Here is a 144,179-nt window from a genome sequence, read left to right as displayed (position 1 = left end):
TTCCGCTAAGGCCCCACCTCCCCCTCGTACCCCATCTGTTACTTTTTTTTTATGCACACATTCTTTCTCTCACTCTCCTTTTTCTCCCTCTGTCCCTCTGAATATACCTCTTGCCCATCCTCTGGGTCCCACCCCCCCCGCCTTGTCTTTCTTCCCAGACCTCCTGTCCCATGATCCTCTCGTATCCCTTTTGCCTATCACCTGTCCAGCTCTTGGCTCTATCCCTCCCCCTCCTGTCTTCTCCTATCACTTTGGATCTCCCCCTCCCCCTCCAACTTTCAAATCCCTTACTCACTCTTCCTTCAGTTAGTCCTGACGAAGGGTCTTGGCCTGAAACGTCGATTGTACCTCTTCCTAGAGATGCTGCCTGGCCTGCTGCGTTCACCAGCAACTTTGATGTGTGTTGCTTGGAATATTGTATTCAGTTCTGGTCACCTCATTATAGGAAGAACGAGGAAGCTTTAGAAAGGGTGAAGAGGGGATTTACCAGGATGCTGTCTGGATTAGAGAGTATATCTTATGAGGACAGGTTGAGCAAGCTAGGGTTTTTTTGTTAGAGCGAAGGAGGGTGAGAGGTGTCTTGATAGAGGTATACAAGACGATAAGAGGCATAGATCTAGTGAAAAGTCAAAGACTTTTTCCCAGAGCAGAAATAGCTAACATAAGGTGGCATAATTTTAAGATGATTGGAGGTTAGTGTAGGGGGGATGTCAAAGGCAAGGTTCCTTCTACACAGGGAGTGGTGGATGTGTGGAAGTTGCTGCCAGGTTTGGGAGTTGATGTGGATACATCAAGGACATTTGAGCGACTCTTAGATAGGCACGTGGATAACAGAAAACTGGCTGTCTCTGTGGAAAGGAAGGGTCAGATTGACCTCAGAGTGAGTTAAATTGTTGGCACAGCATCATGGGCCAAAGGGCATGTACTGAATTTGACTGTTCTATGTTCCAGATTACCAGATAAACTGGTTGTATTTAGTTGCCTCCATTTAAAATGCTGTTCCCATGTTCATCCTAACCAGAATAGTAACACAGCAAGGCAAACACCTGTGCAATGTACAACCACAATGCATTCCATGGAATTCAAAGGGACTTTTATGACAGAGTGTGGGATTGTGGTTAGCTTCCTGGTCATGTATCCCAAAATTTGAACTATCGATCTGTAGAAAGGAATTTGCTGTAGCATTGAGCAACTTTAAAATATATCTGAAATAAAAATCTCTTACCAGTGCTGGTGACTACAAGCTAATGGACTACTGTAAAATCTCATTTGGTTACTTGTGTCCTTAAGTATAACCATAGAGAGATACAACAAATCAACAAGCCCTTCAGCCCACTGAGTCCAGACTAACCATGAACCACCCATAAATTACCCTGTTTTACTTTCTCACAATCTCATAAACTCCCCCAAATTCCCACAATTATCTATTCACCAGGGGCAATTTTCAGTGGCCATTAAGCTACCAAATTGCAGATCTTTGGAATGTGTGAAGAAGTCCATGCAGTCACATTGAGATTGTGCAAACTCCTCGGTAACCTAAGAGTCAGAATTGAACCTGGGCCCCTGGCACCGCGAGGCAGCGACTCCACGAGATGCACGATTACATCATTACCAGACGCACCCTATTGTAACACCAGACACACAGCAAAATGTTTCACTCCTATCAGCAAGCAATTTAGGGACAATTAGAATGGCTGATAAATGCTGACCTGTACAACAAAGCCAGCATGCTATCTACACATCAGAAAACAAAATACTCTCCCTCTGTATATTACACAGATAATGAACATATAAACCTGTGCCTATTGCCTGTTCTATTTCAATTGTCCACCTGTTGATACATAGTTGTTATAAAAATATTTTTGATAACAAAAACAGTGCAATCCTTTCAACCTTTTCACATTTTTTTGCAAAGTTTGAGATATAAATAGAATATATCACATAAATATATCATATCTTTGATCTCCTTGTTTAAACACATTGACAGTTTTATAGAAGTGATCATGGTAATTCACAGTCCATCAATATGTCGGGATTCTGCGGTTGCCATGGGTTACAGCTTAACCTATTTGACTGCAAGCTCCTCTGTATATAAATTCTCAAAACATGAAAGTGATTAAAGACAGTGTTATGTCGTCTCGAGCCAGTTTTGGTCATATTCTGGATTGGTTAATTAGCATTTTTTTCCAGGAATGTATTGTAATCAACCTTTGAAGTTTAATTGGGATATCTTGTACTGAAATATGTTTAATAATTAATTTACAGACTCAGAGCATGCTTACTTATAAAATACAAAGCCAAAATCTGAGTATTCTGTGGCTAGAGAAGAGTTATTCATTTTGGGTTCCTTTGTTCCGAACAATTTAATTGATTTACATCAGGCAATTATATTCCAAACTTGAGAGTCGGTCATAGCCATCTCCATTTGATCTCCTTTGAACAGCTGGGTGTCATAAACAAGGAATTACTGGGAAGCTAGTTAATTCAGCAGATAATTTTAATGAAACTATTTGCCTAATGCAGGATTTATTTTTTAAAACTGAAAAACAGGTCCTTGGCTCTTTAAAAGTACATACTGTATACTTAATTATTGGCTCTGAAGTAAGCCATTTGGCCTATTAACACCATTCTTGTTCCTAGCCCAAAGGAAACCCATCAGTTCCATTCTCCCTTTATTTGTCTGCAGACTTGCATACGATTATCTCTCCTATGCCAATATACACCCCTTTTATTCCTTTGCCATCTAATACAACAAAGGGTACCAGCTGCAACCAATTAACCTACCAGCTTATGGGAGGAAACTGGCTGAAACTTGTGCAGTCAGAGAGAGAAGGGGCAAACTCCAGTATTGGACTATGAGACACGATTGAACCCCAGGTCATTGGACCTCTGTGGCAAAATCACCAACTGCCATGGATATCAAAAAAATTAGACCTTCTCCATATAAATTGGTTTATTATTGTCACACATTCTGAGAAACAGTGAAAAACTTTGTTTTGTATGCTATCCCTACAGATCATTTAAGCACAACACTGCATTGAAGCAGCACCCAGGGAAAAGTGTAGAATAAAGTGTTACCCTTACAGAAAAAGTGCAATGCAGGCAGAGAGTAAGCTACAAGGCCATTCAAAATAGAATGTGAGGTCAAAACTCCATCTTATCATATAACCATATAACCATATAACAATTACAGCACAGAAACAGGCCATCTCGGCCCTTCTAGTCCATGCCGAACTCTTACTCTCACCTAGTCCCACCGACCTGCATTCAGCCCATAACCCTCCATTCCTTTCCTGTCCATATATCTATCCAATTTAACTTTAAACGACAACATCGAACCTGCCTCAACCACTTCTGCTGGAAGCTCATTCCACACAGCTACCACCCTCTGAGTAAAGAAGTTCCCCCTCATGTTACCCCTAAACTCTCAAGTCATGTCCGCTTGTTTGAATCTCCCCCACTCTCAATGGAAAAATCAATCCCCCTCATAATTTTAAACACCCCTATCAAGTCCCCCCTCAACCTTCTGTGCTCCAAAGAATAAAGACCTAACTTGTTCAACCTTTCCCTGTAACTTAGGAGATGAAACCCAGGCAACATTTTAGTAAATCTCTTCTGTACTCTCTCAATTTTATTGACATCTTTCCTATAATTCGGTGACCAGAACTGTACACAATACTCCAAATTTGGCCTTACCAATGCCTTATACAATTTCAACATTACATTCCAACTCCTATACTCAATGCTCTGATTTACAAAGGCCAGCATACCAAAAGCTTTCTTCACCACCCTATCCACATGAGATTCCACCTTCAGGGAACTATGCACCATTATTCCTAGATCCCTCTGTTCTACAGCATTCTTCAATGCCCTACCATTTACCATGTATGCCATCATACCAGGCAGATGTTCAATCACCTTAGAACAGCAAGATAAAAGTGGTACCTGATGGTACAAGCTTTCAGGCTTTTGTATCTTCGGTCAAAAGGGAGGGGAGAGAAGAAGAATATCTGGGGTGGCTGAGATCTTTATGTTGGCGGCCTTACCAAGGCAGTGAGAAGTGTAGACAGAATCTATGGGGGAGAAGCTGATTTCTATGATGTGCTGAGCAGTCTCCTCAATTCTCTATAGTCTCTTGTAATCTTGGACAGAGCAGTTGCCATACCAAGCCATGATGTATATAGATAGGATACTTTATATAGTGTATCTATTTATTTGAGAATAAACACAAGAGCTCTGAAAATTCACAGATCTGTGAACTATAATCTGTCACCAGGAACTGTGGGAATTTACGCTGTTGCTATAATCAGGATCAAGGATGATTCTCCCCTACTTCAGTCATTCTGAGGTGTCTTTAACACAATTAGCAGCCATCTTGTCCCTAACTCCGAAGGAGCTAAAGTGATCCACAACTCTATTAATGCAAGACCTTCTCAAGATATCCAACCAGACTGGATAATGGATTAAGCTTTGAAATGCTTTGTTGCAAGGAGTGGGAGATTTACAGAGCAGAGCCTGTCTGAGCTTTCGGTTGAGTTTCAAAGTCATTGGGAAATTGGGCAATTGGCAAGGGCCGATAAGAAGAAGTTAGGTTTAAGCCAGAGTGTGAGTGGATGGAGTAAGAGTGGGGTCTGAGGCTGTGACTACGCTGAGGTCTCTATCAAGATTCTCTTTCTTTCTTTATCACTGCACGAGGTAGAGCAGTGAGGGTGGATCCCAGAGCAGTGATGTACTCCCCTTGCATGATGCAGAAAGACTGTGAAACCTCCAATGTTCCTGATGGCAACATCTGCAAGAAGTGAATTTGAGTAGAGTTCCTTAGAGACCATGTTAGAGAACTGGAGCTGCAGCTGGGATGATCCACGACTTTTCAGGAGGATAAGTTGATGGCCAGGAGCTACAGAGAGGTAGCCTTACCTAAGCTGCAGGAGGCAGATAGCTGCATGATTGCCAGGTGAGGGAAAGGGAAAAAGCAGACAGTACGGAGTACTCTAGTTCGCATTTCCTCTCAATAACAGACATACCGATTTGGATATCAGTGGGGGTGATGGCCCACCAGGGGAAAGCTGGTAATAAATCTGGTTCTGATGGAAAATGGAGAGAAGAGGAGAGCAGTGGTAATAGGGCATTTAGTAGTTAAGGGAACAAACAGAAAATCGTGTAGACATGAAAGAGACTTCTGGGCGATATGTTGCCTCCCAGATGCCAGAGTAGAGATGTCTCAGACCAGGTCTGCAGTATCCTTACAGGGGTGAGAGGTGCTTTGGTAACAGCATACAGGATGATAAGAGTGGACAGCCAGCACATTTTTCCCAGACAGCAATGGTTAATACGAGAGGACATAATTTTAATGTGATTGGAGGAAAGACCAGGGGGTATGTAAGAAGTAGGATTTTTACACAGAGTGGTTAATGCATGGATAGGCAGATATATTAGTGGCTTTTAATTGATTCTTGGAGAAGCACTTGAATGACAGGAAAATAGAGGACTATGTGGGAGCGAAAAGTTAGATTGATCTTAGAGTAGGTTAAAAGGTCAGCACAACATCATGGCCCAAAGGGCCTGTACTACGCTGTACCGTTCTATAAGAATCCTAAGCTAAGATCCATGCTTAGATCCTGAGCAATGAGAGGGAGAATTTCGGAGTTCAGGTCAAGAATATAGTTTCTGTATTCACGCAGAAACATGAAGCATGGTCCTCTGAAAAGGACTGGAGCCTAAGAGATCACGGCATTGTTTTTCCATTCCTGAGCGGAAAGTGATTCCGGGAAAATTAGATCCTGCAAAATCTAATAGCTTTCACAGTGGCAGCACATTCAGCTCCTATAATTCCCGGATGTCTGTGGCATATTCTGACTCATGTTAATCAAAGTGATGTAGGACCATCTGTGGATAACCAGTACTGTTACGATCGGAGAGGACTCCACAAAACAAGACTGAGATTAATTGACAACAATTAATCAATAAAAATTATTTGCTTGTCTCTTAAATTTCTGCCAAGGAGTATCTGATAGTGTCTCAGTTCATTGCGGCATAAGCATCACTGGCAAATGAGCTACTGATACTGATTGCAATACAATGATCACTAAAGTTATGTGACTGAAAACATTCTAAGAGATTCAACTACATAAGTAGTCTTGAAATAATAATTTACTATCCTAAGCAATTTTAATACAGTACAGTTCCCTAAATGCCAACACTTTTTCAAGCTAATGATTCTTTTTCTCAAAAATTTGTCCGTGTTTGTAAACTGCACTGGAACTGAATTTTAGGTGCAGCGTAGAGCAAGCAGCTATGAAAGGATAGTGTGATTAGTGCTACTCACTGGGGGTGAATTTCTAGGTAATCGAGGATGAATTTTGCCCATCCACGGTGACTTTAACAGATCAGCTGTAGTAACCTTAGACAAATGTGTTGGGCTCATTTACAAGGTTTAGAGAAGAAACAAGCTTGGACTGAAACAAAATTCCCTGACTGAAAACGATTAGCGCTCTCAGGAGTTTTTGTGTCAAGACCTTTTCAAAGATGGTTCTCAAATGCCTCTCGCATTCCCAACAATAGATACAATGCACTTTCACAATAAGCAATTGTAAATTAATTATTCCTGATTTTACAAAATGTGTTTTTCCTCAGCTGATTACATACCTTGTTTATATAACACTATAGTTGCAAAAAGAACACTATTTCTTTTGGTATTTTGACAGTGATATTCAAATTACAACATATATTATTCATTAGATTTTATTTCAGAGAATATCCTGCTATGAAACAGACCATTAGACACAAGCTAGTCAGGCTGGCATTTATGCTCCAGATGTGGATCCTCTCTTTCCATATTTCACTCCTTCAACATCCCTTTTCCTTCATAGCTTCCTTTAAATGCATTCCTACTGCTTCCTCTTCGGTATTCCATTTTCATCATTAAAATTCCCGCCTCAGATAGTACAGGACTGCACAGAGGATGGAAAGAGGTATTTCTCATTGAAGTACTGCAACAAGCAGTGCAAGTTTATTTTATTTTAATTAAAGTAACTTTAACGAAACTGAAGGTCGAAGCCCAAAGGTCAAAGGCCAAAGGCCAAAGTTGGCGATGCCAGAAGTTGAGGCCTGATGGTCGAAGCCCCTGGGTCAGCAGGCCTAGAAGTTGAAAGGTCAGTGTGTGTGAATCTGAGCCAAGGACTTGAGGTGTGAATGGATGTGTTGGAAGGAGGAAGGATAGGAGCTTGTTTTGCTGTTGTTGATTTGCTTTGCTGCTGCCGTTCTGTTGTTATTGTCACTTGTGTTGTTCTGCTGAATATTGTGGGCCTGCTCTGTTGGTACTGGAATATGTGGTGTTTTAATTTAGTCCCTTGGGGTGTATGGGGTGTCCAAGGAGGGGTAGCACCTCTGGTGAAGGGGTTTGTCATGTCCAGTCTGGGGCAGCTTTCTCACCTTGGGTCCACAGCAGACCCTCAGCTCTCACCTGCGGCTCCAAGTAGCTGTTAGCATTACAGGTCAGGTCACTGGTCTGAGTGCTACTGGTACCATGTAACCCAGTACTACCTGTCGCATGCCCAGGTGGTCGGCGACTAAACCGGCTCCCCCCACCAGGCTTGCCTGGCGAGGAGGGTGGCTAGACACCCTGCAGGACGAAAAACAAGACCTGTCAAAGGGTGGATGAACCCTCTCATAGGGTCAACGGCCATCTAGCAAACACGTGCCGTGAAGCGTAAAAAGGGCATCCCTTGTCTCGAAGCTTGATCTGGCCATTCACTGCAACAGAACTTCCCCAGCTGTCTTGGACATCACCATGCCGCTGGATCCGGGAGGGGATGTCGAGAGGGTGGGTCTGGACCTGTGCAACCTCCTACTCACCTAAAACCCACTCACGCACATGCTGTTCATTTCTGAGGAGTAGGGTAAACCCCACTAACTCACTGAAAGGAATCATTATCATCCTATGGGATGGATAGCCAGAGAGAGCATGCAACAGCTTGGTACACCGCTTTGAAGGGAAGCCAAACCAGGTGAGGATAGCTGGCAGCCTCATACCCTGGTGAGACAGGGACGTACTTGTCCTATAGAACTACAGTGGCATCCAACAGCTAGGAAGGTGGTACTGTAACATTCAATAGGTTCAATAGGAACATTTAATGTCAGAGAAATGTATACAATATACATCCTGAAATTCTTTTTTTTCACAAACATCCATGAAAACAGAGGAGTGCCCCAAAGAATGAATGACAGTTAAACGTTAGAACCCCAAAGCGCCCCCCAGCTCCCCCCCCCACACACAAGCAGCAGCAAGGCAACAACCACCCTCCACCAGCAAGAAAGCATCAGCACCCCCCACCAAACACTCAAACGTCCAGCAAAGCATTGATAAAGACACAGACTTGCAGTACCCCAAAGACTACTCGTTCACCCAGTAATTTGACATACCACAGGCTCTCTCTCTCCCAAAAAAGGGAAAAAGATGTGTCCCCACTTCACAGCGAGAGGGGAGACATAACAAACAACTCACTGATTTATGATGTTAAAAGTCTGTTGCGTCGCTTTTTCCAAGCTCTGCGTCCAGAGAGTCGACACCAGGGCTCAGGACTCTGGATACACAACCCCCAGCAGCTAACCCGCTGCTCCCAACGTTCCGCGTTCTCGCGCAATGCCTCAGGCAGGGGCACCGGCCTTGAACCAGCCCGTCTCCAGAGCCACGAAAATCTGGCACCCTGAAGGCGCGCTAGTCTTCCAGCCTGTGTCCTTGGGATATTCAAAAGTGGCCGGTCATGAGGCCCTGAGAGCAGGTCCCATTCCCACAAAGAGCCAAAGTCAGAGTGTAACTCCAGGTCAGGGTCTTCTAAAGAACCCTGAAAAGGAAAAAATGGGATATCAAAGACAGAAACAGAGTTGTTTCTAAAGATGGAAACAAAGGAGTTGCTGTTTAGGCAACATACATCAAAGTTGCTGGTGAACGCAGCAGGCCAGGCAGCATCTATAGGAAGAGGCGCAGTCGACGTTTCAGGCCGAGACCCTTCGTCAGGACTAACTGAAGGAAGAGTGAGTAAGGGATTTGAAAGCTGGAGGGGGAGGGGGAGATGCAAAATTTTTTTGCATCTCCCCCTCCCCCTCCAGCTTTCAAATCCCTTACTCACTCTTCCTTCAGTTAGTCCTGACGAAGGGTCTCGGCCTGAAACGTCGACTGCGCCTCTTCCTATAGATGCTGCCTGGCCTGCTGCGTTCACCAGCAACTTTGATGTATGTTGCTTGAATTTCCAGCATCTGCAGAATTCCTGTTGTTAGTTGCTGTTTAGCGCCATCTTGACTTTGCTCCGCCCCACGATTCCATGGAGAGTGAAGGGCATGACAAGACACAGATAACATCATGGTCGTCCACTGCAACCAAGGAAGACCCCAGTTTGTGATGCTTGTTTGGTCTTCCGAGGTCAAGAGAGTGGCACTGCCCCAATGCAATAGTTTTTCCACTTTTAAAACTCTCCTGTACAAATTTCCTGTCATCGTTGGACACAATGGACAACTCCATTACCTTTACCAATTTAGTCCCTAGCCACTCAAATTTCCTCAGCAGAACCTCGTTATTTTTTCTTCCTGTGTCTTTGATACCCATGTAGATCATGGCAATTAAAACCTATCAAATGTTGAAAGGCCTCGATAGAGTAGATTTGGAAAAGGTGTTTCCTATGGTGGGGGAGTTTAAGACCAGAGGACACAGCCTCAGAATATAGGGGCATCCTTTTAGAATGAAGAGAAATTTCTTTAGCCAGAGAGTGGTGAATCTGTGGATTTCATTACCACAGGTGGCTGTGGAGGCCAAGTCATTGGGTATATTTAAGGCAAAGGTTGATAGATTCTTGATAGACAGGGGATGAAGGAATACGGGGAGAAGGTAGGAGATTGTGGCTGAGAGGGAAAATAGATCAGCCATGATGAAATGGTGGAGCAGACTTGGTGGTCTGAATGGACTAATTCTGCTTCTATATCTTATGTTCTTATGAGATTTGCAAATGGCACTTGGAGTATTGAGAGCAGTTTTGGGCCACTTATTTAAGAAAGGATGTGCTGGCATTGCAGAGGGCCCAGAGGAGATTCACAAGAATGCTCCTGAGATCTGTTCCAATTGTTTGGCTTACAGTCTTCAAGTCAATGTTCCCAATCTGACTCAGACTCAGTTTTCAAGTTCCCACTGCTGCCCGTCCTATTTGCCTGTATTTACATGAATGTCTGTGTCGGCCAAAACTTGTTTTCATTTCTCAAAAATATTTCCATGTAAGTAAACATTTGCACATCTGCTCTTGAATATTGAGATGTTTAGTAAGATCTTGAATATTTAATAGTTTGGATTGGACGTACTCATCAGTTAGACTGTACACCATAATTTACCTTGCAATATGCAATGAAGTTACTGAACCCTGACAGATTCCTGAACATGACTGTGTAATTGATGAGCTCCAAAACTTTAATCTTATCATACTCTCAGCTTAGTTAAAATGACATTGTAATTTTGTCATTACTTCATCAAATGAAACACCAGAACGGTGCAGCTAATTTGACAAAGTTGGATATGCATCTGGCCCTTGTCCCACCAAAGAGAATTTTCTTGCACTGAATTTTTTGCGTTCTGAATATTTTCACTCTCATATTCTATTGTAACTAGAACATCTGCATTCATTCTATGTATGCAGTAAAGTCATATCAACCGAAGTTCTCAATATTAACAGCCTGTATCTGAGCTGCAAGTTTATACCATCTCTCACTTTGACCTTTACTAGGTTTATTTTCTTAGCTTAGTGTTTACATCCACACCTCAGACCTTCCATAATTGAGCCTGAGCTTCTCAAACCTGCCCTACCAACACAGGCAGGTGACCACTTGACACCCTCAACAACTTTGATAGTTTAATGACTGTGTTTATTTCCCATTCCATCTTTATCTCATGTTGTCATTATTTATTGCAATTTGCATTTAATCAGTTTATTGTCTTCTGCACTCTAGTTGATCCTGTTATTGTCACTATTCTATAGATTTATTGAGTACGCCCACAGGAAAATGAATCACAGGATTGTATACGGTGACATATGTCCTTTGATAATAAAATTTACTTTGATTTTATCAATAGTGCTTGATATGTATCCCAGCAGGTTTACAATCTCCAAACAAGTACATTGCAGTGAGTATGGACTTAGACACAGAGAGCTCCATGTATATTTTGTTTACAGGAAAGATCCTTCCCAGACATGATAACACATGAATAGAAGTACTGCGACATATACTACAAGACCTAGAAAGCTAAGACTTTATGAATGTTGCCCAGCTGGCTAAGTTGAGTAGAGCTGCACAGAAGGTAACCTTGGGCCCATGCTTTCTTTCAGATTCTCCTGACCAGAATCACCCCTGGAAGTCCCCTCTGACATATTCACTCCTGCTTTGACCTCTATCACTTATAGCTCTTCATCAACGTTCTATGAAGAGGCAACTACGATTTATGATAACAATAGAGCAGATGATATAATTTACTTAGACTTTCAGAAGGCTTTTGACAAGGTACCCCACGAGAGGTTAATGATCAAGTTACAGGAGGCAGGGATTCAGGGTAAGGTGTGCAAATGGCTGCAGAATTGGCTCAAAAACAAAAAACAATGAGTTATGGTGAGAGGATTATTTTCACACCTAGAAGATGTTAAAAGTAGGGTTCTGCGGCGATCGGTTTTGGGGCCTCTGTTGTATATAATTTAAATTAATGATTTGGTTAGCACATAACAAATAAACTAGTAAAGTTTGGCAATGGCACAGAATTAGGGTGATGGGCTGATAACATTCAGGCAGTAGAATCAAATCAGTTCAATCTAAACAAAATCCGGATATGGGCAGGTTAGTGGCAGATGAAATTTAATGTAAGTAAATGTAAATTATTACATATAGGAAGTAGAAATATTGGATATAAGTACACAGTGGTGGGGGAGGGGAGTTCTTGAGTTAGAAGGTGCACTGTATGAGAAGGATTTGGGCATCCAGGTAGACAGAACTACCAACATCTAAAGAATGCACAGCAGTGATTAGAAAGGCTAGTAGAATGTTGGGCTATATAATGTTCTCAGTGGAATTCAAATCAAGAGATGATCTCCTTAAGCTGTATAATGTGCTTGTGAGGCCACACCTGGAATACCCTGTACAATTTTGGTCTCTATATTGCATGAGAAATGTGAAGGCATTGAAGAGAATCCAGAGAAGGGCGGCTGGACTCACTCCAGGCCTGCAGGATATGAGCTATGAAGAAAGATTGAAAGAATTAAACCTTTTTAGCCTAAGTAGGCATGTGAGCCAGTAGAGTTGGTCGCTACCATCTGAGGGAAATAAATCTCATAGTGATTTTTGGCAAGGTATACATCTCTAGAATTAGAAAATAAGTGTTAGCATTGCACCAGTGGTAGCTTTATTACTTCAAATAAGTAATCACTTTTTGTATATATTCCTTATTAACATCAGTACAGCAGAAAATGTTACCCCCCCCAAAAGGTAAAAAACCTCATTTGGAGAGATTTCTGGAGTTTTATCAATGTCATGATATTGTCCATATTGTTGTATCAAATCAAAACAATCTTAATCTTTTGTCATAGCTTATAGAATTACAGTACAATAATTCAAATGTGAGGTTCCACACTGCCATAACCTAGGCCCCATTTGGTTGTAAAATGAATATATTTAATCAAAAACTGCTTTCCATACTTTGTTTTCCATACTGTCATAACCTATCAATAATCATAATAATTTTCCAAGTCTTCCACGTCTTCCACATCTTCCACATCTTCATCTGAACTTTCCACACTCTCTGAGGTGGATGCCTGGTTCTCACAGTCTGCCAGTCTACACATGTCAGTACACCTGAGGTCATTTGCAACACACATACATCTTGGGAGTGAACATTGTTTTGGACAGTTACAGGCCAGTAGATCCAGGACGGCATCGGGTGCTGGCTGGCCTTCCATCCAGTGCACCACCAACTGTTCAGCTACCTCTTCTCTCCCCATCTTCCATCCTCTGCCAACAGGGCTTGGCACTTGTGGGTCCTTCTCCAAACATCTTCTCCATATACCAGCCTGGTAGTTGGCTTGCTGTGCATGTTTTGTTAAACAGCATGGTGAGAGTTGATGACTTTCGATTTCACCTTTTTTGGCACAGAAAAGGTGATACCTGAGCTCATTGACCTTGGTGGTCGATGCTTTGGGGGCATACAGAAGATATGTAAATGTCTCCAGTCTGTCCATCAGTTCTGGGGAGAGGTCCCATTCCTGACCCAACTCTAAGAATGTGTCCTGAGTTTCCCTGTTGCTGGTCAGAAGTTTTAGGGCACTTGTCTTCCCTTTGCCTGCAAAAGCGCTTATAGTGTCACATCCTGTATATGGGTGCAACCCGATGACAGCCCTATAATCCTCTATGCCAACAGTGGCAGCAACCTTCCTGATGTCTACAAGCCTTGTACGGGTTCTAGTGCCACACTTCTGGAAGACTGGGGCCTCAATCTTGTCACAAAATGCTAAAGACATGATAAAGACATCTGTGTCTTCTGAGCAGATCACTACAGATTGTTATCCCTCTCTTGTAGCATGGGCAGCATGGAGAAGTAGGTGGCCATCTGCTTCTTCTTGTTCACACTGAAGAGCTGACACCTTCTCTCTGTCTTGAGATGTGACTTTGTAACATTTGGCATTCACAGTTGCATACAGAATCTTCTCCTTTAGCTTTGCTCTGTACTCCACCTTCCTCCATTCATGCACTATGAAGCTAATGAGACTATTTTTGTTACTGGCTTTGGTCAGGAAGCTCCTCCACTAACTCACCATCTGTGTGCCTGTGATACCTTGCAACTCATGACCAGTCTCTTCACCCTGTACAGATCTTTCACTATTCTTGATGGAGTTCTCCTTGTACGTGTCGAACACAACATCTATTCTGCTACTCTGACTGCCTTCCCTCAGAGCCATACACAGAATTGTTGTGGCAACATCTCTGAAAGTAACTTGATCACCTTTCACTCTTTGGACCAAGTTCATTTGTTGCCTTGCACCATCTCCCTTAACTGTCCCAGGAATGCACTGTGGTGTTCAGCTGTTGTGTAGTAACACTTGATAGCTCCAGCATTCAGCCTGAACCGTGATGTGTCTCCAGGAGTCCGTGTGTCTTTGTTCACTGTGGCTTCAATAGCCTAGGCCACAGGGATCTGCCCAAAGGGGTTGTTGCTTGACAGCTGTACTGAGAACTGGCCTGTGTTGAAGGCCTCATACACAGAAGAATTCTTCTCTGGGAGGTTCATCATCTGAGCAAAGTAAGGGGATAGGTACCTGGCATAATTCATCTTATCATCGGCAAAGCACCATGGGATCATGGTTCTTACAGCATGGAGGTTACCATGCAAGCTTACCACCGCTGCAATGCTAGCACATATTTTTTAGCACTAGGGGTGCATACTTTGCCAAAAATCACTATAAGAATTATTCCCCCCAGATGGTACCGGTGGCCCAAATTTGGGGTCCTGGCTCACGGACTAACAGAATAAGAAGAGACATGATAAAAGTTTTTAGAATCATTAAGGTTATAAATAATGCGAATGCCAGCTACTACTTCAAAATTACTCCATCATCAAGGACATGGGGCCATAAGTGGAGGCGAGTTGAAGGGAGATTTCAGAGTATAATCAGGAAGCATTTCTTTACACAGCGAGTTGTGGACACATGGAACAAACTACCTAGTTGTGTAGTTGAGTGTAGTACCTCAGAGACTTCCAAATCTAAACTCAAAAGCTGTTTCAACATGCTATGTGAATAGGAAGTTGACAAACTTTGTTAGGCCAAATGGCCTGTTCTTGTCAAAAACTTTCTAACGTTCTAATATTCTTTCACCTGACAACATGTTGGCAGCCTAAAATTTGTGGGAGTCTCTCTTACCACTGGGGGTTAGAGTGGACTTAATCTCACATTGGTGGAGAAACATAGATCCACCCTCAAGTGCACCCAATCCCACTCCCCTCATGGTATTTACAACCCAGGGCAAGGGATTTCACTGGAGTGAATCTCACTTACCACTGGGGGTTTGAGTGGACTTACATAGAAACATAGAAACATAGAAAATAGGTGCAGGAGTAGGCCATTCGGCCCTTCAAGCCTGCACCGCCATTCAGTATGATCATGGCTGATCATCCAACTCAGAACCCTGCACCAGCCTTCCCTCCATACCCCCTGATCCCTTTAGCCACAAGGGCCATATCTAACTCCCTCTTAAATATAGCTAATGAACTGACCTCAACTGTTTCCTGTGGCAGAGAATTCCACAGATTCAGCACTCTCTGTGTGAAGAAGTTTTTCCTAATCTCGGTCCTAAAAGGCTTCCCCTTTATCCTCAAACTGTGACCCCTCATTCTGGACTTCCCCAACATCGGGAACAATCTTCCTGCATCTAGCCTGTCCAATCCCTTTAGAATTTTATACGTTTCAATCAGATCCCCCCTCAATCGGTGGAGTAACATAGATCCACCCTCAATTGTACTCTTCCCACTCTCCTCATGGTACGTACAACTCAGGGCTAGAGATTTCACTAGATATTGAGCTGTTTAATCAAAAAGAATTGGCAAGTCCTGAGCAACCTCCAGGGAGAAGGCATTTAAGGCCAGAATCAATCCGATTCTCAAGGAGGGCTCTCAGTCTCTTGGCAATATAAAGAGAGAACAGAAGCAATATACATTCCACATGATCATTTCTGCCGGTCAACATTTTCAGCAAAACTGTGATCTCATTCAAAAGAAAATCTGTCTGGGTGCACTCACAATATGACCACTAATATTTTTCAGATGGAAGGTCATAAGTTTTAAAATTTGAGTTATCCAACTATTTTCAGAAATACACATCACGATAACCAGCATGAGAACATTCAATTGTGTAATGAAAGACAATTTTGTTTCAAAACAATTTGCCTTCAGCTATAAAATATTCGAATGGACTTTAACAAGTTTTGTAGGTAACTGAATATTTGGACAGACAAAGGCAAAGGAATATAGAGCGAGCAAACAAACACGTATAACAAGGTCACTACTGGCCGGAGCAAATAGTTGAAGTGACATGAGCTGTCAGCATTGGTCTATGAAACTGACAGCAATTTCTAGATGTTAAGAAGTAGTTTATTGTGAAAATCCATACCTTGCTCTCAATTACTCAGACCCCTTCCCTGGCTGTCTTTTTCTGCAACACTCTCCTGTACAATCAACAGATAGAAATGGACTTCAAGAAGTACTCCTGCATCAATTTGCCTTAAAAATGGGGTGCCATGGTAACATGACACTATTACTGTATCGGAGGTCAGAGTTCAGAGTTCAATTCCAGCATCCTCTGAAAGAAAGTTTGTACATTCTTCCCTTGTACGTGTGAGTTTCCTCTGGATGGTCTGGTCTCCTTCCATAGTCCAAAGATGTACCTGTAAGTAGTCTAATCAGTCATTGTAAATTGTCATGTGATTAAGCTGGTGTATAATTGGTTGGTTCTCGGGCTGTGCAGCTTGGTGGCTAGAAGGGCCTATTCTACGCTGGATTTCTAAATAAAAAAAGGTAGCAATAGCAAAATGAATGATTTTATTGTTGTAGATTTCAACGGTCTCAGATAAATATTTCAAAATACACTGTTGAAATTTTAACACAAAGAACAGAAAATCCTGTAAACACTCAGCAAGCCGAGCCACATCTGTGGAAAGGGGAAAAAAGAACTATCAGGGAGGATTAAGGGTTTATCTCTAATAGGGTGGGGCAATCATTGACATGGTAATGAGCAGTAGTATATCCTCCCCTCCCTGACACTCTCTGTGACTCAAACCGAACTTGCTTTCTCTTTCCCAGTTTTGACAAGGGGTCTTCAACCTGAAATGTAACTGTTTCTCTTTCCACAGATGCTGCCCGACCAACCAATTGCTTCCAGGATTTTCTGATCCCAACTCAGCTGCAGCACTAGTTTTTATTTTGATAGCAAGACATTTATTATACGTTTGCTTCTATGCTAGTTTTGAATGGCTGTTCAAAGCTCCATTTACCATTTTGTAAAATGTTTAGATAGTGAACTAAAAATGTACTTCTTCCTTCCTTGCTAGATATTTGAAAATCTAAGGACACACATCAAAGTTGCTGGTAGCAGCAACTTTGATGTGTGTTGCTTGAATTTCCAGCATCTGCAGAATTCCTGTTATCTGAAATGCTGTTTATTTACCCTATGGTGTCATAGCTGATGAATCTCTTGAACTGATCTTTTGGTAGCAGCTGCCTTTGGAGAAGGAGAAGTCCACATGCAAAAGCTACAAAGATTAATGGGAAGTTATCACTGAGGGTGACAGTTTATCTGTAGTTTCATCACTGATAGCAAAATCTAGGATTTATTCAGTATTATTCTATTATATGCAAATGCATATGTGTATATTTAAAGTAATGCATGAGTTTGTCAGATTTATCTGTTAAACCTCTATATACACTGTATTAGAAACTACAGTTAACATTTAGGGTGAATTAAATGGTAATGGAAAATAAAGTTATATTTGATCCTAGGTAGTAAAGGCCACATCTAATATACCTACACTCAGTAGTCACTTTATTAATCATAGGTGGGACCTAATAAAGTGGCCACTGAGTGTATGTTTGTGGTCTTCTGCTGTTGTTTAACATCATCATTCCTACAATTCTGATCAAAAAGCTCCAGAACCTGGGCCTCTGAACCTCCCTCTGCAACTGAATATTTGCCTTCCTAACCAGAAGACCACAATTGGTGCGGATTGGAAATAATATCTCCACCTCGTTGACAATCAACATTGACACACCTCAGGGATATGTACTTACCCACTGCTCTGCTCTATCTACGCCCATAACTGTGTGGCTAGGCACAGCTCAAACGCCATCTATAAGTTTGCTGACGATACAACCGTTGTTGGCAGAATCTCAGATGGTGACGAGAGGGCATACAGGAGTGAGATATACCGGTTAGCTGAGTGGTGCTGCAGCAACAACCTGGCACTCAATGTCAGTAGGACCAAAGAGCTGATCGTGGACTTCAGAAAGGGTAAGATGAAGGTGCACACACCAGTCCTCATAGAGGGATCAGAGGTGGAGAGAGAGAGTGAGTAATTTCAACTTCCTGGATGTCAATAGCACCTGAAGACCTAACCTAGATCTAACATAAAGCTTATAAAGAAAGCAAGACAGCAGCTATAGTTAAGACACTCGGTATGTCACCAAAAACAGTTGCAAATTTCTACAGATGTACCATGGAGAGCGTGCTGACTGGCTGCATAACTGTCTGGTACAGTGGGGTGGGGGGGCAAGGCTACTACACAGGATCAAAGTAAGCTATAAAGAGTTGTAAAATTAGTCAGCTCCATCATGGACACTAGCCTCTATAGTATCCAGGTCCTCTTCAAGGAGCGGTGCCTCAGAAAGGTGGCGTCCATTATTAAAGACCTCCACCACCCAGGGCATGCCCTCTTCTCATCGTTACAGTCAGGAAGGAGGTACAGAAGCCTGAAGACACACACTCAGCAGTTTAAGAGCAGCTTCTTCTGCCATCCAATTCCTAAATGGACATTGAACCCATGAACACTATCTCAATTTTTTTTGAAATTTCCCTTACACACTGTAATTCACAGTTTTCTTTCTCCTCTCTGTTATCATGTATTACATTGTGCTGCTGCCGCAAAGTTAACAAATTTTACAACCTATGCCGATGATATTCCACCTGATTCTGATTCCGATTCTGTTCCTGAAGCACATCCACTTCCCGGGTCGACGTGTTGTTCATTCAGAGATACACTTCCGCACACCACTGTTGTAGCGCATGGTTATTTAAGTTACTGTCAGCTTGAACCAGTCCGGCCACTCTCCTCTGACCTCTCCCATTAAGAGGGCATTTGCACCCACAGAACTGAAGCTCACTGGATGTTTGTTTTTGTCTTTTGCACAATTCGCTCTAAACTCTAGAGACAGTTGTGCGTGAAAACCCCAGGAGATCAGCAGTTTCAAACCACCCCTTCTGGCACCAACACTAATTCCACCACCAAAGTCACTTCAATCATATAATATTCTTTCCCCATTCTAATATTCGGTCTGAGCAACAACTGAACCACTTAACCATATCTGCATGCTTTTTTAGGCATTGAGTTGCTACCATATGGTAGGCTGATTAGATACTTGCATCAATGAGCATGGATGTAGGTGTACAGGTATACAGGTGTACCGAATACAGTGGACACTAAGTGTAGGTTTGGTGAGCTGTAAGGACTACTCCTACACCATAAGATTTGCAAGTGTTGTGGATAGTGTGGAAGGCTGTTAAGGGTTACAGCGGGAAATTGATAGGATGGAAAACTGGGCTGAGAAGTGGCAGATGGAGTTCAACCCAGATCACAAAGCCGAGGAAAGAGGACCGGGTCGAGACAACAGAGACTTTTGGAGAAGAGGAGTTCGGTGGGTAATACCGTTCCGGCTGACCAGAAGTGCACCGAGAGCGGTAAGCGTAAAGGAGTTTCGTGCTTACTGTTCTGGCTAACAACGGATGGTGCAATCCGGGGTATATTATGATCGAGGAACATGTTTGCAGACTGGATATTGAACTTTTTACTGTTGGACTTCGGCCACATTCCACCATGATACAACACTTGGCGGCACGGGAGGTCGTTCCTGCCTGTGGCCATCGAACGTGCAGCTCCTACCGTGGAGGGTCAGACACCCTGAGCCAGTAGACTGGTCCTGGACTTATTTTCCATCTGGCATAGTTTGCATTTTGTTGTTTGATTGTTGAGGTTTTTTGCATTGCTATATTTACGCTCTATTCTTGGTTGGTGCGGCTGTAACAAAACCAAATTTCCCTCGGGATTAATAAAGTATACCTATCTATCTATCTATCTAAGAGTGGTGGTTCATTTTGGTAGGTCAGATATGATGGCAGAATATAGTATTAATGGTAAGACTCTTGGCAGTGCGGAGGATCAGAGGGATCTTGGGGTCTGAGTCTATAAGACACTCAAAGCTGCTGCGCAGGTTGACCCTGTGGTTAAGAAGGCATACGGTGTGTTGGCCTTCATTAATCGTGGGATTGAGTTTAGGAGCCGAGAGGTAATGTTGCAGCTATATAGTAACCTGGTCAGACCCCACTTGGAGTATTGTGCTCAGTTCTGGTCGCCTCACTACGGGAAGGATGTGGAAGCCATAGAAAGGGTGCAGAGGAGATTTACAAGGATGTTGCCTGGATTGGGAAGCGTGTCTTATGAAAACAGGTTGAGTGAACTCGGCCTTTTCTCCTTGGAGTGACGGAGGACGAGAGGTGACCTGATAGAGGTGTATAAGATGATGAGAGACATTGATCGTGTGGATAGTCAGAGGCGTTTTCCCAGGATTGAAATGGTTGCCACAAGAGGGCACAGGTTTAAGGTGCTGGGAGCAGGTACAGAGGAGATGTCAGGGGTAAGTGTTTTACTCAGAGTGGTGAGTGCGTGGAATGGGCTGCAGGCAACAGTGGTGGAGGCGGATACGATAGGGTCTTTTAAGAGACTTTTGGATAGGTACATGTAGGTTTTCTATGTTTCTATGTTTCTATTTCAAGATGAGTAGTTATTAATCTGGGATATTAACACCATTACTCTCTTCACAAATCCTGCCAGCCTTGCTCAGCATTTCGAGATTTTTCTTCTCCTCTATCAATGCACAGTTCTCTTACTGAGATGTGAATTGGCAGTTTGGAGAATTGTTTTCCTTTGTGCTTTTCCACAGCAATTTTGATTCAATCTCTATCTGCCAAGGTGAATTGTCTTGGTGCAAGGAGATCAAATCAAGTATTGCACAGAACTGTAGAATACCGTCAGGCTGAGAGCATACTGATGAAAAATGCACATTGAATCAGATAACTGGAAACTGCAGGGAGTGTAAAAATGATCTCTGATTTTGTTTTAATAGACGTTAAACAGGTATGTGACTCAATGTAAAAAGGTGAAATCTGAAGCTGTTTAAACAGCCTGGAAGATTACTGGAGTGTAAAATGAGACCTTTTGGGAAGGGTTCATCTGAAGTGCATAGTAAAAATATTGGAATAGTTCAAAATTAAATCGAGCTGCATCTTGTGACCAACTTAATCGGAACAATACGAACACAAAGATTCACTGGAATAGACTGTAGCTGCTATTGCAATAAATAAGGAGCTGCAACTTGAAACAAGGTATATGTTAAGCCTCAACCTATCAAAGACTGCTCATGTCTGCACTGTAGAGAAGAGCAGAGATGACAGAATAATGAGGACTATAATACTAGAGGTGGGATTTATGTATCTGGAAGGCATCATACTGAAAGAAAACGGGAAAATGTGAAGGGGCGTATTTAAAGTGACAGTGGTAAGTGTTTCCTCTGATACATCCTCCTTGATTCTTTGTCTTTATTGTGAATGCCCGCAAGAAAATGAATCTTTGGGTTGTATATGGTGACATATACAGACATACTTTAATAATAAATTTACTTTTGAACATTGAACTTCTGGGCTAATGAGGTAACTTAAAGCAGGATAACTGTGGCCAGAGTTGAGCTGGCTGCCTATGATGCACACTGCCTCTTTGAACCAGAGGGGACCAACTTAGTGGGGAAATTGACTTTTGCCACTGAGAGGAGTTAAAACAGATTGTCAGGTGTGGGACTCAAGGGAGAGAATTCTATGACATGTCAAGAGTACATGCAGCAACCAAAGGGTGTAAGCGTAGCAATCAGGATAGCCACGTTTGCTGTAAAAGGGCAGAGAGGACCACAGCTTTAAATTGCATCTATTTCAATGCGCACAGTTTAACAGGTAAATCAGATGAACTGCAGGGTGTGGAATGCTTCCAGGGACTGGGATATTGTGGTCATAACAGAAATGTGGCTGAGTAATAGGCTGCTGGTTGCTCCATGTTTCAGAATACCGATGCTTTAGGCTTGGCAGAGGATCAGGTAAGAAGCAAGACTAGACCTCCTCTCAGGGAACAAGTATCTGAAGTGGCTGTTCGGGAGCACCTTGGGTCCAGTGACCACATCTACATTAGTTTTAAAATAGTTATGGAAAAAGATAGAACAAGTCCACAGTTTAAAGTCCCAAACTGGAGCAGGGCCAACTTTGTGGGCAACTGAGCAACTCTATTTGAAGACAATGGAATAGTTGTTGAAAGGACTACATCAAGAATTAAAGGGCAGCATGTTCTAACTATACCGACTTCAGGGAGAGTTGGCTGATAAGACACTAGCCAGGTTTTTCTGAACTTGGTATGTCTTCCCTTCACCCTCACAGGAACATGTTGCCCTTCTCTGGTCAGGAAAAGGGAGGAAGTGGGAAGCTGGCTAAGAAGGAAACCCTCAATGAATATGAAGAGTTTAAGACCAAGCTTAAGAGGAAACCCAGGAGAACATATGCAGGGTATGAGAAGGATTTAGCAGACAGGGTTGAAGATAATCCCAAGAGGTTCTTCAGTTATATTAACAGTAAAAGAGTAAGTAGGGAGAGACTACAGTAGATCCTCTTAAAGACCACCAGGGCCACGTATGTGTGGAGCTGCAGGAGATGGCTGAGATTTTTAAGATTTATTTCTCCTCGGTGTTTACTAAGGAGCATATCATTGATGCCAAAGAAATGGGTATAATAAATAGTGAGGACTTGGATCTTATGCATGTTATGACAGAGGAGGTATTTGCAGCCTTGAAGTCATTAAGGTGGGTAAATCCTCAGAACCTAATGAAGTGCACCCCAGACCATATAGGAAGCCAAGAGAGAAATCTTGAAGGCAGATATTTGCCTTTGCTATTAGCTACTAGTGAAGTGCCAGAAGACTGGAGGGTGACTAATGTCATTTCATTGCTCGAGAAAGACAGGCCAGAGAACCTCAGTCCTATGACCCTGACTTCAGATATAGGGGAGTTAATAGAGGGAGTTCTGAGGGATGAGACCTACAACCACTTGGCTAATCAAGGCCTAGTCTGGAATGGTCAGCATAGCTTTGTGTGTGGGAGGTCATATCTGGGGAAGCTTTTGGTGTTTTTCAAAGACGGAGCTAAGGGCATAGATGAAGATAGAATTGTGGATGTTGTCTATGTGGACTTTGACTAGGTCCAACATGGCAGACTGATTTGGAAAGTTAGGTCACAATGGGATTCAGGGGGAGCTAGTGAGGTGGACTCACAGTTGGCTTGATGACAGTCGTTGTCGTCATCGTGGCTATCCCTCGAGGTTGAGGATGATGGTCTTCGTTCTGAAGAAATGGCCCACAGAGTGAAGCCGCCTGTGCGTGTATTTGTTTAACGTGTACTTTATGTTGCACTCCAAGAAGCACACGATGCGTCACAAATCAACCAACTGATTCCAATGGCATGACGACTGGAGCTGATGGATTTGTTGCAACCTTCATCCACCTTCACAGCCGTTGAGTTCGAAGTAACTACATCCACCTGTTCCACCATTGAGGTCTTGGTTGGACTGTTCTTTGTCAGGGACCTCATCCTCGACCTTACCGCCATGGGTGACCCTACCAGGAGCATAGCTCCAGATAGCATTGCTCTCGGGATCACAGGACCACACAAGCTTCTCCACCATGACGAGGTGAAAATCCAAGGAGAAGTTGATGACAGTAAGCAGGGGGTGACGGTTGAATGTCAATTCTCTGACTGGAGGCCTATGACTAGTGGGATTCACCAGGATTCAGTGTGGAGACCTCTGTTATTCAATATTTATGTAAATAATTTGATATGAATATACATGAAACAATTAGCAAGTTTGCTGATGATTTCACATTAGTGAAGCTGGTTACAATGAAATGCAAAAGAATTAAGAAGATCGGCCGAGAAATGTCAAATGGTTTTCAACTTAGATGACAGTGAGGAGGTATATTTGGACAGCCAAACCAGAGTAAGACTTATGTAGTAAATGGCAGGACACTGATGAGTGTTGTGGAATAGAGGGAGCTGGGAGTACAAGTACACAGTTCTTAGAAAATGGCCGCACAAATAGGACAAGTTTGAAAAAGGTGTTTAGCATGTTGGCCTTGATCAATCAGGGCTTTGAGGTTAAGTGTTTGGACATTATGTTGCAGTTATATAACTTATTGTAGTGGCTGCACATGGAGCTTTGCATAAAGTTTCGGTCACCCTGTTATAGGAAAAAAACACTGTCAAGGCTGGCGAGGATGCAGAAGAGACTTACAAGGATGTTGTTTGGACAAAGAGGACCTGAGTTATAGGGAGAGGTTGGCCAAGCTGGATCTTTAGCCCCTGGAGTGCAGATTAATGAAGGATAACCACATAAAAGTTCATAAAATCATAAAGGGTATAGATAAGACCTGAGAGTTAACTTCTTTACACAGAGAGTCGTGAGTACCTGAAATGATCTGCCAGAGGAGGTTGTCAAGGGGCATACAACTGCAACATTTAAGAGGCATTTGGATAGGTACATGGAAGGAATTGACTCTGAGGCTTATGGGTCAAATGCAGGCAACTGAGATAAAGAAGGGAGGATTCTCCAGTCGCTATGGACCAGTAGGGCCGAAGGTCTTGTTTCTGTGATCTATTCTTCTATGAGACTACTATCTTGTGTCTGGTGTAGAACGCCAAATGAAATGACTCTGTACACTGAGCATCTCAGCAATAACTCAGTTTCAGGTAGCCTGCTGAGACCTGGCAACCATTAATAGAAAGCAAAGCTGGCATAGTGATTCACCCCTGACAAAGCTGTGATTGACATTTAAAAACTATCAATATTGTTTTAATTTTTTAAAATTTGAAACACACTAAAACAGTTAAAACTTTAAAATAAGTTTAAAAAAATAATCTTCCTTTTCCTCCCGAGTTTCAGGCCACACTGTTCCTTTAAATAAAAGAGGACTTTGATTCTATACCTGAGTTGATTGTTTCAAGAGTCACCAGTGTAATCTTAACACAGTCCGGAGTTCACATAGAGTCCAGGGATGGGAAGAGTGACAGATATATCACTATTTGCTGTTCAGCACATCCCAGATGAAGCAGGTCTTAATACGTCCAGGACTTTATTAACTAGGGGCCTCACAGAAAACCTGGCCGCTACCCACACAGTTTGACCCAGCATGTGGACAATCCAATTTGATGAAAATGTATCAGTCTAACTTTGTGCAAAGCACAAACGAAAACTGGGGACTGGTTTAGAACCAACAGGAGATGGAAAAAAGAGATCTCCATAAACAAATACTGGCAACCCTTTCTTATACAGAGAGGAATAATACTTTGCGGAAATTCAAATGTACCATCAGTGAAAACACCACCAAGCTACAGATTGATGTCATGACCAATATAATTCAGGACAACAGGGCCTGTTCTGTTCAGGACAGTTAGGCTATGGTCCTTTCCATGGTGCAATCTCCGATAAGACAAACAAAATATGTTTACCCAACAATTTTTTATAAGAACTTTGCACTCACATTGACGAGATTTCTACTCCTCTTTATAATCCTACATAGGATGCATCTTCCTCACATGCTGAAAGTCTCCCTCAAATACATTCTCCTCATCTTGTAATGAGATTGAAATTTTACATAATTAGAAGAACTGAGGTTTAACTCTCAGTTGGAAGTATTTACTTGATTTCCCCATGTGAGAGCATTTCTATTCCTCTGGTGCCTAGACAAGACTGGGCTGAATGAATTGTTTCTGTTTTGTGATCTCCATGTAATTTATATATGTAGTTCAATGTAAATTTCTTTTTTATATGATTGACAATAGTCCCTATAGGTTTTAATGTTAAACTGACTGAGTATTCAATAATTATCACATTAAAAAGTAGTTTGATGACAGAGCAATTATCACAGAGGGCAACTTCAATCTTCAGTTTCATTATCACTTTTTCTGTGCCTCACATATTTTATGAAGTAATAATCATCTGTATGTTAAAATTAATGTCATCCCTACATGTTTTAAGGAACAATCAAAGCTCACATTAGTAACACCAATTACAAGCACAATAGTGAAAGTCTGAGTAGCAAATAATTGCATGAGAAATGAACCCACTCAATTTGCATTTTTTAACGATGCTTTTGAACATTATTCTTTATAGCCATCACAGTTTTTGAGGGAGTTGCCTATCAGTATGTTACTTCATTTACATGTTGTGACAGCAAAATATTGATATTTGAATCCAGGCATAAAGATCAGTAGGACTGAAAGAGTGCAGAGAAAATTCACAATAATATCACCAGGGCTTGAGGACCTGAGTTATAGGGCAAGGTTGAATAGGTTAGGAGTTTATTCCTGAGAGTAGAGGAGAGCGTAGGGGAGATTTGATAGAGGTATTCAAAACTATGAGGAATCTAGATATGGTAAACTATGAGGGTCTAGATCCCTGATTGTGTTTCCACTGAGGATAGGTGAGACTAGAACAGGCGGTTATGAGTTAAGGGTGAAAGGTGAAAGGTTTAAGGGGAATATGAGGGGGAACTTCACTCCGAGGGTGGTGAGAGTGTGGAATGAGCTGCCAGGAAAAGTGCTGGATGCAAGTTTGGTTTCAACATTTAAGAGCAATTTGGATAAGTGCTTGGATGGGAAGGGTGTGGAGGATTATGTATGCTCTGGGTGCAGGTTAATGGGACTAGGCAGATTAATAGTTCAGTGTGGATGAGATGGGCTAAAGGGCCAGTTTCTGTGTTGGAGTGTTCTATGATTATAACAGAATCCATAAATTTACTCAATAACAATCTTCTCAAAAGATGAAAATCTAGCAAAAAATAGCATGACAAATGACAAAGTTCATTAAAGGTAGCAGGAGAGGCAAAATAACAAAAAATGCATAAACAAGATAGCTGGTTTATTTTATTTTTACTGTTTGAATCTATGATTTAATTACTTTAAAAGTTGCAACTGAAGGCCCATGGCCAAGCTTGTTGGAATTTAGCAATCCATCTGATGAATTAATAGAATCGATATCTCCTGCCTAAGCAAATGGTGAAGAGTTGTCAATTGTGGGATGAACAAAGATTTAGGAATCAAGGTTCAAAGTATGTAATAAAAAAAACCCCTGAGATTTGTCTTCCCATAGACAGCCATGAAAGAAAGAAAAACATGAAACCCATTCAAAGAAAAACATCAAACTCTCAACAGGCCAAAAAAGAACAAATTGTGCAAACAGCAAAAAAATGAGCGAGATACACAGAGAATAAAACATCAACCATAAAGTCAACAAAACAGTCCAGGAATGGTCAGTTTCAGCTCAGATTACTTCAATCAAGTGCTGTGTTTCTGTGACTGTCAGTCCCAAGACTCCAGCACCATTTTCTGACAGCAGTGGGCGAGAGGGAGAGAGAGTGACCACTCGATCATTGGCACCTTCCTCTGGCTGCAATAGTGGATGAATCATTTTTGAAAGAAGCAGAAAAAGTATAGGAAGTAATTCCTTTACATCCCTGGTAATACTGATTGTATTTTGCCATACTTGAAGTGGGACAATTACTCTCAGGGGCCACTTTATTTGGTACAGCTGTACACCTACTTGTTAATGCAAATATCTAATCAGCCAATCACATAGCAGCAACTCAATGCATTAAATCATGCTGGCATAGTCAAGAGGTTCAGTTGTTGTTCAGACCAAACATCAGAATGGGGAAGAGATGCATTCTAAGTGACTTTGACCATGGAATGATTGTTGGTGCCTGACAAGGTGGTTTGAGGATTTCAGAATCTACTGATCTCCTGGCATTTTCACACACAACAGTCTCTAAATCAGGGGTTCCCAACCTGGAGTCCACACACCCACACTTAATGGTAGGAGGCCATGGCATAAAAAAGATTGGGAGACCCTACTCTAGAGTTTACAGAGAATGGTGTTAGAAACAAGAAACATCCAGTGATCAACAGTTCTATGGGTGAAAATGCCTTGTTAATGAGAGAGGTCAGAGGAGAATGGCCTGACTTTTTCAAACTGACAGGAAGGCAACAGTAACCCAAATAAACACTTGTTACAACAGTGGTGTGCAGAGGAGCATCTCTGAACACACAAGATGGTGAACCTCCAAGTGAATGGGCTACAGCACAGAAGCCCACACTGGGTTCCATTCCTGTACCTAATAAAATGGCCACTGAATGTTCTGTACATTTATGAATGAGAAAACTGGTTTTGCTGATGCTCTTTGGATGTGCTTAAGTGTATTCCACTGCCTGGTGCAGAAGATGAAGTTAGGCTATTCCGTAGGGGATCTTCGATTGGCATGTGGAAGCTTTAGAGAGGGTACAGAGGAGATTTAGCAATACAATACCTGGATTAGAAAGCATCTTTTATGATGATAGATTGAGCAAACCAAGGCTTTTCTCTTTAACGAGAAGGAGAATGAGAGATGATATGATAGAGGTATACAGGATGATAAAAACCGTAGATCAGGTGGACAGCCAGAGATCTTTCTCTCCAAGGCTAACATGGCAGATAAAAGGCTGCATAACTTTAAAGTGTTGGGAGGCAAATATAGGGGGAATGTCAGAGCTAGGTTTTTTTTAACACAAATGCACTTTTAGGAGTGGAGATAAATGCAGTTACATTTGGGACATTTAAAAAACTCTTAAGTAGGTAAGTATATGGATGAAAGAAAAATTAAGGGCTATGTGAAAGAGAAGGGTTTAGATTGATCTGGGAGTAGGTTAAAAGGGTCAGCATTTCACTGTGGACTGAAGAGTCTGTACTGTGTTGTAAGCTTCTATGTTTTGACACCAGGGGGTGCTTAGCTTTCACCCATTCGATTGCTTGCATCTTACAATAAAGATCATGTCAATTTTATTCCAGCAAGATCTAAGGATCAATACAGGATGATGCTTTAGTCTCTCTATTCTGGAGCAAAATTCCACCAGTGTCTTGCATCATTATGAATCACCATCAGGTTTGGATCTTTCAGGGCTGGAAGCTCAATTAAATTTAATTTCGGAAGCATCAGTTTTTCTTTCTTTATAGATGCTGCCTCACCTGCTGCATATTTCTAGCATTTTGTTTTTAACTTCAGATTTGCAGTATCTGCAGAAATTTGCTTCTGAACTCAATTAATTTAATTGATTCGGAGTACAATTACAAAATATAATGGATCTACATTGGAGCAGATTGCATTACATTTAAAATTAAAGATACTAAAAATAACTCAGCATTTTTTTGTGCTACAGTCAATTCAGTTTATGAAAGAGCTTCCTCTTCCAATTAGGGTGGCCTTATTAGAAAAGCATGATGTCGTTTTAATTAAATTGTTAATATGTTGTATTACTTTGTCACATGATAGACATGCATTGTGAATTTTTACTTTCTCAAACACACTGTACTGAGGTAATACTAAAAATAAACCTGCTACTTAAGTGAAAGTAATTATTGTGTCATATGAAACATTGAACAACTACAAGATGATACTTTAGAATAGGGTCTAATATGGCATTATTGTTCTCTGAATATCAACCGTTTCTCATAAATTTTATCCTTTGTTCACATTGATTAACTCTTTTGGCATAAAACTTAATGATAGCTTTTACAAAACTGGTACAGAACATATAACAGTATAGCTCATGGTGTTGTGTGCTGTCCTTTTAACATACATGACTTTGCATTTGTCTAACATCCTAAGAGTTACTTAAATCCCCCTAATGTACCTGTCCTTACCAGCACCCTGGCTGAAATGTGTACTCCTTTGACTGCATGCAATGTAACTGAATTATTGCTGAGAAGGCATATCTCCTTAACATCTGAACCAGATATATAGTCCCCTTTTTACACGTACAGGGCATGAATCGATCAACGGTATTGCTTCCCGGCACCTTTAGCAGACAGAATAATTAACACTGGAATCAATTAGCACTTATTGCCATTCATGCACACATAAAGATAATAAAAAGTAGAGAATGCACCATACTATTCCGCAAGAGAAGCGCAGTTAACTTCAGCAATATCAACGAACATCTCAATGGGAGGCCGAGTTCTCCAAAGCTGGATGCGTTCAGTTAGGTAGTTCAAAAGCTTGCCAGTTTAAGGCATGGATGCCAGTGATGCAGTTACATTCAGAGTTGCTAAATTGATCAGAATAAGTGAAGTGGAGATATCTTGAGGGGTTGGGAGTGTGAGGCAAAGATAGAGGCATGGAGGGGTTTAGATGCAAGGTCTATAACTTATTCCTCAAGTAGTACCAGGTGACCTCCCCATATTACTAACCTTATCGCAGCGATAACTCCCACGATCTGCAGCTAATCAGATCTCTTTAGCAACATTCCTCCAGATCGTAAAAAAAATCTTGCAGGCAAGGAAAAGTGAATTTTTTAGGAAAGTGTGTGAACTTTTTTCCCATTACATGAGCAAGCCATCTGTTCTGTTTCTCCGCGTGGAAACAAATTCCATTTCAAATGAGAATCAGTATTTCCTAGGTACCGCTGAAAAAAAAAGTTGCCAGAATAGGCTTTACTTAAGAAAAATCTCAAAGTTGGCCGACATTTTCAAATGCTTTCTGTGAAGTAGTGAGCAAAAATTTCTCGATGGATTAATGACTTTCAAGCACCGAATCGGTGACCTGCTGCAAGCACTTCATGCAAAACACAATCTCTCAGCTTTGTGAGCTGGAAGCCCAGCCACCCAGAGGCATCTGGCAAAATAGTGCAACAACAATCTACTATTTATTGACACAGAGCATTTTATATATACTGTCTATTAAGGACAAAGTCAAAAAAACAGGTCCATTGAGGATTAAAATAATAATCTGTACATGGTGTTGTAGAACGAAGATAAGAACTGTAATAATTACTTCATGAGCATCAATTTCTCAAACTTCCAGTAATCCCCCCCTGCCCTCTCCTTCACTATTCCCCATCCCCTTTTCCTTCTCTCACCTTATCTCCGTGCCCTCCCATCGCCTCCCTCTGGTGCTCCTCCCACCCCCCCCCCCATTTTCTTTCTTCTGTGGCCCTCTGTCTCTTTTACCAGTTTACTTACCAGCTCTTCACTTCATCCCCTCCCCCTCCAGGTTTCACCTATCACCTTGTGATTCTCTCTCCCCTCCCCCCAGCTTTTGAATGGACTCCTCAGCCTTTTTTCTCCAGTCCCGCTGAAGGGTTTTGACCCGAAACGTCGACTGTACTTTTTTCCATAGATGCTAGCTGGCCTGCTGAGTTCCTCCGGCATGTAGTGTGTGTTACTCAGATTTCCAGCATCTACAGATTTTATATTCTTTATAATTACTTCAAATCTGTATTCACTGAGAAGCACATCGTAGTTGGCGAATTCAAGGCAGAAGACAGTGACATGTTATCATTAAAAAGGAGGAGGTTTTGGACATCTTAGGAGGCGCACAGCTGGATAAATTGCCAGGGTATCCTAGACTGCAATTTGAGACAAAGAAAGAGATTGCTGGAGTCTGACAGAGATGTTTATTATTTGCTGTCCATGGGTGAATTGCAAACTGACCAGAGAATAATGTCATCGTGGTGCATCTATTCAAGAAGAGCAGCAGGAATTAATCAATTAATTACAGGCTAGTGATCTTACCTTTGGTAGCAGGGATGTCATTGTTAAAACAATCTTACATTTAGAAAGATAAGGATTAAACAAAGATTGTAAGCATGACTTTGTTCAGAGATCTTGTATGACCAATTTGACTGAATTTTCGAAGGGTTCTCTGGCACTGAGTCTGGCTTGGAAGGGAAGGGTGGAGAAGAGGTGAGCTGGTAGTCAGAATCAGAATCAGGTTTAATATCACCAGCAAATGCCATGAAGTTTGTTGTACATTGCAATACATAATAATAAAAACAGTGAGTTACTGTAAATATATATAATATTTAAATTAAATAAATTGTGCAAAAATATAGTGAAGTAGTGTTCGTGGTTTCAATGTCCATTCAGAAATCTGATGGCAGAGGGGAAGAACGCGTTCTTGAATCTCTGTTAAGTGTGTACCTTCAGGCTCCTGTACCTCCTTCCTGATGGTAGCAATGAGAAGTATGCATGTCCTGGGAGATGGGGTCCTCAGTAATAGATGCAACCTTTTTGAGGCATCACTCCTTGGAGATGTCCTAGATGCTATGAAGGCCAGTGCCCATGATGGAGCTGACTGAGTTCACAGCTTTCTGCGGCTTCTTTCAATCCTGTGCAGTAGCCCCTCCACCACCACCATACTAGATGGTGATACAGTCAGTTAGAATGCTCTCCACGGTACAGGATTAGGGGATTCATTGGTTAGGGGAAAGACAGAGGTTCTGTAGTTGAGAATGAGATTCCTAGATGGTATGTTGCCTCACAGGTTCCAGGATCAGGGACATCTTGGACTGTGTCTACAGCATTCTTATGTGGGAGGGTGAGCATCTAGGTGTCATCATCTATGTTGGTACCAATGACATAGGTCGGAAGGGTGACAAGGTCCTGCAAAGTGAGTTCAGGGAGTTAGGTGCTAAGTTAAAGGGCAGGACGTCCAGGGTAATGATCTCACAATTGCTACTCATGCTATGTGCTGGTGAGGTCAGAAATAGGAAGATCCTACAGTTTAACATGTGGCTAAGGAGATGGTGCAGGAGTGAGGATTTCAAATTTTTTGGATCATTGGGCTCTCTTCCAGGGAAGGTGAGACTTGTACAGAGGGGATGGTTTGCACCTGAACTAGAGGGGGATTGACATTATGTTTTGCTGATGCTCCACAGGGAGGTTTAAACTACGGTTGCAAGAGCATGGGAACCAGAACACCAGAGCAGATAGTGGAGTGGTCGTGGTTAAGCCGACATACAGAGTCAGGAATTGAAAGATTGTGCATGGTAGGACTAATGCTCTGTGTTGTCTATATTTCAATGCAAGGAGTATTGTAGAATAGGCGGACGAGCTTAGGGCATGGTCCAGCACTTGGAATTGTATTGCAGCCACTAGTGAGACTTGGTTGCAGGAGGGTCAGGAATGGTAGCTCTGTGTTCCAGGATTCTGTTGTTTTCAATGTGACAGAATGGGAGGGATTATATGAGGAAGAGTGATATTACTGATCAGGGGGAATATCATGCCATTGCTCAGACCCAACAGGCTGGGGAGATCATCTACTGAGGGTATATGAGTGGAAATGAGGGATAAAAAAGGGATGACCACTGTTATGTATTTAATATATCAGTAATATTTGAGTAATATTGTAAATATATTGTTTGATTAAGCATTCTTTGATAGTTAAATAATTCATAATGGTTATATGTACAAAGTCAGTGAATGATATCCGCTATCACACCACCACCGCATCATATACGTGTGTGCCTTGCTTAAGCTAAAAACTAATCTAAGATACGTTATTTCTAGCTCTGTGTTTTTGCTTTCAATTAGTTTAATGTTTTTGAGTTACAAAACATAACAGTGGTGATGAGGTAGTTTTAAACAAACCCGAGCGCAATGAAAAATATTTTGAGTATAAAAACTGTGCAGGTAGACAGGGGCTGATGAGAGAAAGTTAACATAGCTTGTGTCTAAACAATCTCACAGAGTTCTTTGAGGAAGCTACTAGGAAAGTGGATGAAGGTAAGGCAGTGGATGTTGTCTACATATGTTTTAGCAAGACCTTTAACGAGGTACCACAAGGGAGCTTGGTCAAGAATGTTCAGTTGCTTGGCATTCAAGGTGAGGCAGGAAATTGTATTCGAAATTGTATTCAACATTGTTCTCATGGGAGAAGCCAGACTGTGGTCTAAGATGGTTGCCTCTGATTGGAGACCTGTAGCTTATGATGTGCCGCTGGGATCCATGTTGGGTTTGTTGTTCTTCATCATCTATATTAACGATCTGGATGATAATGTGGTAAACTGCATCAGCAGATTTGTGGATGATACCAGGATTAGGAGTGTAGTGGACATCGCGGAAGACTATCAAAGTTTACATTTGCAGCTCAACCTTCTGGAAAAATTGACTAAAAATCGCAGATGGATTTTAATGCAAAAAAGTGTGAGGAGTTGCGCTTCAGTAGGGCTTAAATAGTGAGCAGTAAATAAGAGGGAATACAGATAAGAGTGAATATAGATCCATAATCCTTGAAAGTGGTGTCACAGGATTTTAGGGTCGTAAAGAAAGCTTTTGGTACAAATCAAAGTATTGATTCCAGGAGTTGGAATATTATGTTGAAGTTGTATAAGACATTGATGTGACCTAATTTGGAAAAACGTGTAGCGTTCTATTCACCTACCTACAGAAAAGATGTCAATGAGGTTGAAAGAGTGCAGAGAAAATTCACAAGGATGTTTCCAGTACTTGAGGACCTGAGTTATTGGGAAAGGTCGAATAGTTTAGAACTTTATTCCCTAGAGTGCAGGAAAATGAGGGTAAATTTGATAGATGTATACAAAATTATGAAGGGTATAGATAGGGTAACTGAAAGTAGGCTTTTTCCACTGAAGTTGGGAAAGACTACAACTAGAGGTCATGGGTTAGATTATCAGAACACTCAGTCCTCTTTTATTGTCATTTAGAAATGCATACATGCATTAAGAAATGATACAATGTTTCTCCGGAGTGATATCACAGAAAACAGGACAAACCAAAGACTAACACTGACAGAACCACATAATTATAACATATAGTTACAGCAGTGCAAAACATTACCATAATTTGAAGAAGAACAAACCATGGGCACGGTAAAAAAAGTCTCAAAAGTCCCCGAGTCGATCGACTCCCGAGTCCCCGATAGCAGGTGGCAAAAGGGAGAAATTCCCTGCCATAAACCTCCAGGCACCGTCAACTTGCCGATGCCTTAGAAGCACCCGACCACAGCCAACACTGAGTCCATCCGTCCAAAAACTTCAAGCCTCCGACCAGCCCCTCTGATACAGCCTCCTGAGCGCCATCCTTTGCCGAGCACCTTTGACCTAGCCCTGGCTGCTGATACAAACAAAGTCAAGAGATTCTGGTTACCATACAGTAGCAGCGGCAGCCAAGCGGGCATTTCAGAAGTTTTCCAGATGTTCCTCCGTACTCTGACGTCCGTCTCCATCAAATCAGAATTGTGCACGGTCCCCTACTTGACAGATAACAGATATTCATCACCGGAGAGGCCACGCGCGCTGCCGTCGCGCCGCCATCTTCTAAGGGTTAAGGGTGAAAAGTGAAATGTTTAAGGGGAACCTCTTCACTCAGAGAGCGGTGATAGTGTGGAACGAGCCACCAGAGGATGTTACGGATGTGGGTTCAATTTCAACATTTAAGGTACATGAATGGGAGGGATATGTGGGACTATGGACTAGGTGCAGTTTGATAGAACCACGCAGATTAATAGTTCAGCATGGACTAGATGGGCCCATTCTGTGTTGTCATGTTCTATGACCCTATTACTCTAGTTAACTAAGTACATTGTTGAAACAGGGCAGTTAGTATAGTTTACATGGACTTGAATAAGGCCTTTTTACGTCCCATATGAAACTGTTCCATGTGGCTGGAGCCCATGGAATACAAAGGTCAAAGGCCATAGTTCAAGGGAAATTTGTTAGCAAAGTACATATCTGTCACCATATACAACCCAGAGATTCATTTCCTTGTGGGCATATTCAGTAAATACAAAAAACACAATAGAATCAATGGAAGGCCGCATCCAACAGGAGGGACAAACAACCATTGCACAAAAAAGAACAATAAGCTGAGCAAATCAAAAAAGAAAAAGAATAAATAAATAAATAAACAAACAAACAAATTATATTAATGTGTATTCATATATATACTGAGAACATAAGATGAAGAGTCCTTGAAAGTGAGTCCATAGGTTGTGGACAAGGGAAGTTAGCATATTGAATCTGAGTTTGGTTTGTCAATAGGAGTTCGGGAGTGATGGAGGGTTGTTCATCTGATGAGAGGTCTGTACCAATGCTGCTTCACAGGTAATGTACAGTGAAATAGTGTCCCTACCACTCTGCTTTCCCTTACAAAGTCATCACTGTGACTTAAATTGAGATATTGTCCCTGTTATTAAATTACTCCAAGGACTTACAGAACAATTTTATGTGGTAGGAAGTTTTATCGATATCCTGAACTGAACTATTAATGTATCTGCAGATAATGCTGAACCGCAAAAGTTGGTGACAGGAATGGAGACAAGGAATTTGAAGATCCAATACTCAGTTTAATGGAATTTGAAGTGTTTGTTAGCTCCAAAGAAAGACGGGACAATGCTCACAACCGAACTACGTCCAAATCTAATTACAAGCACTTGTCTCCTTTTTCGAACCACCAGGTCAAGCCATTGTACATTTGTGAAATTAAAATTGATTAGCTGAACTGATGAGTTGCTGTTCAATCCCTTAGAGAGGAAAATTTATCTGAAATTTAAGGGAATGATTAAATTTATTTTTGAGTGTTCTATCTCAGAGACTTCTAGTCATTATTTTGTCATAACGTAATAGTCAAAAATATTAACGAGAACACCAAAAGCTTTTTTCAGATATATAAAGAGTAAAAAAGAAGTACGAGTGGATATTGAACCACTGGAAAATGATGCTGGCAAGGGAGATAAAGAAATGGTGGATGAAATTATTTAGTATTTTGTGTCAGTCTTCACTGTGGAAGACACTAGCAGTATGCCAGAAATTCAAAGGTTTCATGGGGCAGAAGTGAGTGTAGTTGCTATTTCAAAGGAGAAGGTGCTTGGGAAGCTGAAAGGTCTGAAGATAGATAAGTCACCTGGACCAGCTGGCCTACAACCCATGGCTCTGAAAGGGGTAGCTGAACAGATTGTGGAGGCAATAGTAATGATCTTTCAAGAATCACTAGATTCTGGAATGGTTCCAGTTACTGGAAAATTTCAAATGTCATTCCACTCTTTAAGAAGGAAGGGAGGCAGAAGAAAGGAAGTTGTAGGCCAGTAAGTCTGACTCCAGTAGTTGGGAAGATGTAGGAGTCCATTATTAAGGATGAGGTTTCGGAGTACTGGGAGCTACATAATACAGGCCAAAGTCAGCGCGGTTTCCTTAAGGGGAAATCTTCCTTGACAAATTTTTGTAGAGTAACAGGTAGGATAAACAAAGGAGAGTCAGTGGATGTTGTTTACTTGGATTTTCAGATTGCCTTTGACAAGGTGCCACACACGAGGCAGCTTAACAAGATAAGAGCCCATGGTATTACAGGAAAGATACAAGCATGGACAGAAGCTTGGCTGATTGGCAGGAGACAAAGAGTGAGAATAAGCTGGGTCTACTCTGGTTGGCTGCTGGTGATGAGTGATGTTCCGCAGGGGTTGGTATTGGGACCCGCTTCTTTTCACACTATAGGAAATGAGGAAATGATGGCTTGTGGCTAAGTTTGCAGATGATACAAATATAGGTAAAGGGGCAGGTAGTGTTCAGGAAGCAGGTCGTCTGCTCAAGGACCCGATCAGATTGGGAGTATGGGCAAAGAAGTTGCAGATGGAATACAGTCTCGGCAACTGTATGGTCATGCACTTTGGTAGAAGGAATAAAAGCATAGACTATTTTCTAAACAGAGAGAAAATTCAAAAATCAGAGGAACTTGGGAGTCCTTGTGCAGGATTCCCAAAAGATTAACTCTCATGTTGAGTTGGTGGTGAGGAAGCCAAATGTAATGTTAACATTCATTTTGAGAGAAGTAGAATATAAAAGCAAGAATGTTATGCTGAGGCTTTGTAAGGCACTGGTCAGACCACACTTGGAGTATAGTGAGCAGCTTTGGGTCCCTTATAAAAGAAAAGACGTGCTGGCATTCAAGATGGTCCAGAGGAGGTTCATGTGAATGATTTGGGGGCTGAAAGGGTTAATGTATGAGAAGTATTTGCTGGCCAAGGGCCAGTACTCACTGGAATTTTGAATAATGTGGGGGTATGTTATTGAAACCTATCAAATATTGGAAGGCCTAGATAAAGTGGATGTGGAGAAGATGTTTCCTACAGTGAGTGAGTCTAGGACCAGAGGGCACAGCCTCAGAATAGAGGGTCGTCCATTTAGAACAGAGATGAGAAGCAGTTTTTTTTGCTAGAGGGTGATGAATCTGTGGAATTCATTGCCATGAACAGCTGTGCACGCCAAATCATTGAGTATATTTAAGGTAGAGGTTGACAGGTTTTTGGTTAGTTTCGGGTATCAAAGGTTACAGGGAGAAGTCAGGGGAATGGAATTGCTAGAGATACTAAATCAGCCATGATGGAATGGCAGAACAGACTCGATGAACCGAGAGACCTAATTCTGCTCTAAAATGGATGATTCTTGCCAAATTACTCTCTTTTCAGCCATAACTAGAGCCTCTAAGCTTGACAAGTTTATAATGTCAATGGCTTCTGCACAGATGTCACTATAAAACAAAAGATGGCAAATGCATGAGGTGCTATCTGTTGACCTCAAGGTTCCTGACCCTGGTGCATAACCCTCATAAGTATGACAATAGGTGAGCAACAAAAGTCATGCAGCTGAGTAATACTCGGTAGAGCTGACGTCATAGGAAATTTATGCCTGAAGTTCTGAAACAGATCAGCCTACTGCATGTCAAAAATCAGTGAACTTCAGTTTCACACAAACACAGCGCTCCTTGACTTCCCATTCCACCTGACTGCTTCGTCCCTGGATTCATCCAGAGTTGGAGCGATGACTCCCGGAAAAGTGGAAGTGTATACGTTTCAGTGGTTTTACAAAGAATCAAAATAAAGCATTGTCGAAACCGGGCAGATGATATAGTTTACATCAGGGATGGCCAACCTATGGCGCATTAGATTATCAGAAGTGACGCATTGCACCCCAGTGATAATAATAAAAAAGTAAGCCTACTCATTCAAAAAGTATTAACCAAAAACCGATTTGTAGAAAAAAAATCTATAACAGGAATTCAAGTAGCTTAGAGCTAGAAATGGATTTCACTGAGAATAAATCTAAAACTTAGCAATTATTTTGAGCTATTTTATTATTTCGTGCACATCTTTTGGCAAATGTTATCTTCTTTCACATTAATCTGTTTTCAATTTAAAAAAATCTTCAATGAGTCAAACTAGGAAAGAAGGCCTTTTGTTCTGCGCTCGTTCCATAACTGTTCAATACACACGTTTGATACTTGTTTGATCCTGAGGCGCCAGGCGTCTGCACCAGCGGTGCGTGGCAGGGTTTTGCCCGTCAGTTTACAATTGACACTCATGCGCTACGGAGCTGTGCTTTGTTCGTCCTTTGTGAGCATTTGCAGTTTTGTACTTTTTCGAAAATTAAGCCTTGTTTTTACATTCAGTTACCCATCACAGTGCAAAAGAAAATGAGCAAAAGAAAAGCAGAAAGTGATAGTAAGGGTGAATTCGATGAACAGTGGGAAAATGAGTTCTTATTTACAGCGGGTCCGTCAGGAAAACCGTTGTGCGTTGTTTGTGAAAACATTTTCAGCCATGAAATTGACTAAAAACAAAACGAGGTTGTGATTGACTGATGCAAATTTGAAGAATTCTCTGCTGCTCTCAGTAACTAATTTAACTCCAAATATTAAAACAACACACATCAAAGTTGCTGGTGAACGCAGCAGGCCAGGCAGCATCGGTAGGAAGAGGTGCAGTCGACGTTTCAGGCCGAGACCCTTCGTCAGGACTAACTGAAGGAAGAGTGAGTAAGAGATTTGAAAGTTGGAGGGGGAGGGGGAGATCCAAAATGATAGGAGAAGACAGGAGGGGGAGGGATAGAGCCGAGAGCTGGACAGGTGATAGGCAAAAGGGATACGAGAGGATCATGGGACAGGAGGTCCGGGAAGAAAGACAAGGGTGGGGGGGGAACCCAAAGGATGGGCAAGGGGTATATTCAGAGGGACAGAGGGAGAAAAAGAAGAGTGAGAGAAAGAATGTGTATAAAAATAAGTAACAGATGGGGTAGGAGGGGGAGGTGGGGTATTAGCGGAAGTTAGAGAAGTCAATGTTCATGCCATCAGGTTGGAGGCTACCCAGACGGAATATAAGGTGTTGTTCCTCCAACCTGAGTGTGGCTTCATCTTTACAGTAGAGGAGGCCGTGGATAGACATGTCAGAATGGGAATGGGATGTGGAATTAAAATGTGTGGCCACTGGGAGATCCTGCTTTCTCTGGCGGACAGAGCGTAGGTGTTCAGCAAAGCGGTCTCCCAGTCTGCGTCGGGTCTCACCAATATATAAAAGGCCACATCGGGAGCACCGGACGCAGTATATCACCCCAGTCGACTCACAGGTGAAGTGTCGCCTCACCTGGAAGGACTGTTTGGGGCCCTGAATGGTGGTAAGGGAGGAAGTGTAAGGGCATTTGTAGCACTTGTTCCGCTCACACAGATAAGTGCCAGGAGGGAGATCAGTGGGGAGGGATGGGGGGGACGAATGGACAAGGGAGTGGCGTAGGGAGCGATCCCTGCGGAATGCAGAGAGAGAGGGGCGGGAGGGAAAGATGTGCTTAGTGGTGGGATCCCGTTGGAGGTGGCGGAAGTTACGGAGAATAATATGTTGGACCCGGAGGCTGGTGGGGTGGTAGGTAAGGACCACCTACCGTCTGGGTAACCTCCAACCTGATGGCATGAACATCGACTTCTCTAACTTCCGCTAATGCCCCACCTCCCCCTCGTACCCCATCTGTTACTTATTTTTATACACACATTCTTTCTCTCACTCTCCTTTTTCTCCCTCTGTCCCTCTGACTACACCCCTTGCCCATCCTCTGGGCTTCCCCCCCCCCTTTTCCTTCTCCCTGGGCCTTCCATCCCATGATCCTCTCATATCCCCTTTGCCAATCACCTGTCCAGCTCTTGGCTCCATCCCTCCCCCTCCTGTCTTCTCCTATCATTTTAGATGTCCCCCTCCCCCTCCAACTTTCAAATCTCTTACTAACTCTTCCTTCAGTTAGTCCTGACGAAGGGTCTCGACCTGAAACGTCGACTGCACCTCTTCCTGGAGATGCTGCCTGGCTTGCTGCGTTCACCAGCAACTTTGATGTGTGTTGCTTGAATTTCCAGCATCTGCAGAATTCCTGTTGTTTGCGTTTCCAAATATTAAAAGTTTGGCGAAATCAGCCAGAATCAAAAGTCTCATTAAGATAAATAATGTTTATCTTGTTTTTATATTAAATCAATATATCATGTAAAAATGCTAAATATGTCTATATTAACATTTTTACAAGAATTGAATGGGGGTACAAGACTTGTACGGCGCATCTGAACTCATGCGTGAAAAAATTGACGCATGGAATGTAAAAGGTTGGCCACCTCTCGTTTGCATAGACTTCAATAACAACTTGATAAGGTCCCACATGTGAAACTGATATAAGTGGCTACAGCCCATGAGATACAAGGCAAAGTGATAAATTAAATCTAAATTTGGCTTGGCAATATGAGGGAGATCAAGATGGTGGAGGGTTGTTTAAGTGATTGGAATTCCATGCCAAAAGTGTTTCACAGGCGATGCACAGTGAACGAGCTTCATTAACAATCTGCTTTTCCTTACATAATTATCACGATTATTTAAATACGATTATTTTTCCGGAAACTTAAAGAATTTCAAGGACTCCCGTAGATTTTTTTTAAACAAGGTTAGCAACTGCATTGAAATTGAGTCACTCTCAAATCCCAAATAACTTGCCTGTCAAAGCCCAGCGGACATCAGTTAGTTGTTGTGAAGTGAGGCGACTGGGAAGACAGGGGGCTGGACAGGGATGGGGAGATCATCCTGCTCACTCCTTCTACATCAGGAAAAAGTGCACACGAGCAGAGGCCACAGCCAGCAAATCTGGACAAGGGCCAGATAAACTAGCCCTACGTTCTTGTGGTCTGGATGACACTGCAGAAGACTCATGTGCTAAGTGAGTGCCAGGGTTGATGGGGAGTCTGCTCTCTGCTGGTTAAGTGTGCCAGAGTGAGGTCACTGGGTACACAGCAGCTGAGGAACCACAGGAAGCAGGGCAATTTGAGGAGCGGGGTTGGGGGAGGTATGAGAAGGATAGACCTGCCTGTAAACAACTCTTCCAGCTGCGATATCATTAAATGCAACCACCAGGCCACAAGTCACTCAGGTCCTTCATTTTACTTTCCCCCTTCTGTTGCTAATTATGGCAGCATCTCCTTAGCCACGATGCAAAAATAAAAGCCAATGAAAATTTAACAATCCAAAACAATCTGTTAAGTAAAAGCATGATACAACTATTAGAAATAAACAATACAGCATCATCCATTGAAATTAAGAGGGTCTTAGATAGGTACGTAAATGTGGGGAGAGTGGAGGCTTACGGATACTGTGTAGGCGGAAGGGATTAGTTTAGTTAGCTGTTTAATTAGCTCAGCATAACATTGTGGACAGAAGGGCCCGGCCCTGTGTTGTACCTTTCTATGTTCAACGTTCTGTGTCAATAACCTGAAGAGGATAGGAATAACTGGTTTAAATTTAACCTTGTACAAACTCTAATTTACAATGCAGTTCAGATAATGTGGCTCAATCCAAGGTGAGTCCTGATGAAAGGTCTCAGCCCGAAATGTCAGCTCTTTATTCCTCTCCGTTGATGCTGCCTGACCTGCTGTTCCTCAGTGAGATTTTCCATTCTGGTGTTATCTGTTGCCACAGCAGAAACAGTACAGTGATAATGTTTGTTATATTATAGTGATCGTTTTTATATGGTGGCAGAATGGAAATGCTGAGTCAGAAGTTATCGACAGCACAAATTTAATGCACGTAGCGCAGGTCATTAATTATGCTATATTTCACTAAATCTTTAGTTTTAACTATTTAGTAAAGAAGGCAACCATTTTAAATTTTCTATCAGTTGAAATTCAGTGAAAGCAATATCCTTAAGCTGCTCCTGACACTTACTAAAAGGAGTACAGATTCAGGATAAAGGCTTTGATTGTATTTCTGACCTGATCTGTCACAAAAGAATTTCTTTCATGAATTCAACCCATTTCTTTATTATTTATGATCTAATCTTCATTTCAAAGCACATACAGGAAATTGTTCCAACTGATCAAAAGAAAATTCCTGGAATATAGACTTGGTTCCTGAAAAAGCCTTAGTAATTGGAAAAGTAAATGTGATTGATCGCAGCAAAGGAAGCAACAGAAACAAATCAGTGTTTACCAGGAATAAAACAAGAAAATGTAAGAAAAAATCTGGTCAGTCGGGCAGCATCTATGTAGAGTGATCTAGAGGTAATGTTTCAGAGGAAACGTCATTAAGCTGTGATGAAGACCAGGAGAGATTGAATTGCTATTGCCTTTGGCTGAGAGACAGAGACACGCAGCACAGAAACGGACCCCTCAGCTCTCATATTCATGCTGACCAGCAAGTACTCATCTACAAGAATCCCATTTTACAGCATTTAGCCCAATGGTTTCCAAACTGGGGGTGCTAGGTGTTTCTACGGGGCAATGAAGATGAAGGTGATGGGGGCACTCAGTTTCAAGAGGGCAGCTGAGGGATTACAGGCTTAATTTAAGAAATGAATTACTCATAAGCATTTGATCCTCAGTGCCTCATAATTGATTACAATGATCATATAATGACCATCAGACCATAAGATATAGGAGCAGAATTAAGCCATTTTGCCCATTGAGTCGGCAGCACCATTTCATCATGGCTGATCCAATTTTCCTTTCAGCCCAACCTCCTGCCTTCTCTCCGTATCCCTTCATGCCCTGACCAAGCAAGAATCTATCAACTTCTACCTTAAATATACATATAAAGACTTAGCCTCCTCAGCTGCCTGTGGTAAATAATTCCACAGATTCACCATGCTCTGGCGAAAGAAATTATTCCTTATCTCCATTCTAAAAGTACACCCCTCTATTCTGAGGTTGTGTCCTCTGGTCTTAGACTCTCCCATCATAGGAAACATCTCTCCCCATCCAGTCTATCAAGGCCATACACCATTTGATAGGTCTCAATGAAGTCACCCCAAATCTTCTGAATTCCAGTGAATACAAGTCCAGAGCCATCAAATGCTCTTCATATGACAAACTATTCATTCCTGGAATCATTTTCATGAACCTATTTTGAACTTTCTCTAGTTTCAACACATCTTTTCTAAGATCAGGTTCTTGGATCATTGGGATCTTTTCTGGGGGAGGTATGACCTGTACAAAAGTGATAGGTTGCACCTGAACCTGAGGGGAACCAATATTCTCACGGGCAGGTTTGTTAGAGCTGTTGGAGAGGGTTTAAACTAATTTGGCAAGGAGTGGCAACCGGAGTGAAGGGAGTCAGGATAGGACAATGGTAAAAAAAAAAGATAGCGTGCAGTCAGACTGTCGGGAGGGCAGGCAGATGATAGGACAAAATTGCAGTCAGCAAGGTGAGTATCGGTGCATAAGGGATGCAGAATCAAAAAGGGTAGCAAATACAGTACTCAGTGTTTTATCTAAATGCAGAGAGTATAAGAAATAAGGTGGATAATCTTGTTGCACTTTTACAGATTGTCAGGTATGATGTTGTGGCCATCACTGAATTGTGGCTGAAGGATGGTTGTAGTTGGGAGCAGAATGTCCAAGGTTATACATGGTATCAGAGGGATACAAATGTAGGCAGAGGTAGGTGTGGCTCTGCTGGTAAAGAATGGCATAAAATCGGTAGAAAGATGTGACATAGGATCAGAAGATGTTGAATCCTTGTGGACTGAGTTAAGAAACTGCAAGGGTAAATGGACCCTGATGGCAGTTATATACAGGCCTCTCAACAGTAGCTGGGATGTGCACTAAGATTACAACAGGCAATAGAAAAGGTGTGTCAAATGAGCAATATTATGATAGTCATGGGAGATTTTAACATGCAGGTAGATTGGGAAAATCAGGTTGGTAATGGATCACAAGAGAATGAACTTGTTGAATTCCTACGAGATGACTTTTTAGCACTGTTTGTTGTTGAGCTGACAAGGCTCACTACACTGAATTGGGTGTTATGCAATCAACTGGGGGTGATTAGGGAGCTTAAGGTAAAGGAACCCTTAGGAAGAGTGATCACAGTATGATTGAGTTCAACTTGAAATTTGATAGTGAGAAAATAGAGTCTGATATACCAGTATTTCAGTGGAGTAAAGGAAATTACAGTGGTATGAAAGAAGAGTTAGACAAAGTAAATTGGAAGGAATACTTTCAGGGATGACAACAGAACAGCAATGGCTGGAGTTCTGGGAAAATAAGGAAAGTGCAGGATAGATGTATTCAAAAAATGAAGAAATACTCAAATGGCAAAATAATGCAACCATGGCTGACAAGGGAAGTCAAAGCTCATGTAAAAGCAAAAGAGCGGGCATTCAACAAAGCAAAAATTAATGGGGAGATAGAGGATTGGGAAGCTTTTAAAACCCTACAGAGGGCAACTGAAATAATCACTAGCAGGGAAAAGAAGAAATGTGAAAGCAAGCTAGCAAACAATATAAATGTGGATGGAGAAAGCTTTTTCAAGTATATGAAAAATAAAAGAGAAATGAGAGTGGATGTAGAAAATGACGCCAGAGAAATAATAATGGGGAGCAAAGAAAGTTACCAGCTTGGTTAGCGTATTGGCTGATTGGTAGGACACAGAGAATGGGAATAAAGGTATCCTTTTTTGTTTAGCTGCCAGTGACTAGTGGTATTCTTCAGGGTTCAATTTCGGATCATTTCTGTATATAAATGATTTAGATGATGGAATAGATAGCTTTGTTGCCAAGTTTGCAAATGGTATGAAGATTGGTGGAGGGGCAGATAGTGTTGGGGAAACAGGAAGACTGCAGAAGGACCTAGACAGATTAGGAGAATGGGCAAGTAAGTGGCAAATGAAAAACAATGTTGGAAAATGCATGGTCATGCACTTTGGTAGTAGAAGTAAATGTGCAGACTACATTCTAAACAGAGAGAAAATCCAAAGATCTGAGATGCGACGGGACTTGGAACTCCTTGTGAAGAACACCGCAACTTGCAGGTAGGGTCGGTGACGAGAAGGTAAATGAAATGTTAGCATTCATTTCAAGAGGTCTAGAATACAAGAGGTAGGATGTGATGCTAAGGCTTTATAAGGCACTGATGAGGCTTCACCTTGAGTATTATGAACAGTTTTGGGCTCCTCATCTAAGAAAAGATGTGCTGGCATTAGAGAGGGTTCAGAGGTGGGTTACAAGAATGATTCTGGGAATTAAAGGGTCATCATACGAGGAACATTTGATAGCTCTGGATCTGTACTCACTGGAACTTAGAAGGATGTGGGGCGGGGGGGGATCTCATTGAAACTTTTCAAATGTTGAAAGGCCTAGACAGAATAGATGTGGAAGGAATGATTCCCATGGTGGGGGAGTCTAGGACAAGAGGGCACAGCCTCAGGATAGAGGGCTGTCCATTTAAAACAGAGATGCAGAGAAGTTTCTTTAGCCAGAAGATGGTGAATTTGTGGAATGTATTACCACAGGCAGCAGTTGAGGCCAGATCATTGGATGTATTTATGGAAGAGATTGATAGGTTTTTGATTGGCCACAACATCAAAGGCTACAGAGAGAAGACCGGGGAGTGGAGCTAAGGAGGGGAGGAAAAAGGATTAGCCATGGTTGAATGGCGGAGCAACCTTATTGAGCCAAATGGCATAATTCTGCTCCCATGTCTTATGGTTTTTGGTCTTACAGGGGGCCTAGGACTGCTCACAATACTCCAAGTGAGGCCTCACTAGTGCTTTATAAAGTCTCAACATTACATCCTTACTTTTATATTCTACTCCTCTCGAAATGAATGCTAACATCACACTTGCCTTTCGCACCACAGACTCATTCAGCAAATTAACATTTAGGGAATCTTGCATGATCACTCCCAATCCCTTTGCACCTCTGTTTTTTTCTCTCCATTTAGAAAATAGTCAACCCTTTAATTTCTTCTACCAAAGTGCATGACCATACACTTCCTGACACTGTATTCCACCAGCCATTTCTTTGCCCATTCTCCTAATCTGTCTGTCCTTCTGGAGCCTCTCTACATTCTCAAAACTACCTGCCCCTCCAGCTATCTTCATATCGTCTGCAAACTTTGCAACAAAGCCATGAATTCCATCATCTAAATCTTTCACACATAATAAGCATCAGTCCCAACACAGACCCCTGTGGAACATTACTAGTCACCGGCAGCCAGTCAGAATATGCTCCCTTTATTCCCACTCTTTGCCTCCTGCCAATCAACCACTGCTTTATACATGCTAGAATCTTTCCTGTAATACCATGTGCTCGTAGCTTGTTAAGCAGCCTCATGTGTGACACCTTGTCAAAGGCCTTCTGAACATCCAAGTACACAACACAAATGATTCTCTATTTGTTTATCCTGCTTGTTATTTCTTCAAAGAATTCCAACAGATTTGTCAGGCAAGATTTTCCCTTGAGGAAGCTGTGCTGACTATGGTCTATTTTATCATGTGCCTCCAAGTACCCTGAGATCTTATCCTTAATAATTGACTCCAACATCATCCCAACCACTGAGGTAAAACTAACTGGCCTATAGATTCCTTTCTTTTGCCCCTCTCCCTACTTGAAGAGTGAAGTGACATTTGCAATTTTTGAGTCTTCCAGACCCATTCTGAAATCTAGTGATTCTTGAAAGACCATTACTAATGCCTCCATGATCTCTTCAGCAGCATGCTCCAGAACCCTGGGGTTTAGACCATCTGGTCCAGGTCACTTATCTACCGTCAGACATATAGGTTTTCCAAAAAACTTTCTCTCTACTAGTGGTAATTTCACATACTTCATGATCCCTGACACCTGGAACTTCCATCATATTGCTAGTGTCTTCCACCATGAAAAATAATGCAAAATACTCACTCAGTTCATCTGCCGTTTCATTATCCCCCATTACTACCTCTCCACCTCTCTCTTACATATTATTTATCTGAAGAAACTTCTGGTATCCTCTTTAATATTATTGGCTAGCTTACTATCATATTCCATCTTTACCTTCTTAATGGCTTTTTAATTGCCTTCTGTTGGTTTTTAAAAGCTTCCCAATCCTCTAACTTTCCGCTAATTTTTGCTGCATTATATGCCTCTCTTTGGCTTTTATGTTGGCTTTGACTTCTCTTGTTAAACCACTGTTGTGTCATCTTTCCTTTAGAATACTCCTTCCTCTTTTGGATGTATATATCCTTTGCCTTCCAAATTGGGGTCTGTATGCAACTCCCATCAGTGTATTTTTCCCCTGTAGTTCTTTAGCTCTATCCACCACGATTCAACACCTTCCGACCCTATGTCACCTCTTCCTAATGATTTGATTTCTTTTTTTTACTAACGGAGCAACGCCGCCCCCTCTGCCTTCCTGCTTGTCCTTTTGATGCAACGTGTATCCTTGGACACTGAGCTCCGAGTCGTAATCTTCTTTCAGCCATGATTCATGATGCCTACAACATCATACCTGCCAATCTGTAATTGCGCTGCAAGTTCATCCACCTTATTCCATATACAGCGCACATTCAAATACAACACCTTAAGTCCTGTATTCACCCTTTTCAATTTTGTCTACCTTTTACTGTTGACTGCAATTGTGCCCTATCAACAGTCTCTCCTCACTACACATTGTCTCCGTTTGTAAACCGGCTACCTCACCTTCAGCACTATCATCTGCCTTTCCTACGATACTTGTTGCATTGAAATACAGGCAGCTCAGGACACCAGTCATACCATGCTCAACCTTTTGATTCCTAACTTTGTCTGAGGTTTTACCAACATCTGCCTCCACAACCTCTCCGCTAACTGTTCTGGTACTCTGGTTCACATCTACCTGCAATTCTAGTTTAATCCCCACCTTGCAGCATTAACAAACGTTCACGCGAGGATATCAGTCCTACTCCAGTTCAGGTGCAAACTGTCTCTTCTGTGCAGGTCCCTCCTTCTATGGAAGAAAGCCCAATGATCCAAAAATCTTATGCCCTCCCTCTTACACCAAATCCTTAGCCACGTATTAAACTATAATCTTCCTAGTTCTGGTCTCACTAGCACACGGCACAGGTAGCAACCCTGAGATCACAACCCTGAAGGTTCCGCCCTTTAACTCAGCACCTAACTCCCTGAACTCTCTATGCAGAACCTTGTCACTCATCCTACCTTTGTCATTGGTGCCTGCATAGGACCATGACATCTGGTTCTTCACCAATTGAGAATGCTGAGGACTCGACCTGAGATATCCCAAACCTTGGCATCCAGGAGGCAATATACCTTCTGGGAATCTCATTCTCGTCCACAGAACCGCCTGTCCATTCCCCTAACTAACAAATCACCTATCACCACAACATGCCTCTTCTCTCCACCCCCCTTCCCTCCTGAGTCACAGAGCCAGACTCAGTGCTAGAGACTCACCCACTGCGACTTTCCTCTGTTAGGTCATTCCCCTCGACAGTATACAAAGCGATATACCTGTTGTTGAGGGGTATGGCCACAGGGGTACTCTGCACTGGCTCCTTAATCCCTTTCCCCTTCCTGACTACCACCCAGTTTCCTGTGGCCTGCGCTTTGCGTGTAACTACCTCTCTATATTTTCTATTCAGCTTCAGCCTCCTGAGTGATCCAGAGTCCATCCAGTTCCAGCTCCATCACCTTAACACAATATGCTAGAAGCTGCAGCTGGATGCACTTCTCACAGTTGTAATCATCAGGAGCACTGGAGGTCTCCTTGTCTTCCCACAATCCGCAGGAGGAGCGTTTCATTATCCTGCCTGTCATCCCTACTGCCCTAACTGAGCAGATATAAAGAAGAGAAGGAAAAAGCGTGAGCTTTTCTTTCCTTTGCTTTCTCTGAGTGAAGCCTCTCTTCATTGAAGCTCAAAGAGCTAAAGCATTAAGATCACCACTCTGACCCTGTCCACTCAGATGATGATGGCCGCTGTGGTTTCCCCTGCCTTCCTTTAACTTGCTCTTACTAATCAATCCCAAATGCACATTGCTCACTGGTCAAAGCTCTATTAAGCTGCTGTGACCCGTTTCTGCCTTCTATCGACATATAGTAGACCTGGTTGAAGTCCCCTCCTCTCCAAGCTTCTGATGTCTGGATTGGCTACTGGTTGAAGCACTATTATGCTGCTGTGACCCGCTTCAGCCTTTTATCCTCGGATACTGGACCTGATTGAAGCCCCTTCCTCTCCAAGCTTCTGAGGTCTGGATTGGCCTCTGGTCAAAGCTCTATTCATTTCATCTCTTGATAAACCACCATTCTCTTAGACTTTGCTCAAAGCATGTTGTACATGTTGAAAAACAATGTGATGCTTTCTCTATTTGGCATATCATTAGAAATCTGAACTGAAGATATATTCTGTTTCCAGGTCCAGCCCACGTGTTATTGCTGTTCACTACAGTGGTACTGTAGTAGCTGGTATGATTCCCATGTGCTAACCACAGCATGATCAATTCCTGTGAATTAGCTGTAGAGTTCAATGGGCTAAAGTTCAGAATCTGCTCTTTTGAATAGTCTTGACCGTGTTTCTCCAGCCCATGCCCAACCAAGATATCACTGCCCTACTTTACGTACCTTCAGACACAGTCAGGTTTTGACTGATGGCATCATTTATTGGCCCCTTTGTTGATCACTGGGCTTCAGGTTGGACTTAAACAATAGGCAATTGACCATGGATGTTAATCCTTAGTAAAAATGGTCAAAAGGAAAAGTGTAGACAATATTGTGTGAAGTATCTGAAATGAAGATTTGTACCAGCACCAACAGCAGCCAATGTGTCTTTTCTGTGATTTCTTTTTCAAATGAGGCAGTGGAATTGTCCAGGCTCCTTGAACATTTGAAAGAGAATACACGCTGGTGGAGCAAATAAGTACTTGGCTTATTTTCAGTCACTTTGTGAAAACTTTTAGAAACGGGAAACACTTCAAAACATGTTTTCCAGCACTTCACAATGAAACAGTGATGTTATGTATGCTTCATACATTGCTAAATCCGGAAAGCCCAATACAATTGGAGAACTGATTCTGCCAGCAGGAAGTGAGGCTCTGAGTACAGTTTTGCATAAGTCACCAGAAGAAATAATTAAAGCAATTAATCATCTCTGCTCAAAGACAAATGGATGGAATGTCTGAGAACGTTGAGTAATATATTTAGGACGATGGAATTTGCTCTACAGTTGGATGAGTCAACTTTGCCAGGCAATAAATCTTTGCTTCTTGGTTGTGTTCGCTTCCTAAAATATGAAAGAATGGTTCAAGAGTTGTTGCTTGCAAGGGGACTAGAAACAGATATGAATGCAGAATCAATATATAGGGTTATTAAGCAATTTTTCAAACAGAAGCACATCCCACTCATCAGTATGCTTGTTTGTGCAACAGGTGACATACCATCAATGACAGGACACCATTCTGGCAGTAACACACACAAAATGCTGGTGGAACGCAGCAGGCCAGACAGCATCTATAGGAAGAAGCACAGTCAACGTTTCAGGCTGAGACCCTTCGTCAGGACTATCTGAAAGAAGAGATAGTAAGAGATTTGAAAGTGGGAGGGGGAGGACGAGATCCAAAATGATAGGAGCGAAAAGTTGAAGGGCCGAAGAAATTATAGATGGGGAGCAGTGAGAGAGGGTTTCACTAAACTCCCGTCGAAGAGAAGATCTAAACTTCTTCAGTGTAGGCATCACTGGAAGAGGCTTCGCAGTAGTTAACCATTGTGAGATTTATTACTTTCTTGAAAAAATGCTGTACCTAATATATTCACTGTGTAATTCACAGACAACATCTTGTTGCAAACAACTAAGTGTTCGGCTGCATAAAACATTGAATACTGTTATGAGAGCAGTAAATAAAATCAAGTCCCATGCTCTCAATTCTCAGCTGTTTCCTGAGCTTTGTATTGAGAATGATGAACAATCTGAACACTTCCTGTTGCACACAGAAGTCAGATGGCTCTCAAAGTGATTCTGCCTGGGAAGTTTTTATGTGCTTCTTGAAACTGTGATAAAATTCTTTGATGAGTCAACCGCTTCATTCAGTAATCAACTCAAGAATATTAGACATGACATTGCTTATATGTCAGAATAATTCACGAAGTTTAACAAAATCAGTCTTCAACTGCAATGAAGTGATGTGATTCTTACCAAAGTCAAAGCAGTCATCTACACATTTCTGTCCAACTTAACCCTATTTAAGTGCAACACTGGCTATTGTGACCTTTGCCAATTTCTGAGCCTTTCTGAGTTGAAAGAGAAAGAAAGAATACCAGATAATGATCTTCAGATATACTGTACCCACCTAAGTGAACTACTTTATAACAGGTTAGAAAGATTTTAGGATCTTCTCTTGATCCTATTCCAGATTGGGTGATAAATCCATTCCTGGACATTTATAATAAGGAATTAACAGGAAGGATGGAGGACGAACATTTCTCACTACAGTTGATGCCAAGGTTCAAACAATCATATCAAGACTTTGGTTGCAGGAGGAAATCTCTGAGCGCTATCCTGCACTGTGAATAAAGGTCATGCTGTTCTTTATTGCCTTTCCTTTATCATATTCATTGGAGCGCGGTTTCAGTGCAGTCACACAACTTCTTTCAAAGCAACGAAACAGATTCAAATTACTGAACATGGGGATCTGAGACTCCTCCTGAGTGACATTCATCCTAATGTAGAGAAGCTGTCATCTCCGCACCAAGCCCATCCATCACATTGAAAGGTGAAAAAGCAATGAAGTAGTGAATAGTTGCATACTAATGTACGCTCTAAAATTATTGATGAAAATTGTTTTTATTATAATTTTAAAATAATTTTATTTGTAGCTTTAAATAGATCTGAATATTTTTGTAATTATTTGACACTGCTTTGAATTTGCAGTTCCTATTTCACTACACATCGTAAATCAAAATTCTTTGTAGTTTTGATGTAATGGCCGCAAGGGGCAGTGGGCTGTGATCTGGAAGCCAAGGGGGTGGTAAACTGAAAATATCTGAGAATCACTTCTCTAAACCCTTCCTATCCATGTATCACTCAAAATCCATTTAAATATTTTTAATGTAATTGCCCCAACCACTTCCTATGGCAGCTCACTCAGCCTCCACATGAAGAAGTTGTCCCTCAGGTCCCCTGTCCTGTCATTCCTAGTTTTTGATTCCTTTTTTCTGGGAAAAAGACCAAGTGCATTTACCTTATCTATGCCCATCATGATTTGATGCACCTCCATTTAGGCCAGGGAAATTACATGAATTTTGAGGAACTGTCGAAACCTGAGCCATCCTGAATTTAAAGGGAGCACAGGGACCAGAGCACGAGTATGTTATAATGAGCACAGGAAACAGCACCCAGTGTTCCTGATGATGACCTATCAGCGAAAAAAATATTGAATGGGCAGTTCACAGATTATTTTAATTTTAAAGTAGTAAAATATCACAAAGCACTTCACAGAAGAATTATCAAGTAAAAATTGGCACTAAGAAACGTAAGGAGATCTTCTGAAGGACTCAGTGGACCAAGGAGGTACGGCACCTTCAGACGGACTAAAGTTCATCACCATTGCTGGAAGTGAAGCAGGATGAGGAGAGGACTCCAAGCCAGGTTGAAACACAGATGAATGAGACCACCCCCCAGCCAGTTGAACACCCAAGCTGGTGCAGTCTTTCACTGATTCTATTATGGTTATCATTCTTTTGTGGATTTATTGAGTATGCCCACAAGTAAATGACTTGCCAGGTTGTATATGGTGACCTATATACGTACTTCCATAATAAATTTACTTTGAACTTTGAGATTGTTGGTACAAATTACTAAAAATACCTGGATGAATGCAATGTTAAGTGCCAAGCTAAGTCTCAGGTACAGTTCTCCAGCCATTTGTTGGAACAGTGCAAGAACTGAGAGTGGGATGGAGATGAGAATATTAAAGCTTCAGCCAACTGGAAGCTCAGGCTCAGCCATTACTAACGCATGGAGAAGTTCTGCTGTGCTTATTTGAAGAAAACAAAGGCAGCCCAAGAAATTAGAAGAGAGGCAACTGAGTTTGAGTTTTACCTGGATTGATTGTTTGGGTCCTTGGATGATGGGGAGGGAAGAAACAAAAAGGCTATATTACAAATCCTACTGTTGAATGGGTAGGTAGCATGAGAAGGGTTGCTTGTGAATTTAGGAAGGTGAAGTAGAGAGTAACATAGAAAATAGTTCTTTTAAATGCTAAAACAGGAGAAGTGGTGAAGATGGTGGTGATATCATGTTAAGGATAGCTCAAATTACAGAAGATGATCCATTGAAGATGGAGGCTAATGGGGTGGAAAATGAGGACAAATGAATAATTTCTACTCTTGTTCTATCATCTTTCACTCAGAATGTGAAAGTGTGCAAACTGAGGGAGCTGTGGTTGAGAATCTGGCCAACTCCAGAGAAGAATAAAGTATGGTTACTGGTGCGGAAAATATCTTCCTCGGAACAGATACAATGGAGGCCAAAGCAGAATAAAACCTTATAGGAAACAGTATAGCAGGAGGAGAAGTCAAGATTGTAGCAGAATTCTGTGGTATTGTACTGTTTATCTTTTGCCAGCCTATCCTTTAAGATAGAGATAGAGAAGTCAAAAAAGGCAAGGGAAGAAAGTTGTAGCAGGTATGAAGTTAGTAGTAATGATGAGAATTTTTTGCATTCTGAATGAGGCAATTTAGTCACCAAAATAAGAGGAAAAGAACGAGATGAGGGAGTGCGCCCTAAGTAGAATTAAAATAGAAAAGCTTTATGTATCTTACGAGGAACTAGGCAAAGCCGAGATAAAAATAATTCTATTTTTATTTCTATTTTAGGATACCAGCATCTGAAATATTTTGCTTTACAATTTTACTTACTGGATGTGAAAACAAAGGTTACAGCTTTCAGTTGCAATGGATATGATATCCAGAGTTCTATAATCAGTTAAGGATTACTGGTGCCAAGCATATAAAGAAACCGACTCCTGGCTTTTCATTTACAGAAAATCACAGGAATTGTTGACTCAGTCTCAATCACCTCCATTTGGGGGTCCCGTTGAAATTCAGGTATTAAGGAAGGTCTTGCACTCCCACAGTATCACAACTCTGGCTGACAGGAGCTTGTCTTTAGAAGCCTCAGTGTAACGCAATCTCTGCTAAAGGTTAATGTGATATATATACTGTACTAAGCAAAAGTCTTACACACATATATATAGCTATGGGTGCCTATGACTTTTACACAGTACTGTATTTGACATCGTGAAGTGGAGAGCGAGTTTGTAAAGCTAGCGAGAGCAAAGGATGTTGGGAGTGGCAAGGGTGGATGCCCGCCGGAGGGGCGTGGGACGGGTGGCAGAGAAGGAATGCCGGGGCGGTGGCGCGGATGTAGATACACTGAGCACTGAGACACCAGGCAAGGTCATTTGATTCCAAACAATTAGTTTATTGATCATTACAGAACATCTGTCTGATGCTTCCTGCTCCCTCCCCTCCCTTTCCCTTTTCCCAACCATGATTCCCCTCTCCCTGGCCCCTTTCCACTCCCAGTCTGCAATGGATGAGAGTGTTCCATGAACAATATTTATTTCAGCTGAATTTATTTTCAGTTCTGTCAGCAAGTACCCAGAAGGCATACTTATCCTTACTTACTAAACTAATAAGATCAATGTAGCTGAGAAAGTCAATTACTCAATGAGAAAACTATGGTACTCTCACCCCTGTATTCTACCATCTGCACCTTCAATGATGCCAACATTCAAGATGTTAATTTAGACAGAAATTAAAATAGCACAAAAAATATTTCTTTGACTATTTATGACCATAAAGACTAGACCCAGATGAAAAAAATGGTCACTTTTGTACCATTGTACCTCTTATTCATACATCTTAAAGGTAGAAATCTGCCTCTCTGTGTAGTTGTATAACTCCAAGAAAACTTTCAAGTAACTTTCCTTTAAAATTTCTCCCTCTTATCTTCAATCTTTGTCCTCTGTTATTTGACATTCCTGCTCTGGGAAAAAAGACTTTGACTATCTACCCTATGTATGCCATCATCATTTTTATATCCTTCTACCAGGTCAGTTCACTCATAATGCTGATCCCTTTTGCCTGCATGAGGCCTTATCTCTCTGGGCCTTTCCTATCCAAGTACTGGTCCAAATGCCTTTTAAATGCTGTAATTGTATCTGTCTTTACCAGCTTGTTTCATATAACCATTACCCTTCATATGAACATCATGCCTTTCAAATAGTTTCCAATTTTCCAGCTTCAGAAGGTCTGATTAATGGTTCACCAAAACTGTTGCCATCGGTTACTCCTTGCTTCCTGGCCAGTTTTCAGGGATTTTCTGCGTACATTATTACCCTTCAACATTCTTGCTATTTCCTGTACATCTGCCCTCGCCTCATCTTACGTAGGCATAACAGGAATAGACTTCCCCTAGACCTCACCTACCTCCCCACCAGCCTATATATGCAAGTATCATTCTCTGCAACTCCTGCCATCTCCAACGGCATCCTAGCGCATGGCATGTCTTCCTCTTATCTACTCATCGCTCCCTAATGATCCCTTTCCAGGCAGTTATCCCTGCAGCCACACCACGTGTTACACCCCATCCACCCCTGCACCTCCTCCTTCACCATCATTCAGGGCCGTAAACAGTCCTCCCAGGTGAATATGTCCTTCAGACATGAATCAATTGGTGTTATTGATGGCACCCAGTGCTTCTAGTTTTGCCTCCTCTACCCCAGTGAGACTCGATGCAGATCAGGAGAAATTGCTTTGTCAAGCATCTTTGCTGTATCCACCAGAGAAACTGGGATCATTTTTAATTCCATTTCTCATTTTCACACCGATATTTATCTCCTCCACGGCTAAGTTAAGGTAGATGCAAAATAGCAGAAATTCACCTCACATTCTGATTGGCAAACTGAAGGCATGAACATTGAATCCTCTAACTCTCAGTAACCACGCCCCTCTGTTCCTCCACCCCCTCTCTCCCTTTTTCCCTATTTCTTTCGCCACCCCACACATTCCTTCCACCTCTTTCCCTTTATTCAATGGTCTACTGTCCTCTCTTATCAGATTCCTTCTTCTTCAGTCCTTTGTCACTTCCAGCTATCACCTCCCAGCTTCTTACATCATTCACACTCTCCTTCATCCCTCGCCTGCCTATCACCCTCATCACTTGGATCCACATATTACCTGCCAGCTGTTGCTCCACTTCCTCTAGCTTTTTAAACTGCCTATCTCCCCTCTTTCTTTCCAGTCCTGATGAAGGGTCTCAGCCCAAAACATTGACTGTTCATTTCCCTCCATAAATGCTGCCTGACTCATTGAGTTCCTCCATTTCCTTTGTGTATTAAACCAGAAGTACCATCTGTTTCTACCCAATAAACTAAATTGTTAACACACCTTCTCCACAGTTTTCCCAGCCTTAGTGCAGGGAGGTTCCTGCTGTTATGAATTAATGGCATAATTTAGGCATTATCCAAAGTAATAATAATCTTACACAATGTTTACAAATGTCAATTAATTAATTAGGATTGCTGAATTAAGTACTTAACAACCTGCAAACAGATGCAGTTTGATTTTCAACAAGTATTGTTGTGATACGTGGAATACTGAAAATAACTTAGTGATGATGGAACAGCAATTTGCATTTAAACATGACACATAATCAATGTTATAATTGCCACAGATGGTAATATTTGCTCTACATATCATTGTATTTTTCTAAAAGGTACATGCCGTTGGAGTTGAAATCAGTAGAACAGCAGGCAAGTAGGAGCCACTCGTAAGAGCAAGTATATTCTGACCAGAATCCAAATGTTCTGAAGTGGTATCTGTGGTCAAGTTCCTGGGCGTCAACATCTTAGAGGTTCAATTCTGGGCCTAATGCATTGATGCAACCACAAAGGAGGCACGCTAGCAGCTATACTTCATTAGGAGTCTGTGGGGGTTTAGAATGTCACAAAGGACAACTAGCATATTTCTAGAGATGTACAGCAGGGAGCAGCCTGCCTGGTTGCGTTACCACTAGCAAGGAGGTTTCAACGCACAGGATTGAAAGAGGCTGCAGAGGGTTGTGTACTCAACCAGTTCCATCACGGGAGCAACCCTCCTCACCATTGGGATCACCTTCAAAAGGCAGTGCTTCCAGAATGCAGTATCATTATTTAGGACCCTCACCATCTGGGGGCATGCCATCTTCTCATTACTAGCATTGGGGAGGAGGTACAGGAGCCTGAAGACCCATACTCAAAGTTTTAGGAGCAGCCTCTTGCCCTCCAGCATCAGATTATTGGACAGTCCATGAAACCATGATCACTACCTCACTATTCCTAACTTGCCCTTTTTTTTTCCTAACATAGTATTTCTTTTATGTCTTGCACTATCTTGCTGCCGCAAATCAATACATTTCATAAGTCAGTGATACTAAAGCTGCTTCTGATACAGTAGGTTGCTGTGTCACTAAGAGATTCATGTTACAAATATGTAATCTTGTAATTAGATTTCTTTAGATTAGATCCACCAGAAGAAGCAGGATCTCCCAGTAGCCACCCAGTTTAATTCCACTTCCCATTCCCATTCTGATATGCTCATCCATGGCCCCCTCTACTGTCATGGTTAGGCCACACTCAGGTTGGAGGAACAACACCTTATATTCCATCTGGGTAGCCTCCAACTAATGGCATAAACATTGATTTCCCAAACTTCTTGCCCCACTCCTTCACTATTACCCATCCCCCCTTCCTCCTCTCCTTGCCTGAAAATCACCTCCCTCTGGTGCTCATCCTCCCCCCTTTTCCTTTCTTCCATGGCACTCTGTCCTCTACTACTGGACTCCCCTTCTCCAGCCCTGTATCTCTTTCACTAATCAACTTTCCAACTCTTTACCTCACCCTTCCCCCCCCCCAGTTTCACCTATCACCTCATGTTTCTCCCTCCCTTTCCCCCCATCTTTTAAATCTACTCCATCTTTTTTTCCCTCCAGTCCTGCCAAAGGGTCTCGGCCCAGGGTGTAGACTGTACTTTTTTTCCATAGATGCTGCCTGGCCTGCTGAGTTCCTTCAGCATTTTGTGTAGCTTGAGTGTATGATATGCTTCATTCACCAGATTTATAAGGTAGATTAGAAAACCAGGCTGCACATCAGGGTGCAATACGCTCATAGGCCTCAACATGTGCGTATATCAAAAGACTGAACATACATATTCTTCAATTACAGGTTTCCCCTGCTATCCGAAAGTAGAGCTTTCCTATGAAACTTTTCATAAGCCGAAATGGCGTAAAGCAAAGAAGCAATTACCATTAATTTATATGGGAAAAATTTTTGGGCGTTCCCAGACCCAAAAAAAACCTACCAAATCATGCCAAATAGCACATAAAACTTAAAATAACACTAACATATAGTAAAAGCAGGAATGATATGATAAATACACAGCCTTTATAAAGTAGAAATAATGTATGTACAGTATAGTTTTACTTAACAGAATCGGGAAAATTTAGCCAAAACCGACTTATAGAAAAAAATCGGCACATACACGCATGCGCACACACCTGCCCGCCCAAGGCTTCACGGTCTTGGTAGTCTTTCTCGGGATAAACACATTTAAAGTGGGTGTCTTTTTTCTTAAAAGCGAAAATCCTCTTTCGGTTAGGGAAAACAGGTACTAATGTAGGTCTTTCGAAAAGCGAAGTGGCGTAAAGCGAACGTTCGTAAAGCGGGGGATACCTGTGCTTCATTTTGTTCCTGCTATTAAAAAGCAGAAGTGATAGCTATACACTTATTATAAGCAATACACAGTCTTACATTCCTGAGACACATCCATTTTCGGTTATTGCTTTACAGATTGGATATAATATCGCTTCCTTGCTGACAATCAACAAAGGCGCACCCCAAGGCTGCGTGCTTAGCCGGTTGCTCTGCTCCCTCGTCACCCATGACTGTGTGTCTGGCACAGCTCAAGTGCCAGCTGTAAACTCACCAAAGACAGAACTTGCTGGCAGAATCTCAGCTGACGACGATGAGCAGCACAGGAGTGGGCTCACTGTCAGGTATGGAGTGTCCACTGGACAGGACTGGGAAGAGGGTTGTCAGTTCAGCCAGTTTCATCATGGGCACCAGCCTCCCAGCAATGAGGACATCTTCAAAAGGTGGCCTCCATCATTAAGCCCCCTATCACCCAGGAAATGCTCTGTTCTTATGACTACCATTAAGGAGGAGGTACAGCAGCCTGAAGACACACACTCGACGTTTTAGGAACAGCTTCTTCCCCTCCACTATCAGATTTCTGAATGATCCATGGACACCTCCTCTCCATTTTTCCTCCCTTTTTGCCATACTTATGTATTTTATTGTGTTTATTATTGTAACCTATAGTAATTTATTTGTGTGTGTATTGCACTGTACTGCTGCCGCAGAACAACACATTTCACAACATATGTTTTCTATGTTTCTATGTTTCTATGTTTCTATATATCAGTGATACCAAACCTGATTCTGCTTCTCAGCACCTGGGCTTTGCTGACTAGGCCAGTATTTATTATTGATCTCTAACTGCCTGTGAATTGCTGCAGTTTTTCTTGTGAAAGTGCTGTAGGAACCTCCAGCATTCAAACCCAGAGTTGAGGAAGAATTGGCAGCGTATTTACAAATCAGGATAATGTGCAAATTAGCCAGGAACTTGCAGGTGGCAGCGTTCCCATAGGCCACGTTTGCCCTAATTGGTGACAGAGATCATAGATTTGAGAAATACTGTTAAAGTAACATAAGCAAGCAAATGCAAAACATTATAACTGTATGTGACCTACATCTGTTCTCAGAATTTTCTTTACATATTTATGCAGTCTGTTTATTTTCTCTGCAATTTTTTCTCATACTCCATCTTCTTCCTCACAATCTGCGTTGTTGAATTCCAATTTTAAGGCCTGTTGCTTTATCTGGCAATTTAATCTCTTCTTTGGACCTAACACTGTGTGCAATTTCTATTTAAGCCATAGTTGACCCATTTTTTTCTGACTTATGGAATGCATAATTATTTTAATTATTCAGCAACTTCATTTTCCAGCTTAATTGAAGAATTCCGCCATGTCTTCCCAAGAGCCACCATGTAGGTGGTTAGATTCTCTAGAAAGTTCATCAGCACCCCTACTTCCTCAGGGGGCTGAAGAAATTTAGCATAATCCCATCAGCTCTTGCCAATATTTAATCAGTGCACTATAGAAAGCATTCTCATAAACATGAGAAATTCTGCAGATGCTGGAATGGCAAAGCAACACACAAAGAATACTGGAGGAACTCAGAAGGTCAGGCAGCATTCAAGGAAATGAATAATCGGTCAACGTTTTGGGCTGAAAACCTTCTCCAGGACTGGAAAGGAAGGGAGTAGATGCCAGAATAAAAAAGGTAGGGGGAGAGGAGGAAGATAGCTAAAAGGTGACATATGAAACCAAGTGTAAGGGGAGTGAAGTAAGAAGCTGGGAAGAGACCAGTGGACAAGGAAAGAGCTGGAAAATAAGGAATCTGATTGATCTGATAGGAGAGGAGAGTGGACCATGGGAGAAAGGGATGTATGAGGGGCACTAAGGGGAGGTGATAGGCAGGTAAGGAGAAGAGATAAGAGGGGAGGCAGAGTAGAGAAATGAAAAAAAGGGAAAGAGAAGGGGAAAAACATTACCTGAAGTTAGAGAAATCGATGCTCATACCATCAGGTTGGAAGCTACCTAGACAGAATATGAGGTGTTGCTCTTCATACCTGAGCGAGGCCTCATCATGGCAGAAGAGGAAGCCTTCGATTGGGAATGGGATTGGAATTCAAATGCTTGGTGGATGAATCAAAGGTGCTTGACAAAGCGGTACCTCAATCTACGTTGGGTCTCACCAATATAGAGAAGGCCATGCCGGGAACACCGGATACAGTAGACAACCCAGCAGATTCGCAGGGGAAGTGTTGCCTCACCTACAAGGATTGTTTGGGGCCCTGAATGGAGGTGAGGGAAGAAGTGAATGGGCAAGTATAGCACTTCTTTGTCTTACTGAGATAAGTGCCAGGTGGGAGATTAGTGGGGAAGGACGAATGGACAAGGGAATCACTGTGTAAAGCAGAAGTAAAGATGTTCTTGGTGGTAGGGTCTCATTGAAGATGGTGGAGAATGAACTGTTGGATGAGGAAGCTCATGGGGTGGTAGGTGAGGACAAGATGAACTCTATCCCTGTTCAGGTGGTGAAAAGATGAGGTGAGTACTAATGTGTGGGGAATGGAGGAGATGCCCGTGAAGGAAGCATCAATGGTGGAGGAAAGAAAACAATGTTATTTGAAGAAGGAGGACATCTCTGATGTTCTGGAAAGGAAAGACTCATCCTGAGAACAGATGTGACAGAGACGATGGGATTGAGAAAAGTGTACAGCATCTTTACAGGAGACAGGTTAGGAAGATATGTTGTGAAGATCACCATGTGGATTGGTAGAATTATAAAAGATGTTAATGGGCAGTTTGTCCCCAGGGATGAAGACGGATAAAGAAAGGCGAGAGAGGTGCCAGAAATGGACCAAGTCATCAACAGGGGACATAGACTAGTGTTACTATCCAAAAATGTTACATAAACTGGATATTATCTTGGTATTTTGCTGCCATTTCTTGGTATTTTTCTGTTACAAAATGACTTTTTTATTCAAAGGACAACCAATAATATTTTATCACCTGTGCATTATTGTATATATGGAGAACATTAGATCTTGAATGGCATCAAATTGCAAAGCAGCAAATCTGAGGGCAAATATCTACATTATGTCAGACAGCGTGAGATACATTAGGCCAAAGTTCAGTTCAGGTGCTTCTTCACTACAGAATAGAGGTTAAGGATTTGTGTTTGACTTCATTGTGCTCTATTTGGAAACTAAGCTAAGATAGACTCACAGTCTGTGAAATAAATGCAAATTATAATTTCCTCCACAGATAAGAATGAGACAGATTTAATTAGCAGGATTTATCTACAACTGTTAAATAAACAGATCATGTTATGAGCTTATGTTTGGGGCTTTGGAAAAGGGCACATTTGTAATTCAAATATTAAATAGGTTTTAAAAAGTTGACAAACTGGGAAAAGTTGCTTTACAGATGGCCTGTGGTGCTCTTACATACAAAAAAAATCACAGTTAAAAAGTCCGTATAAAAAACAATCAGAACGAATGACATGTTATTTATATTTAATGGTGATTGTTATAACACTAATCCAGGGCTATAGTGGGACAATGTGCAGAGGAGTGTGTGTAGTTTTATTTTGCTTTTCCTGAAGACTGATAAGCTAGGATGGAGAGGTATTAAGATTTGCTTAACAGTTTTCTGAGATTGGGTGCTGCCTTACACATACAGTTGGGTAGAGTAGGCTTATATTCCCTTGGGTTTGGAAGGTGGTGAGGAGGGGTCATTTAATAATAGACTTTGTAAGAGGATTAACAGGGTTGATGTTGGGAAATTATCTCCCATTGGCCAAAAAAGACAAATCAGCTATTCAGAACTGAGGTGTAACCAGAAGATTGTGAATCTTCATAATTCTTCACTCTCAAGAACCATGGAGAGACACTTAGAATATCAGGAAAGAAAACAATGGATTCCAGAGTTCAAATGAATCAAGGGACGTGGATCTAGTGTCAGCAAAAAGGAAGATAAAATGTCGGGCATGATTTTGCAAAATGGCTACCTCTACCTTTTTTGCCATATAAATCTATGCTAATACCAAATCCTCTAACACCAGGAGTGATATTTTTGGTTAATCAGGATAGCACTGCTTGGAAGTTACTGAAGCATATGCTACTATTCTCACTTTTAAAACCGCATATTAATGATCATCCATTTCGATTTAAAAATAATTAAGACATATCTCAATTGAAAACTTAAGACTGTCAATATTTCCTAGCCATGCCAAGCACAAGGATAAATAACCTGACCAGTCTGCAACTATAAAGTATGTCCGGTTGCACTTCCACCTCTGTGAATTGAAAGATAGTGCATAACTAATTCTGTTCTGAATTGCAGCTGAAAACTAAACACTACTGCAAATTGTGTTAACTGTAAAGGTTGTATTTTAGACCAAAGAATACACGCAAAATGAGGAAGAGGAAATAAATATTACACTGATATAAAGCAGGTACAGTGCATAAATGCAAACAACGGGAATTCTGCAGATGCTGGAAATTCAAGCAACATACATCAAAGTTGCTGGTGAACGCAGCAGGTCAAGCAGCATCTATAGGAAGAGGCGCAGTCGACGTTTCAGGCCGAGACCCTTCCTGACGAAGGGTCTCGGCCTGAAACGTCGACTGCGCCTCTTCCTATAGATGCTGCTTGGCCTGCTGCGTTCACCAGCAACTTTGATGTACAGTGCATAAATGTATAGAATAAAACAAAAGCAAAACACTGCAAAACTAGAGATATGAAATTAAATGCAACATTCCAGAAATACACAATTTCAATCTAAAGAATAAATGTAGTGTTTTAGCTTGATGGCCATTCATCGGAAATGGGAAAAATCAGAACTTCAACAAATACTAAGTTCAAGTTTATTGACATTCAACCGTATACATGTACACCGCCAAATTAAACCACATTCCTCTGGAACAAACAGCAAAGCATACTATACATAACTCACACATAACACATGAAGTAATGTTACCATAAATAAATTAGCAAGTAATAAAATATATTCCAGAAGACTGACATTTAGCATAAGGTGCATTTATAACACAATTCAAAAGGTAAACAGTGTAACACTACCGGAACTTCATACGTGATGAGACCTGGGTGGTGGCGGGCAGTTCAGTAGTCTCATGGCCCGGGGAAAGAAGATGCAGAGGAAGGGCAGGCTGTTTCTATATCCTGATGTGTACACAAGGTAGTTGTGTCCAGTTTGGATTTAAGATCGTGTAGGAATATATTAAGCGCTCCCCCTCAAATATGTGTTCTATGGACCACAATCCGAAGATTATGAGTTCCCATCCAAAGAAAAGATCTATAATTTTATGCCACAGTGCAAGAGGAATGAGCACTGAATTTCTAGAGGTGCTTCCTTTAAGATAAAATGCTAACTGGAACCCTAGCTGCTTTCTCAGGTGGACATAACTCCGAAGGTTCAGGTTCAAGTTTAATTGTCATTCAACCATACACATGAACACAGCCAAATGCAACAACATTCCACAGGTGCCAAGTTGCAAAACGCAGAACCAGTAGCCACACACAGCACATATAGCACAAAAAATTATGGAAGTAGAAAGTAGAAAAGTTACAAAAAATGTAAAAAATAATAAGATGCCCAAGTCCCTGAGTGTCATGGGCTGTAGATGGATGGTACATGGGATGCTTTCCTGGAGCCACGTTTCTGCAGGAGCAGCTGAGAGCAGTTCCTCGTATTGTGAAATACAGCTGCAGACAAATGCAGTCAAGCTTGTCTTCCGCCACGCAAACACGGGAGAGCAGCAGCACTGACGGGAGAGGCCAACCTCCAACCTATGGCAGAAGCCAGGGAAACACAGCCAGCTTCAGCATCTCCTTCCTCGGCAGCGGCAACAGGTGACCCCGAGGCATGGTCCATGCTACAACCAAGGCCATGCAGATCCCCTGCCACTGGTCTCACAAATGAACCCGTGAATCGGGCTTGCAGTATTCTACAGAGGTAACACAGGAAAATATGATAGTGAAGGAGGTATATAGCATGCTTGCCTTCATAGTTCAGGGCATAGAATATAAAAGCTGAGATGCTACAAAAGACTAATTAGACCAAACTTGGAGAATTGTGTGCACTTCTGGTAACCACACTAAGGTAGGGATATGTTTGCGCAGGATAGAAGATTCACTTGGATCTCCAGAATCTCCTGAGATTGTTCATCAGGATCCAGTGTGAGCAATTTTTATCTAAGAGAGGACATGCTGACATTAGAGAGGGTTCAAAAGAGGTTCACAAGAATAATCTCAAGAATGAGAGGGTTAAAGTATGAGGAGCATTTGATGGTTCGTGGCCTGTACTTGCTAGAGTTTAGAAAAATGATAGGAGATCTCATTGAAACTTATCAAATATTGAAAGGCTCAGATAGAGTGGATGTGGAAAGGATTTTTCCATTAATGGGTCTGACTAGAACCAGCTGGTACAGCCTCAGAATACAGTGCAACCCTTAGGAGTTTCTTTAGCCAGAGGGTGGTAAATCTGTGGAATTCATTGCCACAGATGGCTGTGGAGGCCAAGTCACTGGGCATATTTAAAGTGAAAGTTGATAGGTTCTTGATTAGTAAGGGTGTCAGAGGTTACAGGGAGAATGGGGTTGAGACGGGTAATAGATCAACCATAATGATATTGTGGAGCTGGCTCAATTGGCCTAATCCTACTCCCATGTGTTATGGTCATGTAGGATGTTGCTTGGATTTGTTATGGGAAGATTGGATAGGCTGAACTTGTTTTCCTGGGTTAAAAGATGTTGAGGCATGATCTGATGAAGGGATATAAAATCAGGAGGCATAGATAGAGTTTTATTTCCATGCTCAGATTATCAAAAAATGGGCAGAAGTTTAAGGTTAGAGGAAAAGTTTAAAAGGAACTTGAGGAAAAGATTTTTAAAGTTGTCATATTTTGGGGCGCTGGGAGCAGACCCAAATGCAAGACACAGACACTGAAGTACAAGGAACAGGACTAGGTTTGTCAAGAAAGCAAGGGAAATGAGGCAGAAATGATGCTGGACATTGACACAGGCCCTGGACGAGACTAAGATACAAGGCCTGGGCTGGGACTTGACTAGGAAAGCGGTACCTGGACGAGGAATTAGGAACTTGGAACCTGGACAAGGACTCCGAGCCAGAGACTGGACAGGGACCCGGATCCTGGGTCTTGACTCGGGTTTGGACCCCGCATCTAGGCGAGGACAAGACGTGGCTACAGGATGTGGCGTAGATCTCCTGCACAGGCCGAGGCACATGGACAGGACGAGAACCCAAAGCCTTGACTTGGTCTTGGCAGAACAGGAACACAGAGACTTGGTCTTGGCAGAACAGGAACATGGAACACTGAGCTGGGACCTCTCCTTGGGAACAGGACTTGGGGCCGGGGCTCTACACAGAGTCAGGACCCTTCCTAGGGAGCAGGATGTAGGACCAGGACTCATACACAGAACACTGAGAGACAGATCTCCACTCAAGGTAGCGGCAAATGGCCAGACCTACACAGCGGAGGCGAGGGCACAAAGAGAACGTTCTTAACACAAGGTAGTGGCAAACGGCCGGACCTACATATAACCATATAACAATTACAGCACAGAAACAGGCCACCTCGGCCCTTCTAGTCCATGCCGAACTCTTACCCTATCTTAGTCCCACCGACCTGCACTCAGCCCATAACCCTCCATTCCCTTCCTGTCCATATATCTATCCAATTTAACTTTAAACGACAACATAGAACCTGTCTAAACCACTTCTGCTGGAAGCTCATTCCACACAGCTACCACTCTCTGAGTAAAGAAGTTCCCCCTCATGTTACCCCTAAACTTTTGTCCTCTAATTCTCAACCCATGTCCTCTTGTTTGAATCTTCCCCACTCTCAATGGAAAAAGTCTAACCATGTCAACTCTATCAATCCCCCTCATAATTTTAAACACCTCTATGAAGTCCCCCCTCAACCTTCTATGCTCCAAAGAATAAAGACCTAATTTGTTCAACCTTTCTCTGTAATTTAGGAGATGAAACCCAGGCAACATTTTAGTAAACCTCCTCTGTACTCTCTCAATTTCATTGACATCTTTCCTATAATTCGGTGACCAGAACTGTACACAATACTCCAGATTTGGCCTTACCAATGCCTTATACAAATTCAACATTACATCCCAACTCCTATACTCAATACTCTGATTAATATAGGCCAGCAAACCAAAAGCTTTCTTCACCACCCTATCCACATGAGATTCCATCTTCACCATTATTCCTAGCTCCCTCTGTTCTAAAGTATTCTTTAATGCCCTACCATTTACCATGTATGTCCTATTTTGATTAGTCCTACCAAAATGTAGCACCTCATATTTATCAGCATTAAACTCCATCTGCCATCTTTCAGCCCACTCTTCTAACTGTCCTACATCTCTCTGCAATTTTTGAAAACCTACCTCATCATCCACAACGCCATCTATCTTAGTATCATCTGCACACTTACTAATCCAATTTACCACCCCATCACCCATATCATTAATATATATTACAAAGAACATTGAACCCAGTACAGATCCCTGAGGCACACCACTACACACCATCCTCCAATCTGACACACAGTTACCAACAACTACCCTCTGGTGTCTCCCATCTAGCCACTGCTGAATCCATTTTACTACTTCCATATTAATGCCTAACGATTGAACCTAGCAAAGGCGTGGACACAGAGATGGTTTCCAACACTAGGGAGCGCCAAACGGCCGGACCTACCTAGCGAAGGCGTGGACACAGAGATGGTTCCCAACTCAAGGTAGTGGCAAACAGCTGGATCTACCTAGCAATGGCGTGGACACAGGGACAGTTCCAAGCAACGAAAGACAGTTCCTTATCTAGACACAGCAAGGCTCTGGTCTTGCTCTGGTGGTAGAACTTAACGGTGATAATAGGCGAGGACGCAGGCGAGGCTTCAGGCGAAAGGTAGCAGGCGAGGCTTCAGAAGGAAGGGGAAAGGAAAGGAAAGGAACAGTCCAGCAACTGAAGTTGAAACCAGGAACTGTTTATGTAGCCAGCCCAAAATGAGAATCATGTGTCTCAATTAAGGAACCAACAGAACAAGGGAAAAGCGGAAAACCTGGAATAAGGATCGATGGACCAGTCTGTGAACCGAAATGCGGACTTCACGTACCGAACCATGACTAAAGCAGAGGAATGCTGATATCTGGAAGGACACCACAGAGGAAATCACTGCTGTAATAAAAACACTGCTGCATATCTAAAGTTTGCAAAAGATCACCTGAATGTTCCACAATGCTTCTGGGACAATGTTCTGTGGACGGATGAAAGAAGAGTTGAACTTTTTGGCAGAAATGTACACTGCTGCTTGGAGGAAAAAAGGCACAGCACACCAACACCAAAATCTCATCCTAACTGTGAAGCTTGGTGGAAGGAGCATCGTGGTTTGGAGCTGTTTTGCTGCCTCAGGGCCTGGACAGCTTGCAATCATTAAGGGAACAATGAACTCAAAATTGTATCAAGATATTTTACAGGAGAACGTCAGGATAGCATTCTGTCACCTGAAGCTTAATAGAAGTTGGTTGATGCAACAAAGCAATGATCCAAAACACAAGAGTAAATCAACAACAGAATGGTTTAAAAAAAGAAAATTTGTGCTTTGGAATGGTCAAGTCAGTTTTGGGCATAACTCAATTGAGATGCCATGGCAACACCTGAAGAGGGCTGTTCATGCAAGGTATACCAGAAATGTTGATGAACTGAAGTAGTTTGTGTGGAGGAATAATCTAAAATTCCTCCTCACCATTGTGCAAATCTGATTAGCAGCTACAGGAAACATTTGGTGGAAGATATTGCGGCTGAAGGAGGTTCTACCAGTTATTAAATACAAGGAACAACACACACACAAAATGTTTGAGGAACTCTGCAACCAGGCAGCATCTAGGAAAAGAGCATAGCCAACGTTTTGGACTATTGTTTATTAAATACAAAGGTTCACTACTTTTTCCAGCCTGTACTGTGAATGATTAAACAATGTGTTAAAGACATGTAAAGTACAATTGTTTGGGTGTTATTAATTTTGGTAGATTGTGTTTGACTATTATTTTGACTTAGATGAAGATCAGACCATTTTACGAGTATTAAATGCAGGTAACTAAAACCAGGTAACAGCAAAGGGTTCACAAACTTTTTCTTGCAACTGTAGTTTCATAGCCTATCATAGGACGTAAACCCTGACTAGTATTATCTCTTGCCATCTGTTCAGATTTATGAAAGTCACTTCTTGATGCCTAGTAAAGGTGAGGTTTATCTGATTTGAATACTGCAGTCCTAGGTTTAAGAGATTTGAACAGGTACTTAAATAGGCAAGGTATAGAGATACGTAGCCCTAATATTGGCAATGGGATTGATGCAGATGAACAGGATGCTCAGTATGGTAGTGGCTGTTTGTGTGGTATACAGCTTGATGAAAATAGTCCTAGGTCAGGATTGTTAAAATTTTGAGGATTTTGGCTGGTCTACCTCAATGCCACTTTCCCCTACCATCTCCATATCTCATAACTCCTTTCATATCCAAAAATCTATCCATACCTACTGCAAATGAATTCAATGATTGATCCTCTACAGCCCTCCAGGCTTGAAATTCTTAAGATTCACCACCCTCTGAATAATGAATATTTTCCTCAGTCCTAAACATTCATTGTTTTTTTTTCTGAGACTGTGAACCACCAGTTCTGGACATTTTAACAAGAGGAAACATTCTTCCTGCATCCACACTGTCAGACCTAGGAACCTTGTAACTCCCCTTTCTTCTAAATTTTATAAAATTATTCCACACAATCTCCACTCATGTGAAAAATCCACTATGAAGGTCAAAAGGGACACAAATTTGACTGGGCATCAGTGAATGTCATGGCGCAAGTAAACACGTGGCATGCTAACGAAATCCTAGAAGAATGGTTTTTCGCAAACCATTCTATAAACTGACATGTAGACCTCAATCTCATTTATAATCCAATGTGGGCAAAATTCCAGACAACGCACACAGTTCACTATGCAACCAATCCCTGATGAGACTCCCTTCCTACATCACAAATGAGTTTCCATAGTGACAACCAATCAATTGATTGATTGATAAGTATATAAATGCCAAGTATTTGATGGAAATACCACAAGTGAACAGTGCACTGATGATGTCTCCTCATATGGTGATAAAAGGTTTGCAAATGGATTGCCAAGATCAGAGAACAGCTCAACCCAACCAAATCCAAAATTCCCAAAACCATTACACTAAGGCAAGCATTTCCATTTTAGGCAAACAGACTAAAACTACCTCATAATACTTTATATGCAGTTCTGCCAAGGCCCTGTGAACCTGCAGTAAGACAACTTCATCCTGAGTATTCAAATAATCTTGTAATATAGAAACATAGAAAATAGGTGCAGGAGTAGGCCCTTCGAGCCTGCATCGCCATTTATTATGATCATGGCTGATCATCCAACTCAGAACCCTGCACCAGCCTTCCCTCCATACCCTCTGATCCCCCTAGCCACAAGGGCCATATCTAACTCCCTCTTAAATATAGCCAATGAACTGGCCTCAACTGTTTCCTGTGGCAGAGAATTCCACAGATTCACCACTCTCTGTGTGAAGAAGTTTTTCCTAATCTCAGTCCTAAAAGGCTTCGCCTTTATCCTCAAACTGTGACCCCTCGTTCTGGACTTCCCCAACATCGGGAACAATCTTCCTGCATCTAGCCTGTCCAATCCCTTTAGGATTTTATACGTTTCAATCAGATCCCCCCTCTATCTTCTAAATTCCAACGAGTACAAGCCTAGTTCATCCAGTCTTTCTTCATATGAATGTCCTGCCATCCCAGGAATCAATCTGGTGAACCTTCTTTGTACTCCCTCTATGGCAAGGATGTCTTTCCTCAGATTAGGGGACCAAAACTGCACATAATACTCCAGGTATGGTCTCACCAAGGCCTTGTACAACTGCAGTAGTGCCTCCCTGCTCCTGTACTCGAATCCTCTCGCTATAAATGCCAGCATACCATTCGCCTTTTTCACCGCCTGCTGTACCTGCATGCCCACTTTCAATGACTGGTGTATAATGACACCCATGTCTCGTTGCACCTCCCCTTTTCCTAATCGGCCACCATTCAGATAATAATCTGTTTTCCTATTTTTGCCACCAAAGTGGATAACTTCACATTTATCCACATTAAATTGCATCTGCCATGAATTTGCCCACTCACCCAACCTATCCAAGTCACCCTGTATTCTCACCCTGCACCCTGCATATATGCCAAGATATGCCAAGAGAGGGAAGGAAAGTGCCTGGATAGTGGAGATCACCCCTGTGGCTGTCCCCCTCAGCAACAAATATCTTGTTCTGGATGCTGTTGAGGGGGATGACCTGACGGGGGATGCCCATGGTGACCGGGTCTCTGGCACTGAGCCTGGCGCTGTTGTGCAGGAGAGAAGGAGGGAGAAGAGAAATGCGGTAGTCGTGGGGGATTCCATAGTCAGGGGAACAGGCAGGAGATTCTGTGAGCCTGATAGAGGTACCCACATGGTGTGTTGCCTCTCAGGTGCCAGGTTACGGGATGTCTCGGATCGGGTCCTGAATATTCTAAAGGGGGAGGGTGAGCAGCCAGTTGTCTTGGTACATGTTGGTACCAATGACATAGATAGGACAGAGGAGGAGGTCCTGAAGAGAGATTTCCAGGAGTTAGGAAGGAAGCTGAGAAGCAGGACCTCCAGGGTAGTAATCTCGGGATTGCTACCTGTGCCACGTGCTAGCGAGGGCAAAAGTAGTCGGATCAGGCAGATGAATGTGTGGCTGAGAGACTGGTGTAGGGGGCAGGGCTTCAGATTCTTGGATAATTGGGATCTCTTCTGGGGGAAGTATGACCTGTTCAAAAAGGACAGGTTACACCTGAACCCGAAGGGGTCCAATATCCTGGCGGGAAAGTTTAACAGAGCTATAAGGGAGGGTTTAAACTAATTTGGCAGGGGGATGGGAACCAGAATGATAGAGCGGAGGAAGGAGAAAACAGAAATAAATCTAAGATAGTGAGCAGTAAAGATGACAGGAAAGACAGGCAGTTGATGGGGCAAATTTGTAGCCATTGGGATGAGTTGCAGTGCAATAAAGTTGCAGTGAAATCAAAGCAAAAAGTATCCAATACTGGTCTTAAGGTGTTGTACTTAAATGCACGCAGCATAAGGAATAAGGTGGATGATCTTGTTGTACAGCTACAGATTGGCAGGTATGATATTGTGGCTATCACTGAGACCTGGCTAAAGGATGCATGTCTCTGGGGGCTGAACGTCCAAGGATACACGGTGTATCGGAAGGATAGGAAGGTAGGCAGAGGGGGAGGCGTGGCTTTATTGGTAAGAAATGATATTAAGTCATTAGAAAGAGGTGATATAGGATCGGAAGGTGCAGAATCTTTATGGGTTGAGCTAAGAAATAACAGGGGTAGAAGGACCCTGATGGCAGTTATTTATAGGCCTCCAAACAGCTGCAGGGATGTGGACTACAAATTACAACTGGAAATAGAAAAGGCTTGTCAGAAGGGCAGTGTTATGATAATTGTGGGGGATTTTAACATGCGAGTAGATTGGGAAAATCAGGTCAGAACTGGATCTCAAGAGAGAGAATTTGTAGAATGTCTGCGAGATGGCTTTTTAGAACAGCTTGTTGTTGAGCCTACTAGGGGATCAGCTGTACTGGATTGGGTATTGTGTAATGAACCGGAGGTGATTGGAGAGATTGAGGTGAAGGAACCCTTAGGAGGCAGTGATCATAACATGATTGAGTTCACTGTGAAATTAGAAAAAGAGAAGCGGAAATCTGATGTGTCGGTATTTCAGTGGAGTAAAGGAAATTACAGTGGCATGAGAGAGGAACTGGCCAAAGTTGACTGGAAAGAGACACTGGTGGGAAAGACAGCAGAGCAGCAGTGGCTGGAGTTTATGCGAGAAATGAGGAATGTGCAAGACAGGTATATTCCAAAAAAGAAGAAATTTTCGAGTGGAAAAAGGATGCAACCGTGGTTGACAAGAGAAGTCAAAGCCAAAGTTAAAGCTAAGGAGAGGGCATACAAGGAAGCAAAAATTAGTGGGAAGACAGAGGATTGGTAAGTCTTCAAAACCTTACAAAAGGAAACCAAGAAGGTCATTAAGAGAGAAAAGTTTAACTATGAAAGGAAGCTAGCAAATAATATCGAAGAGGATACTAAAAGCTTTTTCAAGTATATAAAGAGTAAAAGACAGGTGAGAGTAGATCCAGGACCGATAGAAAATGATGCTGGAGAAATTGTAATGGGAGATGAGATGGCAGAGGAACTGAACGAGTATTTTGCATCAGTCTTCACTGAGGAAGACAGCAGTATACCGGACACTCAAGGGTGGCAGGGAAGAGAAGTGTGCGCAGTCACAATTACGACAGAGAAGGTACTCAGGAAGCTGAATAGGCTAAAGGTAGATAAATCTCCTGGACCAGATGGAATGCACCCTCGTGTTCTGAAGGAAGTAGCTGTGGAGATTGCGGAGGCATTAGCGATGATTTTTCAAAAGTCGATAGATTCTGGCACGGTTCCGGAGGACTGGAAGATTGCAAATGTCACTCCGCTATTTAAGAAGGGGGCAAGGAAGCAAAAAGGAAATTATAGACCTGTTAGCTTGACATCCGTGGTTGGGAAGTTGTTGGAGTCCATTGTCAAGGATGAGGTTACAGAGTACCTGGAGGCATATGACAAGATAGGCAGAACTCAGCATGGATTCCTTAAAGGAAAATCCTGCCTGACAAACCTATTACAATTTTTTGAGGAAATTACCAGTAGGCTAGACAAGGGAGATGCAGTGGATGTTGTATATTTGGATTTTCAGAAGGCCTTTGACAAGGTGCCACACGAGGCTACTTAACAAGATAAGAGCCCATGGAATTACGGGAAAGTTACATACGTGGATAGAGCGTTGGCTGATTGGCAGGAAACAGGGAAAGTGGGAATAAAGGGATCCTATTCTGGTTGGCTGCCGGTTACCAGTGGTGTTCCGCAGGGATCAGTGTTGGGGCCACTTCTTTTTACATTGTACATCAACGATTTAGATTATGGAATAGATGGCTTTGTGGCTAAGTTTGCTGATGATACGAAGATAGGTGGAGGGGCCGGTAGTGCTGAGGAAACACAGAGTCTGCAGAGAGACTTGGATAGATTGGAAGAATGGGCAGAGAAGTGGCAAATGAAGTACAATGTTGGAAGGTGTATGGTTATGCACTTTGGCAGAAAAAATAAACGGGCAGACTATTATTTAAATGGGGAAAGAATTCAAAGTTCTGAAATGCGACGGGACTTGGGAGTCCTCGTACAGGATACCCTTAAAGTTAACCTCCAGGTTGAGTCAGTAGTGAAGGTGAATGCAATGTTGGCATTCATTTCTAGAGGAATAGAGTATAGGAGTAGGGATGTGATGTTGAGGCTCTATAAGGCACTGGTGAGACCTCACTTGGAGTACTGTGGGCAGTTCTGGGCTCCTTGTTTAAGAAAGGATGTGCTGACATTGGAGAGGGTACAGAGAAGATTCACTAGAATGATTCCGGGAATCAGAGGGTTAACATATGAGGAATGTTTGTCCGCTCTTGGACTGTATTCCTTGGAGTTCAGAAGAATGAGGGGAGACCTCATAGAAACATTTCGAATGTTAAAAGGCATGGACAGAGTGGATGTGGCAAAGTTGTTTCCCATGATGGGGGAGTCTAGTACGAGAGGGCATGACTTAAGGATTGAAGGGCGCCCTTTCAGAACAGAAATGCGAAGAAATTTTTTTAGTCAGAGAGGGTGGTGAATCTATGGAATTTGTTGCCACGGGCAGCAGTGGAGGCCAAGTCATTGGGTGTATTTAAGGCAGAGATTGATAGGCATCTGAGTAGCCAGGGCATCAAAGGTTATGGTGAGAAGGCAGGGGAGTGGGACTAAATAAGAGAAAATGGATCAGCTCATGATAAAATGGCAGAGCAGATTTGATGGGCCGAATGGCCTACTCCTGCTCCTTTCTCTTATGGTCTTAAGATACCATTTATCCTTCTATCTGTGTGTTGTAGCTCTGTATGTTGGCTTCCAATAAAGTGTACAAGCAAACTACTGAACCTCAACATTACACAATGTTTTACCATTTAAAAATTAATTTGTTTCTAATTTGTGCTCCTAGGTGAGTAACTGTACACTTTCCACATTATGTCTACCATGATCTTGCTCACATATTCATTAAAATCTAGGAATAATGGTGCATAGTTCCCTGAAGGTGGAATCTCATGTGGTGAAGAAAGCTTTTGGTATGCTGGCCTTTATAAATCAGAGCATTGAGTATAGGAGTTGGGATGTAATGTTAAAATTGTACAAGGCCAAATTTGGAGTATTGTGTCCAGTTCTGGCCACCGAATTATAGGAAAGATGTCAACAAAATAGAGGGTGTACAGAGAAGATGTACTAGAATGTTACCTGGATTTCAGCACCTAAGTTACAGAGAAAGGTTGAACAAGTTGGGCCTTTGTTCTTTGTAGCGTAGAGGGTTGAGGGGGGACTTAATAGAGGTATTTAAAATTATGAGAGGAATAGATAGAGTTGACGTGGATAGGCTTTTTCCATTGAGAGTAGGGGAGATTCAATCAAGAGGACATGAGTTGAGAGTTAGGGGGCAAAAGTTTAGGGGTAACATGAGGGGGAATTTCTTTACTCAGAGAGTGGTAGCTGTGTGGAACGAGCTTCCAGCAGAAATGGTAGAGGCAGGTTCGATATTGTCATTTAAAGTAAAATTGGATAGATATATGGACAGGAAAGGAATGGAGGGTTATGGGCTGAGTGCAGGTCGGTGGGACTAGGTGAGAGTAAGCGTTTGGCATGGACTAGAAGGGCCGAGATGGCCTGTTGCCGTGTTGTAATTGTTATATGGTTATACGGTTATATTTGCTCTGTCTAGTAAACACTGCAATTGTTGCTTGCAGCATGTCAAAGGAGTGGATATTCGAGGTGGTCCACAGACCACTGATCGGCTAGGTTCAAGGTAGTCACAAACTATAACAGCTCATAAGCCTATTGTGTTCAATTCTAGGTATAAAATGAAAGGCCCCAATAAAACAGAGGACATCAAGATTCTGATTAAATCTTTTACTAAGTTATTGCAATTTATACACCAACTTAAATAAGAATGAAAAAGGTGGAATGGCAAATATTTACTGGTTTGTTTTTGCTAACTTATATTTTAAGATTCAATAAAGACAATATTCAGATATTCAAAAAGGCAATCAGTTACTTTTATTCCATTACCAATTCTTCTGGTCAAGTGAAACAAGCTGGGCAGTAGGAAGCTGCAGACTCAACATAGCAAAAGGACGAAATTGTGACAAATACATCATTTTCTGAAGGGCCTCAAGTGATAAGTTAATCTCTCTCTTTCAACCAATCTTAAGTTTTCCTAAGTTCTTAAAAGTGTAATGCTGGCATATTGCATTCACTTCTCCTTGTTAGCAAAAGATTAGTACGTTAATATCTGTGCTTAAGAAAAAACTTCCGAAATGCAATAATTTTACTACAATGAAATAGCAAAATGATTAATACATTCTGGTTTTGGTCCAGCTTATTAACACGAATAAAACTAATCACAATATAGATTAATATGAAACAACTTACATTAACTAAGGCTTACATTAAGACCTTCATAGTCTCTGTTAGTCTTCCAATGAACAGCATTCATGATAAATTGCTTTAGACACAAATTTAACTTCAAAATTCCATGGCTGATCATTTAAAATTTAAAATCCAAGGGAATGAATAAGGATAAAAAAAAAACCTGATTTGATGGTTGCTCATCTAATACTTGTTTTTAATAGGTACAAGCAGTCAGTTTCAGGTTTGGGAATAAAACTGACAGGGTGCAACTCTTGCTTGCAACTAAGTCAAATTTAAGGACAGTTTTGTCAATTAAAGCATTTCGGATAGCTAATTTATTTTCATCTCTGGCTACAACAATAAGGTTCAGAATATTTTGCCCAGACAAGCTGTACCAATTCCAACCAATGAACAAAATAAGTTTTTATTTTGAAACATTATATATACTTCAAAACTTATAGTTTTAGGATGGGATATAATTAAAGTTTCTACAGTTTACCTTTAGATAAATAAATTTCAGCATTCATCTCTCTTGAATGAAGGAAGGAAACAAACAATACAGTTCAAAATACTTGGGAATGTAACCAATCATTTAATGCCAGGCATTTTACAAACAGTCTTCATGAAGAATGCTTTGGAAAATTCCTTGCATACACCACTTAATGATTACATTTCATCAGACTCTTGGCATCCAACTAGTACTTAAAATGAATGCATATTAAAATCAGAAAGTCTCATGTTCAAAACAAATCTAAAAATAGCTCTCTTCAGCAGAGTGATACGTTCTAGGTGAAAAACTGTTAATGGCTTCCGACTCGATCTCTAGGAATAAGTCGCAGTTCTGACCCATGCTTCAAGAAAATATTTCCTGCAATAAAAATAATAAAAGTGAACTAGTTAAGAAAAGCAGCAGAATGCACTTAAATTCATTTGAGATAAATATTTCAACTTTTTTTTTGCACATAAAACGTTAATGTCTAAAAAGTCACCTCAGACACTCTTCAGCTATCCTTAGAAAGCAGAAAAATTTTTAAAAACGATACCACTTTTTCTTTCCCTCTTTAAGCACTTCATACAGTGCTGTGCAAAAGTCTTTTATATGTGTGTGTGTATTGCACTGTACTGATGCTGCAAAAAGATATATATGAGTGATGTAAAACCTGATTCTGATATGGGTCTCTATTGTGGACTGACAGTGGGAAGGGGTAGGGAGAGGGGAATCATGGTTGGGAAAAGGGAGGGAGCAGGAAGCACCGGAGAGACATTCCGTAATGATTAATAACTAATTGGTTGGAATCAAATGCCTTGCCCTGTGTCTCAGGGCTGGGTGTGTCTGTACGTGCACCCACCCTCCACAAACTCGCTTTCTGCACCACATTTACAAATACAGTACTGCACAAAGGTCTGAGGCACCCTAGCTATATATGCGTGCCTAAGACTTTTGCACAGTAATGCACATCTTTACCTTACGGCAGCTTAAGGCCAAATTGACTTTTGTCAATTAAAAGTACAGAAAATATCCCAGTAGCCATCATTTATTTATTTATTTATACACTCACATGATTCCACTCAAACTTAGTTGAGGGACTCGTATTCAAACCCTGGTATATGAATCAATGAATGCTACCTGTGTAATTCAGTTTAATAACCATCTTATTTAGAGAAACAAGAGGAATAGGATTGCACTGTTGGAAGTCAACGGGCCAAAACTAACAAATGGCTAAAGCAATTAAAGCAAAATACGTAGCAAAAGAATATCTAATTGGTTTAAGATAGATCCTTTATCCTTGTGATTTCTAGCTAGTCAAACAGGATGGTAATTGCCTCTCCTGGAGGTCATATATAAAATGAGCCAGAACACCTTGCCTTTCAGCAGAAAACGACATGTCGCTTGATTAGATTCACACTGCAACAATACTTCACCTTTTTCTGGGGTGCAGATACAATATATAGTCTGTAAAAAGCAGCTTACTTGATTGGCACCTCATCTGCTACCTTAAAATTCCTATTGTTCAAGACAAAACCTAGAAGTATATTCTGCACTCATGTATTAATTTAAGCTACAGACATGTTGTGCACTCCATACTCATAACCCAGCTAAAATTTTCAGAGTCAAATCCAGCTTCTTTACTAAATGCTGTAAATACTCTGCAAGTCAGACCTAGAGGCTTGCAGAGGGGAACAGATTTCATATCCTTTCATCAGAACCAGGAAAAGTTATAACCCAAGATGTTTCACGTTGCAGAGTGGGAAGAGTGGAGAGAAGGAGGGTAATGTTTGGAGTCAAAAGCAAACTGGGTGAACTCAGCAGATCGAGCAGCATCTCTGCAGAGGAAATGAGTTGTCAAGGACAGAGCAAAAATGGGAGGCAGCCTGTATAACAAGGAAAGGATTATGTCTGTGCCAGGGTGATGACCGAAACATAAATGATGGTGACAGTGCTCGTAACACAGAAGGTGGAGAGAATTGAAGTGCAGCTGATCTATCTGGAGGAAATGTAAAGAGAAAATGAATGGGAACAGAATAAGGCATGTTCCAGCCCTCCGGACTCAGTGAATTCAACAACTTCAGATTAATATTTTTCATATAAACTGCAAAAGCTGGTTGCCCTTATTTTCCTCCCACCACAGACACTGCCTGACCTGCTGAGTATTTCCAACACAAGAGATTCTGCAGATGCTGGAAATCTTGACACATAAAATGCTGGATGAACTCAGCAAGTCAGGCTGCAACTATGCAGGTGAATAAACAGTCACCATATCAGGCCAAGGCCCTTCACCAGGACTGGAAAGGAAGGGAGCAGAAGCCAGAATAAGGTGGTGGGAGAAGGAGCACAAGCTGGCAGGTAGTAGATGAAACCAGGTGAGGGGGAAGGTGGGGGGCCATGGAAGACGATGAAATAAGAAGCTGGGAAGGGATAGGTGGAAGAAGTGAAGGGATAATGAAGGAATCTAATGGGAGATGATAGTGGATCATGTTAAAATGGAAGAAGGAACCAGAAGGAGGAGATGGACAAGTCAGTAAAACCTGTGTTTGGCCCCATCATGGCAGTAGAGGAATTCATGGATCCATCTTCCCCCTCAATTGGTCTCATTTATCACTCATCAACTTGCACTCCTCCCCCTCCCACATTAACTTATTCTAGCTTCTGCCCCCTTCCTTTCCAGTCCTGATGAAGAGTCTCAGCTCAAAACATATTGATGGTTTATTTCCCTCCATGATTGGGCCAAAATCAGTGTTTTTAAAAAAAATGCTAAATATCCATCATCTCTCAGCAAACAATAGTATTAAATCTCTAATGCTATACTTTACAACTGATAAGGATCAAATTTTAACATGAAAATAAAGTAAATAAACATATGATGTATTGTAGTGCATAAGAGTAGAATGCACCTACAAAAACCAGAATTGAGTGTAGATTTATAGAGTCTAGCCATCATCCTTCACTTGATAAGAGTGGCCCTTCATAACAGAACACTTCACCTCTGACTCATTGTGAGCATTTAAGTATATCTACAAGGTATAAAAGCATACTTGTATTAATACATCTCTCTGCTGTTATAGTCTGTAATAAATATTCAATTAGAAGTTGGCTACAACCTTTACTCTTCCATATATTTTTAGTAAGCTGCATTTTTCTTCACAGTTGAGAAATGGCTTTCTGGCATAACCAACAATTTACTGCCTTTAATTCCTTGTAGTCTCTGAAACACTGGCAGTGTTAAAAATATACTTGTTTAAAAGATTAATTATGGGTAGAAAGTTGTAGTTGAACCACATTCAGAGATATTTGTATTATTTCCATTTTACTTCAATAACTGAGAAAAGTTTGTAAAGCTTATACAGACCATCAGTACACATCAGCACTGCTGGACTTGGGCTATATGCATTTTTTCTAATGAAATACAAACAAATATTATCTGAAGATATACCATCTGTGAATGTATGTAGAACAGTACAGGAACAGACCCCACAGCCCATAAGGTCTGCACTGTAAACAATGTTGAACTGAACCAAATCCCCACTGTCTGCACATGACCCACATCCATGCATACTCCTGTATGTAACTACTTGTTAAACATATCACCTTCACCTCCAGCACTACTCCCAGCAGCCCATTCCAGGTGTAACACCTATGTAGTGGTTGTCTTATCTCATGTGACTGGTCGCCGCACTCTTTATGAGAAAATCTACTTACATAGTACCACACTAGGTGCTAGTAGGCCATCAGAAGCTCTAGGGTATCGGAAGGACGCAGTGAATAGAGAAGGAAAAACACACTCCTGGACGCAAGTTTATAAAAATAGCTATTTATATATTATATATATTAACATGAGTAAGAACAATTCAAATTTCCAACATTGTTAGGTTCCCAATCTCAGATATCAAATGAAATAGCAGGATAGGTCCGAGTCAGCATGGATTTACGAAGGGGAAATCATGCTCGACTAATCTTCTGGAATTTTTTGAGAATGTAACTATGCAAATAGACATGGGAAAGCCAGTGGATGTAGTGTACCTGGACTTTCAGAAAGCCTTTGATAAGGTCCCACATAGGAGGTTAGTGGGGAAAATTAGAGCACATGGCATTGGGGGTAGGGTACTGACATGGATAGAAAATTAGTTAGCAGACAGGAAACAAAGAATAGGGATTAACGGGTCCTTTTCAGAATGGCAGGCTGTGACTAGTAGGGTACCAAAAGGCTCAGCACTGGGACCGCATCTATTTACAATATACATTAATGATTTAGATGAAGGGATAAAAATTAACATTAGCAAATTTGCAGATGATACAAAGCTGGGTGGCAGTGTGAAATGTGAGGAGGATGTTATGAGAATGCAGGGTGACTTGGACAGGTTGGGTGAGTGGGCAGATGCAGTTTAATGTGGATAAATGTGAGGTTATCCACTTTGGTGGCAAGAACAGGAAGGCAGATTACTATCTGAATGGTGTCAAGTTAGGAAAAGGGGAAGTACGACGAGATCTAGGTGTCCTTGTTCATCAGTCACTGAAAGTAAGCATGCAGGTACAGCAGGCAGTGAAGAAAGCTAATGGCATGCTGGCCTTCATAACAAGGGGAATTGAGTATAGGAGCAAAGAGGTCCTTCTGCAGTTGTACAGTGCCCTGGTGAGACCACACCTGGAGTACTGTATACAGTTTTGGTCTCCAAATTTGAGGAAGGACATTCTTGCTACGGAGGGAGTGCAGTGTAGGTTCACGAGGTTAATTCCTGGGATGGCAGTGCTGTCATATGTTGAAAGATTGGAGTGACTGGGCTTGTATGCACTGGAATTTAGAAGGATGAGAGGGGATCTGATTGAAACATACAAGATTATTAAGGGATTGGACACGCTAGAGGCAGGAAACATATTCCTGATATTGGGGGTGTCCAGAACAAGAGACCACAGTTTAAGAAAAAGGGGTAGACCGTTTAGAACTGAGTCGAGGAAAAACTTTTTGATACAGAGGGTTGTGGTTCTGTGGAATGCTCTGCCTCAGAAGGCAGTGGAGGCCAATTCTCTGGATTAATTCAAGAAAGAGTTAGATAGAGCTCTTAAAGATAGCAGAGTCAAGGGATACGGGGAGAAGACAGGAACAGGGTACTGATTGTGGATGATCAGCCATGATCACAGTGAATGGCGGTGCTGGCTCAAAGGGCCGAATGGCCTACTCCTGCACCTATTGTCTATTGAAAACAAAATTCCTTCTTAGTTAGAATTAGTGATATTCATTAGAATAAGCTTTATTACTCCAATTTCTCTTAACTAATTAGATCTGGTGTTATTCCCTATTTACAGGTTAACTGACAAGCCTTTCCTGTTTATTTATCCCTAGTTAGTTAGGAAACTAATTAAATTTCTACTCTTAAGTATTATGGTTAACTTCAGTTTCAGTTCCAGGTCAGCATGTCTACAAATATAAATAAAATATATATACATACTGCTTAACTCTTTTCACGACAATTCTCCAACATCACAACTTTTAAACAAATATTCATCAACTTATCAAAGTCTTTGTAAAAATAATCAGTTCTTCCAGAAAATCAAATTTAGATCCTTCAAATGAGAAATAAATTTTTACATCAAACCATGTTAAATCATCTACGTCTTTAACCGTTTCATTCCTGCACTGGTTCTTCGATCTTGGGTGGCTCGCCATCTTCTTTCCTGGTTCATTGGATGAATTGGTGGGTCATCAACAGAAAGTAGTTTCACAAAACTTACACAAAAAAAACCTGACCAAATCTCTTGGTATGATTTCACAAAATGAATTCCTGGTTACACGGTAAAGATCTTAGTCACTCGTCTCTGCCGATATTGTCTCACTTTAGCTGTTGCTTGTTATAGCTGTACCTTCAATGAACCTTTTATCACTATTATCTCTCCTCCAGGGGTTTCACCCTGAGGTTTTCAAGTAAGGTAGAGATACTAACTACTAATTCCACTTTTAACAGTTTATATCTTTAGTTTTTAATAGTTTGCCTTGTCTGCACCTGTGTCAGCCACAGCTCGTTCTTACATAACTTTCTACCCCCCCCGCCCCAAAGTTGTTTTTAAAAAAAAAATTCGGTAAACTTCGTTTTCATCCCTCCGCAGGAGGAACTTTCTGACATTACATCTTTGGGAAAATTATGCTGGGTTACACAGGCATCCACCACTCAGTGTAAAAGAAAACTTGCCCCACACATCTCCTTTAGAATTCACCTCTCACCTCGCCTTAAATATATGTCTTTTAGCATTTGATATTCCTACCTCAGTGAAAAGATTCTGATTATCCACCCTACGAACGCCTCAATTTTATGAACTTCTATCAGGTTTCCCCTCACACTCTGATGCGCCAGAGAAAGCAAACAAGTTAGTACAACCTCCCCTTATAACTCATACCCTCTAATTCAAGCAGCTTCTGCACCCTTTCCACATCCTCCTTGTGCCAGGGCAACCAGAACTGCACACAATTAGCCAAGTACTACCTAATCAAACTTTAATATAACTGCACCATGACTTCCTTCCTCATATATTCAATGCTCTGAAGTACAAGAGGGTCATCAGTATATTAGTATAAAAGGGATTCGTATACTAATATATACAAAAATTATCCATGTAATATCAGTTTCAGTTTCCCCATACACCCTTATTTATACAAAACTGGAAATGTTTCAATTGTTGCTGACTTTAACAGATTGAACGATGTAGCACAATTTTAACTGCAGTCTAAATGTTCAGCATTAGGTTTTTCATGGACCCACTTATTGAATCCCTGAGAATACTGTTGGATGTCAATTTTTTTCTAAGGCAATCACAGTTGAATATTTTAAGAAATGTGTCCTGCCTTATCATCACAGTTTGACAGACACATTGGAAATGTTTCCTCTTTGAAGTTCTTGACTATTTTTCATGCCACTGCCCCAAGCAGCTGTGCTTATCGCTGCCTGAAAACAGGCAACAGCACAATATGGGAATTTGAAACACTGACATTATTTTCTAATTGCAGGTCCCGCACCCACACATTCACATCATCCCACCTTCAATGTATAAATAAAGATGTATTAAAATGTCATAGGAAAGGATTACATTTGTGACACTTTAGTTTTAACATATTAACCATACGGGATTTTAGTTGGGAGATGTGTTGCATGAACTATTTTCATTCCTTCAACAAAGTGACTGGATGGTCCATTTATTTTCCTTCCAGCTGACTTGCAAACTGCTAAGTTAATATTGCATATCGAGCCTGAAGCCCTGTGCCTACAACCACTATATAAACTTCTCAAGCACGGAACACATTTTGGTTATAAATATTAAAGGTTCTGTATGCTCCTACAACAAAGGCTCTTATAAAATGTTAATAATTGCAACGCATGCTAAAACAAACAGCATCGTGCAATTACAATCAATATCTGGATTAAACTGCTTATAGGCCATTTCCTTACTGCTTCCTTAAAAAAAAATCTGTATCCACAATTGTTTCATTTTTACAAACCTTATACACTTTAGGAAAAGTTTAATAAATTCTACATATACAATTAAGAGATTATGAAAATAGCAAATAATTAATATTGGATTAAGATCTTAAATCTAGTTTACAAATAATTTGGATATTGTTACTGTTTCCTTGCAACTTTGAACAACATTAAGTGTATTAATGATTAGCATTACTGTTTTCAGAATTTCAAATACAATGGATTCCAGTTTATTGGGACACATCAGACATTTTGGCCAAATTAAGCACCTGTCCCAATTAGCCCAAGTTTCAACAAAATAGTTAAAAGGAATAAAAAAAGACAAATTGAAGAATTATGTATTCAAATGAAATACAGAACAAATCAGAACACTACCAGTAGTACTACACTACTACAGTTCTATACTGTGTATAGTTCATTCAGTGTACACAATAAATAAAATCAGCTCAGACACCTAGTACGGATAATGGACTACCTTCATACAATGCTGTCAACAACTGCATCCTCCAAATCTTCATTTTAATTGTAACATTCAAGAAGATTGTTGATACCTTCAAATCCTTCGTAGTTCCTAATTCATTGAAGTAGTGAAAATTGTTTCATTTTCACTCTTGGCTGCTTTTGGCATCTCCAAGCCTGAATGCTTGAAACCATAGTGAGCAAAATAGTTCTGAATTGTCATACTTCTTATTTCTCAAAAATCACTGCTTTTTAAAAAAAAAACGCAAACACACACAACTAACGCTAGTCGACAATTCAGCCGAGACCCTTCTTCAGGACTGGAAAGAAAGGGGGAAGTTGCCATTATAAAAAGGTGGGGGAAAGGAAGAAGGATAGCTCAAACATGATAGGTGAAGCCAGGTGGATGGGTGCTCTAGGCATTGTGTAGCATCTAACAGCCACATCATATGAGTTATCACATTATTAATTAGCATATAAAACATTTTAATGTAAACATGAAGGAATATTGAATTGCCATAATTATTGATGTGATTGGCCAAATCATGATGTTCAACCACCTGCAGTCTCCATTCAACCACTCTTACTTTTTAACCTCAAGATGAATATCGGTCAGTTAGCTAACCCCCTACACCATACAAGCATTTGGCAAAAAAGAGCAGGCACTGAGTAATAAGTCAGGCAGTGCCAAAACACGCTGACGACCTTGACAGCATACTGGGTATTGAAGCCCTTCCAACTGCTTTTAAATGTTTGTGATGATTAAGATAGAGCATCCATACGTAGCTGACAGCACTGGACACAGTAAAGTCCACTGCACTGGGCAACATCTCAGTACGTGAAGTCATTATTATCAGCAAAGTGTCATCTGCAGGAAGCCTGGGCTTCCTCCAGATGATAAATAATGTGCCCCACCAAGATACTCTCTTTTGTAACAAAAAGACATAAATGCTTTCTATGATTCTGAAATTATTAACACAAATAAATATAAAATCATTTAAATAACCAAAAGGTAATTATATTAGCAAACTAATTACTTCAATTGAAACTGTAATTATTTAGAAATGACCAGGTGCAGTTGTGTAAACAAAGATTGCTCTATTCAAACATACTACAGGGAGCCAAGACACAAGTGGTCTCAAAACTGATCAGTGTAATTATATGGTGATTGGTTCCTCAACGTGAACATAGGCATTTCTTAGGGAAAAGAATCGAGGCAGCATATCAGCATAGAGTGAGGATGAAGTACACTGAAGAAATGTACTCCAGAATTAGTGCCTATAGCCAAATTGTCGCAGGACAATTAAGGCACTGGACAATGCAGAAAGTTGGTCTAGTACTTTTTGTTCACAGGGCAACAGCAAATCCAACACAGCAAATTATTACCCAATCTATGCTCAACCGTAGCAGGTGTCACTGACTGTACTATCAAGTAACATCCACTCACCAATAATCTGCTCACTAATACCAAGTCCGGGATTTGCCAGCCTACTTGGCTCTAAATCTTGGAGCTTTCGTTGAAAATTATGGACCAAAGAGCCGAATTCCAGAAGTGAGGCATGACATCAAAGAAAAACCCATGAAAAACTGAAGTCAACAGTCATCAATGGGTAAAGAATTATGGTTGAGGTGGTCTTTCAATTCACTGCTACAAAACCACTTCAGACCAAGGACCAAAATTAGTCCATTCAGTCCAATCCACCATTCGATCATGGCTGATTTACGCTCTCTCTCAACTCCATCCTCCTACCTTTCTCTCTAACTTTTGACGTGCTTACCAATCAAGAACATATCAACCTCTGCTTTAAATATATCCAGGCTTGGTCTCCACACAGCTGTCTATGGCAATGAATTCCACAGATTCACCAACCTCAGGCTAAGGGAGTCCCTCCTCGGTTCTAAAGGAATATCCTTTAATTCTGACACTGTGGCCTCTGGTCCCAGACATTCCCACTATTGGAAACATCCTCTTCACGTCTTTCCATACTTGGTATGTTTCAATGAGATTCCCCTCCTTCTAAAGTCCAGTGAGTACAGACCCAGAGTCATCAAAATACTCCTCATACATGTGCACATTAATTCCTGGGATCCTCCTCTGGCTCCTCTCTAATACAAGCACATCCTTTCTTGGAGAACTGCTCACAATATTCCAAATTTGGCCTAACCACTACCTTATAAAGCCTCAACATTACATCTTTGGTTTTATATTCCAGTCATCTTGAAATGAATGCTAACATTGCATTTGCCTTTCTTAATACTGACTCAACCTAAACGTTAACCTTTAATTTATCCTGCACTTGGACTCCCAAGTCCCTTTACACTTCCAATTGCTGAATTTATACTTTATTGTCACCAAACAATTGATACTAGAACGTACAATCATCACAGTGATATTTGATTCTGCGCTTTCCACTCCCTGGATTACAAATATTGAATATTAAAAATAGTAAAAATTAGTAAATATTAAAAATTTAAATTATAAATCATAAATAGAAAATAGAAAAATGGCAAGTAAGGTAGTGCAAAAAAAACCGAGAGGCAGGTCCGGATATTTGGAGGGTATGGCCCAGATCCGGGTCAGGATCCGTTCAGCAGTCTTATCATAGCTGGAAAGAAGCTGTTCCCAAATCTGGCCGTACAAGTCTTCAAGCTCCTGAGCCTTCTCCTGGAGGGAAGAGGGACGAAAAGTCTGTTGGCTGGGTGGGTCGTGTCCTTGATTATTCTGGCAGCACTGCTCTGACAGTGTGCGGTGTAAAGTGAGTCCAAGGATGGAAGATTGGTTTGTGTGATGTGCTGCACCATGTTCACGATCTTCTGCAGCTTCTTTTCGGTCTTGGACAGGACAACTTCCATACCAGGTTGTGATGCACCCTAGAAGAATGCTTTCTATGGTGCATCTATAAAAATTAGTGAGGGTTTTAGAGGACAGGCCAAATTTCTTTAGTGTTCTCAGGAAGTAAAGGTGCTGGTGGGCCTTCTTGGCAGTGAACTCTGCTTGGTTGGACCAAGTCAGATCATTTGTGATATTGACCCTGAGCAACATAAAGCTTTTGACCTGTTCCACTTGCGCACCACCGATGTAAATTGGGTCGTGTGGTCTGAATTTGTTCTCTATTTTAAAAAAATAGCCTGTGCCTTTATTCCTTGGACCAAAGTGCATGGCCATACAGTTCCCTACATTGGAAGGTTACTCCTGAGAGTATCATGGGTCAAGCCATCCACAGTATTGATACAATTAAAAATAAACATTGTATTTCGCAAGTGGGAAGAATTGAGAAATAATTTTAGAAAGGAAGAATACGCATGCTCATAAACTGCACTGGAGATCAGTATTGGACCCAGGCCATTAGAGGACCAGCACTACTTGCTATACCACTGTGTAACCCATGCTCCTAATTTATGAATAATTGAAAGTCAAGTTCTGGAGAATGGCCATTTACACAAAACAAACAATTTTCTCAATGCAGATGCTACCTAAACCACGTATTTCCAGTATTTTGCCTTTTTTCAAATAATTTATTGTGGTACAAACACTTGTTAAGGTAGTGATTTGGAAACTAAGGAATTGTGCATACATTACTTAATTGCTAGAACAAAATACAATACCTTCAGAAATTACCAGTTAAATAACTTACTCACCTGCTGTTTGAGCTGGGTTGATTCCGATTCCATCTGAGGGGAAACAAAGTCACATTAAATCATAATTACACAAGACAGACAAGATAGAAAACACTTCAATCTTACTTTCTGAAATGACAGTACACACTGATAATTATACATACGTACCTTCTCAACCTATAACTATTATTCACATCCTGATAGACATTTTACAGTTTTTACAGCAGTATACCAACTTTCCCTTTTTAAAGTATCCAATACTTCTACATTTCTGAATGCTGGTATATGCATCAGGAAAATCTGGAGAGCTGACAGAAACACATCTATGCTTACAAGATCATCAGGCAATTTAGTAATCAGATTATGAAATCAAATATAGTGAAATACATACGATGTCTATAATAATACTCCTTTGTTCAGTTTATTTAAATTGAATATTTTCAGAGGGCAACTGTTTAAGAAAATATTCTCTTGCATTAAAGCCATTTCTTTTTATGCAAGTACATTTCCGCCATTGTCTGTAAAGGGTGTGTATGCTCTCCCCATGATCACCTGGGTTTCCTCCCACAGTCCAAAGACATACTGGTTGATAGGTTAATTGATCGTTGTAAATTGCCCCATGATTAGGCAAGAGGTAAACTGGGGAATGCTGGGTGGTGCATCTCGAAGGGTCGGAAGGGCCTATTCCATGCTGTAGCTCAATAATAAATAACAGAACAGCTAATGAAAATAAAACATATTAATTATGTTACTCTCTGGATTTTTCCCATACTGCATTTATCCTACAATTTTAGTATTTGCTTTAATATTCAATCTCTAGCTTTTCTGAAAAAAATACTTCAATAGGAACAAAATTGCAAAGAAATAAAAATGCTTGCTTTCTTACCATTCGTTATAATAGCACTGCTCGCTGCAGGTACTTTAAACTAAAGAGAAGGGAAGATGAAGAAAATAAATTTTATTAACTCTGAACTTTGAATTCTCATACATCTATATTAGAGATAAAGTAATAATAAATTAAACGCTAAAATATTATTTAGGTCCCTGCACAGATCAAAGTCACAGTTATTGAAAAGCAAAGGCCTTCTGCCAATTCATCTTCTTAAGCCCATTATCCCTACTGGGGAATAGGCTGCCAACAGTAGCTTGCTGAAGTCCTCTGTCCTGGGCCAATAGAAGGTTAATCCACCCCGTGGCTCCTGTTTTCACCGCATGACTTCAGATGTCTTTTAGGCAAAGATACTTCCTCTCCCAGGGATGTGAACACTAGTCCCACGTCCGACCCCCTCCTTTTGCAGCCAAGATTGGAATCATCCATGGTGCAGTTTATCAATTCATGCACTGGGAAAAAATGCTAATGGCAATCATAACAGATTCAATGCAACACTAATGTGGCTAACACAAACACGAGGAAATCTGCAGATGCCAGAATTTCAAGCCACACACATAAAAATTGCTGGGGAATGCGGCAGGCCAGGCAGCATCTCTAGGAAGAGGTGCAGTCGACGTTTCAGGCGGAGACCGTTCGTCAGGACTAACTGAAAGAAGAGATAGTAAGAGATTTGAAAGTGGGAGGGGGAGGGGGAGATCCAAAATGATAGGAGAAGACAGGAGGGGGGAGGGATGGAGTCAAGAGCTGGACAGGTGATTGGCAAAAGGGATATGAGAGGATCATGGGACGGGAGGCCTAGGGAGAAAGAAAAGGGGGAGCGGGGGAATCCCAGAGGATGGGCAAGGAGTACAGAGGGAAAGAAAGAGAGAGGAAAAAGTTATATATATAAAATAAATAACGGATGGGGTACAAAGGGGAGGTGGGGCATTAATGGAAGTTAGAGAAGTCAATGTTCATGCCATCAGGTTGGAGGCTACCGAGACAGAATATAAGGTGTTGTTCCTCAACGAGGTCAGCATGCGTGCAGGAAGCAGCGCCAATGCAGTCGTCGATGTAGCAAAGGAAAAGTGGGGGACAGATAGCAGTATAGGTTTGGAACATGGATTGTTCCACAAAGCCAACAAAAAGGCAGGCATAGCTGGGCTCCATACGGGTGCCCATGACTACACCTTTAGTTTGGAGGAAGTGGGAGGAGCCAAATGAGAAATTATTAAGAGTAAGGACTAATTCCACTAGACGGAGCAGAGTGGTGGTAGAGGGGAACTGATTAGGTCTGGAATCCAAAAAGCGGAGAGCTTTGAGACCTTCCTGGTGGGGGATGGAAGTATATAGGGACTGAACATACATGGTAAATGGTAGGGCATTAAAGAAAGCAGTAGAACAGAGGAATAATGGTGCATAGTTCCCTGAAGGTGGAATCTCATGTGGATAGGGTGGTGAAGAAAGCTTTTGGTATGCTGGCCTTTATAAATCAGAGCATTGAGTATAGGAGTTGGGATGTAATGATGAATTGTACAAGGCATTGCTGAGGCCAAATTTGGAGTATTGTGTACAGTTTTGGTCACCGAATTATAGGAAAGATAGAATAGAAACAGTACAGCGAAGATTTACTAGAATGTTACCTGAGCTTCATCACCCAAGTTACAGGGAAAGGTTGAACAAGTTGGGTCTTTATTCTTTGGAACGTAGAAGGTTGAGGGAGTCTTGAAAGAGTTATTTAAAATTATGAGGGGGATTGATAGAGTTGATGTGGATAGGCTTTTTCCATTGAGAGTGGGGGAGATTCAAACAAGAGGACATGAGATGAGAGTTATAGGGCAAAAGTTTAGAGGTAACATGAGGGGGAACTTTTTTACTCAGAGAGTGGTAGCTGTGTGGAACGAGCTTCCAGCAGAAGTGGTTGAGGCAGGTTTGATGTTGTCGTTTAAAGGTAAATTGGACAGTTATATGGACAGGAAAGGAATGGAGGGTTATGGGCTGAGTGCAGGTCGGTGGGACTAGGTGAGAGTAAGAGTTCAGCACGGACTAAAAGGGCCGAGATGGCCTGTTTCCGTGCTGTAATTGTTATATGGTGAAAATAAAATGGTGGGGGCCAGGGAACTTAAAATCATTGAAAAATTCCAGAGCGTGAGAAGTGTCACGAACATAGGTAGGAAGGGTTTGAACAAGAGGGGATAAAACAGTCTCGAGGTATACTTCCTGCACGCATGCTGAGCTCATTGACTTTATTAACTTAGCCTCCAACTTTCATCCTGCCCTCAAGTTTACCCGGTCCATTTCTGACACCTCCCTCCCCTTTCTGGATCTTTCTGTCTCTATCTCTGGAGACAGCTTATCTACCGATGACTACTATAAGCCTACAGACTCTCACAGCTACCTGGACTATTCCTCTTCTCACCCTGTCTCTTGCAAAAATGCCATCCCCTTCTCACAATTCCTCCGTCTCCGCCGCATCTGCTCTCAGGATGAGGCTTTTCATTCCAGAACGAAGGTGATGTCCTCCTTTTTTAAAGAAAGGGGCTTCCCTTCCTCCACCATCAACTCTGCTCTCAAACACATCTCTCCCATTTCACGCACATCTGCACTCACCCCATCCTCCCGCCACCCCACTAGGAATAGGGCTCCCCTTGTCCTCACCTACCACCCTAGCAGCCTCCTGGCCCAACATATAATTCTCCATAACTTCCGCCACCTCCAACGGGATCCCACCACTAAGCACATCTTTCCCTCCCTCCCTCCCTCTGCTTTCCACAGGGATCACTCGCTACACGATTCTCTTGTCCATTCGTCACCCCCCATCCCTTCCCACCGATCTCCCTACCTGCACTTATCCTTGTAAGTCGAACAAGTGCTACACATGCCCTTATACTTCCTCCCTCACCACCATTCAGGGCCCAAGACAGTCCTTCCAGGTGAGGCGACACTTCACCTGTGATTCGGCTGGGGTGATATACTGCGTCCAGTGCTCCCAATGTGGCCTTCCATGTATTGGCGAGACCCAACGCAGGCTGGGAGACCATTTCGCTGAACACCTATGCTCTGTCCGCCAGAGAAAGCAGGATCTTCCAGTGGCCATACATTTTAATTCCACGTCCCATTCCTATTCTGATATGTCTATTCACGGCCTCCTCTACGGTCAAGATGAAGCCACACTCATGTTGGAGGAACAAAACCTTGTATTCCGTCTGGCTAGCTTCCAACCTGATGGCATGAACATTGACTCCTCTAACTTCCGTTAATGCCCCACCTCCCCTTCGTACCCCATCCGTTATTTATTTTATATATATATATAATTTTTTCTTCTGTCCCTCACACTATACTCCTTGCCCATCCTCTGGGATTCCCCCCTCCCCCTTTCTTTCTCCCTAGGCCTCCCATCCCATGATCCTCTCATATCCCCTTTGCCAATCAACTGTCCAGCTCTTAGCTTCATCCCTCCCCCTCCTGTCTTCTCCTATCATTTCGGATCTCCCCCTCCCCCTCCCACTTTCAAATCTCTTACTACCTCTTCTTTCAGTTAGTCCTTCCGAAGGGTCTCGGCCCAAAACATTGACTGTACCTCTTCCTATAGATGCTGCCTGGCCTGCTGCATTTACCAGCAATTTTTAGCAATGTGGCTAACATGTCTTTTTAGAAGGATGACCTGTATCGGGAAAGCTCAGAGAAGTAATCAAATTATTAAAGTATTATAATTTTCAGTAAACCTGCATGTCCTAGGGAAAAGTAGAAGACAGAATTATATCATGTAGCACATATGCCTATTGTTTAATAAGGACAAATTAAGATAAAAGGCAGATCAATTGTTGTTCAGGCATTCAGAAATCAAATTACTGCTGACGAGGGAACTTTGCACATTGCCAAGTGCCCTAGCCAGAGATCAAATGAAATTAAGTGTTCTTTGAAACTACCAAAGGCTAACTGCAAAATATTCAGAACAATGCTGGTAACCGGATAATGAAAAGCTAACATCCATGAGCTTACGTGGGATGCTTTCTGCTCAATATCAGGTTTTGTCACGTTTCCCAAAATTGCTGTGATGTATTGCTAATCGCAATTTTTCTTTTAAGTTACAAAGCCTCATTCTTCTCTTGCAGGTTCATAAATTCTCTGAAGAGCATGCGAGTCTTATAGTTCTGCAGCCACTTTTCCCATAGATCAGTTCTATTCAACTTACAGCCAAAAAAAAAAATTTAGATTGATATAGAAACAGAGAATCTTACGGCACATTACAGGCCTTTCGGCCCACAATGTTAAGCCAACCAAAAAACCTACTCTAGAAACTGCCTAGAATTTCCCTACCACATAGCCCTCTATTTGTCTAAGCTCCATGTACCAATCTAAGAGTCTCTTAAAAGACCTTATAGTATCTGCCTATACTAACCTCTGCTGGCAGTGCAATCCAGACACCCACCAGTGAAAAACTTACTTCTGACGTCCCTCTTGTACCCGCGTCCAAGCACCTTAAAACTATGCTCCCTCGTCTTAGCCATTTCAGCCCTGGGAAAAAGCCTCCAGCTATCTACACAATCAATGCCTCTCATCATTTTATACACCTCTGTCAGGTCACCTCTCATCCTCCGTCGTTCCAAGGAGAAAAGGCAAAGTTCACTCAACCTATATTCATAAGGCATACTCTCCAATCCAGACAGGCAAGATCTTTGTAAATCTCCTCTGCACTCCCTCCATAGCATCCACATCCTTCCTGTAATGATGTGACCAGAATCTCCAAGTACGGTGTTCAGTTCTTGAACAACTGATCAGGAATTGTCAGTTTTACAGCACAGAAACAGGCCCTTCAGTCATGTTACTGCCAACCATCAAACATGCAGTGTAATTCTGTCTCTAAATGTCCACTGTAGTCTAGACCTGTCTCAATGATAACATGGGGCATTAAAGAATTTGCAAAGCTCAGACCTGGAAATAATTTAATTACAGTCAAAAATCATAAATACAGTGGCATGCAAAAGTTTGGGCACCCCTGGTCAAAATTTCTGTTACTGTGAATAGCTAAGCGAGTAAAAGATGACCTGATTTCCAAAAGGCATAAAGTTAAAGGTGACACATTTAATATTTTAAGCAAGATTACTTTTTTATTTCCATCTTTTACAGTTTCAAAATATCAAAAAAGGAAAAGGGCCCAAAGCAAAAGTTTGGGCACCCTGCATGGTCAGTACTTAGTAACACCCCCTTTGACAAGTATCACAGCTTGTAAACGTTTTCTGTAGCCAGCTAAGAGTCTTCCAATTCTTGTTTGGGATATTTTCACCCATTCTTCCTTGCAAAAGGCTTCTAGTTCTGTGAAATTTTTGGGCTGTCTTGCATGCACTGCTCTTTTGAGGTCTATCCACAGATTTTTGATGATGTTTAGGTCGGGGGACTGTGAGGGCCATGGAAAAACCTTCAGCTTGCACCTCTTGAGGTAGTCCATTATGAATTTTGAGGTGTGTTTAGGATCATTATCCTGTTGCAGAAGCCATCCTCTTTTCATCTTCAGCTTTTTTACAGACGGTGTGATGTTTGCTTCCAGAATTTACTGGTATTTAATTGAATTCATTCTTTCCTCTACCAGTGAAATGTTCCCCGTGCTACTGGCTGCAACACAAGCCCAAAGCATGATCGATCCACCCTCGTGCTTAACAGTTGGAGAGGTGTTCTTTTCATGAAATTCTGCACCCTTTTTTCTCCAAACATACCTTTGCTCATTTGCGGCCAAAAAGTTCTATTTTAACTTCATCAGTACACAGGACTTGTTTGCAAAATACATCAGGCTTGTTTATATGTTCCTTTGCAAACTTCTGATGCTGAATTTTGTGGTGAGGACACAGGAAAGGTTTTCTTCTGATGACTCTTCCATGAAGGTCATATTTGTGCAGGTGTCGCTGCACAGTAGAACAGTGCACCACCACTCCAGAGTCTGCTAAATCTTCCTGAAGGTCTTTTGCAGTCAAACGGGGGATTTTAATTTGCCTTTCTAGCAATCCTACCAGCAGTTCTCTTAGAAAGTTTTCTTGGTCTTCCAGACCTCAACTTGACCTCCACCGTTCCTGTTAATTGCCATTTCTGAATTACATTACGAACTGAGGAAACGGCTACCTGAAAACGCTTTGCTATCTTCTTATAGCCTTCTCCTGCTTTGTGGGCATCATTTATTTTAATTTTCAGAGTGCTAGGCAGCTGCTTAGAGGAGCCCATGGCTGCTGATTCTTGGGACAAGGTTTGAGGAGTCAGGGTATTTATAAAGCTTTGAAATTTGCATCACCTGGCCTTTCCTAACGATGACTGTGAGCAAGCCATTGCCCTAACAAGCTAATTAAGGTCTGAGACCTTGGTAAAAGTTATCTGAGAGCTCAAATCTCTTGGGGTGCCCAAACTTCTAAACGGTGCTCCTTTCCTTTTTTTCCCCACTGTAAAATTGTACAAAACCAAAATAATACACTAATCTTGCTTAAAATGTTGAAAAGAATGTTTCATATTTAACTTTATGACTTTTGGAGATCAGTTCATCTTCTACTCACTTAACTATTCACAGTAACAGAAATCCTGACCGGGGTGCCCAAACTTTTGCATGCCACTGTATGACCGTAACAAGAAACCATTAAAATAGAAACTGAAATATCAGATAGTACAAAAATCATATCTTTCATTTTGAAGTATTCCTGAGAACAAATTATAAAATTTTAGGGGCAGAAGCATGCCAAACCATACAACCAACTCATAACAGACTATTATTTTTATTTTATTTGGAGACACAGCACAGAATAGGCCATTCTGGCATTGCCCGAGCAACCTTAGACTAACCCTAACCTATTCAATTTACAATGACTAGTTAACCTACCCAGTACATCTTTTGGATTGTCGAGTGAAACTGGAGCACCTGGGGAAACACACACATTCCACGAGGAAGACATACAGAGGCCGCCGAAACTGAACTCCGAACTTTGACACCCCAATCTGTAATAGCATCATGCTAACCGCTACATCACCATGGTGCTGCCTTTTCAAGATGTTTAAAAATAAGACTACTTTGCCAATGCTTAGACTCTCATAATTTGAAGTGATTTCACCTTGACTGTGGTGCAGAAAGCTGCAAGCTGTACAACACGGGCTCACTGCCAGTACCTGCAAGATTTCAGCATTCAGTTAGTTTCCCAAAACTCTAATCTTGGTCTCATTGGGGAAATACAAATTTAGTTTCTATGGTTTTTAGCAGTTTGCTGTAGTGAGACTTTATGTGAGAAGAAAAAAAAATACCTGTAACCATTGTCAAATTATGGATCGGTTGATTTGCTACTGTCAGTGCCACAAAATTTAGGCTGTTGAAATTGTGGTGGAAACACCATATTCACATCTAGTTGTATATTACTATACTCTGAAATCAAACATCACTTCCAACTTAACTAATTTTGGCTTTAAGTAATTCCTTCGGTGAAAATCTGCAGATCTAGTACGTAGTGCTTGAGGTTTTGTACTACAGCAAAATGGAACTCAGCACATAATCTTTGAAGCATCAATAAATTTAAATCAATGGGAAAAAAAAATCAAAATTTTTACAAGAGATTGCTCATCTCAAAGCCATCCCTAGTTTACAAATACAATATAGACTGATTTAAATTGGCATCTTACTGGTCAAAAGAGGTCTTTGCACTTCTATTCAAGCACTGTACTTTCCTACAATTAAAGGAATATAACCCAGGCCTGAATATATTAAGATCACCTCTGTCAATTCAAAGCAAGTCTGCACCATTGCAGATAAGCCAACGAAATACAAAACCAGTCACTATGCTGGCCAAAAATCTGTTCTTAGATGCCCATTTCCTTAGGCAGTGGGCACTCAAAAGAAAATTATTCCTGGAAACAAAACAATGACATTATTAACCAAAAAAAAGTTACTTTATAGAAATAAAAAACTTATTGCAAAATAGGATGACATTTGGCCCATTGAGTTTGTACCAGCCCTTAATTGCCATTCCTGCTCATTACTTGCTTTCCCTTCAGTGTCTAACTAATCCTTTTTGTGCATTTTCCCATGCCCTTACAAGTTCTAGATCATAATTTGCATATATAGATTTTCTACCCCCATACACCTCTTGTCTAAGATTTTAAACATGTCCCTGCTCCTTGAACAATCTGACAACCAGACCTTTCGTCTTTTTACCAGACTCAAGGAAACTTCTATCCCGCTATTGAAAGGCTGTTGAAAGATCCTCTAGTTTGGCAAGATAACCTAGCTTGTCAATGGCCTTGCACCTGCCTGCCCTGCACTTCTCTGTCACTGCAAAATTTTGCTCTGCATTCTGTTATTGTTTTCCTTTGTACTACCTTATGCACTGTTATAACGAAATGATCTGTATAGAGGGCATGCAAAATAAAATACTTTGCTCTTCCACAGTACTAGACCATAATAAACTACTTTTTCTACATCAGGCTTTTGTTTTTAATCCATCAATTTTGTTTGATCCAAAGGAAACAAACTCAGCTCCTCCTGTTTAATAAAGTTAAATTCTACTAGAACACTTCAGTAAATCTTAGACCATTGCGTACTAGTTAGGTTACTAAAAATGGATGTTTGAGGACAGCAAGTTCCTTGACCACAATTATAATACCTTTGAAAATAAATTAAATCTATTAATAATTTTTTAAAGTATATAAATTATGTAGCTATGTTTACAACTGTGTAAACTGTATATACATATTTTGCATAGGGACTGCAAATACAAAAAAAAATTTAATCACAAGAGATTCTACAGATGCTGGAAAACCAAGGCCACACACAAAATGCTGGAGAAACTAAGCAGGTCAGGCAGCATCTATGGAAATAAATAATGACGGTTCAGGCCATAACCCTCCTTCAGGGCTGGAAGAGGGCGGGGAAGAAGGACCAACTGGAAGGTGATAGGTGAAGCCAGATGAGTGAGAAAGGCAAGGAGCTGGAGAAGGCAGAATCTGACAGGAGAGGAGAGGGGACCATGCGAGAAAGGGAGGAAGTGTGGCACCAGAGGGAAGCGATGGGCAGTTCAGGAGAAGAGGAAGAGGCCAGAGTGGAGAATAGAAGAGAGCAGTGGGGAATAGGAGAGATAAGTGGGAGGGAAGAAAATAGTGGAAGGAGAAATCGAGGTTCATGCCATCAGATTGGAGGCTCCACAGACTGAGTATGAGGTGTTGCTCTTCCACCCCAACTGTGGTCTCAGGGTGGCAAAAGAGCAGGCCATAGGCTGACATGTCAAAATGGAAATTAAAATAGATGGCCTCTGGGAACTTCCGCTTTTGGTGGATGGAGTGGAAGTGGTCCCCCAATTTATGTCTGGTCACACCAATGTAGAAGAGACTGCATCGGGAGCACCAAATACAATAGACAAATCCAACAGATTTGCAGATGAAGAGTTGCCTCACCTGGAAGGACTGTTAGGGGGTCCTGAATGGAGGTGAGGGTGGAGGTAAGTGGGCAAGTGTAGCATATCTTTTTGCTTTTTAAATCTTTTTATTGAGTAAGTATACAAAAAAGGTAAGCCATATAAACATTAATACAATGTTAAAGTATAATAAAATTCCAAAAGGTATCAATACCAAAAAAAATACTACAAACAATGTAATTTAAACATAAGAAACCAAGATAACATAATAGTATACTAAATTTTATATATATCAATGGAAAAAAAGAAAAAACCCCAAAAAAAAACCCACCGTGCAACTAACTAAAAGCAAGGCAAAGCAATGGGCTAACTTGAAACCAAACAGAGTTAAACTTAAAATCACGTCCTCAATCCCGACCTCCATTAAAAACAGTGAAAAAAAAACAAGAAGGGTAAATATTACATTAAATGAAAATATCGAATAAAAGGTCCCCAAATCTGTTCAAATTTAAATGAAGAATCATAAAGGTTACTTCTAATTTTCTCCAAATTCAAACATAAAATCGTCTGAGAAAACCAAAAAAAGGTAGTTGGAGCATTAAGCTCTTTCCAATGTTGTAAAATGCATCTTTTCGCCATTAAAGTAAGAAATGCAATCATTCTACAGGCTGAAGGGGAAAGATTACTAGAAATTTTAGGTAGTCCAAAGATAGCAGTAATAGGGTGAGGAGAGATATCTATATTTAATACCTTAGAAATAATATTAAAAATCTCTCCAAAAAGTTTCCAAAGTAGGGCAAGACCAAAACATATGAGTTAAAGAGGCTATCTGCCCCGAACATCTATCACAGAAAGGATTAATATGCGAGTAAAAACGCGCTAACTTATCTTTGGACATATGTGCTCTATGAACCACTTTAAATTGAATTAGGGAATGTTTAGCACAAATAGAGGAAGTATTAACTAATTGTAAAATCTGCCCCCAATCATCCACAGAAATGGTAAGCCCCAATTCCTGTTCCCAATCTACCCTAATCTTATCAAATGGAGCTTTCCTAAGTTTCATAATAATATTATAAATCATAGCCGATGCACCTTTCTGACATGGATAAGTGTAGCATATCAAGCAACATACACAATATGCTGGAGGAACTCAGCAGGCCAGGCAGCATCTATAGAAAAAAGTACAGTCGACGTTTTGGGCCAAGACCCTTCAGCAGGACACCAAAACGTTGAGTGTTCTCTTTTCCATAGATGCTGCCCAGCCTGCAGAGTTGCTCCAGCATATTGTGTATGTTGCTTGGATTCCCAGCATCTACAGATTTTCTCTAGCTTCTGAAGTGTAGTATATCTGTCGTTTACAGGGATATGTGCCAGGAGGAAGATTAGTAGGGAGGGACGAATGGACAAGTAATCACATAGGAAGCAATTCCTGCAGAAAGCAGAGAGTGGTGGTGGGGTGGGGGGAAACTAAATATGTGTTTGGTGGTTGCGGAGAATATGTTGGATGCATTAGGGTTCAACAGGTATCTGCTACAGACCTATGTTACTTGCCCTATGAAATCCTTCTCATATAAATTAAATGAGATGCTACTTATTCGATTGTACATAGCTCCTTGGACCCACAAAGGAAAACGGGATAATCTTAGTTAACAGCCAAGTTGTCCTGGCATGTTTTTAGAGATAATGTTTTGATTATCATTTTTCATGTCATTTATTGAAGTCAAACGTCTCAGCAGTATTAAGCCAGAATCTTGCTCGACAGCAGTAAAGTTTTCCAGATGTTTACTGCCTCCCTCTCTTTGTCCCAACAATTCACATCAGTCGGCATGGTCAGAGCTTCTACGTCTTTGCCCTCGATTCGGATTCAAGAGCCTAACATACAAATTTCATGTATTTCAGCATCACAAAGAAGTGGTTTTGCATGAAAGGATTTTACAAGGACCTGGAAATAGCAAGTTATGATCTCTACCTAAAAATGACGAAAACCAATTGAACAATAACTTTCCAAGAAATCTGGGTAACTTCCAGGAACGGGAAAAAAAATGTAAGCTAGGAGTAAACAACAAGGCAGTTAGATGTAACTGGAGAGCACTTAAAGAGGTAGATTTTTCAATGTAAACATTATTCAGCCCTGATAACTGACACAATATAATCAATGCTTCTGAATTTCCTGGTTTCCAACTCTCAGGCATCAGCTTGAAATTGGGCAAAGTACTGATTCACTTATTACTCTAATTATTTACAAACTGTATTGAAAATTCTCATTGATCATAGCTACTACACACATTTTGGAACTATTTTAAAATTATAATTCAGGATACGCTCTTAGAACTACAGGCAGCAGTAGCATTTTCTTTTGCAGAAAATTAGTTTGCAGGTATCCAGATTCATTGCAATTTGGATATGAAATTCCTCACTTTCAAGCTAAATCATTAAAATATTTAGGAATGACCCTGCCGAAGGATCTTTCAACACTGTCACAGGTAAATTATGGGCCATTAATCTCAGAGATAAAAGCAGATATGCATAGATGGAATCTTATCCCCTTTTTAAGTTTAAATTCAAGGATAAATACTATAAAAATGAATATTCTTCCTCGGTTATTGTATCTTTTCCGTACTTTACCGGTGGAGGTGGATGATAATCAATTCAGGGAATGGGACAAATGGATTTCCCACTTCATTTGGCAAAGAAAGAAACCTAGAATTCAATATAACACCTTACAGTTAGGGAAGGAAGGAGGAGGTATGGTTCTTCCTTGCCTGAGAAATTATTTTTATGCCTCACAGATAACCCCTCTGTTATATTGGTGTAATATAAGGCTAGATGGAAGGAAATAGAATTTGGATTAGTTGACAGTTTTCCTCTACAGGCCTCAATAGCTGACAGAGGATTGATGGCCCAGTTGGAAAAATTTAGAAACAGTTGGATAAATCTTACATTAAAAGTATGGCAGAAGGTGGTTAATTCATGTGGAATTAATAACATGTTAAAACTCTTTAGATGGTGTGCATATGATACCAAATTCCTTCCCAACAGAGGAGATAAAAGATTTGAGCTATGGATAAAGAAAGGTCTTACAAACTACCTCTCATTTATAGATAAAAGAGTATTACAAAGTTTCCAAATCCTGCAGGACAAACATGGCCTAGAACATAATGACTTTTTTAGGTACCTTCAAGTACGAAACTATGTTAACCAGAGTTGTAGATATACAGACCTATCAACAGTAGAATTAGAATTTTTCAAGATTCTGAATTCGGCTTGCAGCTCAATACCTAGTAAATCAGTTTCTCGAGTATATAATGCACTCTCCCATGCTAAAAATGTAAATACACTGTATATTAAAGAGAAGTGGGAGAAAGAAGCAGGGCTGGTACTTTCAGAGGAGGCTTGGGGGAAAATCTGCAGCTTTCAATGGTCCTCGACTAATTCTTTGACTTAGAGAGAACATTGTTGGAAAAACATAATAAGATACTTCAAGACCCCATATCAGGAAAAATATAAAGATACAAACGTGACGTGTTGGAGAAGGTGCGGCTCCAAGGAGGCAAATCATTTTCATATTTTCTGGGATTGCCCTAAATTAAGTCTATATTGGGAAGGTATTCATAGAACATTAGTTAAGGTACTTAGGTCCCAGATACCTCTGAACTTTGAGACGCTCTATTTGGGGCATGTATTGTTTCTTGAACAGAAGGAAGATATAAAGTTGCTGCAGGCCCTCTTAGCAGCAAGTAAGAAATCAATCACTAGAAAGTGGCTAAATCCAATACCACCTACATTAGAAGATTGGCACGAAATTATCTTGGAAATATTTAAAATGGAAAGGTTGACTTACTCCCTGAGAATTCAAAAAGAAAAATTTTATCAAATCTGGAATAAATGGATTGAATATATAACCCCAATGCGAGCAGATTTTAGATGACTCTCCTAATGATTTATACTGCTCTTCTCATCAACACAGTAATATTGCTAACGTAAGCACTCCTAGTCTAAATGTTTGTTTTTTTTTGGAAAATAGAGAATTAACACAAGTAAAGGGAAAGATTTGGGAAAGGGATAAAAAATGAAAAAATTAAGTAAATAAGTACATAGGGATTGGATAATTATGTCTGCGGGCAGGAGCAAGCATGAATAGGATATAAACACCTACAAATTAGGTGTTTAGGATTAGGATATAAACACCTACAATGGTTGTTACATAGGCTTATATACAACCTTTTGGACCAGTGGAAATGGTCCAGAAGAGTTATATGGAAACTATTATTACCATTTTTCTTAACAACTAATACCATTACTTAGCCTAATAGATTAGAATTACCACAGTACATAATTATCTATTTAAGTGTCTAATTTCCTTTTATATCATCTCAATGTGTACTTAAGAATGTATAAATAATTATAGTTTTATAATATAAAAAAATTGGAAAAGGTTATATGTGTGAAAAAAGTACATGATATTTGTGAATTCCTTATCCAAATAAAAATAAAATTAAAAAAAAAAGAAAAGAAATTCCTCACTTTCTTTTCTCTATTCTGGTTTAAGACGGTGCTGGTAAAGCACAGTGACGAATTGTTGGCAGCAAATACAAGTACTAACTACTTCATTACTCACACTTTTTCTGGTAAACAATCACTGCAATCAATAGGGCTGTCCAACCTGGCATTTTTAGGGTGTGAACTGAAATCTCGAAGGTGCAGGACAGTTGCATCATGGCATACATTGGCTGAATAGAAGCAGCGAGGCACTGAGCCTTGGTGTGGGAAACGAGACAATGGCCGCTGGAGCGAACTTGGAGGCAATTTGAAGAGGCAGATCTGAGGCGAGACAACAGGGCCAAAGCCTAAGGGCAAGGAACAAGCCTACGTTTGACTGATTTAAGCGCTGGGCCAAACCAAATTGAGTCTGCAGGGCCCAGGTTTGAGCCTGAGAGCGAGGAACAACCCGCTGTTTCCGATTGAAGTGCTGGGTCAGATTGAAAGGGTCAGGGTGTCGGGGCCAAGGCGAGAGAGGCCGGTGTTCAGCTCGCTGCTCGGCAAGGTTTACTCATCTAGGATACAGAGAACAAACAGTACACTCCATGTAAATATAAGCCACAGCAGGAGTCTGTTTGTCTGTAGCAATGGGTTTAGTATGCTGAAAAGGTTAAGAAGCTGATAAACACTTTAAAAGGGAGCATTTGAAAGCACCCCCCCCCCACTCTCCTCCCACTGCGTAGCACAATTCTATTACATACACAGTTGTGCCTACCTCTTCTGCTGCAAACTTCAAAACTGCAGTGAAAGGGGTGGCTTCAGGTACACTCAGCCTAAACGACAACCAAAAAGATTTCTTTAAATTTGCAGAATACAATTTAAATTCCATTCCTTATTCAAGCACCTTAACTAACATGTTTGATGCTACTTATGTCACATGAAATGTGAGAGTGAGGAAGGATTAACCTCTGGTCTCCATAGTTGTGTCTATAACAGACCAATGTGAGAAAAATTCAAATTTGCTCATGGAAACTTTAATACAAAATCTACAAATCATCCTTCCCCACTTAGCAAAGAAATTAGGAGATTAGGTCAATGGCAGATGCAATCTCAATGGCTCTCCACATGGCTTTTGACCACCTGGACAACACGAACACCTACATCAGGATGCTGTTCATCGACTATAGCTCAGCATTTAGTACCACCATCCCCACATTCTTGACTGAGAAGTTGCAGAACCTGGGGCTCTGTACCTCCCTCTGCAATTGGATCCTCGACTTCCTAACCGAAAGATTGGTTGTAACATATTGGTGATAACATATCCTCCTCCCTGACGATCAACACTGGCACATCTCAGGGGTGTGTGCTTAGCCCACTGCTCTACTCTCTCTATATCCATGACTGTGTGGCTAGGCATAGCTCAAATACCATCTATAAATTTGCTGCTTCACAACCACTGTTGGTAGAATCTCAGGAGGTGATGAGAGGGCGTACAGGAGTGAGATATGCCAACTAGTGGAGTGGTGCCACAGCAACAACCTGGCACTCAACAGTCTAACAAGCCTGATAGAGTTCTTTGAGGAGGTGACCAGGCATATAGATGAGGGTAGTGCAGTAGATGTGATCTACATGGATTTTAGTAAGGCATTTGACAAGGTTCCACATGGTAGGCTTATTCAGAAAGTTAGAAGGCATGGGATCCAGGGAAGTTTGGCCAGATGGATTCAGAATTGGCTTGCCTGCAGAAGGCAGAGGGTAGTGGTGGAGGGAGTACATTCAGATTGGAGGATTGTGACTAGTGGTGTTCCACAAGGATCTGTTCTGGGACCTCTACTTTTCTTGATTTTTATTAACGACCTGGATGTGGGGGTAGAAGGGTGGGTTGGCAAGTTTGCAGACGACACAAAGGTTGGTGGCGTTGTAGATAGTGTAGAGGATTGTCAAAGATTGCAGAGAGATATTGATAGGATGCAGAAGTGGGCTGAGAAGTGGCAGATGGAGTTCAACCCGGAGAAGTGTGAGGTGGTACACTTTGGAAGGACAAACTCCAAGGCAGAGTACAAAGTAAATGGCAAGATACTTGGTAGTGTGGAGGAGCAGAGGGATCTCAGGGTACATGTCCACAGATCCCTGAAAGTTGCCTCACAGGTGGATAGGGTAGTTAAGAAAGCTTATGGGGTGTTAGCTTTCATAAGTCGAGGGACAGAGTTTAAGAGTCACGATGTAATGATGCAGCTCTATAAAGCTCTGGTTAGGCCACACTTGGAGTATTGGGTCCAGTTCTGGTCACCTCACTATAGGAAGGATGTGGAAGCATTGGAAAGGGTACAGAGGAGATTTACCAGGATGCTGCCTGGTTTAGAAAGTATGCATTATGATCAGAGATTAAGGGAGCTAGGGCTTTACTCTTTGGAGAGAAGGAGGATGAGAGGAGACATGATAGAGGTGTACAAGATAATAAGAGGAATAGATAGAGTGGATAGCCAGCGCCTCTTCCCCAGGGCACCACTGCTCAATACAAGAGGACATGGCTTTAAGGTAAGGGGTGGGAAGTTCAAGGGGGATATTAGAGGAAGGTTTTTTACTTAGAGAGTAGTTGGTGCGTGGAATGCACTGCCTGAGTCAGTGGTGGAGGCAGATACACTGGTGAAGTTTAAGAGACTATTAGACAGGTATATGGAGGAATCTAAGGTGGGGGGTTATATGGGAGGCAGGGTTTGAGGGTCGGCACAACATTGTGGGCCGAAGGGCCTGTACTGTGCTGTACTATTCTATGTTCTAACATCAGTAAGACGAAAGAGCTGACTGTGGACTTCAAGAAGGGTAAGACCACACCAATCCTCATAGAGGGATCAGAAGTGGAGAGAGTGAGCAGCTTCAGGTTCCTGGGTATCAAGATCTCTGAGGATCTAACCTGGTCCCAACATATCGATGTAGTTATAAAGCAGGCAAGACAGCAGCTATACTTTATTAGGAGTTTGAAGCAATTTGGTATGTCAACAAATACACTCAAAAACTTCTATAGCTGTACCATGGAGAGCATTCTGACAGGCTGCATCACTTGTCTGGTATGGAGGGGCTACTGCACAGGACCAAAAGAAGCTGCAGAAGGTTGTAAATCTAGTCAGCTCCATCTTGGGTACTAGCCTACAAAGCACCCAGGACATCTTTAGGGAGCGGTGTCTCAGAAAGGCAGCATCCATTATTAAAGACCTCCAGCACCCGGAGCATGGCCTTTTCTCACTATTACCATCAGGAAGGAGGTACAGAAACCTGAAGGCACACACTCAGTGATTCAGGAATAGCTTCTTCCCCTCCGCCATCTGACTCCTAAATGGACACTACCTCACTTTTTAAAATCTATTCAATATACGTAATTGATTTACTTGTTTATTCATTATTATTATTTTTATTTTATTTATTTTTTTCTCTCTGCTAGATTATGCATTACATTGAACTGCTGCTGCTAATTTAACAAATTTCACGTCACGTGCCGGTGACCAAACCTGATTCTGATTCGAGAGATGAAAGAGATTTGTTTTATTTGCCATATGTATGTCGAAACAGATAGTGAGATACGTTATCTGCAGCAAATCCAATCAGTTTGGATTGTGCTGGGGAGCCTCCAAATACCGCTACACTTTCAGTAGCAACACAGGATGCCCACAACTCACTAACCCTAACCACAAATCCTGAAATGTGGGGGAAGCCAGAACACCCAGCAGAAACCCACGTGCTCATGGAGAGTCCTGGTGTGACCAATGGAAGGCTTTTTTATGAACGAAAAATAATTCTGATTGAAGTTAAGAGACAGAAACGGATGCATGTCAACTCTGGCTGGGTTTACAGGCCATTACTTCCTACAAAGCGAAACCTAACATCATGAATGGCTGTAATGCTTCACTCCCAGATGAGCTCAACCTTTTGTGCTCACTTTGAAAGGGAGAATAAAATTACTCCTGTGCAGCATCTCGTGACCCCGTGATCTGTCTCGGAGGCCAACCTCATAATATTTTACACGAGGGTGCACCCTTGTAAGGCATCTGGTAGGGCACTGAAAACCTGTGCCAACCAACTAGTGGGAGTGTTCAAGGACATCTTCAACCTCTCACTGCTGTAGTCGGAGGTCCTCACCTGCTTCAAAAAGGGCGACAATCATATCATTGCCCAAGAAGAGCAGGGTGAGCTCTCTCAATGATTATTACCCAGTGGCACTCACATGTACTGTGATGAAGTGCTTGAGAAGTTGATCATGGCCAGAATCAACTGCAGCCTAAGGAAGGGCCTGAACCCACTGCAATTTGTCTATCACCACGGTAGGTCTACAGCAGATACAATCTCCTTAGATCACCTGCGCAATAGCAAGACCTAGGTCAGGATGCTGATAATTGGTTACAGCTCAGCAATCGACACCATCATACCCCCAGTTCTAATCAACAAGATCCAAAACCTGGGCCTCTAAACTTCCTTCTGCAATTGGACCCTCACCGAGAAATCACTGCCAGTGTGGATTAGAAATAACATCTCCGCCTTGCTGACAATCAACACTGGTGCTCCTCAAGGATGCTTGCTCAACCTACTGCTCTGTTCTCTGTACACCCACAACTGTGTGGCTAGGCACAGCTCACACAGCATCTATAAATTTGCCGATGACACTACTATCATTGGCTTAATTTCAGACGATGACGAGGTGGTGTACAGAAGTGAATAAATCAAGTGGTGTCACAAAAACAACTGTGCATTCAACATCAGTAAGATAAAAGAACTAATTGTGGATTTCAGGAAGGGGAAGCCAAGGGAACACACACCAGTCCTCATCGAGGGAAGAGCAGTAGAAAGGGGGAGCAGCTTCAAGTTCCTGGGTGTCAACATCTCTGAGGATCTACCCTGTGCCCAACATATTGATGAGAAAGAAAGCGCAACAGTGGCTAAATTTCATCAGGAGTTTTAGGAGACTTAGTGTGTCACCAAAGACACTCGTAAATTTCTAAAGATGTACAGTGGAATCCATTCTAACCGGTTCCATCACCGTCTAGCAGGGAAGAGCTGCAGAAAGTTGTGAGCAAAGCCAGCTCCATTGTGGGCACGAGCCTCCCAAGCACACTTCCAAAAGGCGAAGCCTCAAAAAGCAGCAGGACCCCAATCATGCTCTCTTCTCATTGCCACCAACAAAGGGGTGGTGCAGGTGCCTGAAGACAGACACTCAACATTTCAGGAACAGCTTCGTCCCCTCCATCAGCAGATTCCTCAGTGGACAACGAACCCATGAACACTACCTCACTTTTATTTTGCTCTTTTTGCACTGTTTAATTTTCATATATACTAACTGTAATTTATAGTTTTTAATTATGGATTGCAGTGTACTGCTGCTGCAAAACAACAGATTTCATGACATATACCAGTATTATTAAACCTGATTCTGATGACGTACAAACTCCTTATAGGTAATGGCTGGAATTGAACATTGATTATTGATGGGTTTACAGTGCCAGCTCTTTGCATGTCACAAACCATCCATATATTGCTTCTGACTTTGCACATAATACAAAAAGAAGAAACAGCAGGTATGGGTCATTCATCCTCTGTCATTCAGTAAGATCACAGCTGATCCACCATATCTCTGCAGCTCTTTCTGCACATCACCCAATTTCCTTAACGTTTTGACATTTCTTGAATGTACTTAATTACCTACCTCTATAGTCCTCTCTAATGGGAGAATTCACCCTCTGGCTGAGAATAAAAGTAATATGCCTTTTTAAAAAATTCTTCAAAAAGTTTTGAAGGACCCCATCACATCCAATTTCTGATCAGTATGTTCAATTTGCAACTCTCTCAGCATCAATGCAATTGTTTCCTCTGTAAACCTAGTAATTTCTGATTGTACTGGAAATGAACTAAATTAAAACTAATCCTATATTTGCTAAAATCTTATAACTGTCCTGAACTTTACAACCTTTATCGTAACTTTTAGATAAAAAGCAAATATGGGGATTTCATAAATGGGCAATAACAATATTAAGAAAATAAATTAAAAGATTAAACAAGAGTTGTAATTTAAAATAATGAAGAATACCTCTTACTATAATACAGACACAATATAGGAGTATTCAAGGAATTGAAAGTTACAGTAAGGATGAACAAATATTACACAGGTAAAACTCGGGCCAAGGCTGCAATTTTCAGCTATATTCACTTACACTTTGTATGGCAACTTTGGATCTGATGTCAGTGTGATTTTAAAAGTAACTTTTGACCTAAACAAAAAGAAAGAATTGATCAGTCACAGTGAGCTGCTATTAAGTCATTCTGTTAAGAATACTCAACATGGTACAATTAGACATAAATATTAAAACTGCTGTTCACTGAAATCTGCTATTACAGAGCACAATTGTTGATCTTTACAATAACTTAGTTCACGAGTGTTCTTCCTGAGAACAGTACTGCTAATTAATATCATATGTCATTCTTTAATTCCAACCTGGTCAAATTATACCTAGAAACAATATAATTCTGGTGATCTGAATATTCATGCTTCTTTGTTGCTGGTTTCAGAATTACAATCCCCATTCTTGCAAAAAATACTGATTTTTTCTCTCTTTCTCAATAACATTCAATGCAGTTAAGAAAATGTATGTATAAAATGTATAGAAATAAATACATTTATGTTATTGGTACCTTTGTAAAACAGGATATACTTTAATGTTACAGGGACAGTCCATTATGCAAAGTCCCAACATTAAATAAATGTTTGACAAAAGCAATTAATATAGTGGGGACCAAAATCCAGAGTAGCTCAGTGAGGGAAAAGATAATGATGGAGTGGGAGAGGAGATAGAAAGCTTTTGATTGAATTCTTCATGCAGAAGGTGATGAATGTTCACTAGTGAAGGCAGTGAACACCTATTACTTGATTTTCTGATATGGGACGCATCAACGATATGGGATGAAATCAGAGCATCTAGAGGAAATTCACACGGTCATATCAAACATGCGCAAACCACTCAAATAGCACCAGACATCACTGGAACTAAGCAGCAGCTCTGATAACTGTGCCACTGCTACTTTTGTTCCCTTTTCTCACACTCCTTTCTTTTGCCTACCGAAGCAACAAATCCACACAGCAGATGCCATTTCCTTGGCTCGTCACTGAACTTTAGAACGTCTGGACAGCTAAAGATGCTCAGCATTCAATACCATCCTCCCCTCAAAACTAATCAACAAACTTCAAGACCCTGGCCTCGATACCTCCTTGTGCAACTGGATCCACGATCTCTGCAGTTGCAGACCCCAGTCAGTTCGGATTGGCAAGATCTCTTCCATGATCTGCATCAGCATAGGTGCACCACAAGGCTGTGTGCTTAGTCCCCTGCTCTAACTCACATTACGCTTATGACTATGAGGCTAAGCACAGCTCCAATGCCACGTTTAAGTTTGCTGATGACACCATTGTCAGAGGCCAAATCAAAGGTGGCGACAAATCAGCATACAGGAGGGAGATTGAAAATCTGGCTGAGTGTTGCCACAACAACAACCTCTCACTCAATGTCAGCAAGACCAAGGAGATGATTATTGACCTCAGGAGGAACCAGCCAGTCCTCATCGGAGCATCAGAGGAGGAGAGGGTCAGCCACTTTAAATTCCTCAGCATTATTACTTTGGAAGACCTTTCCTGGGCCCAGCAAGTAAGTGGAATTACAAAGAAATCACAGCAGTGCCTCTACTTCTTTAGGATTTTGTGAAGAGTCTGCATGACATCTAAAACTTTGACAAACTTCTACAGATCTGTGGTAGAGAGTATATTGACCAGCTGCATTAGTCTGGTAATGGAAACACCAATTCCCTTGAAAGGAAGATCCTACACAAAGTGGATACGGCCCAGTCTCATCATGGCTAAAGTCCTCCCCACCGCTGAATAGATCTACAAGAAACAATGTCACAGGAAAGCAACATCCATCATCAGGGGCCCCCAGCACCCAAGTCATGCTCTCTCCTTGCTACTGCCATCAGGAAGAAAGCACTCTCAGGACTCTCACCACCAGGATCAGTAATAGTTATTACCCCTCAATCATCAGGCCAGGATCAGGAATAGTTATTATCCCTCAATCATCAGGCTCTTGAACCAAAAGGGGATAACTTCACTCGCCCCATCATCAAAATGTTCCCACAACTTATGGACTCACATTCAAGGACTCTTCATCTTGTGTTCTCGATATCTTTTGCTTATTTGTTACTATTTCTTTCTTTTTCTATTTTCAATTTGTTGTCCTTTACACACTGGTTGAACAAAAGACAGATGGTCTTTCATTGACTCTAATGGTTATTATTCTATTATGGATTTATTGAGCATGCCTGCAAGGAAATGAACCTTGGGATTTTATATGGTGACATACATATACATTGAGTTTTAAAACTTTATGGAAGGAGGAGGACAGGACAACAGAAGGATGAATTATATAAGTCTGAAAGAAAGTGATGGAGAATAAGTTCAGAGAAGAAACCTTTAAAGTGTCATTTGGCACATTTGAGTGATCAGATATTTGGGCAAGGCAAAGAGTGTGGGGGTGGGGAGGTGATACAGGATTCAGAAAGTAGGAAATACATGGATTGGGAAAAGTTAATTCAGAGACAAGTGACTAAACAAATAGGATTTTAAGTGTGACAAAAAGGGACCCAGGTCCACAGTATAATTTTTTCAAATTGCATTCAGAGCTCAGAATATCGTCCACACTACGGAGACCAATTACAGATTGGGCAATTATTTTGCCGGCCACTTACACATTCCACATTGACCCAACATTCTGGTTGCCTGTTACAATAATACCTACCACAGTAGGCTACAGTACACCTTAAGCCTACTGTCTTAAGGTATAACACGTCATTTTCCTATACAGCAGTGTGTAGACCAGCCCAAACGACGAATTAATCAGTTACGGATAATGATTATACTGCCCATTCATATTTCAGACCCTCTCTGTGCATGCTTTAGTGCCCTATAATCCTCATTTTTTGTTATTTAAATTATTCTTCTTTCATGTTCTTTTCTTCCCTAGTTACCTACTCCCCCACCCCAAGCCTCCTCGACGATGGATCCTAGCGACACGCCAGCTGGCAGTTCATTGCTGGGGTGTTTACCGCTTTAAACATAAAAGCCGAACAATACACCCGTCCGGAGTGACTGACTATCCTTTGCCCATCCCAGGCGGCCCGCCAGCCCCACGGTACCGAGAACAGGACAGGCCAGGCCAGCCACTGCACTCACTCACTCACATTTTCCCACCCGGTCACGGCGCCGAGCTGCGGAGGCCGGAAGTGGTCGCGCTATTACACGTCACCAGTACCGGGAGGACCCCGCCGTGGACGTCAATGTCACCACCCGACTGCGGATGGAAATTCAAAACCCAATTCACCGGTTTGGCCGATTTCTATTTGACTAAAATTTCCGGTGCCGCTGCTGCACTTCTTTCGGAAATGCCATGTTCAGCAGGCATCTCTCTAGAAAGCTAAGCTCTTGGAGGGAAAGCGAAGAGAAGATGGTGGTAGTGAGTCATTTGGATTGTGGCGGTTCTTTGGCCGTCTGATAACTGCTCTTCCTTTGACTTCACGTTGGAATTACTTATCTGAAGGTATAGGTGTTAAACCTGAGGCATCCACGTTGTTGTTTTACCAACTTAGTTCACTCGTTTGCATCAGCTGCTTACAGACAAGGCACCGAGCAGCACACAAAGGAGGAACTCAGCGAGTCAGGCAGCATCTATGGAGGGAAATGTTTTGTAACTCCAAAACATAAAACTAATTAAAAGAAAAATAGAGGAGCCGAGAATGTAGGGCTGAGTGCCACAGGACACTGTTGCAGTCCTTTTAAGGATTTAACAATTGCTATAACAGGTTCCTGCCAAACCTGGCTGCTGAGTCCACCCCGTCAACTCATTACTGCAGATCGGGAAGAAATCACATTGGACAAAGCAGTGTGAGGTGGCTTTCAGAAAAGTAAAGGAAATGGTGACATAGACACTGTACTCGCACATTATGATTCACATCATCCAGTGAAACTCAGTTTATGGTACATGTGCAGTGATGTCAGATGTTGTGAGTGATGTAAGTGAATGCCCCGTAGCCTTTGCATCATGTTCCCCTACTGCTGCAGAGAAAAACATTAGAACATTTAGAAAGTTTTTGACAAGAACAGGCCATTTGGCCCAATGAAGCTTGCCAAATTCCTATTTACTTAGTATGTTGAAATAACTTTCAAGTTTAGATTTGAACGTCTTTAAGGTACAAATCTCAACTACACAACTAGGTAGTTTGTTCCATGTGTCCACAACTCGCTGTGTAAAGAAATGCTTCCTGGTGTTAGTCTGAAATCTCCCTTTAACCAGTCTTCACCTCTGGCCCTGTGTCCTCATTGATGGATTAATTTTGAAGTAGCAGGTGGCATCCATCTTCCTTAGTCGCTGAATGATTTTGAACACTTCTATCATGTCTCCTCTCATTTTACGTCTACTTAGACTAAAAAGATTAAATTGTTTCAACCTTTCTTCGTAGTTCATACCCTGCAGACCTGGAATGAGTCTTGTTGCCCATCTCTGAACTCTCTCCAGAGCCTTCACATCCCTCCCAAAATATGGAGACAAAAATTGTACCCAGTACTCAAGGTGTAGCCTCACAATTGCATTATACAGCTTAAGGAGAATGTCTCTAGACTTAAACTCCATTGAGTGCATTATATAGCCCAACATTCTATTAGCCTTCCTAATCACTTCTGTGCATTGTCTCGATATTGATAGTGATGAAATTATGCACAGATTAACAGAGAGGCCTTGAGTCTGGTTTGGGGTGTAAGACATTTCAACCAGTACCTTATAGGAGAGAGTTTACCCTCATTACTGATCATCAACCACTAGTGTCCATTTTCAATCCACAGAAGGGTGTTCCACTAACAGCAGAGATGGGCTCTGTTTCTTGGAAGACAGAATTACAAGATCAAATTCACAAGGACAACCAACCAACCGCTGTTGAATTGTCCCACTTATTACGCAAGTATTACTGAAATACTAAATACACAACATGGACAGTGGCTGTTTTGGGTTGGGACCTTTTATCTGTGCACATTGGTATCAGTACTGGGAAATCTCCAGATTATGAACAAGAGTTTCCCAGAATTTTATGTAATTTCCAGGCCATTCGAAATACTTTGCCCAAGTCAATCTCACTCAAATCAGTGAGCCAACAACTAAGCTTCGATTTTCAGCAAATAAGCAAACTGCTAGAGTCCAGGTGAACGGTCTCAATCTGAAAGTGTTGACTCCTCCATTTTTTCCCATAGATGCTATTTGACCTGCTGAGTTTCTTCAGTGTTTTGTGGAGAAACTCAGCAGCTTGATTAGCACCTGGGGCAGTGGTGGGGGGGCGGTGAAGGGATTTCTGATGTTTAAGTTTGAGATCTTGGTCTCAACCCAAAATGCTGGTAAATTGTTTCCTCTACAGCTGTCTAACCTGCTGAATTCTGCAAGAAGTTTACTTTTTTCCCATTTTGCAGCACCGCAGTTCTTGGTATCTCACAGAACAGCACAGCACAATACAGGCCCTTTGGCTCATGATGTCGTGTCAACCTTTTAACCAGCTCTAAAATCGATCTAACCCTTCCCTCCCCGATTTCCATCCATTTTGTTTTCATTAAATGTCCTTAATGGGCCTTTCAGCCAATGGGCATCAATTTAAACCTGTGGCCTACACACGTCAATCTCTTATGCCCCAGGGACTTTTTCCCTGGAGTTTAAGAGGCTGAAGGTGAACTTGTAAAAGTTTGTAAAATAATGAGTTGCACTGGTAGGACAGATAGTCACAGTCTTCCCCCAGTTTGAGGGAGTCTCAGACATAGGCCTAAGGTGAGACGGGAAAGATTTTAAAGCAACCTGAAAGGCATGTTTTTCATGCAGAGAGGGGTGGGTATGTGGATTGAGCTGTCCTTCTGCCCTCACGATGTCTATAACCCACCATTCTCTACACATTCATGTGGCTATCTGAGAACTTATCAAATGACCCCATCATATTTGCTCCCACTACCACACCTGGCAGGGCATTCCTGATACCCACAACTCTCTGTTTAAAATAACTTGTCGCCTATGTTCCCTCTAAGCTGTGCGTGTGTGCGCGTGCACACAGTTTTTCAACCCGCGCACAAAGGTAATTAATGTGCAAACAAAAGGTTAGTTACCTAAAATAACGTAGTAATTAATAATTATAGTTATTGAAAATAATCTTTTAGCTAAATGTTTCTGTTAACTAGTTAGTCGGTTTTTCAAATACCACAATGCATGTCACTAATTTATGTCTTGTCACCTTTCCTGTTTCGGTTTGTACAGCTGCATCACAGCGGCAGCCATCTTTGACAGACAGTGTTCTCATCGTAAAGTTTACAAAGATCTGTTTCAAATCCTATATGTAGTTTACTAAGCTTTTACTGAAAAAGATCAGTCAAATGACCCTGCGGCTAAATACAGTCACAAGAAATTGATAAACATCACATACAAAGTAGCTTTACAGATTTTAAGCGATGTCTTTGATGAACTGGCTGCACTGTGCAAGATTCTGTAAAAGAGTGGCCTGACACCGATTGATTCACTTCATTTTGCGCGAGGCAAAATTAACAGGATAAGAAAGCAGTATCTGGGAGACAGTGTTTCGTGGAGTGACAAAGTTAAAGTTTTGCTAAGCCAACAACGTGAAGAAAACATCACAGTAGATACAAGTTCACTGTTGACTTTTATAAATAGTCTTTGTGTTCATTTGGAAGAAAGGTTTCCTGAAGATCAGGTACAAGAATGGTCGGCTTTTGATTTCTCCGCAATTGCAGATTGTGACTTCACATTTGGCGATGAACAAGTTAATGCCTTATGTCTAAAATATCATGATTTTCTAGCTGAAAATACTGTAATGGTTAGACAGTTTAACGATTTCAAATTTTATGTGCAAGAAAAAATTAAATCCAAACTGATTTCAAACTTTGCTCAAATGGTGGCATTTGTACTTCAAAATGAACAGTTTTGCGACCTTGCACAGTTGATGGACATTGGGGGAACCTTTCTTGCATCTAGTGCGGACTGTGAGCGAAGTTTTAGCATAATGAATCAACTCCAAAACAAGCTGAGAAACCGTTTGTGTGAATGTCATTTGGATATATTAATAAGAATCAAAAGCTATCAATTAGATGGAAGTTTTATTAGTCTAGATAGAGTTTACAAAGAATGGGTAAATGCCAAAGACAGGAGAGAGAAAAAAAATAACTGAGTGACTTAAATATGTATGTTATTTTGTTGTTATTCTGTGCAGTTTTATGTCAAAAATTTTGCAAACCTACATAAACTGTGCCATGTGTGCATTCAGTGCACACATACTTTTGTCACAGGAAAAAATTTGCACAACATAAGATTTTTGCGCACATTGACTAATAAAAATTAGGGGGAACATTGCCTGTCACGCACATCTTTGAACTTACCCCCTCACCTTAAATGCATGGTTCTAGTACGGGACATTTCGACTCGAGGATAAAGATATCAGTGTCTATCTATGCCTCCCATAATTTTATAAACTTCTGTCAGGTCTCTCTTCAGCCTGTGCTGCTCCAGAGAAACACAAACCAAATTTGTGCAATCTCGCCTTATATTGTCTAATCCAGACAGCATCCCAGTAGACCTATTATGCACCTTCTCCAAAACCTCCATCCACTTCCTGTGGTATGGTGACCAGTCGTGTATGCATTCTCATCCAGGAAAAAAATCACCCTTTTGCCTTTGCATTAAATTTCTAATGCATTCTCCTTATTAAGGCGCAACTTCTTCCCCAGCCTCCATGGTCTTTGCAATCAAATAACTTGCATCCCTGCTTTGCTCAACTGACCCCTAGGCACCAAGAAGTTTAGTTCAAAGAGTAATAGAGTTACAGGGCACTACAGCACAGAAACAGGCCCTTAGGCCCATATAATCTGTGCCAAACTGTTAGTCTGCCTAAGTTGGATCAATGGGAATATTACAATCGAACCCTCATCCATCACTACCACTGGCAGCTCGTTCCACAGTCGCACTGTCCTCTGAGTGAAGGTCCCCTTCATGCTCTGCTCAAATATTTCACCTTTTATCCTTAACCTGTGACCTCCAGCTCTAGTCTCACCCAGCCTCAATGGAAAAGCCTGTTGGCATTTACTCTATCTATACTACTTAATTTTGTATACTTCTGTCAAATCTCCCCTCATTCTCCTAAACTCCAGGGGAAAAAGTTCAAAGTACATCTATTATCAAAGTACATATATGTCACCATATACAACCCTGAGAGTCATTTTCCTGTGGACATACTCAATAAATCCATAATAGAGTAATAACCATAATAGAATCAACTGGGTGTTCAACCAGTGTGCAAAAGACAACAAACTGCAAATACAAAAAGAAAGAAAGAATGAATACGCAAGCAGTAAGTATTGAGAATGTGAGATGAAGAATCCTTGAAAGTGAGTCCATAGGTTGTGGGAACATTTCAGTGACGGGCAAGTAAAAGTTGAGAGAAGTTATCCCCTTTGTTTCAAGAGCCTGATGGTTGAGGGGTATTAACTGATCCTGAACTCACTGGTGTGAGTCTTGAGGCTCCTGTACCTTCTTCCTGATGGCAGTAGCGAGAAGAGAGCATGTCCTGAGTAGTGGAAATCCCTGATAATGGATGATGCTTTCCTGCGACAATGCTTGGTCTAGATGTGCTCGATTGGGGGGAGGGCTTTACCTGTGCTTTACAGAACCATATCCACTACTTTTTGTAGCAATTTCCATTCAAGGGCAAGGATGTTCCACACCAGGCTGCAAAGCAAACAGTCAGTATACTCTCCACTACACATCTATAGGTATCTGTCAAAGTTTTAGATGTCATGCTGTATGTTCACAATCTCCTCAGGACATAGAGGCGCTGCCTTGCTTTCTTCATAATTGCACCTACATGCTGTTTCAACCTATTCAATGTTTCCCTATAACTCAGGACTAAGTACTGGCAAAATCCTTGTAAATTTTCTCTGTACTCTTTTAATATTATGGATATCTTTCCAGTTTAAGGTAAACATCAGTGGAAAGGGAAACAGCAACTAACATTTCAGGATTGAGAGCCTTCAGAGTTCTAATGAATGCTCCTGGAAATGATGCATTAACTGTTTTTATTTCTACAAGTGCTGAGTGTTCCCAGCATTTCCTGTTTTTATTTCAGATTTCCAGCGCCTGTTGTGTTTGGTTTACATTTCAAAATCTTTGTTCTCATTTAAAAAACTTGTCCCACCTTGTCATCCTACCTAATTTACTCCTTTCTGCACGATCAACAATTGGTCTTAACTTCTACATTTGATCTGCTTTAGAACATTTATCTGTGATCCGCCAATATACCTTGTGACGAGAATACACATAGGTTAAGATGTTAGCTGTCCTGTGCTGGCACCAGTGGGATCAGCAGTTGGTCTGCCACCTGTCTTCAGGAGAGAGAGAGGTAAGGAAAACAATGGAGCAGCATTTGGAGATGTTAATGAAGGAACGGGAGAGTTTAACGGAAGGAGAGCTGTCAAGATCGGCTCCCCCTTTGAACCCTGAACTGTTTGAAGTGATGGACAGGCGATACCCCAGCAGGGGGATAAAAAGGGACAGGTTCGCTAAGGCAGGACACACACGACACCCCGAGGTAATGAGACCCTGGAAGCGGTGCATCTCCCACAAGTTGGTGGGAAGTTTTGGACGGCTGGTCGCGGGATCAAGCCATAGACGCACAGGGTGGAAAGGCACGATCGGTGGGAACCTGGTGTGTGTCCACCCTTGCCTGGGTGCCAAGTTCACCGCAGAGAAACGATCGTATCTGGAAATGGAAGGGTCACGGTCGGTGACCTCAGATGACATCACAAAGGGCTCGCATGAAAGCTGACTGCGAAGAATATCGAAGGTATGTGTGGAAGCCGTTTGAATATTCATTCGTTTTGCTCTCTCTCTCCTTCCCCCACACTGTCCATCTCCCACAGCAGCGATTACTGCGAACTGAACTGAACTAAACTGAACTGAACTTTGCGTCACTTTGAAACTGGTCATTTACCCCTAGGCAACGATAGAGCTTGATTGATCCTGTTATCTTAATTCTGTGTACATGTGTGTTTATCATTGCTGAACTGTTGCATTTATTATCCTTTTGATTAGAGTACTGTGTTGCTTGTTTCTTTAATAAAACTTTCTTAGTTCTAGTAGTCCAGACTCCAACTCAGTGATCCATTTCTGCTGGTTTGGCAACCCAGTTACGGGGTACGTAACAACATATACTCATCTTTCTGGTTACAGGAATTCTCTTGTAATAAACCCATGAGCTCTAACCAATGCTTTACTGTTTTTTGTTTAGTAAATTCATCAGTGTATAAATCATCAGAAAATGTGTGTGGTATCAGAATTTAAGATAAAAATTTCCAATTGAAGTAAGGAATAGATTTTAAAGTCTAGAAATAGAATCTGCTGAAGATGATAGCAATCATGTAGAAATGAAATTTAACTCTCTAAAGGGTGCCTTGGTAGAATCAGCAAAGTCAGTGATTCCTAAAACAGAAAAAAGCACAAAGAATAAATGGATGACAGATGAAATCAAAAATCTAATGGAAGAAAGGAGACGGAAGAAAGCAAATCCTATAGAATATAAGTCCTCAGATAAAAAAGTTAAAAGCTTATGTCAAAAAGCCAAAGAAGAATGGTTAAACCAGGAATGTGAGCAAATAGAAAGAATCCCCATTACTGATCCAAAAAGGTTACATCAACAAATCAAGAATATCACTGGTAAAAAGCTCCTCTGTTCTTCAGTTGTATGTTTGAAAGCAAAGGACGGTACCATTATCGTGGAAAAAGATAAAATTATGAATAGATGGACTAAGTATATTCAGGAATTCTTTGAAGATGAACGAGGTGAAAAAACAGAAATTAAGAAAAACATTGAAGGTCCAAGTATTTTAAAATCTGAAGTTTGTAATGCAATAAATAAGATGAAGAAAGGAAAGGCAGCAGGTCCTGATGAATTAGCAATAGAACAAATTATTACCTTTGAAGATTATGGAATTGAAAAACTTACTGATTTAATCAATGACGTTTATGAGACTGGAATAATACCAGAAGAGATGAAAAAATCAGTATTTATCACTCTTCCTAAGAAAGCTGGAGCAATAGAATGTGAATTACATAGGACCATAAGTTTAATGAGTCATATCACCAAGATACTTCTAAGAATTTTGATGACAAGAGCTAAAAGTAAGATACAAGCTGAAATAGGTGAAGAACAATGTGGTTTTGTGAAAGACAAGGGTATAAGAAACGCAATATTGATGTTAAGGATACTATCAGAACGAGCTATTCAAGTGCAAAAAGATTTGTTTGTTTGGTTTATTGACTACACAAAAGCATTTGATAAAGTGAAGCACAATAAGTTATTTGAAATATTACAGAAAACTCTAGATCTAGATTCGAAAGACCTCCGCCTAATCAGAAATCTGTACTGGGAACCAACTGCTGCTGTAAGAATAGATGGAGAAGTGAGTCAGTTTACGAAAATCAAGAGAGGCGTTAGACAAGGGTGTGTTTTCTCCCCTGAGATTTATTTAGTGTGTACAGTGAAACAATATTACAAAAAATAAGAGACATCTTGGGAATCAAAGTTGGCGGTGAAAACATCAATAATTTCAGATATGCGAATGACTCTGTGTTAATTGCAAGTACGGAAGAAGAACTACAAAACTTAATTGATATAATTGTTGAAGAAAGTGCAAAAATGGGTCTATCTATCAAATGCAAAAAGACAATGTATGATGATATCCAAAAAGAAGAAGAATCCTATCTTCAGGCTGAGAATAAATGGGGAAAACATAAAACAAGTACAGAACTTTTGCTACTTAGGAAGCTGGGTGACATCGGATGGCAGGTGCAACATAAACATCAAAAGAAGAATAGGGATGGCAAAAGACACCATTACGAGAATGAAGAGTATACTGACCAATACTAAACTAGGCATGACAACCCGCCTCAGAGTACTGAAATGTTACGTTTATCTGGTTACGTTATATGGCTCAGAATGCTGGACAATATCTCGTAACATGACGAAACGAATTGAAGCAGTAGAGATGTGGTTTTTGAGGAGGATGGAAAGAATATCATGGATGAAATGAATATCTAATGATGTCATAAACAGAGCAAACACAAAAAGAGAAATAATGTATGAGATCATGAAAAGGCAACATAACTTCATTGGACATATGATTAGGAAAGAGTTAGAATGCACGGTAATTAAGGGAAAGATTGAAGGGAAGAAAGCAAGAGGAAATCAAAGACAAATGATGATGGAGACAGCAGCCAGAGAACTGGAAATGAATACCAATGAATTGATCCACTTGACCCGAAACAGGAGTGTGTGGGCCATGGCAATCAAAGCTCAAACTGGGCACGGCATCTGATGATGATGATGACGATCAGAATTTAGCCACGATTCACTGTAATAGGAGAAACAAATAACCTGAACTGATAGAATGTAATCAGCTAGAAAACAATGAAAATTGGAAAAAAATGCCAACTCACGCACTGTGCGGAATGGCTAGGTTTGTGAGGCACACACAAAATGCTGGAGAGGAAGGAATTAATAGGAGAGGAGAGTGGACCGTAACAGAAAGGGAAGGAGGAGAGGATCTATGGGGGAGGTAATAGGTAGGCAAGTAGAGGTAAGAGACCATAGTAGAGAGTAAAAGAAGAGGGGAGGGAGAGAGAATTTTTTTTACTGGAAGGAGAAATTAGTATTCATGCCATCAGGTTGGAAGGTACCCACTGTATAAGGTGTCACTTCTCCACCCTTAGGATGATTTTATCATGCAAGAGGAAGCCATGGATCAACATATCAGAACAGGAATGTCTAGCCACCGAGAAATTCCACTTTTGGCGATGGAGCAGAAGTGCTCGATGAAGTGTTCCCCAATTTACGATGTCTTGCCAATGTAGACATGGCCACATCATGAGCACCGGGCACAGTAGATGACCCCAGCAGATTTGCAGGTGAAGTGTTGCCTCACTTGGAAGGACAATATGGGGCCTTGAATGGAGGTGAGGAAGGAGGTGAATAGGCAGGTATAGTACTTAGGCTGCTTGCAGGTATAAGTTCTGGGAGGTAGATTAGTGGGGAGGGATGACTGGACAAGGGAATCATGGAGGGAGAGATCTCTGCAGAAAGGGGAACAGGGTAGAGATGTGTTTAGTGGTACGAACCCTTTGGAAATGGCGATATTTGTGGAGAATGATGTGTTGGATACAGAGGATCATTAGATTAGATTAGATCATGAGGATACGCAGTCCTCTTTTATTGTCATTTAGTAATGCATGCATTAAGAAATGATACAATGTTCCTCCAGAATGATATCACAGAAATACAAGACAAACAAGACTGAAGAACCGACAAAGACCACATAATTATAATATATAGTTACAACAGTGCAAAGCAATACCGTGATTTGATAAGAACAGACCATGGGCACGGTAAAAAAAAGTCTCAAAGTCTCTTGAAAGTCCCATCATCTCACGCAGATGGAGAAGGAAGAAAAACTCTCCCTGCCATGAGTTTCCAGCGCCACGAACTTGCCGATGCAGCACCCTGGAAGCACCCAACCACAGCCAACTCTTGAGTCCATCTGAAAACTTCGAGCCTCCAACCAGCCCTCTGACACTGAGCACTGAGCACCATCTCTGCCGAGCACTTCGACCCCGGCCCCAGCAATAGGCAAAGCCAAGGATTTGGGGCCTTCCCCTCCGGAGATTTCTGATCGCACAGTAGCAGCGGCAGCGAAGCGGGCATTTCAGAAGTTTCTCCAGATGTTCCTCAGTGCTTCTCACGTCTGTCTCCATCAAATCAGGATTGTGCACGGCATCCTACTTACAAATACGATATCATTTCCGAGCGGCCCCACGCGCTGCATCGTGCCGCCATCTTCTCCTCCCCTCCTGGGGTGGTAGGTAAGGACAAGAGGAATTCTATCACAGTTAAGGTGGCATGATTTCCACCTTCGATTCCCTTGTCCATTCGCAGATGAGGTGACACTCTACCTGCGAATCTACGGGGGTTTTCTAATGTGTCCAGTGGTCCTGATTCTGTCTCCTCTACTTTGATGAGATCTGTTGTTAATTGGTCAAGCGCCTCGCTCCGTCCGCCGAAAGTGGAAGTTACTGCTGGCCAAACATTTTAATTTTCATTGCCATTCCGGTTCCAACATGTCGGTCCATAGCTTCATCTTGTGCCAAGATGATGCCATCTTCTGGGTGGAGGAGCAACACCTTATATTCTGTCTGGGTAGACTCCAACCTGATGGCATGAGAATTGATTTCTCTTTACGGTGAAAAAAAGTTCCCTCCTGCTCTCCTTTTCTTTTATTTCCCACCTTGACCCCTTACCTCTTCTCACCTGCCCACCATCTCCCCCTGGGTTTCCTCCTCTTTCCCTTTCTCCTCTTGTCCATTCTCCTCTCCCATCAGAATCCTTCCCCTTTATCTTTCTTCCCAACTTAGTTTCACCTGCCCTCCTAGCTATCCTCCTTCCCCCCCCCCACCCACCACCACCTTTTCATTCTGGCATCTTTCCCCTTGCTTTCTCAGTCTTGAAGAAGGGTCTCAGCGCAAAACATCAAGTGTTTGTTCATTTCCATAGATGGTGCCTGGCCTGCTGAGTTCCTCCAGCATTTTGTGTCTGTTGCTTTGGATTTCCAGCATCTGCAGAATTTCTTGTGTTTAGATCTGTGGGAGCTTGAGGAGAAGCACCACTCGAGAATGCCAAAATGAGAACTGATTGTCAAGCAAAAGTGAGAGTGACAGAAGGTGGGAATGCCCAAGCTCCTTCAGGTACATTTACTGGATTTAAGTTCGAAGAATTGAAAAAGTGAAAAAGGATATTTGGTGCTGTAGGGGAAATAAGATGCTCGAGTGGGTCCAGCACATGACAGGAGAGCACTTCAGGGTGTTGTACATATGAGCCCACAATTTTCTGGCTCTAAAATTTCACTGACTGTCATGTTACATTAGGAGCTGGTAAATGGACCTCAAATTAATTGAATGAAAAAAGTGAACAATATTCTCAGAACATTAAACTATGAAAAGCTATATAACAATAAACTATATAACAGAATCTTCCAGGCAGACTTCTAAGCACAAATTGTAATTATATGGCACTGCCCTGTTACAATTCCAGTGACTGGGTTCCGTCCTGACCTCCTGTAATGCCTGTGGTGGAGTCTGCAAATACTTCACGTGACCTCGTAGGTCTCCCTTGAGTGCTTCAGCCTTTTCCCACTTCAAAAAGATGTGCTGGTTGGTAGATTATTCAGTCACTAATTTATCCTTAGTGACGGCAGTTGGCAGCAGAATCAGGATGGAGCTGATCAAGTTCAAGTTTATCGTTATTCAACCAACACATGTAGTATACCGCCAAATGAAACAATGTTCCTGCAGACCAAGATGCACCACATAGTACATATAACTCGCACATAATAATAAAGTGACATTATCATTAAAAAATTAACAAATAATAAGGTCCATTTATGACATGTTAAAATACAAGCAATACTGCCGCTTCATACGTGATGAGACCTGGGTGGTGGCAGGGAGTTCAGTCTCACAGCCTGGGGGACGAAGCTGTTTCCCATCCTAACAGTCCTTGTCCTAATGCACTGGGACCTCCTGCCTGATGATAAGGAGTCCAAAAGATTGCTGGATGGATAGGAGGGATCATTGGCAGGCTAAGGACCCTGCTTACGAAATGAGAAATATCTCTCATAGGTGGAAGGGACACCTCGATGATCCTCTCAGTACACAATACTTTGTGAGGACGTGGTCTGAAACTTTGTAATTCCCATACCAAATGGTGTTGTATCAGATCCAGAGTAACAATTATTTTGTTCTCCTTTACACTTGTGTACTGGAAATGACATTAAACAATCTTGATGCCGCTAGTCAGAGCACTCTCCATGGTGCTCTTGTAAAAATTGGTTAGAATGGTTTGGGTGAGGGGGGTGGGTGAGCCTTGCTCATCTCTATCTCACCAGGAAATAGACACGCTGCTGTGTTTTTTCTTGATTAAAGAGGTGGTGTTGAGGGACCAGGTGAAATTGTCTGTTATGTGCATCTGAGAGAGATGTAGTTACAGTGAAATGAAGGAGAATAAGATTGTTCCAAGAGCTGGCACAAATCCAATGGGCCAAATGGCTTTATATCGTAAGAAAACATGCATAGAAATTGTATATTAAGCAAGAATAATTAATCTCACTCCTGTCCTTCATTCTCTTGATTTTGGCTTGAAGATCCAACCCCTACTTCTATGTGGTTTTAATGAGTGCCGTGATTCCCATCCAGGCTTGTTTAGCTACGCGCCGCCTTTTGGGCAGACATTCTTCAGCTGCCATCTGCATACAGTCCTTCAGGTTTAACCACATGTTAACTGGTGTCTGCTCCATGTCTTCTACTCTCAGTCCTTTAAACCTATTTTGTACCGCTACAGAAAATCTTTCGCTATACTCGCTCTTCTTCAGTAAGTCCATATCCAGCCTGGCTTTCTTGGTTGCAGCCTTAATCTTTGTCTATAGTGAAATCTTCACCCTTATAACCACCGGGTTGTGATCCGAGACTATATTGGCACCTGGATAAGTCTTGGCCATCCTAATACTTCTCCTGAAGCGTTTCCTCACTGCAATATAGTCAATTTGTCTCCTTCCAGTATCCCCAGGCTACTTCCAAGTGTATATTTTTCGTTTGGATAATTTGAACCATGTGTTTGCTACCATCAGTTCACACTGTTCACAAAATTGTATAAATCTTCAACCTCCTTCATTTCTCTCATCTAAGCCATACTGACCAATGATATCCTTGTATTTCACGTTGCCTACTCTAGCATTCAGATCTCCCATAACAAAAAGTACATCAGAGCTCTTTGCATTTTTTAAAGCAGATTCTACGTCCTCATAAAACCGTTCCACCTCTTCATCCTCATGCTCACCTGTTAGTCCATACACTTGGACTATCACAACATCAAAAGGCTTTCCTTTTAATTTTACCATTATGACTCTATCAGATATGGGCCAAAACCCATCCAAATCTACAGATTTTCTTCTTCATAATAATTCCAATGCCATTGGCATGGCTGTCTCCTTCAGAGTATATCATCGCAAAATTATTCTTGTCAACTGTTCCAACCTCTGTCCAATGGACTTCGCTTACTGCCATAATATCCAGCTTCATTCGAGATATCTCAAGAATTGCATTATCAAATTTCCCTGCTTGATGCATTGTTCAAACATTCCATGTCCCTATCCGTAAGATACTTCCCCTAGTTTTCAGTCTATCGTTAGTCAGTGCCACATGTCCTTTCGGATTTGGTGTGCTGCCTTCATTCCCAACAGACCTACAATTTCCAAGGCCGTTATCTTCTTCCTTGTGGCTCTGTACAGCAGAATTGCTCGCAAGGGGCCCAGGTTCAGCTGCACAACGCATGTCTCTTCTAACTAAGTGCATAGCATACTATTCCTAAGAGGGAGATACGTGGTGAGGCTTTAATCTCTTCCACGGAAGATAGCCGTTGGCTCACAAGGAGCTCATCTGCCCTTTGTCAGGTCTTGTTTTTTAGTCCTGCTAGGTGTCCTCACACCTTCCTCACCAGAACCCGACCCCAGACCGAGTCCGGTGGGGGAGCCGGTTTAGTCGCCGACCACTCGACCATGAACAGGTTGTACTGGATTACACGGTTACCAGTAGCAGGGATGTGACGGCTGTTCGCCCGCTCAGCTCCAAGGAGAGCTTCTGTGTCGATGGCGTCGGTGTTTTCGGTCGTGCAGCGGGCACTTGCCTCCCACTGAATCTCTCCGGTCCGCTGCTGCCCAGTGCTCCAGGTGAGCGCCGCCTGGGTCCACCAAGCTAAACAAGCCTGGATGACGGATCGCATTCTGAAGCTCATGGAAGAGAGAAGGAAGCACAAGAAGGACACATCTAAATATAGGTGTCCCCCGCTTTTCGAACGTTCGCTTTACGAAACCTCACTGTTATGAAGGACCTACATTAGTACCGTTTTCGCTTTCAGAAGGTGTTTTCACTGTTACGAAAAAAATTCATCGCACGATAAAAAATTCAGTGCGCGAAAAAAATCAGCGCGTGCCCTGAGCAGCCGCTCTCCCCCAGATTCGGAACTGCATTCTCGCCGGCATTGCTTTAACACGAGCCTGTGAGCAGTCGTTTGCAAGATGAGTTCTATGGTTTCGGAAAAGCCTAAAAGAGCTCATAAGGGTGTTACACTTAGCGTAAAATTAGACATAATTAAGTGTTTCGATCGTGGTGAACGAAGCAAGGACAAAGTGAGTTTGGCTTGTGGAAGCTGACGAAGATGATGTTGAAGAGGTTTGGGCATCCCATGACCAAGAACTGATAGATGAAGAGCTGATGCAATTGGAAGAGGAAAGGATAACAATTGAAACCGAATGAGTAATGATAAAGTACGACTTTAATTTTGAAAGGGTGCGTAGGTTTAGGGGATATTTGCAAGATTCTTTAAGTCCTTACAAAGAACTGTATGATAGAAAAATGCGTGAGGCTCAGCAGTCAAGCAAGCCTTCCACATCAGCCACAGCAGATGACCAACCTCGACCTTCGACATCGAGGCAGGCAGTCATAGGAGAAGATGAGCTGCCTGCTCTAATGGAATCAGACGACGAGATGACACCCCAGTGTCCCACCACCCCAACACCCAGGCCGCGGACAGATACTGTACCGATTCGCAGAGAATGCAGCAGTAGCCGGGAGGCACACAGCACATCTTTAAGAAAAAAGCTGAAATAAACATGCTAATTAATTAGGTGCCACCCCACAGGTAATTGTCGGCCCAGATCAGAGGCGATGCAATCGGCCATCAGCACTGATCTGGGCCGACAATTACGTGTCGGGCAGCACGTAATCAATTAGCATGTTTATTTTGGCTTTTTTCTTAAAGATGTGCTGTGTGCCTCCCGGCTACCGCTGGACCCCTGCGTGCTTCGCGGCAATGTATCAGTTGGTGGCACGGAGGGTGGGGGCCACTGCACCACCCAGCCTGCGACGACTCAGCCTAACACACCATCATCAGTGTGCTTTGCGCTGTCCCGATTCCGGTAAGTGATACTACACCGTACATACATTATTTCTACTTTATATAGGCTGTGTATTTTTACGTGTTATTTGGTATGATTTGGCAGCTTCATAGTTTAAAGTTTACTGGAGAGCGCTTGCGCAGTGTTTTTGCCAACAGCGCATGCGTAAGATTTTCTGCCAATGGCGCTTGCGTGAGATTTTCTCTACGGAGATCTGTGCCAGCAATGATTGTGGAAAAGTATTTCTACTTTATATAGGCTGTGTATTTATCATATCATTCCTGCTTTTACTATATGTTACTGTTACTTTAGGTTTTATGTATTATTTGGCACGATTTGGTAGGTTATTTTTGGGTCTGCGAATGCTCACAGTATTTTCCCATATAAATAAATGGTAATTGCTTCTTCACTTTACGACATTTCGGCTTATGAACCATTTCATAGGAACGCTCTACCTTCGGATGGCGGGGGAAACCTGTACAAGGAATTGGACAAGCAAATAAGAGCAGAATGTGCAAAAGCTAAAGAACAATGGTTTATCAAACGGTGTGAAAAGATAGAGACCGTGGACATGTTGCATCATTCAGGGGATATGCACAGGGAGATTGCAGAGATGACCAACAGGAACAAGAAACAATCAAGGACTGGCATTATTCAAGACAAGGACAGGAACATACTCTTTGAGAATGACAAGGTGGAAAGTAGATGGATGGAATACATTAGGGAATTGTAAGTGAGTGAGCAGAACACGGAAGGTCCGGAAAAGTTGGTAGCAGAAGTAAGAGCAGCCATTGGAAAGTTAAAAACTGGTAAAGCTTGTGGTGTAGATGGTATTACAGCCGAAATGTTGAAATGCCTTGGCGAATTGGAGGTTGAGGAGATCACGAGGCTTTGCAATACAATTTACTCAACAGGAAATTGGCCAACAGATTTTGTGGTGTCAGAGTTTGTCATGATCCCAAAGAAAAGTAAGAGCACGAAATGCTCAGACTTTAGAACTGTAAGTCTTATAAGTCATGCCTCCAAAATCTTGTTATTAATACTTCTAAGCAGAATGAAAAGGACAGTTCTTATTGAAATTAGTGAGTGCCAGAGCGGATTTATACCGGGTAAGGGTACCCATGAAGGGATTTTCAATTTGCGAATGATTATGGAACGAGGTCTAGAAAAAAAAAGACATTTACATGTGCTTCACACATCAAAGTTGCTGGTGAATGCAGTAGGCCAGGCAGCATCTCTAGGAAGAGGTACAGTCGACGTTTCGGGCCGAGACCCTTCGTCAGGACTAACTGAAGGAAGAGCTAGTAAGAGATTTGAAAGTGGGGGGGGAGGGGGAGATCAAAAATGATAGGAGAAGACAGGAGGGGGAGGGATGGAGCCAAGAGCTGGACAGGTGATTGGCAAAGGGAATATGAGAGGATCATGGGACAGGAGGTCCGGGGAGAAAGACAAGGGCGGGGGGTGACCCAGAGGATGGGCAAGGGGTATAGTCAGAGGGACAGAGGGAGAAAAAGGAGAGTGAGAGAAAGAATGTGTGTATAAAAATAAATAACGGATGGGGTACGAGGGGGAGGTGGGGCATTAGCGGAAGTTAGAGAAGTCAATGTTCATGCCATCAGGTTGGAGGCTACCCAGACGGAATATAAGGTGTTGTTCCTCCAACCGGAGTGTGGCTTCATCTTTACAGTAGAGGAGGCCATGGATAGACATGTCAGAATGGGAATGGGATGTGGAATTAAAATGTGTGGCCACAGCTATCTGGACTATTTCTCTTCTCACCCTGTCTCTTGCAAAAATGCCATCCCCTTCTCGCATTTCCTCCGTCTCCGCCGCATCTGCTCTCAGGATGAGGCTTTTCATTCCAGGACGAGGGAGATGTCCTCCTTTTTTAAAGAAAGGGGCTTCCCTTCCTCCACCATCAACTCTGCTCTAAAACATATCGCCCCCATTCCACACACATCTGCTCTCACTCCATCTTCCTGCCACCCCACTAGGAATAGGGTTCCCCTGGTCCTCACCTACCACCCCAGCATTCTCCGGGTCCAACATATTATTCTCCGTAACTTCCGCCACCTCCAACGGGATCCCACCACTAAGCACATCTTTCCCTCCCGCCCCCCTGCTTTCCGCAGGGATCACTCCCTACGCGACTCCCTTGTCCATTCGCCCCCCCCCCATCCCTCCCCACTGATCTCCCACCTGGCACTTATCCTTGTAAGCAGAACAAGTGCTACACCTGCTCTTACACTTCCTCCCTTACCACCATTCAGGGCCCCAGACTGTCCTTCCAGGTGAGGCGACACTTCACCTGTGAGTCGGCTGGGGTGATATACTGCGTCCGGTGCTCCCCATGTGGCCTTCTATATATTGGCGAGACCCGATGCAGACTGGGAGACTGCTTTGCTGAACACCTACGCTCTGTCTGCCAGAGAAAGCAGGATCTCCCAGTGGCCACACATTTTAATTCCACATCCCATTCCCATTCTGACATGTCTATCCATGGCCTCCACTACTGTAAAGATGAAGCCACACTCAGGTTGGAGGAACAACACTGTATATTCCGTCTGGGTAGCCTCCAACCTGATGGCATGAACATCGACTTCTCTAACTTTTGCTAATGCCCCACCTCCCCCTCGTACCCCATCCGTTATTTATTTTTATACACACATTCTTTCTCTCACTCTCCTTTTTCTCCCTCTATCCCTCTGACTATACTCCTTGCCCATCCTCTGGGTTCCCCCCCCCGCCTTGTCTTTCTCCCAGGACCTCCTGTCCCATGATCCTCTCATATCCGTTTTGCCTATCACCTGTCCAGCTCTTGGCTCCATCCCTCCCCCTCCTGTCTTCTCCGATCATTTTGGATCTCCTCCTCCCCCTCCAACTTTCAAATCTCTTACTAACTCTTCCTTCAGTTAGTTCTGACGAAGGGTCTCGGCCTGAAACGTCGACTGTACCTCTTCGTAGAGATTCTGCCTGGCCTGCTGCGTTCACCAGCAACTTTGATGTGTGTTGCTTGAATTTCCAGCATCTGCAGAATTCCTGTTATTTACGTGTTTCCTGGATTACGATAAAGCTTTTGACTGAGTTAATCATGAACAGCTGGTCAATTGCTGAACTCATTGGGGCTGGATAGGAAAGATGTTCCACTGATTGCGAGTCTGTACTGGCATCAGAAGGCAGTAATAAGAACTAGTGGTGGGAATTCACCAGAAGTTGAGATCCAGAAAGAGGTTCGCCAGGGCTGCATTATCTCCCCTTTACTATTTAACATTTACTCAGAGGTAATCTTCAGGGTGTTGAACGATGAAGCTGGTGTCCAAATTCGTGGAGTGACGGTGAACAATTTGAGGTATGCAGATGATTCAGTGTTGTTAGCCGAGACTGAGGACAAGTTACTCAGAATAGTAGATAAGATAAATGCTGAAGGTGAACGATTTGGAATGAAAAGAAATGCTGCAAAGTCAAAGGTGATGGTAGTATCACGGAAGAAAGAAGTTCCCCAAAATCAGTATCAAAATGAACGGCGTAGGCATAGAGCAAATCAAGAAGTTTGTGTACTTGGGACAGATGGTCAAAGAGGATGGGAAATGTGATACAGAAATTAGACGAAGAATTGAGATTGCAAGATCAACGTTCTGGAGCCTGAGTGACGTGCTGTTTGGCAAGAGGTTGGACTTTGGGCTGCGTTGTAGAATTTGGAAATGCTACGTCTGGAGCAGTCTGTTGTATGGAGTCGAATTGTGGACCTTATGCAAGGAAGCGCAACGACGACTGGAGGCATTTGAAATGTGGTGTTTAAGGAGAATGCGGAAAATCAGATGGGTGATGAAGGTTGGTAATATGGAAGTGTTGAAGAGAGTGAGGAGAGAAAAGGAGTTGCTGAAGAATGTGCAGAAAAGGAAGCTGGAATATGCCGAGCACTTGTTAAGAGGTGGTGGACTGCAGAAATTGTTATTGGAAGGGATGATAGAAGGAAAGAGGGAAAGAGGAAGGCAGCAAACCACTTGGTGAGGCAATGGACTGGGTTGAGTTATGCTGAGGCCAGAAAAAGAGCGCAAGATCGAAGAAGATGGAGGTGCATAGCCACCAACCCTGGATTCGGGATGGCATCCACTGACTGACTGATTCCCGTCGGGGTTGGTACTGCCTCCCAAGGGGGTGCTTATGTGACCTAAAGGGGCATTAGGGGAAATACATGCTGTTGGGGATGGTCAAGATTCTTGGTGGGAGGCAGTAAGCAGCCCCTAACTTGAGGCACCAGACATGACTGACTATTAGTAGAGCGTGCACTTCCAAAAAAGAGAATGAGGCACTGGAACACAGGAAGAACCATAGCTCCGCAGGTGGTGAGCAGTCATCATCACACCGCACCTGAAACTAATCTCCCCTGATCCTACCAACCAAACAGACATTACTGGGGATGTATAAATTAGCAACCAGGATGCCCAACAGTTCTCCTTGACTTGCAGTACGGAACGAGTTCATGCAATTTAACAGTTGGTAAGTCAAGTACACCCTCTCAATTTTCTCTACAGATCTATGAAAAACAGGTCACGCAACGATACAGCGCTGGCCAGAACCAAATGGTAAAATAGAGCCAATCAGTGAACCTGCCGACCCCAACGATTCCTCCTGAAGTGTTCAAAGTGACCTCGGCTTCATATGTGCAGTCAAGAACCACCTTTGGGGAGTATGAAACCTTACATGATTGGTTAATCGTGCTAATTGAAATAGTATAAATGTAGCTTGCCAAACACCAGCTCTATCCCGACTAACATTCAGACTCCAGTCTGAATCCTTGTCAACACAATTTTTGCTGTTGTGATCATCTTTATCTTCACCTTGCTGGTCTTTTTTGCGCTGCTACCATCGTTACATCCATGTCAATGTGCTGCTGCCATCAACATCCAATAGGCACTCCCAGTTTATGTTAATTTTTTTAAATTTTAATTTAGCCCTGTTAATGATGGATAAATATGTACGGCGCGATCTCTATGAGTCTGAAGGCGGTGAGGCCTTGAATTCTAATCCTAGTAAGAAACATAAACCACAGAAAGTGCGTCAATACAATGTTACGTACCTGGAGTATGGTTTTATTCCATTTCTATCAGATCTGTGATGCTCTCACGTGTCTTATTTGTAATATTGTACCGTCTAATGAAGCCATGAAACCATCAAGATTTCAGGAACACTTCCGTAATAGATACCCTGGAATGGTATTACACAGTTCCAGAAGATAAAAGAAGCATTTGAAAAGCTTTGCACACTTAAGTCATTTGCCAAGAGAGCTAAAAATTACCTTGATATGGCCTCATTGCTTCTTATAACATTTCCAAAATGATAGCAAGTCTGGAAAATCTCATACAATTGGTGAAAGATTAGTAATGCCTGCTGTATCAAGTGCTCACCACTGTTCTCAAAATAGATGCCAATATTTTAAGATCAATTTCTCTGGGAAATAACTGTAGCTCATCGTATTGACGAATTGAGTGAAGACATTGAGTATCAACTCTGCACAGAGCTACAAAAAACAGAATCTGGGATACAACTGGATGAGTTAAACGTTTGAGCCAATGTGGCATTGCTAATGGCATATGTAAAAATGGAAAAGTTTATGAAGAGATTCTCTTTTGTAAAAAGTTAAAATCAAATATGAAAGGAGAATCAATCTACGGTGAGCTCAAAATGTATACTGAGGATAAAAGTATTCCAATTAGGATCATGATTTCTTGTGCAACAGATGGAACACCATATATGACCGGTCACCATGCTGGTTCAGTGGCATCTATGATAAAAAGAAATTCCAAGTCTGATTACAATCCATTGTGTTATTCATTGTGAACATCGCACAGCCAAAAATCTCAGCCAGCAATTTTTTTTCAAACATGACTCTTGTAATAATTGCTATGAACAAAATTAAAGCTCATCCATTAAATAGCAGAATACTTCACCAATTATGCCAAGATAATGATGAGGAGTTTGAATGCTTGCTTCTTCACATTGAAGTGCGTTGGCTGTCAAAAGGCTGCTGCTTAAAATGGTTCTTTGATCTTTTTGACACTGTGGTTGAATTTTTGCTCAGTTGACAAGAGCTTGGGAAACAAGATTGAACTTCTATGTGGAGATGTTGCATACCGAGCCAATCTGTATGACAAAATGAAAACTTAAATATAAAACTGCAGGGTGAGAATTTCAATTTAATTCAAACAAGAAGTGCAGTGAACACTTTTATCTGAAAATTGGAAATACATAAGCAAAACATTGAGAGAAGAATGTCTTCACAGTTTCCCTGCATGGAAAGTTTGGCACTCTTTTTCAGTGATTTGCAAAAGTACTGCTTACACCTGCAGTCACTGAAGGAATTCCAGATTGGATAATTAACCCACTTCTTTGCAAGGTGGAAGAACAGGAAGAGCTTGCAAGAAGAAATTATTGAAATTCAGAATTATGAAGAAGCAAAAATGCTTTTCAAATACATATGTCAGCTTTTGCGTTATGTGGCTGCACTGTCATATGAAGTTTCCTGGTCTTTGGAGAAGAGCCAAACTGCTCTTCATTGCATTTCCATCCCCCTACCTTGTTGAAAGAGGCTTCAGTGCAGTAAGCCACATACTCACAAAAAACAGAAACCGCTTGGATATTGTTACATGTGGGTACTTAAGCTTTTGCCGTCACAACTTGAACCAGATATTTCAACTCTTGCTAAAAACATCAAGTCAAGGATCACATTGATATCGAAACTGCTGTCCAGCGCAAAGGTACTGTGTAAGCTAGGTTTAAAGACACATAAAAATTTAAAGCAGAATCATTTTTCTCATGTTTTTATGCTATGGGGGTGCCAGTAAGTATATTGTGCCTAAGAGAGGTGTTGGCAAGTATGAAGATGCTTTGTTGGGGAGGGAGGCATTGGCAAGTATGAAAGTTTGGCTAAAAAAGGTTGGAAACACAGATCTAGTGTAGGTGGATCCATAGTACAGCATATTATCGTTGTGGTTGTAATTTAGTATAATGATGTCCAATGTGTGGATTGCAGCCATTTAATGCCCATTTCATGTTGTCCTAAGAGGATCCTGCCAGATGCTTGTTAGAGTATTAAATGTAACAAATGAAAAGTACATCAAAATAGAGCTGATGTCATTGGGGGTATGCTTCATCACAGTTATACGTCATCAAATGTGTTCTTACGTTTCTTTGGCAAGTTTTATTTTAAACAGAGAAAAAACATTTAAGAAGCTGTTAAACACGTGGATATGCAGGGACTGGAGGGATATAGAGAATTCAGCATCATGTTCAGCACAGACATTTTGGGTTAAAGGGCTTGTTTCTCTGCTATACTGTACCATGCTTTGGTGCTCTTTTTCTAAATGCCGATTAACCATTTTGAAGAATAGCAAAACGTTTTGATATTTACAGAAATACAGCAGTGTTCTTTACATCATCCTGAAAGGAAACTCAACAATGGCATTCAAGTGTTAATAGGTAGCATGGAAACCATTTAGTTTAAATATGCACCATGACAGATGCAAATGAGAACCAACTAATGAAAATTATAATAGCTTTCAAACTGAATTATACACTAAATACTTCCACGTTATTCATCCATTGAGATCAGATAATTGACACAAACAAATTCGTTTTGCAGTTAGGGAATTTTTTTTAAATGAAGGGAGTTAATCCTTTCTATTAATTAATTAATACTAAGGAGAAAACTGGAAGGCTTCAATTTGGTTACAATGCCCCTAAGGCCTAAATGTCTGATTTGCTTTTCAGTTGAGTTGTGCTCTCTTCCAAGTGTGCCAATACATAAAAAATGATCCCAGTATCTAAAAACTGACGGAGTGAAAATATTAATATTGTAAATTAGATTATGTGTGTCATTGCTGTCCTACAACTTTGACACAGAGGAAATTCATCATATGAGTTCTGAAATTGTTTTTAGATTTTATTAATTGATCATAAATAGTGTTGTTGAGAATCAATGAATGAACTCATGAAGAATGTAATGATCTTTAGCTGTTTTTGCTAGATACCTGTGATCTTTAATGTACCAACATTGAGGGCAAACGCTATTACTAATAATTGCTTTTATAATTGCGCAGACTCTGAGAAGTTGTTAATGATTTTTCCATCTAATAAATTTTAAGTTTCGTATAATTGTGTTTTACATAGTGTATTGGTAATAGTTGATTGCCCACAATACTAATCACAATTATCTGGTCTTTAAAAACATTTTGCTTTGAAATGCACGTTATTAAAACATTATTAATTTATGAAGACAGAAAACACACTGAATTCCTATTACAGGCTATTGTTCATTGTATGTCCATGCCCAGATACTAGTTGTGTGAACAAATCACAAACAAGAGAAATTCTGCAGATGTTGGAAATCCGAGCAACACACACAAAATGCTGGAGGAAATCAGCAGGCCAGGCAGCGTCTATGGAAAAGAGTACAGTTGACATTTCAGGCCAAAACCTTTTGGCACGACTGGAGAAAAAAAGCTCCTCTTGTTCCACTGATCTCACTCCTGGCACTTAGCCTTGCAAGTGGATGCTTTCCACAGGGATCGCTCCCTACGCGACTCCCTTGTCCATTCGTCCCTCCTCACTGATTTCCTTCCTGACATCCTTGCAAGCAGAACAAGTGCTTCACCTGCCCCTACACCTCCTCCCTCACTACCATTCAGCACCCCAACCAGTCCTTCCAGTTGAGGCGACACTTCACTCGTGAGTCTGTTGGGGTGTTCGGTGCTCCTGGCGTGGCCTCTTGTTTATTGGTGAGACCTGACATAGATTGGGAGACCACTTCGTCGAGCATCTACGCTCCATCCACCAGAACAAGCAGGACCTCCCACTCATTTTAATTCCACTTCCCATTCCCATTCCAATATGTCCATCCATGGCCTCCTCCACTTTCAGGTTAAGGCCACACTTAGGGTTGAGGAACAACACGTTATACTCCATTTGGCATGATGGCATGAACATCGATTTCTCAGACTTCCAGTAATGCCTCCACCCCCCCATCCCCCCTTCACCATTTCCCATCCCCGTGTCCCTCTCTCATGTTATCTCCTTGCCCATCCATCGCCTCCATCTGGTGCTCCTTCCTCCCGCCCCTTTTTTCTTTCTACCATGGTCTTCTGTCCCTTTCACCAGTCAACTTCCTAGCTCTTTGCTTCATCCCTCCCCCTCCAAGTTTCACCTGTTACCTGGCGTTTCTCTCACCCCCTCCCCCCACCTTTCAAATCTACTCCTCAGCTTTTTTCTCCAGTCCGGCCGAAGGGTTCCAGCCCGAAACTTCGACTGTCCTTTTTTCCATAGATGCTGCCTGGCCTGCTGAGATCCTCCAGCATTTTTGTTGATGTGATGTGACTTTGTGTGATGGTGACTTTGTAATCAATGCTTTAATGAAGATGGGATAACAGTACAAAGGATGGTATGGATACTTGGGAAGGTTAAGTGAAGCAGGAAAGAGAATGTGGAAATAAAAGTGGCAAAACAAAAACAGCAGCAATATGCAACAACATTGCACCAGAGTTAAACCTTCAACACCCAGTGGGAGAAAAGAAAAAACATTATTTTGATATTAAATATCTACTTGCGTTTGAGCAGGCAAGACAACACACATAAAATGCTGGAGGAACTCAGCGGGTCAGGCAGCATCTATGGAAATGAATAAACAGTCGACATCTCGGGCTGAGACCCCTCTTCAGGACAGGCAAGAGCTGGATAGTTATATAGCTTTTAAACATCATATTATAGGCAGAACAAGTTAGTGGAAAGGAAGGAGATGGGGAAGGAATGCCACCAGGTATTTGGACACCAGTCAATGGCAATGCGAGTGAAACTAGGGATGTGCAAAAGGCCAGAGTTGAAGATGCAAAGAAATCTCAACATCTTTTGGAGCTGGGGAAGGTCAAAACGATAGAAAAAATTATAATTTAAAAACTAAGTCTTGTTGAACTGGGGGGCTGATGGAGGTGAGTAACCACAGAAGTGAATGGTGGGCTATGAATTGATAAGAGGAAAATTAGGTGTCTTTTTTTATTATATACTACATATTAGCTTAATACTATGTATGATTTTGATAATGTCTGTTTCACTTTCTATTTGTATTGTTATTGATATATATATTTGAGATAATTCTCCTCTTGTTTGTGTATATGCTCTTTTTAAATCAATAAAAAGATTAATAAAGAAAGAATGGTGGGATTTAGGTAATGGGCAACACAGTTTTAGAATAATCTATGTTTACATAGGATGGAAAATGGAAAAGCAGTCATGGTGCCGTGCACTGTCTAGTCGAAATATAATAAATGAACAGATAGGCTGAGCCAAGGGCAGAATAGGCAATGTTACAAGGATGTTATGGGAAGTATTTGCTACCTGGCAAGAATCATATCTACAAGACTCGATGTGTCGATAGTATATTTATTATAATATACTGTACCTTAAGGATAAAAGCAACAAAATACAAAGTATTGACATATATTTATTAAATTGTAGGGGTGTTTTAAAATATATCAGTTTCCTAGGCTTTACTTTTTATTCCTCATTCTCAAGATGCCCAGAAGATTGTCCAAAAGATACATTAGTTAACACTTGGTTAGTTTGACTGAGTAGTATTGGAGATAGATAAAGAACTTGAGGTTTAGAAGTACTGGCAATGGTCTTGGGCTTCAAGCTCACTGTAGCTTGGACTGTAATTCCAAAAAAAGTATCATTACAGACATAGACTGGGGAGGCCCACTGTAACCAAGCTCTTAAGAGACCAACAGAAGTAACTGTTACAGACTGTGATTTTGGTGGATTTTGTGAACATTTTAATTGACAATAGCACCCAACTACCAACAAGGGGAGCTTGATGCACTATTGAGTGGAAAGCAAATGGGCTACCAACTTTGTTATACCGTAGAGTCACAGAAGTATAGGGAGGTATAACACTGAAACATGCCCTTCAGCCTAACAAGTGTGCACTGACCATTAAGCACTCATTTTTATTCTCCTGCTATTTTATTTTCCCCAGATTCACAACTTCTCCTACTCAAACTCCCTCTGAATATACCACTTGTATACATACCTGATATAATGGAAAATGGCCATTTCACCTACCAATGTGCACATTTGTCAGGTGTGGAAAGAAGTCAGAGTTCCTGGAGGAAACATGCAGTTGCAGGCAGAAAAATGCAAACTCTGTGCAGATGGTACCGGAGGTCGGAATTGAATCCCGGTCGATGGAGATGTGAGACAGAAGCCCTATACCTGCGCAATAGCTGCACTGTGATTTGAGTTGAATACATCAGCCAAAGGAATTGATTGTAGACTCCAGGAAGGAGAAGTCGAGGGAACATAGACCAGTCCTTGAGGGATCAGCAGTGACAAGGGTGAGCAGTTTCAAGTACCTGGGTGTCAACATCTCTGAAGATCTATCCTGGGCTCAACATATTGATGCAATTACAAAGAAGGCACAACAGTGACTATATTTCATTAGGAGGTTTAGTATATCACCAAAGACACTTGCAAATTTCTGCAGATGAACCGCAGAGAGAATTCTAACTGGTTGCATCACCATCTGGTATGGAGGAGGCGTTACACAGTATCGGAAAAAGCTGCAGAAAGTTGTAAATTCAGCCAGCTTCATCATGGGCAGTAGCTTCTGCAGCACTGGGGATATCTTTGAAAGGTGATGCCTCAAAAAAGTGGCATCCATCATTAAGAACCCCCATTAGCTGGGACATACCCTCTTCTCATTACTACCATCAAGGAGGAGGTACAGGAACCTGAAAACACACAATCAGAATCAGGTTTATTATCACTGGCATCTGACGTGAAATTTGTTAACTTAGCAGCAGCAGTTCAGTGCAATACATAATCTAGCAGAGAGAGAAAAAATATTAACAATAAATAAAATAATAATAAATAAACAAGTAAATCAATTACGTATATTGAGTAGATTTTTAAAAATGCAAAAACGGAAATACTGTAAATTTTAAAAAGTGAGGTAGTGTCCAAAGCTTCAATGTCCATTTAGGAATCGGATGGCAGAGAGGAAGAAGCTGTTCCTGAATCGCTGAGTGTGTGCCTTAAGGCTTCTGTATCTCCTACCTGATGGTAACAGTGAGAAAAGGGCATGCCCTGGGTGCTGGAGGTCCTTAATAATGGACACTGCCTTTCTGAGACATCGCTGCCTAAAGATGTCCTGGGTACTTTGTAGGCTAGTGTCCAAGATGGAGCTGGCTATATTTACAATCTTCTGCAGCTTCTTTTTCATAGTCATAGTCATAGTCATACTTTATTGATCCCGGGGGAAATTGGTTTTCGTTACAGTTGCACCATAAATAATAAACAGTAATAAAACCATAAATAGTTAAATAGTAATATGTAAATTATGCCAGGAAATAAGTCCAGGACCAGCCTATTGGCTTAGGGTGTCTGAGCCAAGGAGGAGGAGTTGTAAAGTTTGATGGCCACAGGCAGGAATGACTTCCTATGATGCTCTGTGTTGCATCTCGGTGGAATGAGTCTCTGGCTGAATGTACTCCTGTGCCCACCCAGTACATTATGTAGTGGATGGGAGACATTGTCCAAGATGTCATGCAACTTGGACAGCATCCTCTTTTCAGACACCACTGTCAGAGAGTCCAGTTCCATCCCCACAACATCACTGGCTTTATGAATGAGTTTGTTGATTCTGTTGGTATCTGCTACCCTCAGCCTGCTGCCCCAGCACACAACAGCAAACATGATAGCACTGGCCACCACAGACTTGTAGAACATCCTCAGCATCGTCCAGCAGATGTTAAAGGACCTCAGTCTCCTCAGGAAATTTAGTCCTGTGCAGTAGCCCCTCCATACCAGACAGTGATGCAGTCTGTCAGAATGCTCTCCATGGTACAACTATAGAAGTTTTTGAGCGTAGTTGTTGACATGCCAAATCTCTTCAAACTCCTAATAAAGTATAGCTGCTGACTTGCCTTCTTTATGACTACATTGATATGTTGAGACCAGGTTGGATCCTTAGAAATCTTGACACTGAGGAACTTGAAGCTGCTCACCCTCACCACTTCTGATCCCTCTATGAGGATTGGTATGTGCTCCTTCGTCTTACCCTTTCTGAAGTCCACAATCAGCTCTTTAGTCTTACTGATGTTGAGTGCCAGGTTGTTGCTGCGGCACCATTCCACTAGTTGGCATATCTCACTCCTGTACGCCCTCTCATCACCACCTGAAATTTTACCAACAATGGTTGTATCATCAGCAAATTTATAGATGGTATTTGAGCTATGCCTAGCCACACAGTCATGTGTATACAGAGAGTAGAGCAGTGGGCTAAGCACACACCTCTGAAGTGCGCCAGTGTTGATCTTCAGCGAAGAGGATATATTATCACCAATCTGCACAGACTGTGGTCTTCCGGTTAGGAAGTCAAGGATCCAATTGCAGAGGGAGATACAGAGGCCCAATTTCTGCAACTTCTCAATCAGGATCGTGAGAATGATGGTATTAAATGCTGAGCTATAAATGATGAACAGCATCCTGACGTAGATATTTGTGTTGTCTAAGTGATCTAAAGCCATGTGGAGAGCCGTTGAGATTGCGTCTGCCGTTGACCTATTGTGGCGATAAGCAAATTGCAATGGGTCCAGGTCCTTGCTGAGGCAGTTCAGTCTAGTCATAACCAACCTCGCAAAGCATTTCATCACTGTCGATGTGAGTGCTACCAAATTTCATGGCATATGCCAGTAATATTAAATCTGATCCTGATTCACTACCAACAGCTCTATGTTGCACAACTCTGTGACTCTTGATGTTCATATCACATCTTTCCACCTAAAACTAAAAAAGGTTCAAAAGTTCAAAGCTTCATTTTATACATATACAATTCAACTCTGATATTTGTCTTCTTCAGATAGCCGTGAAACACAGAAAGACCATGGGATTTTTTGAAAGAAAAGACATCAACTCCCCCCCCCAGCATGAAAAAGGAAAAGAAACAATATTTGCAAATTCCAAAACCCCCAGCCCTCCCCCGCAGAAAAAAAACAGCGACAATAACATTAAATCCCCATCCCCTTCCCTCACAGAAAAAAGCAGTGGCAATAGCATCAAATCCCCAACTCCCCCTGCAGAAAAAATGTGACAAAATAGCGTCAAAACCTACAACACCCACCCACCAATCAGCCACAAGAAAGAAAACACCAAAACACTGAAGGAGACCAATATATAAAGTACAGTCCAATGATCACATGAACCTCAGAATGTCAAAAACATCTTCCCGTCAGCTTTCAAGGAGAGCGGCCACATGAACTCAGTCCTTATGTGAAGAGCGACTGCTACGCCAGGTCTGAACACCACCAACCCAGCTGTTGACCATCATCACTCTGGTGACCTCCATTGGGAGCGATCGCTGACCACCTTTGCATTCGCCTTGACGCTTCTAAATGGAGTTGCTCATGACCCCACACCCGTGTCTGGTCTTTTCCATGAGTCAGCTCGCGTTCTCAGTCCTCTTTGGGACCACGTCTCTGACCTTCTCCATGAGGTAGCTCTCCAGACATAGCAGAACACTAGATCATTCGATCGAATTCCAAACTGCATGTCACAGGCTCCAACAATTTCCATAACACAATCAAGACAAAAGGAACAAACAAAAGCAAAAAGAGGTAGCTTTCAAACATTCCATGATTATCACAGGGGAAATACTTAACTGTCAATGATATCTATCCATTACAACCCCGACCAATATCTGCACATCACAGAAACCATCCTCTCCTGGCTCTGTCTGTACTTCTCATTGTCTCACTAAAGCAGCCAGCATAGTCAAAGACTCAACCCACACTAGACTTTCTCTCTTCAATCACCTCCCCTTGGGCTAAAGATACAAAAGTCTGAAAGGTACCACCAGGTTCAAGGACAACTTTTACCCCACTGTTTGCAGACCTCTAGGTTGATAAGATGGGCTGTTGACCTCACAACCTACCTCAGAATCAGATTTAATATCACTGGCATATGTTGTGAAATTTGTTGTTTTGTGGTAGCAGTACATTGCATTACATAATAATAAA

The 144,179-nt window shown here is 41.6% G+C and overlaps 1 protein-coding gene across 1 annotated transcript; it reads right to left on the bottom strand.

Annotated features, from left to right (window-relative positions):
- Positions 1-76,670: 76,670 nt before the first annotated feature.
- ufm1 (ubiquitin-fold modifier 1) lies at positions 76,671-113,270 on the bottom strand. Its single transcript, XM_063054367.1, has 6 exons — positions 113,217-113,270; positions 110,147-110,203; positions 104,725-104,782; positions 90,112-90,151; positions 89,247-89,279; positions 76,671-78,054 (listed from the first exon to the last, which is right to left on the bottom strand). Coding segments are annotated over exons 1-6 (258 nt in total). The 5' UTR covers positions 113,219-113,270; the 3' UTR covers positions 76,671-77,986.
- Positions 113,271-144,179: the final 30,909 nt, after the last annotated feature.

Source organism: Mobula hypostoma, chromosome 7, assembly GCF_963921235.1.
Source record: "Mobula hypostoma chromosome 7, sMobHyp1.1, whole genome shotgun sequence".
Taxonomy (NCBI): domain Eukaryota; kingdom Metazoa; phylum Chordata; class Chondrichthyes; order Myliobatiformes; family Myliobatidae; genus Mobula; species Mobula hypostoma.
This window is presented reverse-complemented; position numbering and strand designations above follow the sequence as displayed.

What these genes read in the sequence shown, in the direction of transcription:
- ufm1 (XM_063054367.1), bottom strand. An exon ending in CCAAAGTTGCCATACAAAGT is followed by an intron (nt 104,783 to 110,146) that starts GTAAGTGAATAT and finishes GTTGTCGTTTAG; the next exon opens with GCTGAGTGTACCTGAAGCCA. An exon ending in CAGTGCTATTATAACGAATG is followed by an intron (nt 89,280 to 90,111) that starts GTAAGAAAGCAA and finishes GTTTCCCCTCAG; the next exon opens with ATGGAATCGGAATCAACCCA.